Source organism: Cnephaeus nilssonii, assembly GCF_951640355.1.
Source record: "Cnephaeus nilssonii genome assembly, chromosome: 14".
Classification (NCBI taxonomy): domain Eukaryota; kingdom Metazoa; phylum Chordata; class Mammalia; order Chiroptera; family Vespertilionidae; genus Cnephaeus; species Cnephaeus nilssonii.
Window position 1 is genome coordinate 71,471,987 of NC_137085.1, and position 131,549 is coordinate 71,603,535.

Here is a 131,549-nt window from a genome sequence, read left to right on the forward strand (position 1 = left end):
AGTCCCAGCCAAAGCAAAAAGGCAAGAGAACAAAATAAAAGGTATCCAAATAGGGAAGGAAGAAAAACTGTCACTTTTTGTGAACAACATCATTCTGTATATATAAAACCCTAAAGACTCCACCAAGAACTATTAGAAACTATAAACAAATACAGTCAAGTTACAGGATACAAATCAATGTGCAAAATCCATTGCCTCGCTGTATACTAACAACAAAACTTCAGAAAAGAAATGAAACAATTTCTTTTGCAAATACAACCAAAATAATAAAGTACCTAAGAATAAACTTAACAAAATATGTGAAAGGCCTATATACTGAAAATTACAGAGCATTATTAAAAGAGATTGAAAAAGACACAACAAAATGGAAAAATATCGCATGTTTTGTTTTCCAACAAAATGGAAAAATAATCGCATGGATTAGAAGAATCAACATAGTTAAAATGGCCATATTACCCAAAGCAATATACAGTAGTGATGCAATCCCCTTCAAAGTCCCAATGTCATTTTTTAAAGAAATAGAACAAAAAAGCATCAGATTTGTAGGGAGCTAAAAAGGACCCCAAATAGTCAAGGCAATCCTGAGAAAAAAGAACAAAGCTGGAGGTATTACACTACCTGACTTCAAATTATACTACAGATCATCAAAACAGCTTGGTATTGGAAGAGAAATGGACACACAGATCAATGGAACAGAATAGAGAGCCCAGCTATAAAATCACATGTATATGGACAGATAGTTTTTCTACAAAGGAACCAGAAACACACAATGGAGTAAAGATAGTCTCTTCAATAAATGGTGCTGGGAAAACTGGAAAGCCACATGCAAGCAAATGAAACTGGACTACAGTTTGTACCCATGTACAAAAATTAATTAAAAATGGATCAAAGACCTAAACATAAACCTGAAACAGTAAGTTACCTAGAAGAAAATTTAGGCACCAAACTTATGGACCTTGGTTGTAAAGAACATTTATTAACTTCATCCCAAAGTCAGGGGAAGTAAAGGCAAAAATAAATGAATGAGACTATATCAAACTAAAAAGCTTCTGCACAGCTGAAACCGGTTTGGCTTGGTGGATAGAGTGTTGGCCTGCAGACTGAAGGGTCCCAGGTTCAATTCCGGTCGAGGGCATGTACCTTGGTTGCCGGCACATCCCCAGTAGGGAGTGTGCAAGAGGCAGCTGATCGATTATTTTCTCTCATTGATGTTTCTAACTCTCTATCCCTCCCTCTTCCTCTCTGTAAAAAAATCAAAATATAAATTTTAAAAAGCTTCTGTACAGCAAAAGAAATGGACAACAAAATAAAGAGGCAGCCAATCAGATCGGACATGATCTTTGGAAACAGTAGCACCAACAAAGGTTTAATTTCCAAAATATATAAAAGAACTCATAAAACTCAACACCAAACAAACAACTCAATCAAAAGTGAGCAGAGGACCTGAAAATACACCTCTCCCAAGAAGACTTACAAATAGCCAATAGATATATGAAAAGATATGCAACCTCACTGGCAATTAGAGAAATGCAAATCAAAATTACAATGAGATTCCACCTTACACCTGTTAGAGTGGCCATTATCAATAAGACAAGCAATAAGTGTTGGAGAGGTTGTGGAGAAAAAGGGAACCCTCATTCACTGCTGGTGGGAATGTAGACTGGTATAACCACTATGCAGTCTGGCAATTCCTCAAAAAATTAAGAATATAGCTACCATATGACCCAGCAATCCCACTCCTGGGTATATACCCAAAAACTCAAAATCATGTATTTGCAAAGATATATACACCCCTATGTTCATTGCAGGATTATTCACAGTAGATAAGACATGGAAACAAAGTGTCCTGCAATAGAAGACTGGGAAAAGAAGATGTGGTACATATACACAGTGGAACATTCTCAGCCATAAGAAAGGATGAAATAGAGCACTTTGCAGCAACATAGATGGGCCTTGAGAATATTATGCTAAGTGAAATAAGTCAGTCAGAAAATGCTAAGAACTATGATTTCACTCATATGTGGGAGATAAAACTGAAACTCGTGAACACAAACAGCAGTGTGGAGGTTGCCAGAGGGAAGGGGCTTGGGGGAGAAGGGGGTCCTAACATAAAGTAACAGGAGAAGATTTGACTGGGTGGTGGCACACAGTGCAATATACAGATCTTGTAACATAGAAATCCACATCTGAAGCCTATATGATCATGTGGTCTAATGTCACCCCTGTAAATACAATTTAAAAAATAAGTAAAAAAACAGCTTTTAAATCAATATGTTTTTATTTCTATCATAAAATACTCACTGTACCATGAATTTTTGAATACTTTTGGAGAAGAAACAATAAAGCTAAGAATCCACATAATATTTTAGTATTAAAGAAACTCTGATAATACAAAATATAATAAGTTAAAAAGGAAGAAACAGAGATAATGTAGAAAGTCATATTGTTCACCAGCCCTGAGCATCCACCACTTGCCTAGAGAGGAGAGTAAGAATGGAGTCCCAGCCCCTCCTTTTTCTTGTCTCTCAGCATTCAGTGGAGCCAAGGAGGAGAAGTTGCAGGAAGAAAAGTGGAGCTTTGAAAGGTGAGCTTCTGCCCTCACTCAGCCCTGCCTGAGGCTTTGCCTCCATCTGCACTGTCCCTGAGGCCAGGCGGTCCCCAGGGTGCCAGCGGCAGAGCTGTCTCTCAGGAAGCAGAGCCTCGGGAGGCTCCTGGAAGGAGGCAGAAGGCAGATGCTTCCCAGATCCCGTGCTGAAAACGCAGCCTCGGGGCCTGGAAGTGGGTGCTTCCCTAGCAGGGGGTCCCAGGAGGGGCATTGGGACTGTTCTGGACCAGTAGTGCCGCACTGGGAGCTGGGACCCCCAGGTGCAGCTGTGGGCGTGCTGTTTACCTTTGCTCTGATCCCTCCCAGGTGCCCCTGTCCTTTCTCCCCCACAGGAACTAGGAAGGGCCGCAGCGGGTAATGGATAGGAAACACTTTGTAAATGTCAAAGCACTACCTGTCCTGAGCCTTGCCATCGCTGTCAGGGGTCATGTGGCCTTGACACTCATGCTTGGGCTCCTGAGTCAGCTCTCCAGGGTGTCACTCTTAAAGGGCCATGGCACTCAGCCTCCTGTAAGACCCCCTGGCCCTGGTCCACCATGTGACCCAGTCTCCTGATTTCCAGCCTGCAGAGAGTGCCTGCAAGACCTGGAAAAGGCTCGGGGCCTAATTCATCTTCTTGGAAGGTAAAGAATCTTCCCCTTCTCAAGCAGGGTCCTCTTCCCTCCTGACCTATGATGTCACCTTAGGCCTCCTGGCACTGACCTGGGAGGGGCCATGGGACAGGGTGTGGCGATGGCCCTGGGGTGAGGGACAGCAGGAGCACTGGGAAGTCAGTGTCAGGACCATGAAGGACCATGGAGGTGCCCACCCCACCTGGCCTGCCCGCCTGCTCCTGGCTGCAGCCTGTGCCTCCATCTCCTGCAGCCACCTGGGGAGGCCCCCTGAACAGGGCAGCTTTCGTCAGCGCTCCTGTCAAGACCCCTCTGGTGAGGTCTGCAAAGCAGCGCCTGCTGGAGCCAACAGGCCCTGTGGGGAGCCTGTGGAAGATGCTGCTCCCACCATGTCCCCCTCGGCTTCTCTGGCTCCTGTGACTGAGTGCCCGTTACCTCTGGCCTCCACCTTGTCACCAGGACCGACCACCTCCTCGGTCTCCCTTCATCCCCACTCATCTCGGAGTGCCTCTCAGCAACCAGAGCCTTTCCTTCCCCTGGACAACCTTTCACCCCAGCCACTTGCACTCTCCTGTTCCCCCTCACTTCCCCCTGATTCGGGGGCGCACCCTCCACCTCCCACAGCCTCCTCTGCCTCACCACCACCAGCCTCCACTCTGACTCTTCCCCAGTGTGACTCAGTGGCACTGACACTGGGCCCCATCCCACAGAGCTCATGTCCACACACACCTCGGTCGGCTTCTCCCACCCCAGCCATCTCAGGCCTTGGCCACTCAAGAAGTCCCATTTCAGCCCTGTCCTGGTGGCAGGCGGCTACCAAAACCTTGTGCCTCTCAGCCTCATCACAGTACAAGTCCCAGCAAGAGCACCTGTCCCACCACCCACCAGAGGCCTCGTTCCAGGAAGACCCCACAGACAGACAGGCAGAGGCTGATGAGCAGAATCTCCTGGAGATACATATCACAAAGATAATCAATGTAAAGATTTTGAAAAAAAATGAAAAAGATGCATTATATCCAAAACAAATGAACCCAAACTACCACCTGCACTCTTTGGGGAATACGTGGAAATCACTGGGTGCTGAGCAGGACACCACAACCCCTCAACCCCTCTGGAGCATGAATGACGAACAAGAACAACTGCATAGTCCTCTGCAGCTCTATACCCAGCTTTTTTGGGGTCTCCCCTCGCTGCACAGTGAATCCCTGGAGGCTACTGCCTGGACATCTAAGGGCTCTTCTACACTACAGCCTCCACCTTTCTTATTCAATGGCATCTCGAATGCCTGCCCAGTTCAACTGCAGGCTACAGTCCCTCCACTGCTTTCCCATTCCCAGCCCATGTCTCACTTGGAGTTCCCATCTCCACCCTTGCTTCCAACCATGCTTCAATTACAGCCCCCACCTCTGGCTCAGGTCCAGACCCGATCCTCTCTACCAACCCTACCACCTTCTTCTCCACCTCAGATTAGAAGCTGTGGAGTCTCATGCCCGACAGCCCAGAATAAGCCACAATTTTTAATCCCAATTCAGATTCAACATCCAGAAAGGCCCTTGTTGCAGAAGCAAGTAGAAAGTGGGTGGGATTTATCCTCTGTAGTCAAAAGATCTCAGGAAGTCTTCAGTGTCTTCACTTCCAACCTTCCCAAGGACAGCATTCTTCCTGAGAATTTTCCAATCACTCCTGAGCCCCAGAAGCAACTGGAGCCACATCTCCAAAACTGGCATATGCAACAGCGCTGGGAGCTGTCCCCCAAGATCCAAGAACCTCCCAAACTAGGGCAACATCAGAGCGAATTACCAGGGACATGTCAGGCAAAGGACAAGCATGAGCCCTCACAGCCCTCTTCACTCACAGGTGAAAGCAGCAATGACGCACAGAACGTGGGGCTCCGGCTAAGCCACGATACAGGGAAGGTCCCAAAAGATCCCTCCAGGGGCTCAGAAAGCTCCCTAGTGACGTTTCAGAGGGTAGACTCTGAAGAGTCAGAAAGTGACGTGATGCTTTTGAGAAGGGACTCCGGGAGTGATTTACTGAGGAACTTAGACAGAAATCTAGAAAACACGCTAAAAGGCCACTTGGGCAGCAAGTTGGGACAGATGAGCAAGAGCCTGATGAGTGTGCATGGACTCTGGCTTGCTGTCAACCACTCTTCTGCCAAGGCTGACACTCACATGGAAACCAAAAATCTGGAAATTTTAAAGGATTGGGAACCCTGCATGAACGCCTCTCATGGGGTCTTCTTTCTCGATACTGACATTCAAAAGGTGCTAGAAGCACATATTACAAAGTTTTGGGTGAAGCACCGGTGGGGCCTGCCCCTCAAGGTCCTCAAGCCCATGAGTCTCATTAAGTTGAAAAGGGCTCAAGCCTCACCCATTCTGCAGTTCCCCTTTCCCCCCTCATCCACCTGTGTATCTGGGGCCTACTCGATAGTCAAGTTTGTTGAGTCCCCGGGAAAACCACCTCAGGCCTGTCCAGGAGAGAAAGTGAAAACAGAAGACTCAGTTCCCACCCTGGCAAGGTCTCTCCTTGCCCCCTCACGTGTGTGTGAGGAAATGCAGAGTGCTCTGGGAGGGGCCCCACCTGGTGTTGACCATGGTCCTTCAAAGGCCTCTCTGACTAGACAGGAGGGTAGGCCACCTTCTCAGTCTCTCACACTCACCTGGAAGAGTAAGACTGCGGAGTGGGCTGAGAGGGATAGTCTAGATCTCAGTCCAAGTTCAGCAATGTCCAGGAATGATCCAAGAGGGAAGGATAGAGATGGAGCCTCACAAGAGCCCTTCAATGGGGTAGCAATGATGGTGGCGAACTTAATATCCCAATCTTTGAGGGCCAAAGAGAGCAAGGAGACAATGGAGGCCAATGTGTCCCCTGCTCTTCAACCAGAGTTGGGAACCAATGTACAGACAACATCCCAAAACATCAATGCACATTTGAAGAGTGTAGGATCTCCAGGGACCAATAACGACTCTCTAGTCCCTAGAACATCTTTTCTCCAAGAACCAGGAGAGCCATGCCTTAACAAAGAGGTCATTAATGAACTTAAGTCCGAAGTGCAGGTACTGTCAAAGAACCAACCTCAAGACTGTGCCACACACATGCCCCTTGCTGCAGACAACTTGGCTTCTCAGGTGCACCATCACCACTCCCAGAGAGTGCCCACTGGAGTCAGGCTAGCGTCCCATATGTTAAGTGGCCTTAAGACACCCCAAAGGAGCAGCCAAGGGAAGCAGGAACCCAGAATATCATATATGCAGGACTCGTGGAAGAATCAAAGACAAATGTTCGTCCCTACCTACAAGAGAGAGGACATTCCAGGAAAGCATGCAGAAGGGCCAGAAAAATTGGGGACCTCTCAAGCCATTCAAATGAGCCCCTCTGCCAAGGCTAGTGAAACAGTAGACTCTGTTGAGAGGCAATACCCCCATCTGGGGCCAGAGAAGAAACAGGGTCCTCCAGAAAGTTTCTTCAGACAAAGAATGAGGCTCTTTTTTCAGGGGATTTTCCCCAATAAAAAACTCAAAGGTCAGGATGCTCTGCTAGACTACAAGCTCAATTCAGCTACTGCCCAGAACCAAGGACCAGTCAAAGGCATATCAATTATGGGCAGCAAGATCCCTGAGGCTCAGACACTCATAACAACTGTAGGACAGATTCTAGAGGAGAAAATTCACCAGGGACTTCGTACCACAGCGTTAAATGAGCACAAACAGGAACCCCAAACCCCAGTGTGTGGGTATTTTTGCTACCACAGGCTTCCTGTCTATCCCGAGAAAGGAAGAGTGATGAGTCATACAGCCTGCAGTCACCAGGCCAACTCCAATCAGAGTTGTTCCACTAGGGAAGGGCAAGTCAGACAGATAGAGTCCTTGAAAAGCATCAAATTCAATGATGAGCCCTTGAGTCTGAGTCGCCTCACCTTCCTGGCCTCCAAGACGTCTTTGTCTTCAGTCAGATCCTGCCAGCATGGGCCAAAGGGGCCAGGTGCCCTAGGCCACCATCAACACTGCCCGAGGCACTGTCTTTTTCGGGTGGGTGTCTTGTCTGGTCGACCATAAACATGTCTCCATGAAAAAAATCAGTCCCTTTTCTCAGAACATTCAAAATATTTAATTTTCCTCAATATATGTTTGTTTCCTCCTAAGAGTTGGTGCAGTGGCTTCTGTCTGTGGTGTGCTCAGTGTGCACTTTGGCTTCTAGAAGGGAGGGGCATAGAGGGAGACTGACTGGCATTGTAAGCTTATCTCAAGTTCTTTCATTGCACCGTGTGTTTTCACAATATGTCATTACAAAGCAAAAACACTTAACACAAGAAGAGAAAAACCCATGAAGACCCCCACCCCAGGATCTGGTTCAACCCATCTTTCTCCTGCTTCCGCTCTGCTTTGAACTTTATGCAGCTGTAGGGGACAGGTTTACAGGGACATCACAGGGCTGGACATCCCCACTCAGGCTCCAGAAAGTATCAGAGCAAAGTGGATGGCAGTTTGGGGGGTGGGTGTAGTGGTGTGGAGGTTGCTGGGCCCTGAGTTCAGAAGCAAGCTCTTGGTGGGAAATTGATAGCATCTGCCCTTAAGACCCCTTCTCTCCCTGATGAAGGCTGGGGTGGAGATGGCCCTGTGAACCCCTCTTAGCTTAGCCTGGATAAAATACAGCTCACCCTCCCCCACCCCTGCCTGCCCCACACTTAGAGCCCAGTGAGGAAGGCACTCTTCACTCGGTGTGGATAGGTGGCAGTGGCAGGGCGTCTGCTGAGGGCTGAGTTCACCTCTGCCCCAGATGAGTGAATGGCCATGGCCACAGGTCACCTGCTTCCCTCTATGTAAATCCTAGGGAAGGAGTTCTGCTGGATGGAATGGAGTGTGACTGTGTGAGGTCCCTATCTGACAGTCGGATACGATGAACCTCAGGCAGAATGTGGGTAAAGAATGGAAAAGGTTGGATCCAAGGAAGAAGGCAAAGTGGCAGAGTGTTCATAAATGTGCAGTGACCGAGGAGCCCTGAGGTCCCACCGCCATCTACCAGCCTGGTGCGGGGAAGGGCTGCACCCCAGGTCTTCACCTGCTCCAGCTCCCAGACCGCAGACCTAAAGAAGCCACCTCTAGGGCCAAACTCGTAAAAGTGAAACGGAGGGTTAATGTCCTCACAATTGTTAATAAGCTCACACACCCTCACCTCCTGAATTCTAGAAAGGATGATTAACGACACGTGGAAAGCCAGGACGAGGGAATTCGGGATGTCACTCCCAGGATGGTAACCACAGAAACACATGAACCAAGCCTGCTCCGGGTGAGAGATGGGGACTCAGAAGGCTGAGACCAGCTGCCATAAGTCTTACCTGGCTCCAGTCTCGCTCACCCCAGAGCCAGGCAGAGAGGCCATCAGACAGGACTTGGCACACGGGAAGGTGAAAGTGACCTGCCCAGAATGGGGGCTGCAGCCCAGGAGGGGTGGGGTCCCTTTATGCTCTGCTCCTAGTGCAGCTGCCCCTCCCCGCCCCCAACCACACCTGAAGCAGGAAGACAGCAATTTCTCTGGAGTGACTGTGAGGATGGGCGCAGCAGTGACAGCTCAGCCAGGCCCTGTGGGAAGGGTGAGACCCAGGGCAAAGAGTGCCTTGCACCCTCAGGAGCTCAGGACCTTGAGCCTGGCTGCTGCTGGGTGCTCCCGGGAGCACAGAGCGGTGAGTTCTTGGGGTGGGGGAAGCTGGACGTGGACCCCACGTTCCTATCAGAAGTGCCACAGACTGGGACGCTGGTGAAATGAGAAACAGGAAGGAGCAAGTCCCTCTGCCCATCTGCTGCTGCTCAGTCTTCCATGAGGTGCAGGAGGCCAACTATGGAGAGGCCCACACAAGGACCTCTCACACAGAGACACCTCCCAGCAGAGACAGAGACCTCACAGAGAGACCTCTCCACAGAGACCTCTCTCACGGAGATGACATGCAGAGACACCTCCCAACAGAAAGACACACAGAGACCTCAGAGACACTGTCCAACAGAGAGACACAGAGTCATCACAGAGATTCTCTCCACAGGGACCTCTCTCACAAGATATTACAGAAATTCTCTCCAGAGATACTGCCCAACAGAGACAACAAAGACCTCAGAAACACCTCTCCAAAGGCAACTCACAGAGACCTCAGAGATACCACCCAACAGAGACCTCCCCACAAGATGACTGGCAGACATTCTCCACAGAGACCTAACAGAGATATCTCCCGACACACACCTCTCTCAGACACTTTCCACAGAGACCTCATACTAAAACCACACACAAATGTCACAGAGACTTCCTAAAGATCCCTCCAACACAGACCTCACCCAGAGACAATACACAGAGACCACATGTGGCCTCAGAGATACCTCACAGAAAGACCTCACAGAGAGACTTCCTGTAGAGACAGGACACAGACTCCCACTGCCCCACAGACTTGGCACAGACCTCACATCCATGTGCCGGGATCCTGAGCATCACCGTGTCCTTCCTAGGGCATATGAACCCCTTAGCGAACTGGCAGCACCAAAGAGGTATCAGCTGTGCCCCCTTGAGGTCCTCGAGACACTGTTAGTATTACACTAAGTGGGGGTGTCTGCTTGGGGGAATGCTTGGGAATTTTTGTTCTTTTGTAGTATCATTGCCTCTGAACACGAAATTACAAATTCCCTGTGTAGATTTGTAAAATTAATTGTTCCACGGGTTGTCATTAGGTGGAGAATCGCAAATTTTAAAAACAACTAAAACATTGTCAGTCTCCAATGAGAGAAAATACCTTTCGTCCAGTTTCAGTTACTGTCCAGCCAGATGCTGTCACATTTTTACTTTGTTAGGGACAAGATCTGAACTTGACGTGACTTGTTTACTTTGGGACATCACAACAGTGCACAATGGATAGACTCTAGGAATGAAAGAAACCAGGAACGAGTCCTCTGGGCTTCACACTCGCCTCCCAGGAGGCTAGCTTGCTAGCACAGCATCTTGCACATTAACAGCTCGCACCAGATTGGTGGTGGTGGTTTTATTTTTTAACAAACTAACAGTCATGAGCATTTTTCATGAATAAGTCATATTCCTGGTAATATTCTTATATCATCTGGCAAAATTATAGTTGTTAAGCATGTTATTCCTTAAAATGTAGTAATGCCCTCAGAAAATATTGCACATGTTCCAGGAAATTACAGTCCTGAAGTTCAGCTAACGTACTTAAAAGGATGACCTATTAGGATTTTATTTTCAAATAATTCTATGAAATGCGTATTTTCTAAGACAGCATGTATTGTGTAACAATTACAGAGCTGAAAAGGACGCATGCTTAAAACGATGTTGAAATATTACAAAACATATCACTGAGGCCACGCTGAGACACCTACAGCCTCATGCAGGTGCTGAGGAAGGGCTGCTTACCCTCTGAACGGAAGGCAGTGTCATTCCATCAACCCTTGTGATGTAAGAAATAATAACAGGCCTCACATATGTATCCAGCACTTTCCAAAGGGTGCACTCTGAGGACACTCCATATTTCTCACTGCTAACAGGCAGCCAGGTGCCCTTGCCTTGGTAAAATCTCTTTTAACAACAGTTGTCAAGTGTGTGTCACTGGGTAAGTCTCCCCGGGGCTCCATCGGTAGGATAGCCTCAGGCCTTTCTCTAAGGGGAGCAGGGCTGACACCAGGGCTGTTTTGGCCTATTTATTTCAATGAAAAGTAATCCTGCCATCGGTTCTCCATAATTAACAAGTGTATAGCTATCAATTTTTCTACTCCCTTAAGTCACTGAATCATAAAATGATGGAATATGGTCATGGTATCATCTAACATTCCACCGAATCTTTTTTATAGTGCAACATATGCTGGTTAAGTTTATTAATCAGAACAAAATGGAATCAACTGGGGAAAAGTTCATAGAGGAAAATATCTTTTTTCAAGTTGACTATCTTAATGGGGTTCAAATAAGTGATTATTCTTTCATTGTTTGAATTAAAGTTAAGAATAAAAGATATATAGAGACAAATGAGAATGATAATACAACATATTAAAACCTCTGGGATTCAGTGAAAGCAGTAATAAAAGGGAAGTTTATATCATTACAGGCCTATCTCAAGAAACAAGAGAAATCCCACATAAACAACCTAACATGACATCTTAAAGAACTAGAAAAAGAAGATAAAAAAAACAACCCAAAAGAAAAAAGGAAATAATAAAAATTAGAGCAGAATTAAATAAAATAGAGAACAAAAAGGCTATACAAAAAAAATCAATAAGTTGATTTCAAAGAGTTGGTCCTTTGAAAAAATTAATAAAATTGATAAACCCCTGACTAGACTCACTAAAGAAAAAAGGGGGAAAAAAACCATATAAACAAAATCAGAAATGAGAGAGAAGTCACCACAGACATCACAGATACACAAAGGATCATACTAGAATATTATGAGAGTATATGTCACCAAATTTAATAACCTAGAAAATATGAATAAGTTCCTAGAAATATATAACCTTTCTAGACTAAATCATGAAGAATTGGAAAATCTAGATACTAGTATACTTGCTGCTCCATCAAGCCTAGAGCATTAGTGAGGTAAGTTAGACATTGCCCTGCCTTTAGGGAGAAAGAAAGTTCACAGACAATTTGAACATATGACAACTATGGGTGATATGGGAGCCTGTGAGAAGGGCATCCAACCTGGAGGGGAAGCAAGGGAGGAAGAATGTTGTCAGAAAAGACTTTTTAAAGAGATGATAACTGAACAGGGTCTTGAAAGCTGAACTGGAGGGGACCAAGCAAAGTGTAGGGAATGATAGTACAAAAGTAAGTAAATGGCATAGAGGGTGGCACGTGCACCTGCCGGGCGGGTCTAAAGAGAGAGGAGGTAGGAGAGGATTCAGTTACGCGGTGCCTTGTTATGACGGGTCATTTATGCCAAGCCAAAGAGTCTGCGTCCTTTGGCCACTGGTATCCATTCCTTCCTGGCTTTGGGAGGAGTTATTTTACCTTGTGTGCAGTCTTAGTGTCATTCTTAATTTAAACACCCTCTGTTACCCCAGCGGATGGATGGGCAGTTGACTCAAGCTAAGCCAATTGAAACATCACCAAGTGTGAGAGGGAAAGTAGGTAAAGAGAATATGGAAATGTCTTCATTAGAGAGAAAGTGATGGGGGTTTCTTTGGGTCATGAAAAGATTAGGAGATTGGATGGAAAGCCAAACGCAGGGAAGAGACGATGTGTGATGCTTTCCTATAGCCTGGATTCTTGGTACTTCATTTTCACATCTCATAACTGGATATAAATACTGTGTTTTATTGCCCAGCTGGTGTGACTCAGTGGTTGAGTGTTGACCTATGAACCAGGAGATCATGGTTCGATTCCTGGTCAGGGCACATGCCCAGGTTTTGGGTTCGGTCCCCAGTGTGGGGCATGCAGAAGGCAGGGGATTGATGATTCTCATCATTGATGTTTCTATTTCTCTTCCCCTCTACTTTATTCTCAATAAAAATATATATTTTTTAAATTAAGGAAATAAATACTGTATTTTTTTCCACTGGAAATATGTACTCTATAGTTATTGTAATTATATTTTTAAAAATATTTTTATTGATTTCAGAGAGAGAAATAGAAACATTAATGATGACAGAGAATCATTGATCAGCTGCCTCCAGCACTAGGGATTAAACCCAAACCAGGTCATGTGCCCTGACTGGGAATCAAACTGTGACCTCCTGGTTCATAAGTCAATGCCCAATCACTGAGCCACACCAGCTGGTCTGTAATCAGATTTTCTAATCAAAATTTAAATACTTAGTGTTTTAAATCAGCACTGTTATGGAAAATTCAGACTAGGTAAACATCATTTATCTATGACAGTTTGAATGGGCTGTTCTATTAACAAATTTTTTGAGTAATATGTGCAAAAACCCTATCCAATTTTACTCTTATCCCATGTTCACCTAACAACCTTTGTGAAGTTTCAACCCAAGAACAAAAAGGTTTCCAGTAGAAAAATAATTTCTGTGTTATTTATGTTATATGAGAATTCTACATACCTGATGGATATCTTGAGACCACACCAAAGCACCACCCAACTAGTGCCAGAAAGAAAAAACCAAAAGGATGAAATTGGCAGGCACCAGCCATGCTAAAACAAACCCCACTCAGAAGGTCAGGCTCCGCACAACAGCTGACTGCTGTAGTGATGACCAGTCTTTATAACCAGTAAACCTGAGGGTCAGTCTCACCAACTGATGTGCCTACAGCAATCAGGGTGCAACTAGAGCAGAGAGCACACAAAATTCACAATGGTACATTGTTGGGGCACCTGCTTGGAAAATCAGGGAGACTGTGCCACTGAACCTCACAGGACACCTACCACATAAGGCCACTCTGCCAAGACTGGGAAACATAGCAAATCTACCCAATACATAGAAACAAACACAGGGAGGCAACCAAAATGAGGAGACAAAGAAATATGTCCCAAATGAAAGAACAGGACAAATTTCCAAAAAAAAGAACTCAATAAAATGAAGGCAAGCAATTTATGGGATACAGAGTTAAAAACGCTATAAGGATGCTGAATGAACTTAGGGGAAGAACAGATGATCTCAGTGAGAACTTTAACAAAGAGATAGGAAATATACAAAAAGGAGATAGAAAATATAATAACCAGTCAGAAATGAAGGGTACATACACTGAAATGAAGAAACTGGATTCAATCAAGAGCAGCTTAGATGAAATGGAGGATCGAATCAACAATTTAGGAATCAAGGTAGTAAAAAACATCCAGTCAGAACAGCAAAAAGAAAAAGGAATCCAATATATATATATATATAAAAGGGTAGTTTCACGATGTCTGGGACAACATCAAGTGTTGTCCAAGGGTAAGAGAGGGAGAAGAGACTGAGCAAGTTATTGAAATGCACTTGCAGTAATAGTGTTGGAAAACTTCCCTAACCTGGTGAAGGAAATAAACATACAAGTCCAGGAAGCACAGAAAGTCCTAAACAAGATGAACCCGCCCTAGCTGGTTTTGCTCAGTGGATAGAGCATCGGCCTGAGGACTGAAGGGTCCTGGGTTTGATTCAGGTCAAGGGCACATGCCCAGGTTGCAGACTCGACCACCAACAGGGGGCATGCAGGACACAGCCAATCAATAATTCTCTCTCATCATTGATGTTTCTATCTCTTTCTTCCTCTCCCTTCCTCTCTGAAATCAATAAAAAAAATATATTTTTAAAAAGATGGCCCAAAGAGGCCCACACCAAGAAACCTCATAAATAAAATGGCAAAAGTTAAAGAGAGAACATGAAAAGCAGCAAGAGAAAAACAGTTTGTTATGTAAAAGGGAGCTCCCTCCCATAAGACTGTTAGCTGATTTCCCAACAGAAACTTTGCAGGTCTGCTGAAACCGGTTTGGCTCAGTGGATAGAGCGTCGGCCTGCGGACTCAAGGGTCCCAGGTTCGATTCCGGTCAAGGGCATGTACCTTGGTTGCGGGCACATCCCCAGTGGGGGGTGTGCAAGAGGCAGCTGATCGATGTTTCTCTCTCATCGATGTTTCAAACTCTCTATCCCTCTCTCTTCCTCTCTGTAAAAAATCAATAAAAATATATTTTTTTTTTAAAAAAAGAAACTTTGCAGGTCAGAAGGCATTGGCACCAAATGTTCAAAGTGATGAAAAGTAAGAATCTATAACCAAGGTTACTATACTCAGTAAGGCTACCATTTATAATCAAATGAAAGATAAAGAATATGCCAGCCAAGAAAATACTGAAGGAGTTACAAGAAATATTAAAGGGACTTTTTTAGGAAGAAGAAGGAAAATAAAAAATATGAATAAGAAAATAGCACAAAGAAAATATTCTCATTGACAAAGGAAAACACATAATAAAAACAGTGAATCAACCAACATTAAAGTTTGTACAAAGGTTAAAATGTAAGAGTAGGAAGATCATATGTAAATACAGCAGTAAATTAAGGGATACACACACACACCATATAAACATGGAGAGGGTGAATAAAAAATGATAGTGATTTTAGAATGTGTTCAAATTTAAGTGACCATAGGCTGCTATAAACACAGCTTGATATATTTGAAGCACGTGATAACCACAAACCGGAAATATACAATACTACTTAATAAAAGAGTAATATGCAAATTAACCATCACTCCGCTACACCCACCAGCCACGCCCACCAGCCAATCAGTGCAAGTATGCAAATTAACCCCAACCAAGATGGCTGCCACCACAGAGAGCACAAGGTTTCCCCAGCAATAGAGGAAGCCAAGCTTTCCACACACCCTGGCGGGCCCAGGCCTCCACTCAAGGCTACAAAGTTTCAATTATAGAAGATAAATCCCAAGAAAAATGGCGGCAGCCATGGAGCTGGAGAGAGCAGGCTAGGGTTGCCCCTGGCAACCAAGGAAGCCAAGCTTTCAACCTGCCCTAGCCGGACTAAGCCTCCGCTTAAGGCTACAAAGTTTCAATTATACAAGGTAAACAAATCCAAACAGAAATGGCGGCAGTCGAGGGCTTGGCTTTGCTCCAGGCTACAAAGTTTCAATTGTAGAAGGTAAATAAATTCCAGATACCAGGGCCTCTGCTTGGGTCGCCAGGGGGCGTGGCTGGCTTGCAAACCACCACAGGCCCCTCGCCCAGGCTACCCCACGCCCCAAGGGAACCCCCACCCTGACCCAGGACACCATTCAGGGCAAACCAGCTGGCCCCCACCCATGCACCAGGCCTCTATCCTATCTAATAAATGAGTAATATGCAGATTGACCATCACTCCAACACACAAGATCAAGATAGCTGCCCCATGTGGTCAAAGATCCTGCCCCCATGTGGACACAAGATGGCCACCACAAGATGGCCAGCAGGGGAGGGCATTTGGGAGGGACCAGGCCTGCAAGAGAGGGCAGTTGGGGGCAATCAAGTCTGCAGGGGAGGGCAGTTAGGAGTGACCAGGTCAGCAGAGGAGGGAAGTTGGGGGCAAACAGGCTGGCAGGGGAGCAGTTAGACATCAATCAGGCTGGCAGGGGAGTGGTTAGGGGGTGATCAGGCTGGCAGGCAGAAGCAGATAGGGGCAATCAGGAAGGCAGGCAGGTGAGCGGTTGGGAGCCAGCAGTCCTGGATTGTGAGAGGGATCCCAGATTGGAGAGGGTGCAGGCTGGGCTGAGGGACACACCCCCGTGCACGAATTTCATGCACCGGGCCTCTAGTATAAGAAATAAAAAGGAATTGAAGCACAACACTACAGAAAGTCAACAACATTCAACAGAAGAAAGAGGATAGCAAAGGAAAAGAGAACCACAAGAACAATCAGAAAACAACTAATAAAATGGCAATAACTATATACCTATCATTAATTACTTTAAATGTAAATGGCTTAAATGCTCCAATCAAAAGACAAATGGATAAGGAAGTGGTACATATATACAATAGAATATTGCTTGGCCATAAAACAGTGAAATCTTACTATTTGTGACAACATGGATGGACCTATAGAATATTATGCTAAGTGAAATAATTCAGACAGAGAAAGACAAATGCCATATGATTTAACTTATATGTGGAATCTAAGAAACAAAATAAACAAACAAACAAAACAAAAATAAATTCATGAATACAGAGAACAAACAAATAGTTGCCAGATCATAGGGGGATTTTGGAGGTAGGTGGAAAAGGTGAATGGATTAAGAAGTACAAATTGACATTTGAAAATCAGTCATGGTGATATGGAGTGCAGTTCAGGGAATATAGTCAATAATCCTATCTAATAAAAGAGTAATATGCAAATTGACCATCACTCCAACACACAAGATGGCTGCCCCTATGTGGTCAAAGATGGCTGCCCCCATGTGGACACAAGATGGCCGCCACAAGATGGCCAGCAGGGGAGGGCAGTTGGGAGGGACCAGGCCTGCAAGGGAGGGCAGTTGGGGGCAATCAAGCCTGCAGGGGAGGGGAGTTAGGGTGACCAGGCCGGCAGAGGAGGGAAGTTGGGGGCGACAAGGCCTGTAGAAAGGGCAGTTGGGGGATCCCAGGCCTGCAGGGGAGAGCAGTTGAGGGGGACCAGGCCTGCAGGGGAGGGCAGTTAGGGGTGACCAAGCCTGCAGGGGAGGGCAGTTAGGGGCAATCAGGCTGTCAGGGGAGCAGTTAGGCATCAATCAGGCTGTCAGGGGAGTGGTTAGGGGGTGATAAGGCTGGCAGGCAGGCGAGCAGTTGGGAGCTAACAGTCCTGGATTGTGAGAGGGATGTCTGACTGCCCGTTTAGGCCCCGTCCTACAGGGATCGGGCCTAAATGGACAATCAGACATCCCTCGAGGGGTCCCAGATTGGAGAGGGTGCAGGCTGGGCTGAGGGACACCCCCCCACCCCGTACATGAATTTTGTGCAACCGGCCTCTAGTCTATAATAATCTATAATAATAAAAGCATAATATGCTAATTAGACTGGATGTCCTTCCGGACGAAGCTGGGGCTGTGAGGGAAGCCTGGGTCCCAGGTGCCAGAGGTTAGCCGGTGCCAGCATCCAGGGGAAGGAAGGCCTGCTCTTGCATGAATTTCATGCATTGGGTCTCTAGCATTTTAATAACTAAATATGGTGTCAGGTGAATGCAAGACTTCCCAGGGGAATCACTTTGTAAGTTATATAAATGTCTAAACTCTATGCTATGAAAGTGATATAATATTGAATGTCAACTATAATTGCATATTTAAAAATTGAATTTTTAAAAAAGAACAAAATAAATAATGTCTAAACCACCTAGTCTATGGTATTTTGTATAGCAGCCTGAGCAGATAAAGACATAGAGAATACTTAAGATGTACATATCTTTGGGGTTATATGAGTAGAGACAAGACAACATTGAAAAGATAATACTATGTCCTTGAGTTGATGAAGAAAGTATATTATCAATTAATGAATCAAAAGTGATCACAAGGAGGATAGAGAATTTTTTAACCTGAACCTAGTTGCACCTCTTGAAATAGTAAAACTCAAAAGACAAAAGACAATCTTAAAATCAGTTAGCAAGGAAGATGATCACCTACAAAGAAAATGTTATTAAAATGGTGACATAAGACAGAAGATGGCTGCTGACGAGAAGGCAGACTGCATGATAGTGTATGAGTGACAGAAAGGAGAGTGTGTGGATGTACAGAGAGTGTATATTTGTTGGTGAGGGACAGCTATACTCCAAGGGACTGTTGGGGACTGCCGGACTGGGCTCCTCTGACCAGGCAGCCTACACTGTTGCTGAAATCTCTCTCAGAGCGACTGGCTCTGCTGCAGAGACCACACCATCTTGACGCAGAGAGTGGCTGTTATCAGAAGCCTATACATCCTGGGATTCCACAACCACAAAACCCAGGGACCAGGTGCGAAGCCAGGAACACTATATCTCAAGCAGAGCAAATACATGGACTCGAATGAGCTCTGCACCTTCTCATGGAAAGGTCAGATTTTGCCTAGGGAAAGGAGAGAGCGAGCTACATAACCAGACACCCAGAGAAAAGAGATCGTGGGGAGACAAAGAAACAGCCCGCATATGAAAGAAAAGGAGGCATCACCAGAAAAGGAAGTAAACGAAATGGAGGCAAGCAATATGTCAGAGTGAGAATTCAGAGAAATGGTCATAAGGTCACTGAAAAGAATGGAAGACAAATTCAACAATATGTGTAAAAACCAAGAGGTAATGAAGAAGAACCAAGAAGAAATGAAAAATGACATCACTGCTATAAAGAACTCAATAGACAGCATCAAGAGTAGACTAGAAGAAGCAGAGGACCACATCAGTGATATAGAAGACAAGGTAGGAAAAAATACCCAAGCAGAGCAGCATAAAAAAACAAAACAACTTAAAAAACAGGAGGAGAGCCTAAGGGAATTTTGGGACAACACAAAACAAAACAACACCCGCATAATAGGGGTACCAGAAGGAGAAGAAATTGAGCAAGGAATAGAAAACCTGTTTGAAGAAATAATGACAAAAAACTTCCCTGATATAGGGAAGAAAAAACTCACACAAACTCAAGAAGCTCACAGAGTCCCAAACAAAATGAACCCCAAAAGACCAATGCCAAGGCACATTATAATTAAATTGGCAAACACCAACAACAAAGTAAGAATCTTAAAAGCAGCCAGAGAGAGACAGAAAGTTACCTACAAAGGATCCCCCATCAGACTAACAATTGATTGCTCAATAGAAACACATCAGGCCAGAAAGGAATGGAATGAAATACACAAAGTCATGCAAAACAAGGGTCTGAATCCAAGAATACTGTACCCAGAAAGGCTATCAATCAAAATTGAAGGTGAAATTAGGAGCTTCACAGACAAAAAAAAAGGACTAAGGGAGTTTATTACCACCAAACCAAAGGCAAGAAATGCTAAAGGGTCTGCTGTAAAAAGAAGAAATAGGAAGCAAAGAAAGAACACAGGCATAAAGAATAAAAATGGCAACAAACAAGTATCTATCACTAATAACTTTAAATGTAAATGGATTAAATGCCCCAATCAAAAGACATAGGGTAGCTGAGTGGATAAGAAAACATGACCCAGCCCTAGCCAGTTTGGCTCAGTGGATAAAGCATCGGCCTATGGACTGAAGGGTCCCAGGTTCAATTCTGGCCAAGGTAAAAAAAAAAAAAAAGAAAAGAAAACATGACCCATATATCTGCTGTCTACAGGAAACCCACCTCAGAAAGAAAGGACTCACACAGACTGATGGTGAAGGGATGAGAAAAGGTTTTTCAGGTGAATGGAAATGAAAAAAAGCTGGGGTAGCAATACTTATATCTGACAAATTAGACCTCAAAGTGAAGAACATAAAAAAGAGATAAGGAAGGCCACTTCATAATACTAAAGGGAGCAATCCAACAAGAAGAAATAACTGGTAAACATATATGCACCCAATACAGGAGCACCCAAATACATAAAAAAAACTTCTAGAGGATATCAAGGGACAGATTGACAGCAATACAGTCATAGTAGGAGACTTTAATACCCCACTATCACCATTGGACAAATCCTCTAAACAAAAAATCAGCAAAGAAACATCAATCGTAAATGACTCACTAGATCAGATGGAATTGACATCCTCAGAACATTTCACCCCCAAAGCCACAGAATATACATTCTTTTCAAGTGCACATGGGTCATTTTCAAAGATAGACCATATATTGGGTCACAGGCAAAGTCTCTTCAAATTCAAGAAGATAGAAATCATATCAAGCATCTTATCAGATCACAATGACAAAAACTAGAAATCAACTACAGTAAAAAACAATTTAAAAAATCAAACACCTGGAGGCTAAATAGCATTCTATTAAACAATGACTGGGTTACCAGAGAGATCAAAGAATAAATAAAAAGCATCATGGCAACAAACGACAATGAAAACACAATGATCCAAAATCTATGGGACACAGTGAAAGCAGTCTTGAGAGGGAAGTTCTTAGCTCTACAAGCCTACTGCAAAAAAAAAAAGAAGAAAAGAAAGGAAGGAAGGAAGGGAGGGAGGGAGGGAGGGAGGGAGGGAGGAAGGAAGGAAGGAAGGAAGGAAGGAAGGAAGGAAGGAAGGAAGGAAGGAAGGAAGGAAGGAAGGAAAAAGAAAAGAAAAGAAAAGAAAAGAAAAGAAAAAAGAAACAATGGTAATAAATTGCCTAACCCTACAACTCAAAGAGTTGAAAGAGAGCAACGAGAAAAGCCCAGTGTAAGCAGAAGGAAGGAAATAATAAAGATCAGAGTGGAGATAAATGAAATAGAGACCCCCCAAAAAAAACAATACAAAAGATCAACAAAACAAAGAGCTAGTTCTTTGAAAGGATAAACAATATTGATGAACCTCTAGCCAGGCTCACCAAGAAGCAAAGAGAGAGGACCCAAAGGAACAAAATCAGAAATGAAAGAGGTGAAATAACAACCAATCCTACAGAACTACAAACGACTATGAAAAAATATTAAGAACAACTCTACTCCAACAAAAAGGACAACCTAAACGAAATGGACATATTCTTAGAAAAATACAAGCTCCCAAAAACAAGAAAAATCAAAAAACCTGAATAGGCCAATATCTACCAAAGAAATTGAAACCGATCAAAAAATCTTCCAGCAAACAAAAGCCCTGGTCCAGACGGCTTTACAGGGGAGTTCTACCAAGCATTCAAAGAAGAACGAAAACCTATCCTCCTCAGACTATTCAAAAAATTATAGAGTAAGGCAAACTTCTAAGCTCTTTCTATGAAGCCAGCATTACCCTAATCCCAAAACCAGATAAAGACACCACAAAGAAAAAGAACTACAGGCCGATATCCTTGATGAACATATATGCTAAAATCCTCAACAAAATTCTAGCAAATCAGATTCAGCAATACATCAGAAAGATCATACACCTTGACCAAGTGGGGTTTATTCCAGGGATGCAAGGATGCTATAATATCCGCAAATCAATAAATGTGATACATCACATAAACAAACTGAGAGACAAAAATCACATAATTATATCAATTGATGCAGAAAAAGCATTTAACAAAATCCAACACCCTTTCTTGATAAAAACTCTCAGCAAGGTGGGAATAGAGGGATCATACCTAAACATAATAAAAGCCCTATATGACAAACCCACAGCCAACATCATACTCAATGGGCAAAAACTAAACCCATTTCTCCTAAGAACAGGTACAAGACAAGGATGCCCACTTTCACAACTCCTGTTCGATATAGTACTGGAAGTGCTAGCTATAGTGATCAGACAAGAAGAAGAAATAAAAGGCATCCAAATTGGAAAAGAAGAAGTAAAACTGTCCTTATTCACAGATGACATGATACTGTACATAGAAAACCCCAAAGACTCCATCAAAAAACTACTAGAACTAATAAATGAATCTGGCAATGTAGCAGGATACAAAATTAACACCCAGAAATCTATGGCCTTTTTATACACCAGTAATGAACTTACAGAAAGAGAAATGAAAAAAAAATTCCATTTACCATTGCACCAAAAAAATTAAGATACCTAGAAATAAACTTACCAAGGACATAAAAAACCTATACTCAGAAAACTACAGGACATTGAAAAAAGAGATAGAGGAAGACATAAACAAATGGAAGAACATACCATGTTCATGGATTGGTAGAATTAACATCATTAAAATGTCCATACTATCCAAAGCAATCTATAGATTCAATGCAATACCTATTAAAATACCAATGGCATATTTCACAGAACTAGAACAAACTCTCCAAAAATTCATCTGGAATAAAACAAGACCCAGAATAGCCATATGCTGTCCTGAGAAAGAAGAACAAAGTTGGAGGGATCACAATACCAGACATCAAACTATATTACCAAGCCACGGTTCTCAAAACAGCCTGGTACTGGCACAAGAACAGACATATAGACCAATGGAACAGAATAGAGGACCCAGAAATTGACCCAAGCCATTATACTCAATTAATATTTGACAGAGTTAGGCAAGAGCATACAATGGAGTCAAAACAGCCTCTTTAATAAAGGGTGCTGGGAAATTTGGTCAGATACATGGAAAAAAAGTGAAACTAGGTCACCAACTTACATCATACACAAAAAACAAACTCAAAATGGCTAAAGGACTTGAATGTCTGACGGGAAACCATAAAAATCCTACAAGACTCCATAGGGCAGCAAAATAGAAGACATATGTCGTAGCAATATTTTTACAGACACAGATCCTAGGGCAAGAGAAACTAAGGAGAAAATAAACAAAAGGGACTACATCAAAATAAAAGGCTTTTTCACAGCAAAAGAAACCATCAACGAAACAACAAGAAAGCCCACTGCATGGGAGAACATATTTGCCAAAGTTATCTCCAATAAGGGTTTAATCTCCAACATTTACAGGGAACTCATACAATTTAACAAAAGGCAGATAAACAATCCAATCAAAAAAATGGGCAAATGACCTAAATAGACACTTTTTGAAAAAGGACATTCAGAAAGCCAAGAGATACATGAAAACATGCTCAAAGTCACTAATTATTCGAGAGATGCAAATCAAAACAACAAAGAGGTGCCACCTCACACCTGTCAGAATGGCTATCATCAACAAATCAACAAATAACAAGTGCTGGTGAGGATGTGAAAAAAAATGGAACCCTCCTTCACTGCTGGTGGGGTGCAGCCATTGTGGAAAACAGTATGGCGTTTCCTCAAATATTTAAAAATGGAACTCCCATTTGACCCAGTAATACCTGCGGGGGCCTGATGCGGCGGGGGCCAAACATGGCGGGGATCTCCCTTTTCCGTGTCCCGTGCGGAAAGAGAGATGAACGAACCGGTTCTAAGTGGAGGCGGCCAGGGATTGAGAAATATTAGAAATAAAGAGAGGAGAGATAGATTTTAAAGCTGAGAGCTGGGTGGATCTTTCTGTGCCTGGCTGAGGCCACAGAACAGACCCAGACTGCAAAGCTGAGGCTTTATTTATAATCGGGGACAAACAAGGCAATTAACAATGTTCTTGTAAGTTTCACTTGTTTTGGCAGCACTTGCTGCCCCTCCCACAGCCCACTAGCTACCCAGGAAGGATCTAGGGATCAGTTACAGGATTAGGCTTAATTATGCTGGGAGGGGTCTGCCCTCCAAACGAACTTGTTTGTGACCCTGCCACAGGTCAGTCAGAGGCTTAACCCTATAACCGCTTCCTACAAATACCACTTCTAGGAATATACCCAAAGAAAACAGAAACACCAATCAGAAAGGATATATGCACCCCTATGTTCATAGCAGCGCAATTTACAATAGCTAAGATTTGGAAACAGCCTAAGTGCCCATCAGCGGATGAGTAGATTAAAAAACTATGGTACATCTACACAATGGAATACTACGCTGCTATAAAAAAGAAGGAATTCTTACCATTTGCAACAGCATGGATGGAACTAGAGAGCATTATGCTAAGTGAAATAAGCCATGCAGTGAAAGAAAAATACCACATGATCTCATTCCTTTATGGATAATAAAGAACGTTATAACCTGATGAACAAAAAGATAAATACAGAGGCAGAGAAGCATTGAACAGACTGTCAAATAATAGCGGGAAAGCTGGGGAGTGTGTGTGTGGGGGGAGGTCAGAGATCAACTGAAGGACTTGTATGCATGGATATAAGCATACCAAATGGACATAAGACACTGGGGCGGTGGGGTGAGGGCATGTGCGGGGGGTAGGAAAGGCTAAAGGAAGGTCAATGGGGAAAATAAGGAGACATATGTACTACTATTTGTAATACTTTAAACAATAAAATAAAATTTTTTAAAAATGATGGCATAATTTTCAATAGCAACTACATAAGTATATTAGATGAAAGAACTTTCAAAGTCCTTGAATGGAAAAATTTTGCATCTACAATTGATTATCCCGTAACATTATAATTTTAAAAAGTCCAACAACAAATATTATGTTATTTTTAATATATGCACACAATGCAAAATATAAATATTCAAAAATTAAATGAGATCTAATATATAAATTTTTTACCCTGAACTCAGCATGTTGAAAGAAGACCAAGGCAAAATGATATATACAATATGATACTATATATAACACCCCAAATTATCATTATAAATAATTCGGTTACACATAGCTATAATAAAACCATAAACTCTTTTATAAGATGGATATACACCAAGTTGGAATTTTCTCAAAATTAAAAATATAATTAGCATGTGATTCCACAACCCTCTCTTCCAAACAATTCAAAGAAGGATCTCAAAGAAATATTTGCTCATTCACATTCACTGCTCCTTTTTTTTTTTTTCACAATAGCCAAGAGAAACCCAAGTCCATTAACAGATGAACAGATAAAGAAAATCTGGTCTGTACATACCATGAGCCTTGAAAACAAGGAAACCGCTTCACATGTTCCCAGGCGAATGAACCGTTGGGACATTATGTTAAGTGAAATAAGCAAGTCACAAAAGAACAAATACTGTGTGATTCCACTCACATCAAGTATCTAAAGTAGTCAAAGTCACAGTAACAGAGGTAGAAAAGTGGTTGTGCAGATCTAAGGGAGGAAGTAATATGACAATATTACTGACTATATTCCCTAAGTAGGGAGAATTAGGGTCCAATGTGTACAGCAATCCAATGTTGAAAGATGGCAATTTTCTAGAGATCTGTTGCACAGCAATCCTATATAATAAAAGGGTACTATGCAAATCGACCCATCTGCGGAATGACTGGTCACTATGACGTGCACTGACCACCAGGGGGCAGATGTTCAAGGCTGGGCTGAGGGACTGATGGGCTGATGGGCTGGTGAGCACAGTGCCGGCCTCCGTGGCAACGTGCTAAGGATGTCCAACTGAAGGTTTAGGCCCTCTCCCCGTGGGCCTACGCTGTCAGTTGGACGTCCCCTGAGGGCTCCTGGATTGTGAAAGGGCACAGGCCCGCCGAGCTGAAGGACCGCCCCTCTCCCCCCCCCCCCCCCCCCCCAGTGCATGAATGTCATGCACCAGGCCTCTACTGTGAACATAATTAACACAACTGAACTGTACACTTAAAAATGGTGAAGATGGATTTAAAAAGGAAGAATCATAGGCATACCTTTCCACAATACATGATTGTCAACAGATTTTTAGATATGACACCAAAAACAAAGGCAACAAAAGAACAAAATAAATAAATTCAGCTTCCTCAAAAGTAAAGACTTTTTTCATTCAAAAGACACTATCAAGAAAGTAAAGCCCTAACCGGTTTGGCTCAATGGATAGAGCGTCGGCCTGCGAACTGAAAGGTCCCAGGTTCGATTCTGGTCAAGGGCATGTATCTTGGTTGCAGGCACATCCCCAGTAGGGGGTGTGCAGGAGGCAGCTGATCGATGTTTCTCTCTCATCGATGTTTCTAACTCTCTATCCCTCTCCCTTCCTCTCTGTAAAAAATCAATAAAATATATTTTTTAAAAAAAAAGAAAGAAAGAAAGTAAAGGACAACCCACAAAATGAGAGAATTTTGTGGAAACCTTATCTCTGGAAAGACACTTTATTTACCTAGACCCGTGGTTGGCAAACTGCGGCTCGCGAGCCACATGCGGCTCTTTGGCCCCTTGAGTGTGACTCTTCCACAAAATACCGCAGCCGGGGCGAATCTATTTTGAAGAAGTGGCGTTAGAAGAAGTTTAAATTTAAAAAATTTGGCTCTCAAAAGAAATTTCAATCGTTGTATTGTTGATATTTGGCTCTGTTGACTAATGAGTTTGCCGACCACTGAACTCTTACAATTCAATAATAAAAGCCAAACTAACTAAACGTTGGCAAATGGTGAGGACACATTGCTCCAAAGAAGAGGCACACATGGCCAGAAGCATACGAAAAGATGCTCAACGTCAGGGAAACGCAATCTCCATCCGCAATGAGATGCCGCTCCAGGGTCACGAGGGTGGTGACTGGACTTGCTCCTATGTCACTGGCATTTCCCCAGGATGCCAGGGCTTCCTCCCGGGGATTTATTCCTCCTGGAGGAGCAGGAAGTCTCTGCAGCCAAACCTGCGTGGTGCCTCCCAGGCTGTCCCAGTTCCTGGTGTGTGACCTGCCCTCAGTCCCCTGACCTCCCCAACCCCATTTTCCCCACAGAAAAACGGGGGAAAGGAACGCACTCCCAGGCTCTCTGTGCACCACCGCCACCCCAGGAGCTACAAGGAAGTGGAGCAGCAGGGAGCGCTGAGCACACAGGGACACAGGGAGCCCCTTCTCCGGTTGAGCATCGTGATTTCCCTGGAGGAGTGAAGGGAGGGCATTGCCCTTCCCACAGATTCCACTTCAGTCACTAGGAGCCAGTCCTGCTTCCCGCCTGACGCACTGCCCTCCAGGGTGTCCTGTCAAGTTTATTTTCCGGTGATAAAGAGGGTTGGCTGCAGGGGAATAGGGAACACTTCTTCCCTCTTCTTCCCATTGCACCCAGCTTAGATTTTACAGACGCTAATGTGCCAATCTCTCCAGGAGTCCACGGAGCCGTGGACTTGGCCTCGCCCACGATTGAAGCAGCGATGGGCCTCCAGTCAGCCCCACTGTACAGGTTCCAGGGAGATTTCGGGGTTCCCAGGGCTCCGAGGTGGGGGCAGCCCAGGCTCTGCCTCCCCTGGGACCTGTTCATCCCAACAATGACTCAAAGGCAGAAACAGCAGGCGAGTGAGGACGGGCACAGAGACACCCGGGCCAGGTGTGAACCTGATGATGGTGAAGGCACACAGGGCGGAGCAAGTGTGTTCCCTTCAAACACACTCAGTGTTCCTGACAACCGGGGGCTGGGGGAGGGGGGGGTGTAACCTGTTTCATCACCGAGACCCTGAAAGCAGAGAAGTCGCAGGAATAATTCGCACCAGTGAACGAGGGTCCAGGCTCTGTCCCTCAGCCACACACTGGCATCCAGGGCCGGCCACCCCAGCACATCGGGAGCACATGGGGAGGATGCTGACCCGGGAGGGCTGGCAGCTTCTGGACCAGCCCACGACACACAGAGTCTGGCACAACCGCCGAGCCCGTTTCTCTGTGTTGAGGCCCAGCTGGGCAGGGAGGGGGCAGCGGCCGGGAAAGACGGGCCCAGGTGAGAAGTCTCCTTCACAAAGTGCCCAGGGGGCTGGGAGAGTGGGTGCTGCCCGCCGCACGGGACAAGGGAAGACAGCGGAGGAGGAGCTGAGGGCTGACCTGCGATTTTGTGGGAGGGGGAGGCCCTGACATGAGTCCATTCCCGCCCGAGCTCTGTGTGGGGGCAGCAGAGGGCCAGGCCTCCTTTGGAACTGCACGGCCTCAGCCCTCCCATCGCTGCTGCGGGGCCACCACCCGGGCCACAGCTCTGCATGCTGGGTGGGCTGGGGCCCTGCTCGGGAGCCTCAGCCTTCCCACCGAACCTGAGCCCGGGAAGGAATCAGAACTTGAACATGGGCAAGAGGCATTGGCCGGAGGCAGGGGGTGAGGGCCAGGGCATGGCCACGTGGGAGCAGAGCTGGGACAGGCAGTTCTGCAGACAGGGGTCTCCTCCTGGCTCTGCTCCTTCCCTCACTGCTGGCTCATCTCACTCTTACATCCGGGGTTCGGGCCCCGCTTTGTCTGTGGGGTCTGTAGCAGTGCCCACAGCAGGAGACTGGGGCCCCTTCCTCAGCCTGGATCTCAGCTCCCACCAGCCCTGCAGCCACACGCACCTGGGCCCCTGCCGCCCCTGCTGGTGGTGCAGGTGAAAGGGCCCCACAGGTGTGAGGGGGACCGGTTTCCACGCGGATGTAAATCTGTGTCAGCATCTGTCACACAAGAGACCAGCCATGGCAGGAGGGAAGGCACAGCAGGCGTGGGTGTCCTTGAAACCCCGTTGTCCCTGAGCCCAGTCCCCCAGCCACAGCAGCTGGGTCCTCCTCCCCCAGCTGGACAAGATTGTCCCACACAGAAATCCCACAAGGGATTTATCCTCCCCACCCACTGTCATTCCCCGTGTACCCACCTTTAACAGGCGTGTCGCCATTACTCCCTGTCACCCCCTTGTCCCAGCCTCTCCCCCATCCTCCTCCACTGTCAGTCACCCACTGAGACAGAGGATGCTCCTCCTGCAGGAGGCCCAGAGGGGACAGCCTGCCCCTGAGGCCCAGCCTTTCCCTCTCGGGTCAGGCCAGAGTCTGGCCTTGGGAGCAGAATGATGGGAGGGGTCCCTGGGGGTTAGAGAGCTGTGTGCTCCCAGGAGCAGTGGGAAGAGGTCCCTGTCAATCGGGAAGGAGGGACTGAGGGTCCCCTGTGGATGCAGAGGGCCCAGGACCTCCCGCTCCTCCCTTCCTCTGAGGTCCCCTCTCCAAGGAGCAGCGCAGACCGAGTATGGACACAGCAGCCCCAGAGCATTTTCAAACAAAATTATCTTTATTCATAACTGACCCACAATGCCCCAGAGGTGCTAGTCCTACCCCCACCCCAGGCCCACCCCCTCCCTAAGTGTCCTGCCCTCCCTCCTACCCCCACCCCAGGCCCACCCCCACCCTAAGGGTCCTGCCCTCCCTCCTACCCCCACCCCAGGCCCACCCCCACCTTAAGGGTCCTGCCCTCCCTCCTACCCCACCCCAGCCCACCCCGCCCTAAGGGTCCTGCCCTCCCTCCCTGCCTCCCATCCTCCCATGTCAGTGGAACAGCAGGATCAGCCCTGCGATGAGAAGGAGCCCTTGGCTCCTCTGGGGGACAGCCAGGTCCCATGGAGTCTGGGCCCCTCGGGGCGCTGGCAGTGGGGGGCACCCCCCTCTGCTGCATACTGGCTGCAATGCCGCTTCCTCCAGCTCCCGGGGTCAGACGGGTCACACTTTCTCTTGTGAGGCTGTGAGAAGGGAACCAGCCCCGGAGCCAGTGCTGGCCTCCCCCAGACCCCGAGCTCGGCCCCTGGGCGGGGGGTCTTCTCTGCATGGGCCGGGCCTCCCCCCAGAGCGCGATTCCCAGGCTGGCCAGCTGCAGGGGGAGCGCGGCTGAGGCCTCGTCTCTGCAGGGACCGGGACCGGGCAGCGCCCCGGGGCCCCCGACCTCCAGGGCGGGCCAGGCCCGAGGCAGGGACAGGACTCAGAGAGAGCGCGCAGGGCAGCAGGCGGCCGGGAGAGGCCCAGAGGAAGGCCAGGCTGGCGAGGTCCTCCTCGTCCCCACGGGGCCTGTCCGCTGGCCCGAGCGGCTCCCTGACCAGAGAGGCCTCTCTGGGGACGCAGGCGCCCCTGGGTCCCCGTGCACAGTCAGCAGGCCCGTGGCCCTGGGGAGCAGCGGGGGGGCACCGAGCCCGGAGCGGTGGGTGCTGCTCACGCCCCGAAGAGACAGCAGCAGCCGGGGGCCTGGAGCGGGGGGCGTGTGCGGGGCCGCGCCTCTGCCGGTCCTGGAAGCCAGTCTCTGGCGGGCAGGCTGTGTCACTGACCCCCAGCTGGGGGCCGGGCTCACGCCTCCGGGCATCTGGGCTGCTCGCAGACTCAGAAGGACTGGAGTCCCACCGGGAAGCACCGTGACTCGGGGGTGCCTGCACGCCCCCCTCCTCGGAGGCCAGGAGTCGCTCCTCTGCCAGCTGGAGGAAGAAGGGGACAGTGACTGGCGCTGCACACGTGTGAGAGGAGGAGGAGGGGGGTGATGGGACAGTGGCACTGGGGGGAGGAGGGGAGGAGGGGACACCGTGACTCGAATCCACGACAGTCATGTGGCTCTGCTCCGTCCCCTGTGCCATATTCCCAGCTTTGTGCCCTGCCCTTCTGGGCTCCCACCCCCTCCTCCTCTCTGTTGTCCTCTCCTTCTTGTCCCGGCTGCTCCCACCCAGGGCTGGCCCCTCGGCATGCGCTGCCTGCAGGCAGGGGTGGCATGGACACAGGCATGTGCACCCTGTTCCAGGTTGCTCCCTGCCCTGGTTTACCCGGGTGCTCCCTCCCCTGGCTCCCTGAGGCCCCTCCTCCCCAGCCCCCACCCCGATCTACCTGGATCCCTCCCTCCCTGACTCACTAGGGCCTGTCCCTCCTCTAACTCTCCTGGGGTCCCTGGTCCTATGGCTCACTTGGGGTCCCCCTCCCATCTCCCTAAGGTCCCACCCTCCTCTGGCTCACCTGGGCAGCAGTGAGCCCTTCTTCCTGCTCCAACTCCTCAGCCAGGGCCAAGGGGTCCTGCTGTGCGTCTGGGGAATTCATTTGCTTCAGGAACTGGGGGTCAATGACCTCCTCCACCTGGGACAGAGGGAAGCGGCCATGAGCCCCTTGGCAGGGAGTGAACTGGGAGTCAGCGGGGCCTGGAGGACAAGTGGGAAAGCCAAGACCCACCCCGTCCTCCTGCACAGGTGGGTGTTTCACTCCATCACGGTCATCAGGCACACACACACACACGGAAACACACACACACGGAAACACACACACACATAGAGAAACACATACATGCACATACACACAAAAGGGAATACCCACATGTACACAGCACACACATTGCACCCACACAAAGCACACACATGCGCACACAGACACACACACACACACACGCGCGCGCGCGCGCTCACAGACACACACTCTCACGCGCCCAGCTCAGCAGTAAAGAGCAGAGCCCAATCCCATCAGCCTGGGGGAACCCGGGTCTGGATGCAGCAGCGCCACCCTCTGGGACCTTGTGGGCCCCGAGCTGTGAGCCAGCCCACCTGGGTGACAAAGTCTTCCTGGGAGCACAGCTGGTCCAGGTAGCTCAGGAGACCCTCATCCTGCAGCCACTCCTTCACTTCATCTTCCCATCCTCCACCGGGCGCCCCCATGGGCAGCTCATCCGTGATGTCCATGTCCTCTTGCTCGGCCTCAGGGGGGATCCCATCCCGAGACTCGGTCTCCCAGGGCGGCTGGGGTGTGTGGGCGCACTGGGCGCTGGGTACCGCCTTCCTGGGGGTGGGCACTGGGCAGAGAGGGAAGAGGAGGGAGCGTGAGGGGATAAAGCTCCCACCTCCAGGGCATGCGATGCTGAGGGCAGTGTTGGGGCATTAATACGGGTGCGGCTGGGTCAGGGCCACTGAAGCCTTGTGACTGTGTGAGGGGAGGCCAGAGGGAAGCACCCAAGAGAGTCAGCTGTGAGGACGTGTGGAGCCACCGACTCTCCAAGGGGCCCCGCAGCCAGCCCGCTTCTCAGCAGACTTCATGTGGGGCCTTGACAGGGAGCGGGGCGAGGGGATGAGAGGGTGGACCCGGTCCAGACCCCATGGGGACACAGGGCCGCTGAGGCCCGGCTCTCAGGGCTGTTTCCCTTGAAAGACCAAAGCCCCCTGAGGAGAAGGCCGATGTGGGGGGGACAGTGGCCTGCGCTAGGCCCTGTTGCCTTTGGCCATGGGCTCCCCTGGGAACTTGCTGGCGTACCTGGCTGCCTGCCCACCACTGGGGCTGGGGGCCCCCGAGGATCAGGTCTCGGTGGGGCAGGAGGAGGCTGGGTCTGCGCCCCCTTCTTCAACTGCAACTTCTGAACCTGCATCTGCTCCTCCGCCTCAAACTCCATGAACCTGGGGGTGAGGGCACAGGCTGTGCTGAGAAGGAGGCCGCCCGGAGCCCCGCAAAGGCAGCAGCGGATGGAGGATGGAGAGCAAGGGCCTTGGGGCTGCCAGGGCCCGGACACCGGGGAGGCAGGAGGCTGGCTGAGCACATTGCTGCACAGCCCCTCTGGCTGGAGTCTGGCCCACTGGGCGGGCACCTCCTCCCCAGCCTGTCCTGAGCCTTCATGTCCCGCCCAGGACGGGTCAGCGTCAGAGGAGGGGGAGCACGCGGGGAGGTGGGACAGGAGCACCCACACTCTGAAGCTCAGGGAGAGGCTTCCCCAGGAGGAAGCGCCTCTGGGCTGTAGGGACCCCGTGCTAACACCCTCCCACCCCCCTCCTCTCTGATGAGCCCTCACAGCTGGACCCTGCCCCGCAGGCAGCCCCCCTTCCCCCCCCAGGTGTGGGGACCCAGGACCTGACTCACTTTTCTGCCATCTCGAAATAGACCCTCCGGTCACAGGTGCTCTTGCACTGCCATTCCTGCATGGCCAGCCCTATTCCCTCCTCCAGCGTCATGGTGGGCTTCAGGCGGGACAGGGGCCGGAGCGCTGGCCTGTAATGCCTCAGGGTCAGTCACGGCCCAGCCTGGCCTCCACCCGCCTGGCCACCCCAGCTCAGTGGGGCCAGTCCCACCCCCACCCGGCAGGACTGAGCGCCCACAGGTGAGGGAGGAGGCGTCTGTGTGCAAAGACACGCCTTCCAGCTGCTGCTGTCACAGCCTCACATCCACACCAGCCCGGGAACCAGGACTGGAGGTGACCCCGCACTCGCACCCATAGCTGGGACCCCACCCTCAGGCCTTCCCGCCAGCGCCCCAGGATCAGCCAGCCTGCAGGCCCTCCCACCTCCTCTGTGATGGGAGAGCTCCGGGCGCCCCCTGCCCTGCCCAGTGCACTCACATGAGGAAGCAGCAAAGAGCTGCCGCATCAGGACTCTGGGGAAGGTGCCCCCGGGCCAGGGCCTTGAAGCGCTGCCAACGACGGAAGTCCTCGGACACACTCTTGGGGTTAGAGGCGTCCTCCAGCGAGGCCCTGGATTGGGAGGCGGCCAGGCCACCCTCCCTGGAAGCCCCGTGTGGCCGTGTTCCAGGGTCCACTCGGGGGACGATGGGGGCCAGCTGGGCAGCTCGTGGTGGAGCTTGAGGAGGAAGGCCGGGACACCAGCCTCCATTGCCGGCCTGGGAGCCCCCAAAAGCCAAGGTGGGCATAATCGTCTCCACAGCAGTGGCTTCCAAGAAGAGGGGTGCAGGACACACAGCACCCCCACAGATGGCACCTGGAGCACTGCCGTAGAGGGGGGCCTGAGTCAGGACAATGGTCTGAGTCTGGGAGGGCTGTGGTCGTCTCCCTTCTGACCTGACCTGGTCCATGATGTTGTCAGCCCCAGTCCCAACGGGGCCTTGACCAGCATCTCCTGCCACCAGAGGTGTCCTGGGCCAAGCCGGCAGCACCAGGGGGCGGTCAGGAGGGAAGGACAGGGTCCTGGGGGGCGGCAGGTGCTGCTCCCCAGGGGGCCGGTGTGCGGGTCCAGTAGAGGGCGGGGGACAGGGCTGGGCCATGAAAGGAGTCATGGAGGCACCGGGCTTCAGGCTCACATCCGCTTCCAGCGCTGCAGATGCTGTTGAGACAAAGGAAAGGGGGGATGGAGGAGGGGAACCAGCACACAGCACTGAGGCGCTCTGCGCCCCTTCAGCCGCTGAGGAACCAGGGCAGTGAGTCTCACCAGGGAGGGCCATTTGGATGGGCAAACTGCGGAGGTGGCAAATGTCCTCAGGTCATTGTCACGCTCTGACCTCCAGTTGGGAATTATTCCACTGGAGAGCTTGCTCCCCGTTCATCAAGGCTCCCTGACCACTGTCTGCGAGAAGCAACAGCCCCAGCCAGCGCTGACCCTGAGAGCCTCCTAAGGATTCCCCGGCACCGACCCTGCCAGCCTCAGAGGCCTGGCCCTGGGACGGAGTCTGCTCTGGGGGCAACGACCCTAGGCAGACCCACTAGCGGTAGTGATCTTGGAACTTACATCTCCGAGGTAAGTTCTAGGCACCAAAGGGCCTCTGAGAACAGGCCGTGTCTAACATATTAGGGCCCATCTGCTCCTCAGTCTTCCTCTTCCTCAGTACCAATCACCCCCTTTCTGTCCCGGGCTTGCACAACAACACAGAAACACTGGAGTAAGGTCTCTCCACAAGAAGGCACAGGAGCCCTGATCTAACCCTTCAACACACTGCCCGGCATGCACATGTGTGTCGGAACCAACAGTGAACACTTAACACGGGCCAGGTCCTGCCACTCGGCCTCATCGCTCAGACTGATGGCCACCCTCAGGAGCTCTGTCATTTCACAGCCAGCAATGGCTGCAGAGTTAGAGGAGGGCCACGGAATGGGGCAAAGTGGGGCTGGCGGTAGGGGTTTCCAGAAACTTCCAGAGCTGCTGTCCTGTTAGATGGGTCGTGGGACTGCAGATGGGGTGAGGCCCTTTCCCCTCCAGCTCCCAACAGTGGGAAGTGAAGGCACAGTAGGAAGCAGGTGTGAGCGGTGACAGTGGGACACAGTTGTCTGAACACGTCCCCGCAGACCTCGTCCAGGAGAGCACGCTGCACACCGCGCCCTCATTACTCAGGACAGGCGGCCTTGGCCGTTTACTACTGACACCGACCATGGTCTTCCTGCCCCTGTGCTCCCCTCCCCCTTTAAAAAGGAATCCGCCTTCGCACACGTTCCACGGAACACCACCCACACTCCACATCTGTTTTCTGTCCCTGAAGCAGGGACGTGGACTCTCAGCAAAACCCTCATCTCAAAGGTAAAGGGCGGGGCAGAGGGTGCGCCATGAGATGCGGGACAAGAGGGAGTCGGTCTGCAGACCTGGGTGGCACGGGGGGACAATTCGGGACAGCTCAGGGAACCGGCCCGATCTCGGTGGGAGTTTCCGGGCCGCCCTGCCCGTGTGGATTCCCAGCCAACAAGCAGCTCCCTGGGCTGAGGAGCAGTGCGCTCTGGGCTGGCAGCAGGGAGAAGCTCTGGGCTGCAGCAGGCGGAGGACCTTCCAGCCCAGCCCTCGGGAGGACATTTCATTGTGGACGTGGCCACACACAGCCCCACTGGACAGCTTTCTGGCTAAGACCACCCTCCCACTGCCCCCATTCGCTCTAGTGCACTCAGCTCAATCCCTTAGAAAGATGCTGCGGGGCCAGCTCCAGGCGCCCGAAGAACAGCCCACAGGACTGGGCTTTCCCGTGACCACCCTGTGCCACCCCCACGACATCGCCCACTACTCCCCCCACACACGTGGAAGTGGCTCGTCTCCCCTCTGGGAAGAGCCCACGTGCCTGCTGCCGTCCTTTCTCCACACCCAGGCATGTCCCTGAGCCACCCTGACCCCCTCTGAGGAGCCCTCCTGGCCAGTGCCATCACAGGTTCCCACTGGCTCCCAGCCGCCCCGGGGGACAGGTCCTTGGAGGTCCAGTGCTCTCTCCCCGCTACTTCACTCAAACCGAGTTTCCCCAGTGTCACATTTCTATCCCAAGTTTTGAGGGACAGCTCAGTGTTTAAACCATCCCCCCTCCAATCTATAGTCCTACCTCCTACTGAAGCCATCCCCGCAGGCTCATTCACTGACCACCGCTGCCTAGGAGCCTCCACAACGAGAAAAGTCAAGTCGAGGATCCAGAGAGTGACCTGCTCCAACAGCTGCTCAGCATCCAGTGGAGGGAAGGTTTGGATTTGAACAGTAGAATGTAGGACTCCAGACATTCTGCAGCGGGGGAGGGGCAGAGGACCAGGGCTGGGGTTGGATGGGGGGCATTCCATGGAGGGCTCTGATAGGTAGGCAAGAACCAGCAGTTCCTTTCAAATTTAAAGTCACAAATTTAAAGACACACTAACAGTAATGACCTTCTCCAAGGTACGTTCTAGGCACCAACTCATTGATGTGCCCTGTATTTCAGTGCTTGATCCATCACCCTAGTTCTGCGTCCCTCAGCCTGTTTCCTATCTGGTCTTGGTTTACTTCAACGCAGGCTACACTTTCTGAAAATTCAGAACATGCAGCCTGAAGAAATAATGGGAACTTATGGCTCACGGATCCCAGTGTTTGAAATTAGGATTGACCCCGCCGAGGCGGCATGCTCGGTGGCTGTGTGCACATCATTCCTTAGGAAGCAGTCCTGTGGCCCCAAGTCCCGCCCAGTGCTGGGAGCCCTGCAGATGCAGCCGGCCCAGCCTTACAACCCATCCCCTTTGCCCCAGTCCATCAGGGCAAGGCCCTGCAGCCTACAGGGCAAGGCCAGAAATCACCACTTTTTGTTTCTCAGAGTATTGGGTTGTTCAATTTATAATTTTTTACCTTTTGTAATATTTTTAAAAAGTAATGCCTTTGCGTAGTTCAGAATCAAATTGTGCAAAATGGAAAATGCAGTGATGCGTCTTTCTCCTGCCTGTTTCCCCTCTTGCAAATGACTGGAAAGGGGATCAGATGATTTCAGTTTCTTTGGAAAGTATGACAAACTCAAGTACATTTATTCTGCTACTATAGATATGTTTTATTGACGACTGAAATTCTGCAATATAATACAAAAATGCAGGATGGGCAGGGTGACATTGTTCCCATGCTACCTGCCATGTCAACGGAAACTGGCCCGGATAGTTTTGATCAATGTTTGAACAACCACCTTGCAACGGAAACATCTGTGAAGCAACATTTATTGAAAAGCCTCCACGTAATAAATAAATAGAGGAGGAACGGGGTCAAGGGCAAGTGTCTCTTAGGGTGTGTCCGAGGTCTAAAATTCTTGGCCAGAATTGTGCAATGGAACGCCCAGACTCCGAGGGCATGAAGGCATTGCCCCTCCGAGGACAGTGCTTCAGGCCCGCCTCTCCCAACCTCTGTCCGAGGGGCAGCTAAGTGCATGGCCTGCACGTTTGCAGCTTTAAAACCCAAGTGCTCCCTGCACACGCGCTGGGAGGTTCTGAGGAGGAGGGCCTGCAGGAGGCTTCCCAGGGGCCCCCTCCCTCCACCTCCTTCCTCTGCTGCAGGGACAGCCTGGGCCTCTTCCCAGGGGACCTCGCGCCAGGACGCAGGAGCACGCCCACTGGGGGCGGGGCTCTGTCCTACAACTGCTCCCAGCGTCCGTTGCGGCGGTTGGCTCCCAGAGGCGCGCGCATGCGCTAACGGCAGGGAGAGTCCCCAACTGCCGCCCAGGCTGCGCGTGGGGCCTGGCATGGCGGCCTCCGGAGTCCGTTAGGTAAACAGGGAGGTAAGGGGCGCGCGGCCTCCTCACCCCTCAGGGGTCCCCCTCTTCTCCGCTGTTCACCACGTGGGCTATTTGCCCCAGGTCTGTGTTCACCCCCACACCGCTCACTTCCGGTGGTGTTTCCCCTGGGAATGGATTCTCACTGGCTGTGCTGGGGCGGGGCGGTCAGGGATGCGGGGCCTCCACTGGGTCCAGTGATGCCTGTGAGCTGTCCCCTCGGGCCCCTTCCGTGTCCCCCGCTTTCTGAACACGCAGCTCCCGGCAGTTCTTCCGAATTGGAAAGCGTCCTCCGGTTCAGCAGGAAGCCGCCGCCTCATTGAAATGAGTGGACAGGGCGAACCTCCCCCCTCCGCACAGTTCACAGGCCTGCCTTCCCCATGGAGCCGCTCAGCCCGCGGTTTCCTTCACCCGCACCCCGCACCCCGCCACTGAGGGGAGCGGCCTTGCTGACTGACAGGAATGCCTCTGCCCCGAAGCCTGGGATGGCGGGCAGGCCTGGGGTGTGTGAAGCCTGGGGTGGCGGGCAGGCCTGGGGTGTGTGAAGCCTGGGGTGGAGGGCAGGCCTGGGGTGTGTGAAGCCTGGGGTGGTGGGCAGGCCTGGGGTGTGTGAAGCCTGGGGTGGAGGGCAGGCCTGGGGTGTGTGAAGCCTGGGGTGGCGGCAGGCCTGGGGTGTGTGAAGCCTGGGGTGGTGGGCAGGCCTGGGGTGTGTGAAGCCTGGGGGGGCGGGCAGGCCTGGGGTGTGTGAAGCCTGGGGTGGAGGGCAGGCCTGGGGTCTGTGAAGCCTGGGGTGGCGGGCAGGCCTGGGGTGTGTGAAGCCTGGGGTGGAGGGCAGGCCTGGGGTCTGCGAGGCCTGGGGTGGCGGGCAGGCCTGGGGTGTGTGAGGCCTGGGGTGGCGGGCAGGCCTGGGGTGTGTGAGGCCTGGGGTGGTGGGCAGGCCTGGGGTGTGTGAGGCCTGGGGTGGCGGGCAGGCCTGGGGTGGTGGGCAGGCCTGGGGTGGCGGGCAGGCCTGGGGTGTGTGAAGCCTGGGGTGGCGGGCAGGCCTGGGGTCTGTGAAGCCTGGGGTGGCGGGCAGGCCTGGGGTGTGTGAAGCCTGGGATGGCGGGCAGGCCTGGGGTGTGTGAAGCCTGGGGTGGCGGGCAGGCCTGGGGTGTGTGAAGCCTGGGGTGGCGGGCAGGCCTGGGGTGTGTGAAGCCTGGGATGGCGGGCAGGCCTGGGGTGTGTGAAGCCTGGGGTGGAGGGCAGGCCTGGGGTGTGTGAAGCCTGGGATGGCGGGCAGGCCTGGGCTGTGTGAAGCCTGGGGTGGCGGGCAGGCCTGGGGTGTGTGAAGCCTGGGGTGGAGGGCAGGCCTGGGGTGGCGGGCAGGCCTGGGGTGTGTGAGGCCTGGGGTGGCGGGCAGGCCTGGGGTCTCTGCCTGTTCACTCGGTGGCGGGAATCTGAGGTGTGGATTCAAATGTGTGCGCTCCTTTGTCTGTGGATGTCTGTGATCACGGGGAGGTCATGCCTGTTTTTGTGGGTGTGTAGGGTTGAGTGCTGTATTTGGAGGGTGTTGAGATGTAGTGCATGATACTCAAGCAGTTGGTGGTTACAGGTTTGTAATTTGGTGTTTGCTGAAATGTTACCCATTTTGTTTTTCCCCCTTTGAATTCCAGGTTTTTTTCTAATGGCCGATTTGGAAGGATTATCTGCATAGGCATAGGGCAATGTTAGGACAAGTGCGGGTGTTCATTAGCTTGGGTGTATGATCTGTGTTTTGTATTTGGGGAATGTAGACGGATCATTGTGTATTCGGGGCATATTGTAATTTTTTTTTCCTTCATGTTGTAATTTTGTGTATTTTTTGTGTGTGTGATCTTCAGCAGCTGTCTACGCCTGTTTCAGTGTGCAGAGGGCAGGTCTGACTATTGTTAGGACTGGTGGGTGTTGAATATGCTGGTGTGCAGTAGTGTTTGTACGATTCGGTGTGGTGTGTGTGTGGCTGTATTCTGTAAGATGGAAGAGTTAATTCTGTGTGGGAATTTGGGAGTGTGGGGTTATGTATATGCAGGTAGTATGGCATGAAGTGTATTTGGGACATAAGTATAGGGAGATGGGTTTGCATATTTGCAGTGTACTGGGTGTTCGTGGGTCTATTTGGGGCTTGTGGAGAGTGTGTGTGTATGGAGTTTACGTGTATATTCCAGGGCTATGGCCGTGGGGAAGGATATTTGCTGGAGCTACGTGTTTGTATTTTTCAGTAGGGGGCTCTAAGGCTTACATATCTTGGGTACTGAGTATGTGTGTATTTGACGGAGAGTGGAGTTTCTGTGCTTATACAAGGGATGGGAGGATTGTCTCTATATGTATCAGAAGTGTGTGATAATCATTAGTATTTGTGGATGTGAGAGCTGACTCGTTAGCTAGGGGTAATTTGGAAGTTGTTTCATATGTGGTTTGCTGGAGATATTTCTACATGTCTTGTCCATGTATACTGGTATGTGCTTATATCTATCACCAGGTGCTTGATTTATCAGTTTGTTCATGGGTTCTCAGGTGTACTTAAAGTGTATTTCTTTGGAGAATACTAAAGTGTTTCTACATGTATTTGCTAGTAGTTAGCAAGCAGTGGTCTGTATATTCAGAGTGATGCTAGAGAAAAAATGTGTATAGTGTGCTTTTGTTACATACTGTAGAGGGGAGGTGATGAGGTTGTATTCTGGAGAGGTAGCATAATGTATAGTGTTTAAGGGGTGTATATATTCAGGGATTGGGAATATTTGTGTGTGTGTGTGTGTGTGTGTGTGTGTGTGTGTGTGTGTTTCCATAGGTGTGTGAGAATTGTGTATGCACATTAGTGAGAGTTAAGGGATTGTCAGTGCTTTTGTGTTTTGCATGTATCTATCTGAGCGTGTGGGGTGGATATTCATGAGTGGTTTGAGGTCTGTGTATTTGGGATTTGTGAGTGTTTCCAGAGGCTTAGGGTCCTCTTTGCATCTGTTCCAGAATGTAATGCTTGCAGAATTTGGTGGTGTTGCTTGTTTGTGTCCTCTCAGTGTGTGTGAGGTGGACTTACATGTATTTGATAAGTAGTAGTTTGTGACTGTATATGTATTTGAGTTCCTGGAGTTTGTGGATGGGCTGTGTATTCTAGGGAATGTGAGAGTTCACTTTACGTGTTTGAAAACAAAGAGACTGTCTAGGTTGTGTGTGTGTGTGTGTGTGTGTGTGTGTGTGTTCAGGAATCGTGGAGTATGTGCATATTAGGGCTGTGGGGTTGCATAGGGATCTTTTTTGGGGTGACACACGAGACAGTTGTGTACGTGATATTTTTAGAGACTGAAGTATTCAGTATTCACTGTGTATATCTGGGTGGTATGTTAGTTGCCCATGTTTGTATACAGGCCCATGTTTTGTGAGTGTGTATATTATTGTAGGTGTAGAATGTGAATATTCAGGATGATTAGGGTTTGTTGGTAACAATTTAGGTACTAAGAGGTGGCCTATCTGTATATTCAGGGAGAGTGAGGGTAGAAATGTACATGTGTGTTCATATATGTAAATTTTTGTTTATATATCTGGGTGGGAGTGGAGCTTCCTACTCAGGGTGTAAGTGCATTGTACACACAAAATCGTATGACGGGATGGTGTGCGCTGGAACTGGCTCATACTAGCTTGGGATAGTTGATGTTGCATATCTCTCTGGGGCTCTGTTCATCGGGTGGGTAGCTTGAAATTAGTCATGCTGGGAATATTTACCAGGTACTCACCACAAATGAAGTCTTTCCTGCATCCTCCTGAGAGTGCTCAGCATTCACCAGCACCCCACTTGTGTGTGTCTGGATGCATGTGTGTGTGGAGCAAGAATATTCAGGTACCAGTGGGCATATGCATTGGAGGCTCTCCCGTGAATTGCAAGTGAGGCATCTGGGGCTGTGGGCCCTCCTATGTGTGCATGGACCCTGGTCATTCTGAATCATCGCATTGCTCTTAATCAGGTTGGTCCATTCTTTAGGGCCAAAGAACCCCATAGGTGTTGGTGATTTCTGGCCCCTCTTCCTACAGATGCATTGGGGGTGTCTGTCCTTTAGGCAGGTGGACATTTCTTTATTCTTTAGCTTCGTATGGTCCTGGCATCGGGGACCCTAGATGGGTGGACCTGGTAGACAGATAGCCGTGCAGAACAGAACTGTCACAGGCGTACTGCTGGCCTGACAGGCCGCAGTCAGAAAGTTGCGGGGATGGGGGCTTCCTGGACAGGAGGTCAGATGGTGAAGTGTTACCGTTGGCAAACTCCCTAAGAGTCAGCTGGGCAGGTACTGGTGTTACTGACTCTTCTGGGCTAAGGTGGGTGGGCAAGGACAACTTTCACATGGGGTCCAGGTGGTGAGTTGTGTTGCGTATCAGGCTGGTCAGTGATGTCACTAGTTCTTAACCCACTTATCTCCATGGAAAGCTCGACCCTTTTGGATAAGAAGGACTTTAGGGGTCAGTGATGTGACAGGGATGGAGGTGAAGAGGCTTTGTCCCTGAGGATGGCTAGGGGCTGACACCTGGAGAGACAGGGGAGTCCCACTCTGAGGACATATATGACTCTGACATTTCCAAACGCTTTAGACATGCTCTCCTTTGTTTTCTGAAGGCCCAGGATGATTCTGGCACTGAGATGAATCTCATGTCAGCCTCATGTTTCACAGATAGGATGACATGACCCTCTTTTCTCTATTCCATATTGATCTGCAAACAACCAGAGGGAACCACATGATGAGTGTAGCCACCAGCTGACCCCACAGCTGCCTCCTGCCTCTCTTAATCCCTCTCAAGAATTTATTGGGTCTTCCTTCCTTATGGTGAGTCTCCTTCTGGTCTTTTCTCTTCCATGGTGAATCCTCCCGCCAACACAATGTACCCCTCACTTGCTTAAATGCCCCAATAACTGCTTGTCTGAGTATAAGCAGATTCCTAGTAGCTCTCACTGTCCTCTTCATAACCAAGCCCCAATAAAATGACAGTGTGTTGTATTGATCATATTGTGGGTTGTTGCCAGAATGGAGCCAGGCCTAGTTTTATATTTTAAAATGTTACATCTATATATATAAAAGCCTAAGTGACTGTTCAGCTGTTCGACTTGTAGCTATGATGTGCACTGACCACCAGGGGGCAGACACTCAACGTACAGGCATGGAAATATGGAACCGACTGATGAATCTCAGAGGGAAGGTGGGGAGGGGATTCGTGCACCAGTGGGGTCCCTTGGCCTGGCCTGCGGGGATTAGGCTCAATCTGTGCACCCGGCCTCCAACATCCTCCGAGGGGTCTCAGATGGTGAGAGGGCACAGGCCAGGCGAAGGGACCCCACCAGTGCACAAATCAGTGCATTGGGCCTCTAGTATTTAAATAAACATGCAGTATAATGTATACTAGTTACAAGGTAGATGTTCTTGGGGTTGTTTGTTGAAAAAATTTTTTGCTTTGGTTCTGAAATGGGAAGGCACGGCTCTGAGTTTTATGGGTGAGGAACAGGAGTACCTTTGTATCTTGTATCAGCACTGAAAATCCTCCACCAGGTGCAATTAATGCAAAATGCTAGACTGGCTGGGCTTGGACAGAGCTGGTCTAGGGTTCAGGATTTAAAGAAGGGGCTGCACACAAATGAAAACACTAGGCATGAAATATGAACTTAGAAGGCATGGGGGCCAGGTGGAAACCTCTCTCTAGTGGAGAAGGTCACTGAAACCCTGGACCTGTCAGCTTATATTCACTTGAATACACATTTGCTCTTTAGGAATGCATGCAGGCATATCAAAGGTAAGGTTTGGTAAACAGTGAAAGCATTATCAGGTTAGGGAATTGCCTTCAGCCATTGAGCCCACAGCAGGGCAACATTATGCTGATTTTCAGCCCTGCTGAATATCAAAGTCCATTGGCCTTCCAGTGAGTCTTTTTGCATTTATATGCTAACTACTGTTGGTTTTAGCCTCTGGCATTTCCTTCTTTTTCTTTTCTTAATAAATCTAGAAATTGTATGCCATATGCAGGGCTTGAGTCCTTTTAATACTTTTCATTTGCATCTGCAGACTAGAAATAAACATAAAAGAACAAGAATGAAAAAGCAAATGTATGGAGAACCAATGAAAAGGATTGAGTTCTTTATGTCCTTTTAAATTTCTGTCAGGCATTTAAGGAATTAGTTTGTAGTAGGCTCCTTTCTGGGCCATCAGTACTTTGAGTCCCCTTCCCAATCACTGTCCCCTGTGACATGACAACATTGATATTCAAGTTCTGGATGGTGGACAAACGATGGGCAATGACAATGCAGGTCCGACCTTCTTTGGCTTTGTCCAGGGAAACCTGCACCATTGCACAACTGATGACTGCTAGCATGGCAAGGCTTCTTCATCATCCCCCAGGTCATCTCTGGACTGTTTCTCCTCTGTCTTGTTCTCCTCCCAGTCCTTATCTTCAGCGTGTTGCTTGGGGCTACTGCTATCTGTGGCTGGAGTAGTTGATTGTCTGCAGCCACAGGTACAGGTTGAGGCCTTGCAGGAATCCACATGGGCTTGGAGGAGTTTTCTGGAAATACACAAGCATATCCTCGACTAAAAGTTAACAAGGGTCCGGGGCCCTTCCATAAGCCAGACTCGGGATCTTTCCATTTAACCAGACCATTTTCCTTTGGCTTATTCTGACACCATTGTAATTCCATGGGCGTCTTGCCATCAGGGTTACAAGTGAAAAAATTTTAAGTAATTAAGGCTTGGTGTAGTTTACTTACAGGAGGTTTATCCACTATTCCCCCTTTTTGTTTTTCAAGTTGGGATTTTAGCCGCTGATGTTGGTGTTCTATAATTGGCTGTCCTTGGGAATTGTATGGTATTCTTGTAATGTGCTGAATTTTCCACTTTTTACAAAATTGCTGGAAATGATACCTGCTTAAATAGTATAAATAGACTTTGGTCACTGAGCCATTTTAATCAAGCAGTCTCAATTCTATTTACCAGGCCAGCAGCATAGGCAGAATCAGAAATAATATTAAGAGGCTTTTGGAAATTCTGTAGTGCAGCCTTGATAGCTTCCAGTTTAATTATTTGCACAGAAGTATGATTGGTCTGGATGACTCGGTCTGAATTCATTGCATGATAAGCAGTTTTACCATTAGATGAACCATCAGTAAAAACGCTTACTGCTCCAGGAATAGGTTCCTGCCTAGTATTTTTTTTTTTTTTGGTATAATAGTAGGTGTGTAATATAAAAATTGTAATAATTTGTTTTTTGGGGTTTTTTGTAGGTGAAAACTAAGTTTTCCTGAATATCCACTTAGTCCCATTTGCCAATTCAAATCAGTCTGAAATAACATTTCTAATTGCTTCCCAGTGAGGGGAAGATAGATGTATTGGGGTTCTTCTCCTCTACGTTGCCTGCACAGCTTTGTGAGTTGAGATATTAACTGAGCCATGAGTTCTATATATGTAACCACAATTTTAGAGGATTGATGCCCTAGGTGGACCCATTCAATAATAGTAGGAGAGTTTTTATTTTGGAAGATGACTCCAGTGGGACTATTTGCAGTAGGATTAATCTGTCCTAATAAAGGCAATTCAGGCTGTACCCATGCTACCTGGGCTGAGGATATTGCCTGCTCAATTCTTAGTAACTATTTCCTACCTTCATCTGTTAATGTTCAGGGTGAGGAAAGATTAGAGTCACCCCTAAGTGTATTGAATAAATTTGTCATTTTTCCCCTAGAGATTTTTAGATAAGGTCTTAACCAATTAATGTCCTCTAATAATTTTTGAAAATCATTTAAGGTTTTAAGGCAATCTTTTCATATTTCTACCTTTTGAGGCCTAATACATTGGTTTTTTATTACAGTTCCTAGATATTTGAAGAGCATCTTCCTCTGTATTTTTTCCCAGAGCAATCTCTAAGCCACATATAAGGAGTTTCTTTTAAAAACTTTTACTTTCTTTTAAACAAAGCAACAAACTTGGTTGCTTTTCACAAAAACCAGTAGGAGAGAGGTATGCTGGCCAATACTGCAATGCATACATTTCAAATAAAAGTAATTCTTTTTACTTATGGTGTCTCATTAATGGTGAGATTTAATGCTTGAATAATAACTTTTAGTTTACTTTGTAAATAGCAGAAGAGATTCTAAAATTTCTCCTTTTATTAAGCTAAAATTTTACTTTTAAACAGCATTCTTTTTGGCTAGTGCTCATTTGCATATGTATGCAAATTTTACTTTGGACTTTACTAGAACCAATTGCTCATAAAATATTGGCTTCTCATATACTGAGTTTATATAAGACCTTGATTATATTGTGAAAAGCTAACGAGTATTCAGCAACCGTGTCCTGCTAAGCTTAGAGGTTGAAACCTTTATAACATTTAAAATATATGTATATAAATAGAATACAGTTATTAATTTTTATTTAATAATGCTTCCCACGTGATTTCAACTATTTTAGATCGGCTTAATTTAGTTCAAAAATACTTCTAAGAAGAGAGAATAAATCCTTGAATCATTCCAGGGCCCTCAAAATGTCCCAATGCTATCTCTCAGTGAAAGTCTTGAAATTTAACTTGGAAAGACTATCAAATATACATAACCCAAAGATTATATTATATATTTTTTGTAATTATTCTAAAAGGTATCAATTACATTTAAACCGGTTTTAATATTAAAAATTTGGTTCAGACCATAGAATTAATTCTCTTTTTAATCAGGCCAACAAAATATTATATCCTGGGTTGAAATTTTATCACACGTAATACACATAAGGACTCCAGTATATTTTGAATTACTAATTTCTCCAGAGAAAATATAAGAATTATTTTTCTCAAAAATGAATTTCTATACTTTATGCATTTTGTTATTACAAACGTATAATTTCTCCCAACTTAATTTGAACTTTTAACTCTTAGAAGCCTCAAATTTTAGGTGGCAAGTTAAATACTTGGCATTTCTCAGATTAGTAATATATATTTACTAGTAAAGATATATTTCAGATAAAATACAAGACATATTTACTTAAGAAATTCAAATCTATCTTCTAGATTTTTCATATCAGGCAAACTCAGAATAATATTTCAGTATTTTGTCACTTTAAAATACCTAGATATTTAATAATTTTTATTATTTAACTAGAGGCCAAGAGCATGATTAAATCATGCATGTGTAGAATCCCTTAAGCCTAGTCTGCCATCAGGGCCATGTCCACTGCCCCACAACACCTTGCACACTCCGTGGACAGTGCCAGTGCCACACGATGCTCTGCTGACACTGCCAGCACCCCGGGTTGGGGGGCGACGAGAGGTGCTCCATGCACCTCCTGGTGACTGGTCATTTGGTCCTTATGGCATCATGGTGTTACGGCCACTGGCCTTTTATAATATAGATTCAGCAATGTTCTAAAGTTTTAAATCACCAAAGACTTTGGAAAACTATGTTTAGGCATATGAGGCTGGGAAAATGGGAGGGGGAGGAGGGAGCAGGCCTCTAGCCATTTGAATTTAAAACTGCCACATTTTTCCTTAGAGACAACATCTAAGGTTACTGCTGTGGCTTCTATGCTTTTACAGGGAGAAGGGCTACTGACCCTTTTCTCTAACAGAGAGTGCAATCAGTCTCCTCTTGAGTGACTGGACTTTCATTATTAATATATTTATAATTGTTACTGAAAAGCTTTATTATAAATCCTTCATTTTAGTTACATCTATTCATTTATGTTTTAACAACTTTGAGATTTTAAAGCCAATTATTATCCAAGGCATTTTCTTTGGCAAATTCTGTACCACAGATAACTTACTTTCAGTGGCTTTAATGTTAACCTATCCTATCCAATAAAAGAGTAATATTCAAATTAATCATCACTCTGCTACACCCACAAGCCACACCCACCAGCCAATCAGGAGCAAGTATGCAAATTAACCCAACAAAAATGGCTGCAGCCACGGAGTGAGCAGGAGGCTTGGGTTTCCCCGGCAATGGAGGAAACCAAGCTTTCCACACACCCTGGCGGCCCCAGGCCTCCACTCAAGGCTACAAAGTTTCAATTATAGAAGATAAATAAATCCCAACAAAAATGGCTGCGGCCACAGAGCAAGCAGGAGGCTTGACTCCGCTCAAGGCTACAAAGTTTCAATTATAGAAGATAAATCCCAGATACCAGGGCCTCTGCTTGGGTCCCCGGGGGGTGTGGCTGGCCTGCAAACCACCACAGGCCCCTTGCCCAGGCTGCCCCACGCCCCAAGGGAACCCCCACCCTGATCCGGGATACCCTTCAGGGAAAACCAGCTGGCCCCCACCTGTGCAGCAGGCCTCTATCCTCCTATCTAATAAAAGAGTTATATGCAAATTGACCGTCACTCCAACACACAAGATGGCTGACCCAATGTGGTCAAAGATGGCTGCCCCCATGTGGATACAAGATGGCCGCCACAAGATGGCCAGCAGGGGAGGGCAGTTGGGCGGGACCAGGCCTGCAGGGGAGGGAAGTTGGGGGGATCCCAGGCCTGCAGGGGAGAGCAGTTAGCGGGAACCAGGCCTGCAGGGGAGAGCAGTTGAGGGGAACCAGGCCTGCAGGGGAGGGCAGTTAGGGGTGACCAGGCTGGCAGAGGGAAGTTGGGGGTGACCAGACTGGCAGAGGAGGGAAGTTGGGGGTGACCAGGCCTACAGGGGAGGGCAGTTAGGGGCAAACAGGATGGCAGAGGAGCAGTTAGGCATCAATCAGGCTGGCAGGGGAGTGGTTAAGGGGTGATCAGGCTGGCAGGCAGAAGCAGTTAGGGGCAATCAGGAAGGCAGGCAGGCGAACAGTTGGGAGCCAGCAGTCCTGGATTGTGAGAGGGATGTCCGACTGCCCGTTTAGGCCCAATCCAACTGGGATTGGGCCTAAATGGGCAGTCAGACATCACTCGAGGGGTCCCAGATTGGAGAGGGTGCAGGCTTGGCTGAGGGACACCCCCCCCCCATGTGCACAAATTTTGTGACCGGGCCTCTAGTCCTATATAATAAAGAGGTAATATGCAAATTGACCATCACCAACACACACGATGGCCTCCCCCATTTAGATACAAGGTGGCCGCCACAAGATGGCCAGCAGGAGAGGGCAGTTGTGGGAGATCAGGCCAGCAGGGGAGGGCAGTTGGAGGTGATCAGGCCTGCAGGGGAGGGCAGTTGGGGGTGATCAGCCCTTCAGGGGAGGGCAGATGGGAGGGACACAGCCTGCAGGGGAGGGCAGTTGGGAGGGACCAGGCCTGCAGGGGAGGACAGTTAGGGGTGACCAGGCCTGCAGGGGAAGGCAGTTAGGGGCAATCAGGCCGGCCAGGCAGGGCATTTCGGAGCGACCATGCTGCCGAGGTGGGGCAGTTAGTGGTGACCAGGTCAGCAGGGGAGGACAGTTGGGGTGACCAGGCCTGCAAGGGAGGGCAGTTAGGGGCAATCAGGCTGGCAGGGGAGCAGATAGGCATCAATCAGGCTGGCAGGGGAGTGGTTAGGGGGTGATCAGGCTGGCAAGCAGAAGCAGTTAGGGTCAATCAGGCAGGCAGGCAGGCAGGTGAGCGGTTGGGAGCCAGCAGTCCTGGATTGTGAGAGGAATGTCTGACTGCCATTTAGGCCTGATCACACCAGGATCAGTCCTAAATGGGTGGTCAGACATCCCTCAAGGGGTCCCAGATTGGAGAGGGTGTGGACTGGGCTGTGGGACATCCCCACCCCGTGCACGAATTTTGTGCACCAGGCCTCTAGTTTTATTTTATAAAAACAGGAGTGCCCCCTGGACCTGTGAGCCAACCTTGGAATGCGGTCCATTATTATTCAAGAATGACCCTTTATTATGGAAACACTAGTCTTGTTTCCCAAACCCAGCCTGTATATTTTCCTTGTGTCATTTTTGCCATCTTTTAAAGAAAAACAGTCTTGGGTTCATTCTATAGCATCCTTGAAGAGATGGGGCTCAGGCCAAGAGACCACCCAAAATCGGGCAGGGCGCGCCTTCTCTTAAGTGAGTCTTTTTTTTTTTTTATGGGTATAGAAATCCCAGACATATCCCTAAATTATGAGAAATGTCTCATCTATCCAAATTTCAAATGACGGACTGGGAAATAACAACATGGTGAAAATGAGACTTTTAATAGCACTTCCAAGAGTGGGCATCCATTTTACAGGATCACCAAGAGACCTAGGAATTAATGGGCTGGGGCCTTTTTTAGTTATTTCCTTTGTCTAGGGAATTTTCCTAAAACCTGTGTTATTGAACACGTGTACTGCTCATATTCTTTCTCCCTATCCCCACATTGTTTGCTCTGGGGAAATTTAGTAATGGCCTGGCCATCTACTGTTTCTTTTCTATTAAATTAAATTAAAGGCATGCTTAATAGACTAACAATAAACAAATTAAACTGAATAACAAAGACAGATAAAATAACAGTCAACAGACAAGCGCCCATAACATATAGACAAGAGTTAATAAATCAGAGTTCTTTTCATGGATCTTTCAGATGTTTTACATTGCCTGGGACTTACAGCCTGAATGCAGCCAAATCTCATCCTGTTCACAGATCTTATCATATTCTGCTCTCCACAGCATTGATGGCCTCTAAAGTTATTTTAGCTAAAATCTGCCTGTCCCAAGGCATCATATGGTAATTTTCAGACAAAGCATTAAGGAGTCCTTTTGTAAAAGGACTGTTAGCTCCATTTTCTCTAGCTGTTGAGCCTTCCCACATTAGAGGTGGAGGATCCGGGGCCTTAGTGTTACAGACTTTTGATCCCCAATACGAAGTGGACATAATGCAATTTGAAAAGAGCCCACCTAGTTAATGATTACAAGGGCACTCGTTTTCCTTGAGCCTGATTTAAGAGAATACCTTTTGACACCTTAATTCCTTTATCCTTGAGCATGCAAGCTAAAAATTTACAATGATGTTTTTGCCTTTTACTCGAATTCTTTCCCATTATAACCTGGCTTAAATAAAAGACGTTCCTCATCCACTTATGATTCGTGACTCCAAAGCTGGTATGGGCTTTGTGCATGGTGAACTTCGCCACCTTTTTGGTGAATTTCCCCACTGTTCCAGTGAATTTCCTTTTTTCTTCGTTTTTTGCTCAGGTGAGTCTTCTTCTCCAGATCCTTATTCATGCATAAGAAGCCACATCCATTTACGGCTAGACTTCAGGAACTGAAGGAGGGGCCACACACAAATGAAAACTCTGGACATAAAATATAAATTTAGAAAGCATGGGGGGGTGGGCAGGCGAAAACCTCTCTCTAGTGGAGAAGCTCACTGAAACCCGGGACCTGTCAGCTTTTATTCACTTGAATACACATTTGCCCTTTAGGAATGCATACAGGCTAAAGTTTGGTAAACAGTGAAAGGATTATTAGGTTAGGGAATTGCCTTCAGCCATTGAGCCCACAGCAGGGCAATATTATGCTGATTTTCAGCCCTGCTGAATATCAAAGTCCATTGGCCTTCCAATGGGTCTTTTTGCATTTATATGCTAACTACTGTTGGTTTTAGCCTCCGGCATGATCATATTGTGGGTTGTTGTGATAATGGAGCCAGGCCTAGTTTTATATTTTAAAGCATTACATCCTCATATATATAAACCCTAGATCCATAATGGCCACTAACGACTGCAGACTTGACCAGACACCAAGCTAGGGAGCTGAGGAAGCTGGAGCTGTGGGCCGCTGGCTGCCCGAGGTGGCGGCTGGGAGGAGGGAGCTGTGGGCCCAAATGACCAAAGGACCGGTTCGGCCATTCAAAGCATAATATGCTAATGATATGCTAAGGCCACTCAACCCACTCCCTATGATGTCCACTGACCACCAGGAGCAGACAGTCGACCAGTAGCTGTGATGTGCACTGACCACCAGGGGCAGACACTCCGATCGGTAGGTAAGCTTGCTGCAGGGGTCCGGCTGATTGGGACTGAGCAAGATGGGCCAGACATGCCCTGGAGCCCTCCCGCGGTTCCTCCCCATCTGGCCAACCACTCGTGTCCCTCCCTGGCCCTGATCATGCACCAGTGGGGTATCTCTGCCTGGCCTGTGCCCTCTCGCAATCTGGAACCCCATGGGGGATGTTGGAAAGCTGGTTTTGGCCCAATTCCACAGGCCAGGCCAAGGGACCCCACTGGTGCACAAATTCGTGCTCCAGGCCTCTAGTTGTAAATAATGCTGCAATGGACATAGAGATGCATATATGTTTTAGAATTAGTGTTTTGTGTTTCTTTGAATAAATACTGAGAAGTGGAATTGCTGGGTACTCCTTGTTTCTTGTTATGGCTGTTGATTTAAAGTGTATTTTGTGTGATATAAGTATTGTGATCCCAGTTTCTTAAAATTTTCATTTGCATGAAATATCATTTTTCATTTCTTTACTTTAGATCTGAAGGAGGTCTCTTATAAGCAGCATATGTATGTGTCTTGCCATCTTACCATTTAGCCATCGAGTGTCTTTTGATTGGAGCATTTAACCCATTTACATTTAAAGTAATTATTGATAGGTATGTAGTTATTGCCATTTTATTGTTAATATGTTCACCTCCACCTCCCACTCTAACTCCTGCTTTTTCTTTTCTGAAAAGCTAATATCTCTCCTTCTATTCTAAGTGATAGCCCTGCTGAGTAGAATAATCTTAATTATAGGCCCTTGCTTTTCATCACTTTGAATATTTGGTGCCAGTTCCTTCTATCTTGCAAAGTTTCTGCTAAGAAATCAGATGATTATGGGAGCTCTGTTGCAGGTTAGTAGTTGTTTTTACTTGTTTGCCTCTGTTTTGTTGAGTTTTTTCTCTGGATTTTTTTTCCTGCTTTTTGTTTTCATTTGGGACATGTTTCTTTGTTTCCTCATTTCGGCTGCTTCTCTCTGTGTGTTTCTATGTATTTGGTAGCTCTCTTCTATCTCCTGATCTTGATAAAGTGGCCTTATGTTGTAGGTGTCCTGTTGGGCCCAGTGGTGCAGACTTCCAGGTCACCTGTGCCAGGTACTCCAGGGGTGTCTCTTTGTGGATTGTGTGTGCCATCTCGTTGCAGGTGAGCCTTGATTGCTATTGGCACGTCAAGGGAAGGTATTGGCTCTCAGGCTGATTAGCTGTGAGGAATGGCTGTGAGTACAGCAGACACACTGTTGTACAGGGGTTGATGCCATGGAGCAGGATTTGGATAAAGAAGAGGGGGTACAAATATATTATGGAATATTACTCAGCCATGAGAAAGAATGAAATCTTACTATTTGTGACAACATGGATGGACCTAGATGGTATTATGCAAAATGAAATAAGTTAGAGAAAGTCAAATACAATATGATTTTACTTAAAAGTGGAATCCAGAAAACAAAATAAACAAAAAAACAAACTTATAGATACAGAGAACAAACTGATGTTTGCCAGGTGGGTGTGGGGCTAGGGAGCTGGATAAAAAAGGTGAAGGGATTAAGAAATACAAATTGGCCTGGCCGGTGTGGCTCAGTGGTTGAGCATTGACCTAGGAACCAAGAGGTCACAGTTCAATTCCTGGTCAGGGCACATGCCTGGGCTGTGGACTTGATCTCCAGCGTGGGGTGTGCTGGAGGCAGCCAATCAATGATTCTCTCTCATCATTGATGTTTCGATCTCTTTCTCTCCTTTCTCCTCTGAAACCAATAAACATATATTTGAAAAAAAGTACAAAATGCTCACAGGGATATAAAGTACAGCATAAGGAATATAGTCAGTAATATTGTAAAAACTATGTACAATGTCAGGGGTTACTAGACTTATGGGAGGTTCACTTCATATTCTTATTTTATATTTTATATAAATAAAAATGTAAATGTTCGTTTGTTCAAAATCTTAAATATCCAAAAGTTCTTCACCAATTGCTTTGAAATTTTGACACAACGTTGCATTCGAATACGCGCGTGTTTTTATATACCTTATACCTACTACTAGAGGCCCGGTGCACGAAATTCGTGCACGGGGGTGTGTGTCCCTCAGCCCAGCCTGCACCCTCTCCAATCTGGGACCCCTTGAGGGAAGTCCGACTGCCCGTTTAGGTGGGATCGGGCCTAAACGGGCAGTCGGACATCCCTCTCACATTCCAGGATTGCTGGCTCCCAACTGCACGCCTGCCTGCCTTCCTAATTGCCCCTAACCGCTTCCGCCTGCCAGCCTGATCACCCCCTAACCACTCCCCTGCCAGCCTGATTGATGTCTAACTGCTCCCCTGCCAGCCTGTTTGCCCCTAACTACCCTCCTCTGCAGACCTGGTCACCCCTAACTGCCCTCCCCTGCAGGCCTGGTCCCCCCCCCAACTGCTCTCCCCTGCAGGCCTGGGTCCCCACCAACTGCCCTTTCCTGCAGGCCTGGTTGCCCCCAACTTCCCTCCTCTGCCAGCCTGGTCACCCCTAACTGCCCTCCCTTGCAGGCCTGGTCCTTCCCAACTGCCCTCCCCTGCTGGTCAGATCACCCACAACTGCCCTCGAAGGCCTGGTCTCTCCCAACTGCCCTCCCCTGCTGGCCATCTTGTGGCAGCCATCTTGTGTCTACATGGGGGCAGCCATCTTGTGTGTTGGAGTGATGGTCAATTTGCATATTACTCTTTTATTAGATAGGATTATATAGATGTCACACCTATAACAGGTAAAAACATGCTTTTTTGAAAAACAGCGCCATCTGTTGGACGTAAAAGCAACACACGCTATATTAAATATCAAGATTCCATTTCAATGTTTCTGATTGCATTGTTAAATTGAATTTTCAAAGATTTCGATTTATTTTCATTTTGATTTAATTATTTCGTGTGACATTGCATTGGAATTGAGCTGTGTCATTTACCATAGCATTCATTTCGTCAGTATAGTTCAATCTGCTTTAGTTCATTCAAATAATGCCTCACAGAAGATCAACCCTAGCGGAAGCAGTGCGACGAGTAATTGCAAATCAAACTGAGGAAGAACAGGCATCAGCGAACGAGCAAAACAGACAAAGAATGGCTCAAATACGTGCCGAGGAAGCAGCAGAGCGACATGCAGCCAGACTTGAGGATGCACGGTTGCGAGCACGGCGATCGTATTCTGCACCTTCAGATCTGCTTCGTTTTCAACGGAATGAACGAGACAAGCTGAGAGTGGCTGAAAGTCGTCAACGAGAAACAGCAGATCAGCGTCAAACACAACTGCATGCTCGATCTGCCAGGTATGCCACCACACGTACTGCAATTGAAAATTGGCATGTCAATTATCATGTGAAATATCAACCAGCCAAAGCTTTGTATCGGCATGCGACTTGCAGTAAAAAAATTAATGAGCAACGTCGTAGAAGCAACAATCTTGACAGGACCTTTCAAAGGTGAAGATGTCCTCATTCCTCCCATTCCTATGATTCCAACGGATATGCCATTTCAATTTAAGAGATTGCAATTCCCCATTCGATTGGCATTGCAATCACCATCAACAAAGCTCAGGGCCAATCTTTAGAATTGTGCGGTTTAGATCTAGACACGGATTGCTTCTCACACGGACAATTATATGTTGCATGTTCTAGAGTCGGCAAACCAGACAATCTCTATATCTGCACAGACAATGGAACAACAAAAAATATTGTATACCTACAAGCACTGTGAAATTAAACATATTAGAAACGTGCGCTTTCTCTTTTCTTTCTTTACCATTTAACCAGACTGAGCTACAGCAATGCGTGGCCAGGTACAGCTAGTGCTATATAAATGTCTAACCACTATGCTCTACCCTTGAAACTAACATAATATTGAATGTCAACTATAATTGAAAAATAAAAAGATTACCTCCAAAGAGATATCTGAGTTTATATTCTCTTGATAGGGTTATTGCTTGGAAAACACAGGTCATCATGATTTATAAACCAATGTTTGATAGAACATTCCCATAAATCCTTTAGACTGGGAATAAAAAGAGATAAGAATAAAAGAAAAACACTCCCACCCCATAGCTATTGTCATGCAGTAGAGGAACCACAAAATTAGTGGTTGTTCCAAAATAATACACAACACAGAACTGTTTCAAATCACTGAAAATATCCTACTGTAAGGTCATGTGGCTCCAACTTGTTTGTTCTGGTTCAAGCTACTGCTAAACTTGCTTCATCTTCTCACACCAATTGCACAGAAACTAATGGATTAAGTATTTTAACCCAAAACATTTGGGACTTACTTATAGGACATAGCTGTGCCCTGGGTACTATTAGGCTCAAGGACTCCATACACTTACCTAAATGACTAATGAAACTTAATGGACATTATTGGTTTTCTTATTAATATCTGAGGTAGGTACTATTGGGATAATCAATCATACCCTGAACTTTTATTTCTTTTTTTTAAATTTCTTTATTGATTAAGGTGTCACATATTTGTCCTCATCCCCCCATTCCCATCCCCCACCACTCCCCACGGATGCCCCCACCCCCCTGTTGTCCTTAACCATTGGTCAGACTCGTATGCATGCACACAAGTCCCTTGGTTGATCTCTCCCCCTACCCCCACCTTCCCCTACCCTCCCTCTGAGGCCCGACAGTCCGATGGATGCCTCCTTGTTTCTGGGTCTGTTCTTGTTCATCAGTCTATGTTGTTCGTCATTTCTCCTAGATGAGTGAGATCATGTGTTACTAGAAATATACTTATAAGAACCGAATGTGAGACGAGCAATAATAGTTATGCTGACAGGCAAATGAATCAGTCTGTAGTGAGTTTCTTTCTGGACCAACAGTTCTTTTGAGACCCAATTTCAATGTCCACCAGTTCCTTATGTGTACATGTCGGCACTGACTTTTCAGCTCTGGATGGTGGACAAATGGTAATGCAGGTCCGACTCACTCTGGTTTGGTCTCGCCCGGACGCAGGGGCGCGGCCTCACCCGGACCTGGGACCCAGCATCACCCAGGCCCTGGGACGCGTGGCGTCACCCAGACCCAGGTGTGCGCGGCCTCACCCGGTCCCGGGATCCAGCCTCACCCGGACCCAGGGGTGCGTGGCCTCACCCGGGCCCGGGACCCAGCCTCACCCGGATCCAGGGGCGCACGGCCTCACCCGGACCCGGGATCCAGCTTCACCCGGACCCAGGGACGCGCGGCCTCGCCCGGACCCGGGGGCGCGCGGCCTCACCCGGACCCAGGGGCGCACGGCCTCATCTGGACCCGGGACCCAGCCTCACCTGGATCCAGGGGCGCACGGCCTCACCCGGACCCGGGATTCAGCTACACCCAGACCCAGGGGCACGTGGCCTCACCCGGACCCAGGGGCGCATGGCCTCTCCCGGACCCAGGGGCGCGGCCTCACCCGGACCCGGGACCCAGCCTCACCCACATCCAGGGGCGCACGGCCTCACCCAGACCCGGGATCCAGCTACACCCAGACCCAGGGGCGCAGCCTCACCCGGACCCGGGACCCAGCCTCACCCGGATCCAGGGGCGCACAGCCTCACCTGGACCCGGGATCCAGCTTCACCCAGACCCAGGGGCGCGCGGCCTCACCCGGACCCAGGGGCACGTGGCATCTCCTGGACCCAGGGGCGCGGCCTCACCCAGAACCGGGACCCAGCGGGGCTTCGTCCCCTTGATCCCAATTCCTGCTGGTCAGTTCCCTCCCAGCAATTCCCTCGGCCATCCTCTCAAAGCTCTGGGGCGGCTGCCGCGGAACTCGCTGGGCGGCGGGCTCGACGAAGCTCTGGTGCGCCCGGTGCGCGGCGGCGGGCTGGTCCGAGGTCGCTGCGGCAGCACTCGGGTCTGCAGCGGTGACCAGTCGCCGGGAGAGCGCACTGGGATCCGGGACCCAGCGGGGCCTCGTCTTCCAGATCCCAGCTACCATTGGTCAACTCCTTCAGCAATTCCTCCGGTCATTGTTCTGGATGGTGTCCGCTCTGCCCTCCAGCTGCAGTCTCAAAATTGTTGTGGTAGGCAACAATCAGGCGCCTGCCCCACGTCGCCATCTTGCTCCTCCAGAAGATTCCCGAACAACCTTATAAATGTGGTTCTGAACACTGTGTCATCCATTAGTTTACTTTCCTTCATCCCTTCTGTTCGTGACCTGCTTCGGTGTCTTCACCTTTTGGCTGCCTCCCTATAGCTCAGCTTCCCCAATCTCCCTAGGTGGTCGCTCTTGATACCCCCCTTTGTGGGATGAGTGCAAAGTCTTGGTGTTGTTAAGCCTTGATTGCTGTTGGTACACTGGGAGGATTTGACTTCCAGTCCAATTGGCTGTGAGGATCAGCTGTGTCTATGCCGGGAGACAGCCTTATTCAATTAGACTTGCAAAATTGTAAAAGCCTCTGTGCTCAGCTTGGATGAGGCGGAGTTTCAGGGTGGAGCCTACAGCCTTGGCTTCCCGTCAGCCCCGCCCTATGAGGTTCCTGCGTCTCAGTGTCCCTCTGTACTCCCTGCAAACACCTGTTAGAGAAATGTGCCCTGGAGTTTCGCCCGCTGCCAAACAGTCTAGTCTCTCCCCCAATGAATCTGGATTCCCAGATTCTCGCCCGGAACTGGGTTTCAGTGTAGTTGGAACTGGGGCTCAGTGCAGTCTGGCGCTTTTGTCTCCTTCCCACCAGGGCAATCCAGTGGCACAGTCAACAGACCATCCTTTGCACGCATTCCCATGCGCGCCTCCGGTGCTCTGCCTTTCGCCGCTTCTCTGCATTTCCGCCTTACAGCCCAGATTCCCCCAGTATGAGCCTGGCTTCCCAGGGTCTTGCCCGGAACTGGGGTTCAGTGCAGTTGGAACTGGGGTTCAGCACGGTCCGGAGCTTTTGTCTCCTTCCCGCTAGGGCAATTCAGTGGCACAGTCAACAGTCCGTCCTCTGCACGCATTCATGTGCGCGCCTCCAGAGCTCTGCCTTTCACCGCTCCTCTGTGTTTCTGCCCCACAGCCCAGATTCCCCCAGCATGAGCCTGGCTTCCCAGGGTTTCGCCCGGAACTGGGGTTCAGTGCAGTCAGAGCTGGGGTTCAGCGCAATCTAGAGCTTTTATCTCCTTCCTGCTAGAGAACGCCGGCCAGGCCATCAGCCGCCCCTTCCTCTCTGGCTCCGTCTTCCCCGCACGCGCGCGTGCTCGTGTCTCCGCCCATGTCTCCATACCTCAGGCTTTTATGGCTCCTCTGATTTTCCTTGTGGTTTTCTCTTCTAGTTGTGGGCATTTCAGTCAGCCAGCTTTCCTGTGGTTCTGGATGATGTCCGTTTTGACTTTTAGTTGTATTTTTGAAATTGTTGTGCGAAGCTGTAGGTTAGGTGTTTAACCTATGCTGCCATCTTGGTTTTTTGTGTTGTTTTTTTTTTTTTGAACTTTTATTTCAATACTGGATTAAAGACTTAGATTTAAGACTAGAAATCAGAAAACTCCTAGAAGAAACATAGGCAGTAAACTCTTTTACATTTGTCTTAGAAATATCATTTTGGATATGTCTCCTCAAGCAAGGGCAACAAAAGCAAAAATAAACAAATTGGATTACACCAAATTAAAAAGAATTTGCACAGTGAAGGAAACCATCAACAAAACTAAAGATGACCTGCTGAGTGGGAGAAAATATTTGAAAATGACATATCCAATAAGGGGTTAATACCCAAAATACATAAGGAACTCATACAACTCAATATAAAAAATATAAATAAACAATCTAATTTAAAAATGAGTAGAGCATCTGAGTAGACAAAGAAAACATGCAGATAGCCAAGAGACACATAAAAAGATGCTCAACACCACTAATTATCTGGGAAATGCAAACCAAAACCACCTCACACCTGTCAGATTGACTAGTATCAAAAGGGCAATAAACAAATGTTGGCAAGGATTTGTAGAAAAGGGAAACTCATGCACTGTTGGTGGGATTACAAACTGGTGCAGACATTATGGAAGCCAGTATAGAGGTTCCTTAGAAAATTTAAAAATAGAATTACCATATGACCCAGTAATTCCTCTTCTGGGTATCTATCAGAAGAAAACTAAAACACTAATTTGGAAACATATTTGCACACTTATGTTTATTACAACATCATTTACAATAGCCAAGATATGGAAGCAACCTAAATGTTCATCAATAGATGGATATGCAATGGAATATTACCCTGCCATAAAAAAGAATGAAGTGAAATCTTGCCATTGTGACAACATGGATGGACCTAGAAGAGTATTATGCTAAGTAAAATAAGTCATACAGAGAAGGACAAGTACCAGATAATTTCACTTACATGTGGAATCTATAAGATAAACAACAACAAACAGACTCATAGACATGGAGAACAAACTGATGGTTGGCAGAGGGGACGAGGGGAGGGGGAGGGGGAAATTAACGGGAATAAGAGGAATACATTTCCAGTTATTAAGTTATGGTAATATAATGTACAGTATAGGAAATATAGTCAGTAATATCACAGTAACCTTGTATGGTGCCATATGGTTACTAGATTTATTGTGATGATCTCTTACCTAGGTATACAAATGTTGAATAACTATGTTATATATCCAAAACTAAAGTAATATTGTATATAAACTATATTTAGATAAAAATTGAATATATTTATCTTCAAGTATATGATACATGTTCATTGAAAAATAAATTTTAAGAAAGTCAAACAAGTATGAGGAACACACATACTGGTTTATATTGTTCAAGACATTTTTTATGAATATCCTATCGAATAAAGAGGGAATATGCTAATTGACCATCACTCTGTCACAAAGATGGCTACACCCACAGCTGAGGCCAAGTTCCCATAAGGAGCCTTAACGAGCAATCAGAAGGGACCTGAGGCTACGCCCTCCCCCACCCAGCAGGGCTTGACAGGGGACCTCAAGGTGTGCTTCCCAATCTGGTGCTAAGCTAGGGGACCTGAGGCTGCACCCTCCCCGCCCCAGCACTGGGCCAGGGGACCTGAGGCTGCACCCCACTGCCTGGCTGGACTTGACAGGAGACCTCAGGCCATGCCCCTCACCCAGCGGGGCTTGCCAGGGTACCTGAGGCTGCGCCCCTCGCCTGGCAGAGCTTGACAAGGGACCTCAAGCCATGCCCCCCACCCAGTGGGGCTTGACAGGGGATCTCAGGCTGTGTCCTCCACCTGGCAGGGCTTGACAGAGGACCTAAAGGCATGCCCCCAGCCCGAGTCTGGGCTGGGGGACCTCAGGCCATGCCCCCCATCCTGGCGCCAGGCCAGGGGACCTGAGGCTACGCCCCCTGCCTGTAAGGGTTTGACAAGGGTGGGACTGGCCGGGTCTAGATCTAGCCCATTGGGGGGGGGCGTGGCTGGGTCTGGGTCTCATGTGATTTTGAGGTGCATGTGGGTGGGCAGGGACTTGACTCTGGGTCCCGTGGTGAGCCCCAGACTCTGACAGGAAGAAGGTTTTCATATACATTTTACTAATTTTCTTTCATCTCTGACACTTCTGTTATAGAGAAAGGGCAAATAGCAATATTAAATTATTTCCTCTAATTAATCCCCTTTTAATGTGCACAAATTTTGTGCACCGGGTCACTAGTTTAAACATAAGTATAATTTTAGATATCAAAATTACAACTTAGCCACAGAATAACCATCATTCAGAACCACCTGAAATATGGCTGAATGGAAGCCCTATAACTGGAGAATTAAAGAAACCACATTGAGACTGGTAGGAGGGCCAGAGGTGGGGGCCAGTTTTCTCCCAAACAAAAGTGCTGGCAGAGGTCATTGTTTCTCATCAGAGACCTCCCCCACCACAGAACCAACAGACAGGAGCCATATCTGAGCTTCCACCAACCTGGCCCACACTATTTAACCCACCTCCCTGGTGATACCCTGAGACCCTGCCCCACCAATTTGCAGCCCCAACCAAGCTGTTTGCAGTGGGTTTTCCATATGACTGTCCTGGCTTGGGATTCAGACTTTCCTAAAATCTCCCCACCAAGCAGCAGCTGGCCTCAACTTCCTTACCTCTCAATAAGTGGCTCCAGGCCCTGCAGTAGCAGCAGCCTGCCAAGGTTCATAACTTGGCCTCCCATGGACACCTCCAAGCCCAACATAAGTAGCAGCCATCTGCAGGTCACTCTAGCTCATGCCAGGTGGCCTCAGGCAGAGCACTCCATGGGAGGCCCCAGAGCCAGTGCACCTCGTGGTCAGCTTCAGACCACGCCAGATTACAACCTTACTACATCCACCAGTGACACACTCAAAGGGTGGACTTGGTGAGCACCAAAGCCCCACTGAAGCAAGTCTTGCTCCATAGGGGCATCTTCTGCATAGCAGTTCTCCCACTGTAGTTGTAGCTGGCCCTCACAGCTGATTCGCCTGGGAGTCCATTCCTCCCAGTAACGCCAACAGCAATCAGAGTTCAACTACAACCAGACAGTGCACACAGCCCACATAGTGGCACACCCAGAATGCCCAGCTCAGGTGACTGGGTAGGCTCAGCTACTGGGCCCTACGGGGCACCTACTACACAAGGCTACTCTACCAATTCCAGGAGACATAGTAGTGACAAAGAAACATGATGCAAATGAAAATACAGAAGAAATCTCAAGAAAATGAACTAAATGAAATAGAAGGAAGCAAACTACCAGATACAGAGTTTAAAACAATGGTTATAAGGATACTCAAGGAACTTAATGAGAACTTCAAGGAACTTAGTAAAAACATCAATGACATAAAAAAGGACCAGTCAAAAATTAAGAAACACTAACTGAAATGAATAATAATTTACAGAGAATTAACAGTACAGTGGAGGATGCCAAGAATCAAATCAGTGATTTGGAATATGAGGAAGCAAAAACACCCAGTTAGAACAGCTGAAAGAAAAAAAATCTAAAAATATGAAGATAGTCCAGCTGGTGTGTCTCAGTGGTTGAGTGTCGACCTATGAACCAAGAAGTCCCCAGTTCAATTCCGAGTGATGGCACATGCCTGGGTTGCAGGTTCAATGTCCAGTAGGGGGGCGTGCAGGAGGCTGACGATTGATGTCTCTTTCATTGATGTTTTTATCTCTCTATCCCTCTCCTTTCCTCTCTAAATCAATAAACTATATATTTAAAAAACAAAACAAAGAAATATGAAGGTGGTGTAAGGAGCCTCTGGGACAACTTCAAGCCAACATTTGCAACATGGGGATGACAGAAGGAGAAGAGAGTGAGCAAGAAATTAAAAAACCATTTTTAAAAATAATGACAGAAAACTTCCCCTAATTGGTGAAAGAAATAGATTTATAAGTCCAGGAAGTGCAGAGAGTCCCAAACAAGAAGAGCCCAAAGTTGCCCACACCAAGACACATTATAATTAAAGTGGCAAAGTTTAAAGACAGAGAATCTTAAAAGCAGTTAGTTACCTACAAGGGAGCACCCATACAACTGTCAGCTGATTTCTCAACAGAAACTTTGCAGGCCAGAAGGGAGTTGCAAGAAATATTCAAAGTGATGAAAAGCAAGGACCTACAACCAAGACTCGCCTATACAGGAAAGCTATTATTTAGAATTGAATGTTAGATAAAGAGCTTCACAGACAAGAAAAAGCTAAAGGACTTCATTACCATCAAACCAGTGTTACATGAAATGTTGAAGGGTCTTTAAGAAGATGAAAAAACATTAAAAATATGAACAATAAAATGGCAATAAATACATATCTATCCACAATTGAATCTAAAAAAAAAAAAAAAATAGAACCAGAGACATGGAAACATAGAACAGACTGACAAATCTCAGAGTGAAGGGGATTGGAGGATGGGAAGAAATTAGCCGAAAAACTTATATGTATACTAGAGGCCCAATGCACGAAATTTGTGCAAGAATAAGCCTTCCTTCCCTCCAGCCGCCGGCAGGCACCCAGGACCTGGGCTTCCCTCGCAGCCCTGGCTTCGTCCAAAAGGACGGAAGGACGTCCGGTCTAATAAGCATATTACACTTTTATTATTATAGACTAGCGGCCCGGTGCACAAAATTCATGCAGAGGGGGTTGTCCCTCAGCCCAGCCTGCACCCTGTCCAATCTGGAACCCCTCAAGGGATGTCTGACTGCCCTCTCCCAATGCAGGACTGCTGGCTCCCAACTGTTCGCCTGCCTGCCTGCCTAATTGCCCCTAACCGCTTCTGCCTGCCAACCTGATCACCCCATAACCACTCCCCTGCCAACCTGATTGATGCCTAACTTCTTCCCTGCCAGCCCGATTGCCCCGAATTGCCCTCCCCTGCCAGCCTGGTCACCCCAACTGCCCTCTCCTGCTGGCCTGGTGGCTCCTAACTATCCTCCCCTGCAGGCCTGGGTCCCCCCCAACTGTCCTCCCCTGCAGGCCTGGTCATCCCCAACTGCCCTTCCCTGCCAGCCTGGTCACCCCTAACTGCCCTCCCCTGCTGGCCTGATTGCCCACAACTTCCCTCCCCTGCCGACCATCTTGTGCTGCCCATCTTGTGTCCACATGGGGGCGGCCATCTTGTGTGTTGGAGTGATGATCAATTTGCATATTACCTCTTTATTATATAGGATATGCATTACCCATTGACACAGATAATAGGGTGTTGAAGGCCTGGGGTGGGGTGCAGGATCCGGGTAGGTGGGGGCAATGAAGGGCGGGTGGTTAAGAGGGGGCATCAGTAATACTCTTAACAATATCTTTAAAAAAGAAATAAAATTTTAAACAAGATCATAATCATTTTCATAAACTACTTTTTATTTAACATACAGAATTCTGCAATATAAATTACCACAAACTTAGCTTAAAACAACACATATTTATTACCTAAGCATTTTTGTTGCCAAACTGAAATCCAGTGTTGGCCAGGTTGCAGTCTCATCAGAGTGTTGACTGGGGAAACATATGCTTTCAAGCTCCCTCAGGTTATTAGCAGGATTCATTTTCTTTCAGCCATAAACTGAGGTTCCTGTGTTCTAGCTGTCAGCAGTGGATTGCTCTCAGCTCTTAGAGGCCACTTTCATTTCTTGCCATAAATGGGGTCCTCTCGATAGCCCCTCTCACACCATGGCATCTTCTTCAAAGCTGTCAGTTGGACATCCCCCGAGGGCTCCCGGACTGCGAGAGGGTGAAGGCTGGGCTGAGGGAACAACCTCCCCCCCGCCCCCGCCAAGGGCGTGAATTTTCATGCACCGTCCTCTAGTATAAACCCGCAGCCAATATCATACTCAATGGCAAAAAACTGAAAGCTTTTCCTGTAAGATCTAGAACAAGACAAGGATGTCTACTCACACCACTCTTATTCCACATAGTGCTAGAAGTCCTAGCCAGAGCAATAAGGCAAGAAAAAGAAATAAAAGGCATCCAAATAATGAAGGAAGAAGTCAATCACTTTTTGTGGATGACATGATTCTGTATAATAGAAAACCCTAAATACTCCACCAAAAAACTATTAGAAACAATAAACAAATACAGTCAAGTTGCAGGATACAAAATCAATGTGCAAAAATTGATTGCCTTGAGCCAGTCAGGCCAAGGCAGATGTCCTCAGGGTATAGAGACCGGTTCCCAAAAGCGGTCCGGAGCCCCAGGACCCCCTGGACTGCTGGGACTGTGCTATGCTGGTCATTGCCCAGAATCTGCTGGTGGCTGCCTTCAATCTCGTCTTGCTGGTGCTGGTGCTGGGGACCATCCTGCTACCTGTGGTCACCATGCTAGGCTATGGCTTCCTCTGCCACTCCCAGTTTCTGTGCTCCCAGGCACCCCCTTGCACCATGCACCTGTGGGACTCAGTCTTCATGGCCCTGCTGGTCAGTGGATTCCTGCTACTCGTGCTGCTGCTCATCCTTGCCCTGGCCAGCTACCACAGCCTCTGCCTGTGCCTCCATCTAGCCGACTGCCTCATGCCTTACAGCCGAGCCCTTTATTGGTGCCAGCACTCTCCACAACTGTGGCAAATCCAGGCCTCACCAGGGTCCCAAGCTGTTTCCACATCAGGAAAGGTATGGGTTTGAGAACCCTTGAGTCAAGAACAACTCAAGGAATGTCCTCCTTTTCAATACGCCCAAGGACTGGAAGCCTGGGGGTCTTCCGACCTATCCTGCCCCATCCCTACCTAAGCCAGTCCTAGCATCCCCTTGGCGAACTGCAGCATCTGTGGACCCAATGTTGGTGAAAATTCGCTGTTCCAGAAAACACTTTCTCTTTATAACCAATATATGAATCCTAAATATCTGGGCTGGACCCTGCACATACACTCCCCACCCCACCCCCCATCTTTTGAATAGGACAACTGAACCTCGCTGGTGCCCTCATTTTCCAGTGCAGCTCCTCTAGTATTTATAGGCTGATGGGTGAGGTTGGGGAGGAAGGAGTGATCACATGTTAATAAAGAACTAATGAACTGAAAAAAAATAGATTGCCTTCCTGTATACTAACAAATAACTTCAGAAAAAGAAGGGAAAAAATTCTTTTTGCAATTTCAACCAAAATAATAAAGTACCTAGGAATAAACTTAACAAAGAACATGAAAGACCTATATACTAAAAACTACAAAGCATTATTTAAAAAGATTGAAAAAGATATAACAAAATGGAAAAATATCCTGTGTTCATGGATTGGAAGAATCAACATAGTTAAAATGGCCATATTATCTAAAGCATTATACAGATTTAATGCAATCCCCATCAAAATCCCAATGTCATTTTTTAAAGAAATAGAACAAGAAGTCACCAGATTTATATAGAACCACAAAATGTGAGAAGCCACGTCCCGCATGGCTTAGGGTTCAGGATATGGATCTGGAGAATGCCCGTGGGCAAATGACAAGATGAGACAAGAAATAATAATTTGGAAATTGGGGGCCAGGTGGAGAGTCCAACACTAGGGGAAGGACTTTGCTGGTGCCCAGGCCCTGCCAACCTTTTATTCAATTCTGAATACACATATTGCCCTTAGGCAGGCAATTCCGGTAGCAGACGATCTTAAAGGTCAGTAAATATTAGTAAAGATTTACTTTGAGACTATTGGGTCAGGAAATTGCTTGAGCCACCATTGTCTTGACTAAACAATTGGTGCATACCTTTGGCCCTTGCCAGAGCTCAAGGTTCACCAGCATTCCAGGCTCCTTGTTTACACTTTTCTGATAGTGAAGACAGTGGGTAGCTTCCAACACCTCCCCCTTTTCATTTCCTTAATAAATCTTGAAAAGTGAATGCTGCCTGTAGTGTTCGAGTCCTTTTAAGACTCTCCATTCTGCATTTGCACACTAGAAATAAGCATGTAAGAATAAGAATGAGACAGGCATGGTTCAAATTGATTATTTGTTGTTGGTAGCGATCAGTATTAATGGTTTCACCTGGTTTTAGAAGCTCATAATACACCACACCTTCCTGATCCCACCAAACGCAGAGCATTGTCTTCTTTCCAAAGCGATTTGGCTTTGCAGTCGATGTTGATGGTTGACCTGGATCAACCCATGATTTTGTGCATTTGGGATTCTCAAAATAAATCCACTTTTCATCGCCAGTCACAATTCGATGCAAAAAAGACTTTCTTTCATGCTATTGAAGCAACATTTTACTGATGACTTTTTTGGTTTTCCATTTGTCTTTCGTTCAGTTATTGTGGCACCCATTTTCCTTCCTTTAAAATCTTTCCAATTGCTTGTAAATGATCAGAAATTGTTTGCTGAGCAACGTTTAATCTTTCTGCAAGTTGTTTTTGAGTTTGCCATGCATCTTCATCCAATAATGCTTGTAATTGTTGGTCTTCAAACTTTTTTGGTTTACCTGGATGTTCTTTGTCTTTCACATCGAAATCACCACTTTAAAGCGTTTAAACCAGCGTTCACAAGTATCTTGAGATGGAGCATGTTCACCATAAGCTTCCCGAAGTATTCAGCAGCACTTTTCTTCAAAGTAAAGTAATGAATTAAAACTTCCTGCAAATGCTCTTTTTTGAAAAATTTCATGAAATTCGATATTTTTAAGCATAAAAATATTTATAATGTTAACATCTTCAGCAAATTTGACATATGAAGTTTTGAAGCTTGTTGTCAATACAACAAAATAGCATACATATCAAATCGCATATATATCAACATAGGTGTAACTCCATCAATTGAAAAAAATCCGCATTATTAACTGCTACACCTAGTACATTTAGGGAGTTTCTTTTTAAAACTTTTTTCTTTCTTTTAAACCGAACAACACACTTGGTTGCTTCTTGGATGCTGGCCAATGCTGCCATGCATACGTTCCAAGTAAAAGTAACTCTCTTTATGTATGGTGTCTCATTGGTGAGATTTAATGCTTGAACAATACTTTTTAGTTTACTTTGTAAATAGTAGCAGAAGAGATTTTAAAATTTCTCCTTTTTATTAAGCTTAAAATTTACTTTTAAATATATTTTACTGATTTTTTACAGAGAGGAAGGGAGAGAGATAGAGTTAGGAACATCGATGAGAGAGAAACATCGATCAGCTGCCTCCTACACACCTCCCACTGGGGATGTGCCCGAAACCAAGGTACATGCCCTTGACCGGAATCGAACCTGGGACCCATCAGTCCGCAGGCCGACGCTCCATCCACCAAGCCAAACCGGCTAGGGCAAGCTTAAAATTTACTTTTAAACAATATTCTTTTTCACTAGTGTTCATTTGCATACGTAACTTGATAAGGGTAATGGTCTAGCCTTTGTTTAAAGTTTCCTGAGATTTTATGACCCTTTTACAACTTTTGCAAATAGTTTAGAATTTACTTCTCTCTTTCAAGATTCCTTTTTTCCTTCTCATTTTATACATAACTTTCATAAATTTTATACTTTCAAATTAGTCTCTTTTTTTAATATATTTTATTGATTTTTCACAGAGAGAAAGGGAGAGGGATAGAGAACTAGAAACATCGATGAGAAAGATACATCGACCAGCTGCCTCCTGCACACCCCCCACCGGGATGTGCCCGCAACCAATGTACATGCCCTTGACCGGAATCGAACCTGGGACCTTTCAGTCCGCAGACCGATGCTCTATCCACTGAGCCAAACCGGTTTCGGCTCAAATTAGTCTTTAAACCTTCTTTTTATGTCCTTCAAAAATGCATTTTTACTCTAATAGTTTTTCTTTCTGTTATTAACTTGTATATACCTTTAGCTATTTGTATAGAATTTTTTCTTCCTTTTCCTTTAAAATGTATGTCCTGCCTTCTATTATTAAAATAATACAATATTTAAACCTTAATTTTCCAATGATAATTAAAAGTAAACAGCCAGCATTTCTTAGATTGACATTTATCAATACACCTTTTGTAATTATTCTAAAAGATATTAATTAAATTTCAACTGGTTTTTATATTAAAAAGTTGGTTCAGACTATAGAATTAATCCTCTTTTTTAATTAGACCATATTAAATATTATATCTTAGGTTGAAATTTTACCACACAGACTATAATATATTTTGAACTACTAATTTCTCTAGAGAAAATATAAGAAGTATTTTTCTCAAAAATTAATTTCTAAACTTTATGCATTCTATATAATTTCTTCTAACTTAATTTGAACTTTAAACTTTTAAAAGCCTCAAATTTTAGGTGTCAAGTTAAATACTTAGCATTTCTCAAATTATTAATATTTTTACATTTTAAGGATAATATTTCAAATAAAATACAAGACATATTTTATTAATAGATTCAGTTCTATTCACTAGACTTTTTATATGAGGTAAACTCAGGTTAATATTTCAGTATTTTTGTCATTTTAAAATACATAGATATTTAGCCTAGCCTAACTGTTTGAATTTTAAAACCACCACATTCTAAGAGAATCATCTAAGGTTTTTCTGCCACTGGCTTCTCCACTTTTACAGGGAGAAGAGCAACTGGCCCTTTATCATTAATATATTTATGATTATTATTGAAAAGCTTCATCATAAATTCTTCATTTTAGTTACATTTATTATTTATGTTTTAACAACTTTGAGATTTTAAAGCCCATTACTACCCAAGGCATTTTCTTTTGGCAATTTTGTAGCAGAGATAACTTATTGACTTTTAGTGGCTTTAATGTTAAAGTATTATTTTATTTTATAAAAACAGGAGTGCCTCCAAGATTTGGGAGGCAACTTTGGAATGTGGTACATTATTATTCAAAAATTACCATTATTATGGAAACATTAATCCTACTGCCTAAATAGAGTCTGTGTATTTTTCTTGTATCATTTTGCCATCTTTTAAAGAAAAAACAGTCTTGGGTTTATTTTGTAGCATCCATGAAAAGATTGGGGCTCCCAAGAGCCAACCAAAATTAGGCGGGGTGCCTTTCTCTTAAGCTAGCCTTTCCCTTCACGGGTACAGAAATTCCAGATGTATCCCCAAATTCTGACAAATGTCTTATTTGTCTAAATTTCAAATAATGGGCTGGGAAATAAAAGCATGGCAAAAATGAGAATCAGAGTGGGCATCCATTTTACAGGATTATCGAAAGACCTAGTAATTTTCTAATTACTTCCCTTTGTCTAGGGAATTTTCTTAAAACCTGTATTATTGGCCACGTGTACCAGTCATATTCTCTCTCTCTCCATCCCCACATTTTGTTTTCTCTGGGGAAATCCAGTAATGGCCTGGTCATCTACTGTTTCTTTTCTATTCAAAATTAAAGGCATGCTTAATAGACTAACAATAAACAACAAAGATAGATAAAACAATAATTAATAGATAAGTGCCCAATAATTTCCTTTTTAATATCTAGGACATAAAAGAGGTTGAATCTGCGTTGATTGAATTGGGAGGTGGAATGCTCGTGCCTTTCCCTTGAGCGCCACCTTGTGTCCTTTTTGGTTGCCTACATTTTTTAAAATGTTTTGTTTTTCCACAAAATCTAATTTGTTTATAAGCTTTTTGCACATAATTTAGCTGATTCTGCACATCACTGCTTATTATTTGATTTGGGAAATGTGGGTTAGCTACCTGTATAATAGGAAAAGCAAGTCTCTCCTCCACCATCATGTCCTTTAATCCTTCTCAGATAGCTCTTTGCACAGGTGATTCCATTAACAGCGAATTAAATGTTCCAGGATTAGGACATGGAGGTGGAGGGGCCATGAAGGCCATTCCTCCAATAATTCTTTTTGCTCCTCTTTAGGAGTGGAGGGTGCAAAGGGAGGAGGTTTATCCTCTTTTGTCTCTCTAAAAGGCTCTAGCAACTACAATACAGTGTTCCACAAGGAGAAACAATTTGGAGGCAAAAGTTTCCCTTGCTGCTTTTTTCAAGTTCTGACCCACTCCTTCCCAACATTCAACATCTAATGTACCCTCTTCAGGAAACCAAGGATTATATTCCATAATAATATGCAAAAACTGTAAGAGAATACCTTCTGACACTTTAATTCCTTTATCCTTGAGCATGCAAGCCAAAAGTCTATAATAAAGATTCTCTTCTTTTGACGAATTCTGCCCCATTAGCCTGGCTAAAAAAGACGTTCCCACCCTACTTACAGGTTGCGATTTCTGTAGCTGGCTGTGGGCTTTGCACACAGTGAATTTCCCACTTATCCGGTGAATTCTTTTTCCCCACCTTCCCTGTGAAACTTTGTTTTTCTGCTCTAGGCAAATCTTCTTCTCTAGACATCCCTCATTGAGGCACCAGATGTGAGAAGCCACATCATGCATGGCTTAGGGTTCAGGATCTGGAGAAGGGCTGCAGGCAAATGATGAGATGAGACAAGAAATAATTTTGAAATTGGGGGCCAGGCGGAGAGCCCAACGCTTGGAAAAGGACTTGGCTGGTGCCCAAGCCCTGCCAACCTTTTATTCAATTTTGGATACACATATTGCCCTTAGTCAGGCAATTCTGGTAGCAGACAGACTATTTTAAAGGTCAGTAAATATTAGTAAAGATTTACTTTGAGACTATTTGGTCAGAAAATTGCTTGGGCCACCATTGTCCCAACTAAACAATCAGTGCATAGCTTTGGCCCTTGCCAGAGCTCAAGGTTCACCAGCATTCTGGGCTGCTTGTTTACACTTTTCTGATAGTGAAGACAATGGGTAGCTTCCAACAACAAAAGACCCTAAATAGCCAAAGAAATCCTGAGAAAAAAGAACAAAGCTGAAGGTATTACACTGCCTGACTTCAAATTATACTACAGAGCTATGATAATCAAAACAGCATGGTACTGACAGAGATAAAGACACACAGATCAATGGAACAGAACAGAGAGCCCAACTGTGAAACCACATGTACATGGACAAAGAAGCCAGAAATGCACAATGGTGCTGGGAAAACTGGAAAGCTTCATGCAAACTAATGAAACTGGATTACAGTTTGTCTCCACGTACAAACAATTCAAAATAGATCAAAGACCTACTAGTAAATATAAGACCCAAAACAGTAAGTTACATAAAAGAAAATACAGGTACCAAACTTATGGGCCTGGGTTATAGAGAACATTTTATGAAGTTGATCCCAAAGGCAAGGAAAGTTAAAGGCAAAAATAAATGAATGGGACTATATCAAACTAAAATGCTTCCACACAGCAAAAGAAACTGACAATAAAACAAATAGGCAACCAACCAGATGGGAGATGATATTTGCACACAGTAGCTTTGACAAATGTTTAATTTCCAAAATATATAAAGAACTCGTAAAACTCAACACCAAACAAACAACCCAATCAAAAAGTGGGCAGAGGACAGAAAATACACCTCTCCCAAGAAGACTTACGAACAGCCAATAGACATATGAAAAGATGTTCAACCTCACTGGCAATTAGGGAAATGCAAATCAAAATTACAATGAGATACCACCTTACATCTGTTAGAGTGGCCATTAGCAATAACACAAGCAATAACAAGTGTTGGAGAGGTTGTGGGGAAAAAAGGGAACCCTCATTCACTGCTGGTGGGAATGCAGACTGGTACAACCACTATGGAAAGCAGTCTGGTGAGTCTTCAAAAAATTAAGAATAGAGCTACCATATGATCCAGAAATCTCATTTCTGGATACATACCTGAAAAACTTGAAAGCATGTATTCGCAAAGATATATGCAACCTTATGTTCATTGCAGCATTATTCACAATGGCTAAGATCAAAACAACCAAAGTGTCCCTCGATAAGAGGGCTGGATAAAGAAGATGTGGTACATATACAGAATGGAATACTACTCAGCTATACGAAGGTATAAAATATCGCCATTTGCAACAACATGGATGGACCTTGAGGACATTATGCTAAGTGAACTAAGTCAGTAAGAAAAAGCTAAGAAAACATGATTTCACTCATATGTGGGATATAAAACTGAAACTCATGAACATAAACAACAGTGCGGTAGTTGCTAGAAGGAAGAGGGTGGGGATAAAAGGAGGTCCTAACATAAGATGACAGGAGAAGATTTGACTCTGGGCGGTGGGCACACAGTGTAATATACAGATCTTGTAACAGAGAAACCCACCTGAAATCTCTATGTTCATGTTGACCAATATCACCCCAATCAATTTAAAATATATATATTATTTCCCAACTCTATGGTCATCTGTATTATATTTTTAATAGGATTCACTTAATGCAAATTATATTAACTTTTTTTTACCATTTATATATGACCAGACAAAATGGGTATCAAAATTTAAAGAAAATCAGATCCCCTTTATTTAAAATAATTATATAAACATTTTTCTGAAAATAAAGTAATTTTTAATTTATAGATAAAAGATTCCCTACACGATATTTAGGATATATTACAAATTTGAATCTAAAATAAATTTTTATTTAAAATAGGTCTTGGCTCAAGAAACCAAGATGGCGGCATTGGTAAACACCTAAACTGCTGCCTCGCACAACAATTTCAAAACTACAACTAAAAGACAAAACAAACATCATCCAGAACCACAGGAATGCTGGCTGAGTGGAAATTATACAACTAGAAGGAAAGAGGAAAGCACATGGAGAATCAGAGGAGCTGCAAAAGGGTGAGGTACAGAGACACGCGCGCGGGTGGCTGAGTACCTGGCTGGGTTTCTCTAGCAGAAAGGAGACAAAAGCTCCCGACTGCGCTGAACCCCAGTTCTGAATGCACTGAACCCCAGTTCTGGGTGAGACCCTGGGGACCCAGGCTTATACGGGGGGAATCTGGACTGTCAGGCAGAAACTCGGGGGAGCCGCGAAAGGCAGATGTCTGGAGGCGCGCGCGCAAGTGACTGCTGAGCGCGCTGCTGGCTTTCTCTAGCGGGTGGGAAACAGAAGCTCCCCACTGCGCTGAACTCCAGTTCCGGGCGATAATCTGGGAATCCAGGTTCATTGGGGGAGAAATGCGACTGTCTGACAGCGGGCTAAACTCGAGGGCAGTTTACTCTTAGAGGTGCTTGCAGCGATTACCGAGGGACACTGAGACCCAGGGGCCTCATAGGGCAGGGCTGACGGGAAGCCAAGACTGTCTGCTCAGCCCTGAGACTCCGCCCCATCCAAGCTGAGCACAGAGGCTTTTGCAATTTTGCAAGTCTTGTCTCATAAGGCTGTCTCCATCACAGAAGTTCTCCCGGTGTAGACACACCTGATCCTCACAGCCAATTGGCCTGAAGGTCAATTCCTCCCAATGATACCAACAACAATCAAGACTTAACTACAACAAGGCTGTACACACAGTCCACAAAGGGGTGCACCAGGAGTGTCCACCTCAGGTAATTGGGGAGGCCGAGCCACTGGGCCATATAGGACACCTAGCACACAAAGCTACCCTACCAACTCAGGGAAGCAGCAAAAATGCGGAGACAAAGAAACAGATCACAAACGAAAGAAATGGAGGGAAAAAATGACCTGATAAAGAGTTCAAAACCACGGTTATAAGGTTTTTCAAGAATTTCCTAGAAAAGCCTGATAAATTTAGCGAAACCCTCGAGGATATGAAAAAGGACCAACTAGAAATTAAATTAAAAATATTATACAGAGACCCAACAGCAGACTAGAGGAACGCAAGAATCAAGTCAAAGATTTGAAATACAAAGAAGCAAAAAACACTCAACCAGGAAAGAAAAAAGAAAAAAGAATCTAAAAATATGAAGATAGTATAAGGAGCCTCTAGGACAGTGATGGCGAACCTATGACATGCGTGTCATCACTGAAACGCGTAGCCATTTCTGATGACACAGTGCCGCTGAGGCGGCCGCATGCCAAGGATGAAACATTTGCTGCTCCTGAGGATGAAACATTTGCGAAATAATGTTTTTTCCTCAAAGTGACACACTACCCAAGTTATGCTCAGTTTTTTGGCGAAGTTTGACACACCAAGCTCAAAAGGTTGCCCATCACTGCTCTAGGACAACTTCAAGTGTACCAACATCAGAATAATGGGGGTGCCAGAAGAAGAGAACTTATTTGAAGAAATAATGACTGAAAACTTCCCCCACTTGGTGAAAGAAATAGACTTACAAGTCCAGGAAGCACACAGAACCCCCCAAAAAAGGAATCCCAAGAGGACCACACCAAGACACATCATAATTAAAATGCCAAGAGCAAAAGACAAAGAGAGAATATTAAAAGCAGCAAGAGAAAAACAGTTAATTACCTACAAGGGAGCATCCATACGACTGTCAGCTGATTTCTCAACAGAAACTATGCAGGCCAGACGGGAGTGGCAAGAAATATTCAAAGTGATGAATAGCAAGAACCTACAACCAAGATTACTCTACCCAGCAAAGTTATCATTCAGAACTGAAGGTCAGATAAAGAGCTTCACAGAGAAGAAAAAGCTAAAGGAGTTCATCACCACTAAACCAGTATTATATGAAATGCTGAAAGGTATCCTTTAAGAAGAGGAAGAAGAAGAAAAAGGTAAAGATAAAAATTATGAACAACAAATACATATCTATCAACAAGTGAATCTAAAAATCTAGTGAATAAAAAATCTGATGAACAGAATAAACTGGTGAATATAATAGAATCAAGGGCATAGAAAGGGAGTGGACTGACAATACTCAGCGGGAAAGGGGTGTGGGGTGTGCGGGAAGAGACTGGACAAAAATCGTACACCTATGGATAAGGACAGTGCGGCGGGGAGAGGTAAGGGCAGAGGGTGGGAACCGGGTGGAGGGGGAGCTATGTGGGGGGAAGAGGAACAATTGTAATGATCTGAACAATAAAGATTTATTAAATTAAAAAAATAAAATAGGTCTCACACGGATTTCAATAAATCAGGCACTGTAGAATACGATGTGGAGGGAGGCGATTATATGGTAACTTCTTTTTTTGTTTTTTTAATCCTCACCCCAGGATATATTTATTGGAGAGAAAGGGGGGGTGGAGAGAGAGAGAGAGAGAGAGAGAGAGAGAGAGAGAGAGAGAGAAACATTGCTATGAGAGATGTGAGTGAGAAACATCAATCAGTCGCCTCCCTATGCACCCTGACCAGGGATGGAACCCCCAATCTCCGTATGTGCCCTGACCAGGAATTGAACCCACAACCTTTTGTGTAATGGAGGATGCTCCAACACATTAAGTCACCTGGCCAGGGCTGTGGTAGATAAAATCTTAATATTCCAAAGGGTACAGATAATTTCCAAAGCTACTGTCTGTAATGTTAACCCTAGGAATGAGTCCCCTTGATAGGTTACCATATTATTTTCAGTATCATACACTTCATAAAGATCTCCCACAAAAGGACATTTCAGGAAGTGTCCCGGATATATAGCTACACTTTCTGTGGTGCTCACACCAAGGGCAGACCCAGATCTGGATGCCCAGGGGCTTCATAGCTGTGGCCACATCTCTGAGTTCAGGCAGATTGTCTTTAGGATTGTGCCCCTGGCCCCGTGGATTGTTGCATTTCCCAAATCAGTGGAAATGTATTCCTTTCTCAGGTCTGCCTGAGCCCCCTCAGGCATTGCCTGGCTGTGTCCACAAGCTGCAGTGACCACAGGAGCCACTGGACCAGGGCTACCCAGCCACGTCACCCCCCAGACATGCAAGTGGTGCTGATGGATCTTCCAGAAAGCTGTAAAATAAGAGGACGTTTTAGAATCTGTTAACATCTTTTGTAGAAAATGTAGATAACACAGCTCTCTGGTCCTAAGTGTTCTTTGCCTGTGACCTGGCCCCTGGATCTGGGGAAATGCAGCTTATCGGAGAACTTCTCCCCCTCACTCACTGGAGCTATGACATCTGCGCTCCTCCTTCCTTCTGTGAGTCCAGAAGCTGGAATTGACACCATCTGCTCCCTGGGATTTCACAGGCTCTACCGTCTGTTCTCAATGACCACTCCACTCAGCCCTCTCTCGGTTCAGGTTCCACTCAAATGGCCAGAGGAGGGTCACTGCCCCTTTCAGTGCCACCTCAGCTTTATCCTAGTGACTCCACATTCCTCCTGACAGTGCCAATGACTTTCTCGTGCTGAACGTGGCCTCTGGACTCCACCTACTAGCTCTGTTACTTAGACAAGTCATTTGTTGCCTAGATTTACCAATTTTATGAAATTGTATTTTATAAAATGTTATTGTGTTATAAAATTGGTAAATCTATGAATTTTGGCTGTTATTTGTTAAATACTGGAATTTATCTAAAATATTTGCCAATTTTTCTCTCTTTTATACATATACTAGGGGCCCAGTGCACAAATTCGTGCACCTTGAAAAGAATTGTGAGCCGCTGGGCTGTGGTAGGCACAGAAGCAGGTCTCGGCCCATCCTCCACACCCACACCCGGCCCCTGCCGCCATCGTCCCCGTCCCCCTGTCTGCCAGCAGCCCCGCTCCTGCTGCCACTGCTCCCACACACTGATGGCACCAGCCCTACTTACACCCACTGATGGTGTGAAGCAATTGGGGCTGGCACCAGCAGCAGGTGCGAGTAGCGGCTGCTGTCCCCATCACCCCTCAGGAGCAGAGGGAGGAGAAGAAGCCCTTGGGCAATCAGGGCCAGCAGCCACCGCTCACACCTGCTGATGGCGCCAAGTGATCAGGACCAGCGCCGGGCACTGGCAGCGGGTGCAAGCGGTGGCTCCAGTGCCAGCTGCGTATGCGAGCGGGGCCGGCGCTGGCAGTGGGTGTGAGCAGCAGCTCCAGCGCTGGCGGCGTGTGTGAGCGGGGCTGGCACTGGCAGCAGGTGCGAGCACTGGGTGGGACTGCAGCACGCGGGAGCAAAGAATTTTCAGTAACCACCAGAGGCTTGCCCCAATGACAGCAACTGTTGCCCCACCTTGGTCTGGCACCCCCACTCACCTGCTCCACCATCCCACCACAGACAAAGCCTATCATGTTCCACACACACACCCTGGAGGTCAGCACATGTCATAGCAACCGGTTGTTTGGTTGTTCCGGTTGTTCTGGTATTTGGTCTATTTGTATATTAGCCTTTTATTATATAGGACAAAAGAAAATACATTAAGAATTCAACTGTGGGGTTTTCTGCTTCCCTTTGCCTCTTCTGAGCATGTTTTAGCCTGCTGCTGTTGGTTTTTTATGTCCGTCATCTCACCATGCAGCATGACCCTCCAAAGAAGAAGCCGGAGAAGAAGACAGAAAAGCGGTTCTTTGACATCGTGTCCTTCGGGAAGGATCTGCTGGCTTGCGGGGTGGTGGCAGCTGTGTCCAACACTGCAGTGGCGCCCATGGAGCGGGTGAAGCTTCTGCTGCAGGTGCAGGCGTCGTCCAAGCAGATCTCCGCTCAGTACAAAGGCATGGTGGACTGTCTGGTGTGGATTCCCTGCGAGCAGGGTTTCTTCACTTATTGGCGTGGCAGTTTTGCAAATATTATTTGGTATTTTCCAACACAAGCTCTAAATTTTGCTTTTAAGGACAAATACAACTTTTCATGTCTAGAGTTAATAAAGAAAAATAGTTCTGGAGATGGTTTTTGGCAAACCTGGCTTCTGGCGGAGGAGCTGGGGCAACATCTTTATGTGTAGTATATCCACTAGATTTTGCTTGAACCCAAATAGGTGTTGATATTGGAAAAGAGCAGTGAGACTGAACGGCAGTATAAAGGAACTATAGACTGCTTTGTGAAGATATACCAACACGAGGGAGTCATTGCATTTTTTCGTGGTGCCTTCTCCAATATCCTTCGTGGTACAAGGGGCGCTTTAGTATTGGTATTATATGATAAAATTCAAGAATTCCTTAATATTGGTATTGGAGGTAGTTCATCAGGAGATTAAATTGAGGAATGCATACATTTACCTTGTTAAACATACAAATTATATAGCTGCCATTTCTATATATTTTGATAGTTGGTTATTACTATCAGTATTTCTTAAAGTGGTAATTCTATAATAAAGCATAAGCTTTTTCAAGCATTTAAATACTAAAAATCAGATAAATGAGGGTTTCCTTCCCACTAAGACTCAAACTCACTTTACTGAGACATTTTACTTATAATTAGTATACTTTTTAAAATATATTTTATTGATTTTTTACAGAGAGGAAGGGAGAGGGAGAGGGAGTTAGAAACATCGATGAGAGAGAAACATCGATCAGCTGCCTCCTGCACACCCCCTACTGGGGATGTGCCCGCAACCAAATTACATGCCCTTGACCATAATCGAACCTGGGACTCTTGAGTCTGCAGGCAGATGCTCTATCCACTGAGCCAAACTGGTCAGGGCTAGTATACGTTATTTTTATTCGTTAAAATCCTTTTCTTTTGTGATGAATAATGTTAAAATATAAGAAATTAAAGTTCTTTTAAATGCTGTTATTTTAATGTAATTATCTTCCTTTCTTTTAGAATCATATGACATATATTTCTTAAAAGCTTATTTATCAGAAGATGTCATTGTTATATCTTTGGGCATAAGTAAGCTTTCTTCTACAACATCTCTACTAAAATAGCTCAGTTTATTACTAAGTATAGTGTTTATGGTATTATATAGCTTTTAATAAACCCAGATTCTAGGTCTCATAAAAAAAAACCTAATAATGACATTAATGACGCTGTAAACCAGTAGTTGGGGGGAAAAAAAGATACAAAATTGCATATATCTGCTAACATTTTTCTTTAAATAAAATCTTGCTAATGTGAATATATCTTGGAACAGAACAAGTCCCCTCAAAAATTAGTTTGTGTATTTTGTATTAATAAAGGAAGTTTAAATGTTTAAAAAAAAGAATTCAACTGTGAAGATACCACAGTTGGAAATACTTTTTTAGTATTTTCACTGTTTATACTTATTTTTATATTGAATCTCTGTTACTTCACAGCAAACAAGAAAGCTTGTTTTTTTGGGGAAAACATCAGTCTTAAGGACTTACTAGATTAAAACTTGGCATATTATATCTGAGGGTCATCTTACTTTTTTGAAGATGTTTTTCATTAAAAAGCCACACAAGCTTAGGAACAGAAACAAAATGAGAATTAAAACCCAAATCATTACAATGAAGTTTGTCCAAACAGTTTGTGTGGAGATGACAGTTTCTAGGAACTTGAGAGAAACCAGCAGGGCAGTGTTCCCAGAACTGAGAATAGCCAGCCCCGTGCAGGCTTCTCCGGAGACACTTTCATGCTGAGAGGTGACCACGTTTCCCTGGGAGACCAGGGCGAAGACACAGAGTATTCACTCGCATTCAAGCACTTAGTTACCTGGGTGGTGAGCTGCCTGATATTTTGTGGGCCAACATTTCAGGGGACACTGGTGAAGGAGAAGTGTGGGAAGGATGCATTCTTTTCTGAGTGACTTTGCAACCATGAAAATTTATCCAACGAGATGCTAGAAAACATCTTTCCTACTAACTTCCTAGTAGGGAAAGCAGCCAATAGTATATTTTGGGACAAAGATATGTACTTGGGAGAATTTTTCACAAAGAGCAGTGATGGGAGAAAAATGATGCATCTGGACCTGGCTAGTAATATTCTTTCACCACTTTGTGTGGTCTCCCCAGGCTTGTGTGGCTGTTGCCATCCTGGTGTCCAAGCTGTGGCCCTCACTGCCTGGCCCAGGGCAACCCAGCAAGCGGCTTGTCTGGAGGCAGGCACTCCCTTCCACTCCTGCTCCTGGCAGTCCAGATGGACACACGTGTGCAGCCGAGAGGTGCCTATCAACTAGCTTCACTTCACAGGACACAACTCCCACACTCCACAGTAATGCCCATCACTGCCTTTTATACTATCAAGGTAGAAGTCATCAATGTTAAAATCATCCTCCTGGAATAACAAAGCACATGACCCGCCGCCCTCCACCCAGAGTGGTCATATTGGTTTACTAGGGCTGCCATAACAAAATACCACAGACTGAGGGGCTTAAACAACTGAGATCTATTTTCCCATCGTTCTGGAGGCTTGGTCCAGATCAAGGTGCCAGCAAGTTTGGTTTCTTTGAAGCCTCTGTCCTTTGCTTGCAGGTGGCCACCTTCTCACCGTGCCCTCACATGGATGCCCCTCAGTCTGTGCACGTCTGTCTCCTAATCTCCTCCTCCTATAGGAACACCAGTCATATTGGATTAGAGCCTACCCATATGACCTCATTTTACCCTAATTACCTCTTTCACGGCCCTGCTTCCAAATACAGTCACATTCTGAGATCCTGGGAGTTAGGACTTCAACATATGGAATCTGGGAGGGGACACAACTCAGCCATGGCAGTGGTCTAGCTTAGTTTTATAGTGAAGTGAGTCTGTTAAAGAGACCTGACTAGAGGACACAGTGACCTAAGAGCTAAGCAATGGCAGCGGGTAATATGCATCACATTCAGAAGCAAAGCCCTTGAGATTTGGTAAGGCGCAGAGGTTGCTACTTAGAGATGCAACCCATAGACGCATGGATTTTAAAATCCCCTCCTCCAATCGGAGCCCCTGATCTTCCAGATCACAGTTCCACGCTCAACCATTGAGCCACGCTGGCTGATCAATGATTCTTGAACTTGTAGAGACTTGTTTTGTGTCCTAACATGTGACCCATGTGCACTTGAGAAGAATGTATATTCTGCACCTTTGGGGTGAAATGTTCTATAAATGTCAATTAAATCCACCTGATCCAGTGTGTTATTTAGAGTCATTGTTGCCTTGTTAGTTTTTTGTCTGGAAGATCTATCCAGTGAAGTCAGCAGAGTATTAAAGTGCCCTATTATGACTGTATTGCTATTGATCTCTCCCTTAAAATCCTCCAGAAGTTTTGTATATATTTAGGTGCTCCTATATTGGGTGCATATATGCCTATCAGGGTTATATCCTCTTGTTGGATCAATCCCCTTAGTATTATGTAGTGACTTTTATTATCTCTTGTGATGGCCTTCATTTTGAAGTCCATTTTGTCAGATATGAGTACTGCTACCCAGTTGTTGTTGTTTTTGGTTTGTTTGTTTTTGTTTCCATTTCCATCCCTTCACTCTCATCCTGTCTGAGTCTTTTGTTCTGAGGTGGGTCTCTTGAAGACAGCATATATTTGGGTCATGTTTTTGTATCCATTCAGCTACTCTATGTCTTTTGATTGGAGCATTTAATCCATTTACATTTAAGGTTATTATTGATAGGTACTTCTTTATTGCCATTTTAATTTTAAATTTATGCCTATGTTTCTCTATATATATTTCTTCTTCTCATTACAGCAGTCCCTTTAGCATTTCTTGCAGTGCCGTCTTAGTAGTGATAAACTCCGTTAGCCTTTTTTTTTTCTGGGAAACTCTTTATTTCACCATTTATTTTGAATGATAGCCTTGCTGTATAGTCATCTTGGTTTCAGATCCTTGCTTTTCATTACCTTGAATACTTCGTGCCATTCACCTCTGGTCTGTAGAGTTTCTGATGAGACATCAGGTGTCAACTTTATGGGAGCTCCTTTGTAGGTAACAAATTTCTTTTACTGCCTTTAAGATTTTCTCTTTGTCTTTAATTTTTGGTATTTTACTTATTATGTGTCTTGGCGTGGGCCTGTTTGGGTTCTTCTTGTTTGGGACTCTCTGTGCCTCCTGGACTTGTGTGACTTTTTTCTTTACCAGGTTAGAGAAGTTTTCTGCCATTATTTCTTCAAACACATTCTCAATCCCTTTCTCACTTTCTTCCCCTACTGGAACTCCTATGATGCAAATATTGTTATGTTTCATGTTGTCTCACAGCTCCCTTAAGCTTCCCTCCTGTTTTTTAATATTTTTTTTCTTTTTGGTTCTCGGATTGAATAATTTTTTCTACTCTATCTTCTAATTCACTGGTCTAATCCTCAGCTTCCCCTAATCTGCTGTGTATTTCTTCCAATCTGTTATTGGTGCTATATCATTCTTCATAGTTACTATATCTTTTCTCATGCTATTGAGCATCCTTGCCATCATTACTCTATGTCTGATAAATTTCTTATCTCCACATCTATGTATTAGGTAGATCTGCTATGACTCCCAATCTCTAGTGCAGGAAAGTATCAGGTTCTATTTCATTACTAGCCCAGAGAACCCCATTTGGTGCTATCAGCAATCCATAGCTTGTGGTTCCCTCTGCTGGGGCTGGATGCCTGGATGGTAAAGGTCTGCCTGAGAAAGATGTCTTTTGTATTATGAGGGAATGATTCAGCACAGGAAACTGGCTGTCTGCCTTCTGAGCTTTAACCCCAGAATCCCCAACCCTGGCTTCTGCTCACACAGCTCTAGTCCATTCTGCTCTACCTCTGTCAGGGCCCAAGGTGAGTGACTGCACACAAGATTTTATGTATTGGCCCTTTAAGAAAGTGCCTGCATTTCCAGCCATCTCTTTCTGGCAGAGAGCAACCCTGCTGCTTTTCACAGCCAGATGTTATGTGGGCTCCTTTCTCAGTTTTGGTGCTCTGGGCTGGGGACCCCAGCTTGGGGTTTAGATCCCAGAGTTCTCAGTGGCAACCCCCCACAGCTGAGATATTCCTTCAGACCGTCAGCTGCTGTATGTTGGAGCCCCGCCAGCCCTTTCATGCCTCCACCCTTCCTAGCCCCAGGCCCTGAATTAGATAAGAAAAAGATTCTATGCAGTCTCCACTTTCCATCCTTGGTCATTAGGGTCCACTGCAGCTGGTCTTCAGTTGATTATTACCAGTCTCTATGTGGTCTCCACTTTCAGTCCTTGGGTATCAGGGTTCTCTCCTGTGAGTTTTCCATTGATTATTCAGGAAGTTTTTCTATATTTTAGTTGCAATTCCAGTTTGTTCCTGGGACCATGTCCCTGCAGCATCCACTTACTACGCTGCCATTTTTAATCTATCTTCAATTGATTATTCAGGATGGTTTTTCTGTTTTAGTTGTAATTCCAGTTTGGTCCTGGGAGCACCTCAGTGTGACTTCCACTTGATCTGCTGCCATTTTGGAAACTCTGAAGCATTTATTTTTTATTAATAAATTTGTGTGCGTTGGAAATATCACAAACATTATTGAGCTGGGGAATATAATAAACATTTTGCCTTTATAGGTAATATACAAGAGTACAACATCTTTTAAAAAGTCTCATGGTCAGGAGCTCTGGAGGGAGGCTCTTGTGGGAGGGGAGAGCCACGGGAGGGTTGTGCGGCCCAGCAGGAAGAAGCGGAGGGAAGGGCGGGCTTGGCTGGGTACCTGGGCTCGGAGATGGCGAGGGGGCTCGCTTTCCACGGGCCTAGTCCAAGGGCATCAGGCTGTTGCTCCCCAGCCAGAGTGCTCCTCGGCCTGCCCCAAAGCGTCCTCCACACCGCGCTGCTGCCAAAAGGCGGGGCTTCCCTCGCAGGGCACCCCACTCCGCTCACGAGCCCCCATTCCTGGGCCACCATGGATCTGAGCGGAGGGCGGGAAGGGCCTCCTGAGAGCGGTCAGCGCCAAAGCGGTTCTGCCTCCGGTTTCCACAGGGTTTCCACAGTGGCAACAAGGATCCCCCGAGGTGTTGCTGCCAACTTGTCACATTGAGCATGCGGCTTAGAGACCACATCTGGGAAATACTTCCATGGGGCGTCCCCCTAAGACTCCTGATTAAGTGCTAAAGCCACGTGTTGCTGAGCGTGGAGGGACCCTTCCGGCGCCGGAAGCGGGACGGCTAGGGGAAGTTGGTGTCTCTGCGCACGGGGCTCCACCTTGTCCAAGGCCAAGGTTTCCTTTACGATCACGCTGACATCCCACCCGTAGCCTTGTACTCAGTGTTCCTGAAATCACACCGTTCACAGCAGTCTTTGAGTCTGTAGCAGGAGAATTTAAAATTCCTGCAGCCACAGTGCAATTACTACCAATGATGGAAAAGGAATAAATCCTGCACAGACTGCTGGAAATGTTTTTCTAAAGCATGGTTCAGAACTGCAAATTATTCCTAGAGATCGTGTTGGAAATTGTTAATATCCTCTTCTTGAAGATAGAATTACCTTTCAAAATAAATATTGGTATTGCTATTGTTAAACTGAAACCAGGCATTTAAAATACTATGAAAACATCAACTAGCTGATGAAATAATGAAAGACGACTCTCCGTCCCTTCTTGTTATTTCTAGTCTTCATGTGAAGAGAGAATGCTCCGGCTGGAGGGTATCATTTTTACAGATCTTGGTCTTTCATTGCTATGCCACCGCACGCACAGCTATTCACTTGGGGTAACTGGATAATCCAACTGTGTGTTATTACTGAAGGATGCTGCTGATAATTCTTTCTGAGGACATTTGGAAGGTTAAATATATTGAATCTCTCTATTTGTCTTTAAAACTTTAAGAGGATTATGTGTCATACATTGCAGGTTACTTGACAGGATCTGACTTGCAGATTCAAAAATAGTTGAATTCTTAATGATATACTATTTATGATAAAGGATACAGACATTAATTAATACTTAACAGTCTTAACTTTTTACATTTAGGTTTTTTTTTTTAAGTTTAAAGCTTCATGTGATCACATACTATTTAATTTAATATCAGCCAAACATTTAATTTTTAAAATCTATTCCCTATGTGCAAAATTGATATCCCTCACCAAAGAGTTTTATCTATGTTCTTGCAGAATCCGATGCTTGTGATGGTTAAAAAATAAAGTAGAAGCACCCTTACTTGGGGGGTGGGGGGAGCTGAAAAATGTCTCACATATTTCTCCAGCCTAAAGGAACAGTTTTCCATCCTTTCGTTGCCCAGGACAGTTCACAGGTAGTGTGACGGCAAATTCTCACCATATATTTCCTCTTATTCACCTAAGAGGATCTGAGATTGATCAAATGGCCATTCTCAAATCTAAAGATGTACGACACCCCAAGGTATTTATTGTTTTTAGTCTTCTTTATTCTCTTTTTAAAGTAAAATTATTTGCATTTTTCTTTTTATAAACTTTTGCAACGTTTTGGAGATAAATGTTATTAGCACTAGATAGTGATCATTTTTCACATCTTCATCAAATAAAATAGAGTGACACTTATTTTATTCAAGTGTTGGTGTGTTGACAAGACAAGGCACAAAGTTTTCTAGATAATCGTTGTTGTGGGGTGCTGGTGGTGACTAATTTAGAGAGAGGTAAAGTGAATATTTACTTAAATACTTTATCTCCAATCTTTTAAAAGAATATTGATTCCTATTACTGAACAATTTGCATAGTGCTATATACATAAAACTAGTTCTTGTAGATAAAATTACTATTGCATTTTCAATTAATTACTTTGGAATTGTTACAAGAGAACAATCTTCTCTTAATTGGCTGTAGATTTTAATATTGTACATGATTTATATTCCATGTATGGATGTTTCCAATTTTGTACAAAATCAATTATATTCATTAAACACCCAACCACTTAGACTCAAAGACAGTGGTTTACCCTTGTTCAGGCTGTCCAGTTCTTCTCCATAAGCCATCCCTGCATCAAAAACTATAGGAGCCCTTGAAATCCACAACTTTCCCTAGATACACAATCAAAACCTTTGTCCTTGCCCCACCGGCGTGGCTCAGTGGTTGAGCATCAACCTATGAACCAGAAGGTCACAGGTTGATCTCAGTCAGGGAACATGCCCAGGTTGCAGGCTCGATCCCCAGTGTGGGACTTGCAGGAAGCAGCCAATCAATGATTCTCTCTCATCATTGATGTTTCTATCCCCCTCTCCCTTCCTTTCTGAAATCAATAAAAATATATTATAAAAAAAAAGAAAAGAAAAAACTTCATCTTTATCTATATATATGAAGAGGTAATATGCAAATTTGTCTGGGATGCCTTTACAGTCACGACTGGCTCCAAGCCTTAACAGTCACCACCGGTGCGGCTTGGAGAAAGCCCCCACCCCAGCGGACACACACAGGGGTGGGGGCCTACTCCCAGCAGACACACACAGGGGGGCGTCTGCGCGTGAGCTGCAGAGGAAACACCTTTTCTGACCGCTCATTGGCTAAGCTCCCTGTACGCTGCCACTCGCAGTGTTCTTGGTAACTTGGGTAATAAGAATCCAAGAAGGTGATCTAGGGTTTTCCCACCTCACTCCTGGAGGAAAAAAATGAAGGTTTGCTGCTGGAGGGGCTAAGAAATGTCATATCCTGCCCTAGCCAGTTTGGCTCAGTGGATAGAGCCTCGGCCTGCCGACTGCAGGGTCCGGGTTTGTTTCTGATCTAGGGCATGTACCTAGGTTGCAGGCTCCTCCCTGGCCGGGGCCCAGGTCAGGGCTCATGCAGGAGGCAACCAATCGAAGTGTCCTGCTCACATTGATGTTTCTCTCTGTCTTTCCCTCTCTCTTCCACACTCTCTAAAAATCAATGGAAACATATCCTCAGGTGAGGATAAAAAAAAAAAAAAGAAATGTCATATCCTATGAAAGACACATCTTGAAAATGCCTAAAGAAAGTGGTGAAGGGACTGGAGTCCATGTTGATAAAAACATCTTGGCTGCTGCAGTGGCTGGCAGTGGCAGCAGCAGCGGGGTGATGGGGGCGGCACCTTCCCCTGATCATCAGGTCACCTCCCACAGAGGGAGGACAGACTGCAGCCTCAGCTGTCAGTAGGACATCCCCTGAGGGCTCCCGGATTGTAACAAGGGGCAGGCTGGGCTGAGGGACCCCCCCCACCCCAGTGCACGAATTTCGTGCACCAGTCCTCTAGTCCTTTTATAAGAGCCAGGTCTCTCAGAGAGAGGATGGACTGTGCCCTCCTCCCTGACTTTTTGGGGTTATAAGCCCCAGCATATGGGGTAATAACATGACTCTGTTCCCAAGAGCATTAAGCATGGTTTCATTATTCTAAAGCTTTCTGATAAACAAGTAATTAGTTCTATACTGTCTCAAAACTTAATGTCATGGTGGATATAGATACAAGTAAAGATGACATTCAAAATATTTAACCCACAGTATGAAATAAGCAATAACCAATAAAAGACAATGATATGGGGCTAGAGAGGGCTTCTAACAAAATTTAGCTACCTAGAGAGTGGGAAGGTTATAGATAGTTCCAGGTGAGTGGACAGACTGAACAGAACAGCAGGGAGCATTCAAGGCTCAGGAAAGAAACCCTTTAGCAACCAGTACAAAAGTGTTGTAATTTTCTACAACTTCACAATTAGTACAGCCTCACTTCTGTGTGCCAATTAAATATCAGACCTAATAATATAGACATTTCTCACTATTTAATTATTTGCTAAAGGTTTTTTAAAATATATTTTTATTGTGCCCTTGAGCATAATTGAACCCTGGACTCTTCAGTCCCCAGGCTGACGCTCTCTCCACTGAAACAAGCCAGTTAGAGCTATTTGCTAAAGGTTCTTATTGGGAATAGATACGGGTAATCTAATCATAAGTCTAATCACATTGATTTTTGAAAATCAAACCAACCTGGCATTCCTAGGATAAACACTACTTGTGTATGTACTAAGCCTTTTTAAATTGTGTTAATAATTTCTCCAGTTATACAGGGGTGGGAAAAAGTAGGTTTCCAATTGTTTGGGGGGGGGGAAGTAAGTGATACAATAATTAATAAATAGTAACACAAAAATAAACTGTATACTTATTTTTGTCCGCCCTGTATTCATGAGGCATACTGGTCTGCAGCATTCTTTTCTTTCATGTCTTTGGTTTTGGAATTTGGGTGATGCTGGCCTCATAAATTGGTAAGTAATATCCTCTCTTCCAAATTTCTTTTTAGTTAAATACTAGAGACCCAGTGCATGGATTCGTGCACCAGTGGTCCCTCAGCCTGGCCTGCGCTCTCTCCCAATCCAGGACCCCTCGGGGGATGTCAGATCGCTGGTTTCTGCTCGATCCCTGCAGGCTTGATCCAGACAGGAGTGAGCCCGATCCCCACAGGCCCGATCCAGACAGAAGGGAGCCCAACCCCTGCAGGCTTGATCCCCGCAAGCTCAATTCAGGTAGGAGGGAGCCTGATCCCTGCAGTCCTGATCCAGACAGGAGGGAGCCCGATCCTGTGCGTTCAGCATCTGTCCCCTGGTGGTCAGTGCATGTCATAGCGACTGGTCAACTGGTCGTTCAGTCACTTAGGCTTTTAAATATATAGATAACTAGAGGCCCGGTGCATGAAATTTGTGCACATAAGGGGGATGTCCCTCAGCCCGGCCTGTGCCCTCTCGCAATTCAAGACCCCTCGAGTAGGGTCCCTAGGCCTGGCTGGTGATCAGGGCCTATTGGGGCTTTCCTTCCCCCGGCTGCTGGCAGCTGGCCCCACCTCCACTGCTGCCACTGCTTGCCATCTGTGCAGCGCTGCCCCTGCCCCCACCACCAGACACCTCCCTCTGCGGGCAACAGGCATGGGGTGCCATCGCTTGGCTGGCCTAGACCTCCCTCTGTAGGGCGATCACTGGCTGGCTCCGCCCACCTGCCACAGAGCTGCCGGTTTGGTAGCCTGGGCTTCTCTCTTTTAGGCAATCGATGGCAGGGCTCTGCGATCGCCACGCAGAGGGTAGCCTGGGCCTCCCTCTTTGGGGTGATCGATCGCGGAGCCCCCCATCAATCACCCTGTAGAGGGTGGCCTGGGCATCCCTCTGGGGCGATGGTGGGCCCTCCAACCAATCACATCACACCCACCTTGGCTGGCCTGGCGCCAGTGCATGTCATAGTGTGATCATCTGAAAGATCGTTTTGTTCGGTTGTTTGGTCAATTTGCATATTATGCTTTTATTATTATAGATTAGCATTATTTCTTGTACAGTTCACCCATGAAGCCATCTACACCTAGAGTTTTCTTTGTGGATAGTGTTAAATTACATATTCAATTTCTTTAATACCGTATTTTCCGGCGTATAAGATGACTTTTTAACCCAGGAAAATCTTATATGCCCAGTCGTCTTATACGCCGGAAAATACGGTATTAAAGAAATTGAATATGTAATTTAACATTTGATAACTAAAATGGACAAATTCCTCAAAAGACAAAACTACATAATTTCACTCCATAAGACATAGCCAGAATAGCCCCATATTTCTACCGTACTTTCCTGCGTATAAGACGACTGGGCGTATAAGATTTTCCTAGGTTAAAAATTTGTCTCATACGCCGGAAAATACAGTACCTGACACTCAATTCATGAGAGAGACTTGGGCGAAAAGCCTATTTACTATTACCGTATTTTCCGGCGTATAAGACAACTTTTTAACCCAGGAAAATCTTATATGCCCAGTCGTCTTATACGCCGGTAGATATATGGGGCTATTCTGGCTATGTCTTATGGAGTGAAATTATGTAGTTTTGTCTTTTGAGGAATTTGTCCATTTTATCTTAGTTATCAAATCTGTTGGCATAATGTGTTTATAATTCTCATCTTTTAAATACCTATAAAATCTGTTACTTCTTATTCCTGATATGCTAGTTTTCATGTCCTCTTTTCTGATCAGCCTGAATAGATGTTTATAAATAATATGGAATTTCTCAAAGATTGTTTAATTAAATAGTTTTAACATATATTTTTATTGAATTCAGAGAGGAAGGGAGAGGGAGAGATAGAAACATCAATGATGAGAATCATTGATTTGCTACCTCCTGCACACCCCCTACTGGGGATCAAGCCCACAACCTGAGCATGTGCCCTTGACGGGAATGTAACCTGGGACCCTTCATTCCTCAGGCCAATGCTCTATCCACTAAGCCAAACTGGCTAGGGCTTTAATTAAATTTTTTTAAAAATATTTTTGCTTTTCTATTTTTTCATTTCCACACTGGTATTTTCTTTGTTGATATGATCCTACCTTAGTTTTATTTTTTTCCATTAAATGTATTGGGATGACATTGGTTCATAAAATTGTATAGGTTTCAAGTATACAATTCTATGATACATCATCTATATATTGCATTGTGTGCCCACTATCCAAAGTCAAATCTTCTTCCATCACCAAATATTTGACCCCCTTTATCCTTTACTACCTCCCACCCACTTTCCTCTGGTAGCCACCATACTGTTATCTGTGTCTATGAATTTTTGTTTTTCTTACCTGTTCATTTGCTTTCAGCTATTTGCAACATGGATGGATCTTGAGATTGTCATGTTAAGTGAAATAAGTCAGAAAAAGTCAAGAATCATATCATGTCACTCATATATGGGACACACTGAAATTTTTTTCCTTTATTCTGCATCTTTTTGGTTGTATTGCTCTTCTTTTTCTGGTTTTTAAGGTGGAAGCTGAGATCAGTTATTCAAAATCTTCTCTAATGTAATCATTTAGTGCAATAAATTTCTCTTTAAGTACTCAATGAGGGAGATTTCACTAATCTTGAAATAGTTCATTTTCATTCAGCTCAAAATGCTTTTGAATTGTTTGGCTCTATGAGTGATTTATAAGTGTTTTGCTTGGTTTTCAAGTTTGTGAAGAACTTCTAGAGATCTTTCTGTTACTGGCTTCTAATTTAACTCCATTGTTGTTGTATTGAAATATAACACATCCTATTAAGTTTGAGAGAAGTATCTCTTTCATTGTGACAACCAGCACATATATTTCTACTGTTTTTCTAGGTAGGTTATAAGCTCCATGTGGGCAGGTCATAATCCCAATACCTTGTATAATGTCTGTTATGTATGTATTTAATAATTGCTCATTATTATGAATATTCAAAGGTCCCACACTTCAAATACCATCACATTGGGGAGTAGGGCTTCAAAATATGGAGATTGGGGGGACACAAATATTCATTCTATAGGGTAGGGGATGAAAAAAGAATTCACATATAGGTCATCCCTACTTCACAATTTTCTTTTTCAATACCAGATCTGGAAGTCCCTATAATGAGGCTAAAATTAAGGTCTAACAGTTTAGAAACATCACCAAATGAGAAACTATGTCTATTACTTTGACTAATGGCAAGAATTCCAAAGGGATTGATGGGATGGATAATCTCCCTGTATCACCAAGTTGGGCTGACTGTACAAATGTTTTGTTGCCTTGTGGATAGGACAGCCATATTTCTCTGCACTTAACCAACTCAACCCTATATGGCTAGGAATGGCCCAAAGAGGAAGCCCTGGTCATTTTGCCTTGCTACCATCACTATTAGTGACTTCAAGGGGAAAGGTCAATTTTAAAATTAATGGTACATGGGAGCAATCCTGAGATTGTTGCTTAGTGGAGGGGAGCCAATAAATGGGTGTTACAAAAGCAAACATCTATACTAATAAAAGGATAATATGCTAATTAGACCAGACATCTTCCAGACGTCCTTCCAGACAAAGCCACGGTGGCGGGGGCTGAGGCAGAGGTGGTTAGGGGTAACCAGGCCAGCAGGAGAGGGCAGTTAGGGGCAACCAGGCAGGCAGGCCGAGTGGTTAGGGGCGATCAGGCAGGCAGGCGAGCGGTTAGGAGCTAGTGGTCCCAGATTGCGAGAGGGATGTCCGACTGCCAGTTTAGGCCCGATCCTAAACCGGCAGTTTGACATCCCCCGGGGGGTCCCAGATTGGAGGGTGCAGGCTGGGCTGAGGGACCGCTCCACCCCATGCACGAATTTTGTGCACCGGGCCTCTAGTTCTAAGATAATAGTGGTGCCTGAAGAGAGGCTTAGAACAAGTGAAAAATATGCTTAGCTTAGACTCAGATGCATCTTGGGACAAAAGACTGCCAAAATTTCCTCCACTTTTAACTAAATGAAGGAGCTATACAATGGCCAATCTAAGCACTTTCAGGATTGATCTATGTCCTCCTTTTTATTCTATAAACAGATCAGAACTAAGATGACTATATGGAACAATACCAATGTAGCTGTCTCTTATGGTTCTCATTCCATAGAACATTGTCCATGAAATAGAATAGGCTTAAAGAAGACTTACATTTGAATGACAGATTGATTAGAATTCTTATTATTCAACAGATGTATACCATAAAGTGCAGATAGCTATAGATCTGGGAGGCCCCCCAAAAAGAAAAGTGTAAAAATATAAGAATATGAGATAATTTGTATCATCATTATAGGGTGGTCTAAATTATACAACCCCACACTTGTTACTACAACTCTGAAATCTGTGTGTATTTTGATTGTCTATTTGATTACATGTTGTTGAAAGGCAAATGACTGTTGTCAAACTAAGAGTGATGGTTTTTTTGTAAAAGGCTTTGACAAAAAATCAGGGGGATTAAGTCCAGCACACTTGGAATAGGCCTGACCTAAAGTATCTATACATCACTATTCATTAGTCAAGGAATGAAATACTTTAGTGTTGCTTTGTAACCATGGATCCAAGAAGTTTGGGGACATGTTTGAACATCTTATCAATAGTGTTTATTGAAAACAGGGTAACTGATCATTTATACCCATTCTCATTAAGACCTTCAGAGTCTGCTTACCTAAAAATACGCCTACATATCTAGTACAATAGAAGAAACCTCAGCAGTAAATCAATTTTTGGCTTATAGGGTATTCTATGCATATGTTGGTTCTTACTAGATAATAAAATTATGTCTCTACAGTGGATAAAATTGGGAGCTTGTGCCTAACTTTTATCTAAACCCCTTGCTGTGAAGCAACCTTTGGCTATGATGCAATGCATTCTTTTTCCTTAATACATTAAAATTTGTAAGTATTGCAATTTTGTGCCTGAGTCTTCTTTGCAATTTAATTGTCACTGTTAGTGCACCTTGGAATGTGGCAGTTCTGTAGTTTTAGGCCTAGTGGCCACTTCTCAATGCATAACCTTTTTGTCTCTCATGAGTTATCTACCCAGAAGGCATGTATAATCTAGTTCTTTTTTCATGTTGTTTATTCAGTAGTCTCTTTTGTTCCTTCCCTCATTTTCTATGCTTTCAAAGTGTGCTTGTTGGTTTCTCCTTCTCTTGGATTCACAGTGCACTCTGGCCACCAATAATCTTCTCTGGTTTCCTGAGAAGTCACACAGTGAAGTCTTATTCCTGTTTATCACAATAGGCACGACTACATTCTACTTGTGCTGTTGGGTTATTATCTTTTATCAGAGGTACATGCCTATTTTGAAAGCATGTTATCAATAGAACTTTTTCACATGTACTTCAATCAATTTCTCTCCCAGAGGTGTTGTTTTTATAAGAGTTCCTATTAGATTTTCATCCACACTTGTATAATATGCACTGTTTGTGTGCAATAACATATGCCCATGTGTTCTTGCTTCACTAGTAATTCTTGGTCTCTATAGTCTTTCCCTGGTTTAACTATTAAGATATTATCTGCTCCTAATCTTTTATATAGCTACTAGAGGCCCAGTGCACGAAATTCATGCACTGATAGGGTCCCTAGCAGCTGCTGGCTGCCAGCCAGGTACTCCCTCCTCCCTTCCCCCAGCCAGCTCTGCCCCCTGGTCGAACTCCCAAATGAACTCCCAGTCGAGGGGACAATTTGCATACTACACTTTTATTATATAGGATCTCATTATGTCATCTGCCTATTGTTGATAGGCCCAAACTTAACTTTCTGTCTAATGATAACACACCCACCCCTGTTTTGTTTTTATTTAATCCTCATCCTACAATATTTTTTCCACTGATTTTTAGAGAGTGGGATGGAAGGAGAAGGGGGTAAGAGAGAGAAAAACAGAGAAACATTGATGTGAAAGAGACACATTGATTAGTTGCCTCCTGCATGCCTGGGCTGGGGATGGAGCCTACAGCCAAAGTATGTGCCACTGACCGGGAATCAAACCAGCAACCCTACGGTACACAGGCCAGCACTCTAACCACTGAGCAAACAGGCTAGAGCGACACCACTCTTTCTTTAAGTTGTGTTCGTACCATACAATTTATCAACGCTTTAAAAAGAAAAAACCCTATGCAGGCATTTGGCTGTGATACCCCAATCTTACTCTTAAGCCTGACTTATTTCTCCTATCATTTTGGATTTCTTAGTTATCATGGATTGTCATTCTTTGTATCTACTGTTATCTGGGTTAATATAATAACCTGTGGGTTGATTGGCTCAGATAACGCAGACAAACTTTCTTTCAGTCCTTTCATTACTCCAAGTCCAAACTCCAAAGATAAAGGTGATGTATAGAAGAGCTCAGCCGATGTGGTTCAGTAGTTGAGCCAGGAGGTCGCGATTTTGATTTCCAGTCAGGGCACATGCCCAGGTGTGGGCTCAATCCCCAGTGTGGTGTGTGCAGGAGGCAGCTGATCAATGGTTCTCTCTCTTCATTGATATTTTTATCTCTCCCTCTCCATTCCTCTCTGAAATCAATAAAATTTATTTTAAAAGATGTATAGAAGAGTTGAGCCCTAACCGGTTTGGCTCAGTGGATAGAGCGTCGGCCTGTGGACTGAAAGGTCCCAGGTTCGATTCCGGTCAAGGGCATCTACCTTGGTTGTGGGCACATCCCCAGTAGGAGGTGTACAGGAGGTAGCTGATTGATGTTTCTCTCTCATCAATGTTTCTAAATCTCTATACCTCTCCCTTCCTCTCTGTAAAAAATCAATAAAATATATTTAAAAAAAAAAAGAAGAATTGAGCATCACTTCCATGATGAGATGTGAAGATAAATAAAATCCTGAAGTTAAATCCTGGGGAACAAGAAAAGGGCAATGATTCATTCATATTCCAATAAACACTAAAACCAAAAAGTTGGATTGTGAACTAGATCAGCTTAAGACTATTTTTAAACTCCAGGTGTTCTAGTTTTTAACCTATATTTATTGTCTCCAATATTAAAATATGAAATATATAAAAAGGATTTTGATCTTATTTTATGTACAACTTGATAAACTATTTATTAAAGAAATTTTTATCAAGTAGCAAGCATGGTGCTATGCTTTTAAGTTGAGGGATACTACCTCAACCAGGTGATCAAGCTTAGCATTGTTAATGATCATTCACATTGACAGCATATGCTATTAATGAGAATGGCATTTTTTTTAACCTCTGCGATCTTCCTTCAAAGTATAAAATGGTAACACCAGTGCAAACATAAAAATATACTAGAAACCCAAATTGAGAGTCTACAAAATACTTAAGTACTCCCCAAAACTGTCAAGTTAATAAAAAACATGGAAGGTATGAGAAATTGTCAAAAACCAGTGGAAGCTAAGGAGACATGAAAATTAAGTGTATGTGGTAGTCTGAATGAAATTTCGGAATACAGCACTAGAGGAAAAAAACTAGTGAAATCTAAAAAATAGTATGGTTAGTTAATAATGTATCAGTATTTCCTAGCTAAAGCAAATGTACTAGAGCTGTGGTCGGCAAACTGCGGCTCGCAAGCCACATGCAGCTCTTTGGCCCCTTGAGTGTGGCTCTTCCACAAAACACCACAGCCTGGGTGAGTCTATTTTGAAGAAGTGGCGTTAGAAGAAGTTTAAGTTTAAAAAATTTGGCTCTCAAAATAAATTTCAATTGTTGTACTGTTGATATTTGGCTCTGTTGACTAATGAGTTTGCCGACCACTGTACTAGAGTAATAAAAGATGTTAATAAGGGGACTGTGTGAGGAGTATATAGGAATTATTGTTTTAACTTTTCTTTAAGTCTACTATTCCAGAATGAAGTTAATTTTTTAAATATTTAAAGTACTTTAGTTTTCTAGGAATCAACAGTTTTCTGAAAAATCAAGCATGTACAGATACCTTTTGATTCATTTCCCTTTTGGCCCCCGTGCAACAAACTCACATTGTATCGAAGTGGCAGAGACTGAGGAGGGCCAAACATATTCTCTTAGTTGCTGGAACTCTCCTGCCACCAGGAGTGCTAACCCAGTCTCTGGTGTGCTAGCCCAGGTGGTACCATCAGCCTTCATCTCCTGGCTCTTTTCTATGGCAGTGATGCCACTAAGTAAAGCTATGATAAGCCAGTCAAAGAAATACCTGTTTTCCAATTAATGGTAAAGAACAAACAAACAAAAACACATAATTTTCTCTCACATAATATTAATAGAAGATAGGGAATAGAAAATTTACTCAGGGAATCAACTGACATTGTCCACATAATCTATCAGATCACACTTGCAGAAAGCAACATGCCCAGTGTTGAGATAAATTTTTAGTGGTTCAGGTTTTAAAAATGAGAAATTAATTTACTTTCTTCTCTGTGCTGACCAAACCATGTAGCCTGAAATTAGGACAGATTGAACAAATATTTGCTTGGCTAAGACTATACTATATTATTTCTCCCCCTCCCCCCCCCGCCCCCCCCCCCCCCTGCCAAAAAGCGAGTTCTTTTTCAATACTAATGCAGGCTTCTGACATGAAAGTAGCCCTGATTTCATTCTAATTCTAAAACCTCCTATCCAAGCAGGGCAGAAATCAACTAGTTTGCAATGCTGTGGTATCAGTAAGCATCATGGGACTGGGAAAAGATCCTATACAGGATACTCAGGCTACATTCATACAAGAGAGCTGAGACTTGCTTTGTAATTACTCTGCAAAATGAACCACTAAAATGGCATAAAATGAAGGCCAAAAGAACACGTAAGAATCAACATCCACCACACACACAAAGAATCCTTGAGAAATCTTATGGTCCTAAAAAACAGGGCCAGACCAATATTCAGATATCCCAGGCAGGCCAAAATCTAACAGCATCAAGCTGAGGGAAGCCAAAGCAGCAGCACATAGACTGTCACTCAGAAAAGTTAACAGGCCCAGACCAGGTTTGGCTACTGCCCTCTATTGTTACAGAGACTCACAGATGTACCACATAACTCAGAGACTAGTCACAAACATTTATTAGCGTTGTCTGGAGAGTTCAAAATATTCTTCCATCTTTAAAATTTCCACAGTGAGTTTGTGCACAAATGTTTTCTATAAAACTTAATATAACATATAAAACAAGTTTTAGTACATCAGTTCTAGGTGAAAATTTTACTCATTTCTGAAACTGATACATTTTCTTAGAAAAAAAATTGTTGCAAACTCAATGTGTTAGAAATGTACTTATCAAAATACAAGATTTTAGTCTAATCTTAATCATTTGATGTTTAATAAAGTTCACTTGGAAGTAAAGGCCTTTGTGTTTTTCCCTGAGATTTCTCTCATTTTTAATGAGGTCTGATAATTCAGGACATTGACAGAAGTTGCCTTCCTCATGTGAGTTCTATAATATACAATGACTAGTGGCCTGGTGCATAAAATTCATGCATGGGGGGGTCCCTCAGCCCAGCCTGCACCCTCTCCAATCAGGGACCCCTTGGGGGATGTCTAACTGCCTGTGTGATCAGGCCCAAACTGGCAGTTGGACATCCCTCTCACAATCTGGGACCACTGGCTTCTAACCGCTCACCTGCCTGCCTGCCTGATGGCTCCTAACTGCCTCTGCCTGCCTGCCTGATTGCCCCTAACCTCTCTGCCTGCCTGATTGCCCATAACTGCCTCTGCCTGCCTGATAGCCCCTAACTGCCCTCCCCTGCCAACCTAATTTCGCCCCTAACTGCCCGCCCCTGCCAGCCTGATCCCGCCCCCAACTGCCCTCCCCTGCCAGCCTGGTTGTCCCCAACTGCCCTGCCCTGCCGGCCTGATCTCGCCCAGTCTCTGTCTCTTTGTTTTTCTCAGCAGTCCTCCATGCCTCCCTGTGTCCCTCTTCCTCTTTCCCAGCTGGGAGGGGGTGGGGACAGTGGGGGCCGCTCCACCCTCTTCCTTCCTTCCACCCAGGCCTCTTCAGGCCCAGTCTGTTTTGTTTCCTCATTCTGAGAGAGGCTCCGAGAGTGAGCTGGGAGGGAGGGAAAGAAAGGGAGAAAAGGCTGTGAGCTGGTGGACGCTGTGTGTGTCTGTGCATGTGTGCGGTTGTGAGTATGAGTGCTGGCCCCACTTTCCCAATCCCCATCTTCCACGGCCACAGGTCCCCACCCACCAGAGCCTGCTGCTGGTACAGCCTGGGGCATTAGGTTGAGTCTCCGGTCGTTGCGGTTGTGACGGACCCAGGGTTTTTATATATTAGGATAGGTTGAATTATGATAGATCTTCTGACATTTATTATTTTTACAGGGTTTGTGAACCCTCAAAGGAAAAAAAGACACCTATTAAGAAGGGTTCTGGTGGCTACCTTGGCTCAAACAATCAAAAAAAGTGGAGCCAGCAGCCATTTCTGCACAGGGGACTCTCAAGCAAACTGTTCAGCACTAAACTGCTGCTGGCTGAGCCAGCCCTTTTAAGGGTTTCCTGGAATCCTATTCCTACCAATAGGATTGAGACTTTCTCCATCCAATCAGAGCAGCTCTATTCTGACCAATCAAGACCAGTGCCTTTGGACCAAACTTTGAGGATTTGGATTCCTCATTTGTATGAGGACAGACCAATCAGGGACCAGAGGCAGGAACTTCTGTCCATTTAAGCCAGCTTCCCTCTGGCTCAGGGAGCAAACTTTCCACAGGGAGCAGACCAGAGCTGCCTAGCCAAAGAGAGTTCTAGCCCCTGCTGTTTTCACAGCTGCATTGCATCACAACTGAGCTATTCTTCAGCTGTGCTGTTTTCACAGCCATGCTATAGCACTGAGTCAAGTTTCCTTTTTCACTGCACCCCAAATTAGGGATTCCTGTTGGTGCTGAATTGGCACCAATGACCCAGAGTTAACAGGTTTAACTTCATTCTAACAGAGTTGGCTAGACTATATGCATTTAACCAATAAACCAAATCTTTAAGAACTCAACACAGTACAAATATAATTCCTGCTTTAAAAAAAGGGTGGGGGGAGATTTGTTAGTAGAAAATCGTCTCACCACTACCTTGTGCTCTACGTTCAATATACAGCACACAAGTCTTTCTTGCAAATTTCTCCATTTCAGTATGAATGACACAGAACAGGAAGAATGCAATTTTTAAAGGCTAACCTTAGCTGATATGTAATATCATAATAATCTATGACCAGCCCCACCTGGATGAAGGACAGACTGGGAAATTTAGACAAGCTTGTGCCTATTAGAAGAGGAAATAGTTAAAGGAAACAATTTGCCAGTCTTTGTGACATGACCTTCTCCACTGTGGGTTTTCTAATAAAGTATCAGTTTCTTCAAAACTTCCCAAATTCATTACGTAGGTTTTTCTCTCTGGTGTGCCTTCTGTTATAATGTACTCGAAGAACTGCCTTACGAGCAAAAGTTTTCCCACATTCATTACATTCATGTGGTTTCTCCCCTGTGTGAATTCTCTGGTGCTCTCTGAGAGTTGAATTGTGGGCAAAAGCTGTCCCACATTCATTACACTCATAGGGTTTCTCCCCTGTGTGAATTCTCTGATGTGATCTCAGACCAGATATACGGGCAAAAGACTTCCCACATTCACTACATTCATACGGTTTCTCACCTGTGTGAATTCTCTGATGGGTACTGAGATTTGTCTTACGGGAAAAAGTTTTCCCACATGCATTACATTCATAGGGTTTCTCCCCTGTGTGAATTCTCTGATGTGTACTGAGGTGTATCTTCCTGGAAAAAGTTTTCCCACATTCATTACATTCATAGGGTTTCTCCCCTGTGTGAATTCTCTGATGTGTACTGAGATGTGATGTCTTGGAGAAAGTTTTCCCACATGCATTACATTCATAGGGTTTCTCCCCAGTGTGAATTCTTTGATGTACTTGGAGGGCTGAATTATGAGTGAAAGTTTTCTCACAGCCATTACATTCATAGAGTTTCTCACCAGTGTGAATTCTCTGATGTACTCTAAGGGTTGAATTATGGGCAAAAGATCTCCCACAATCACGACATTCATACAGTTTCTCACCTGTGTGAATTCTCTGATGGGTACTGAGGTGTGTCTTCTGGGGAAAAGTTTTCCCACATGCATTACATTCATAGGGTTTCCCCCCTGTATGAATTCTCTGATGTGCACTGAGGTGTGTCTTGTTAGAGAAAGTTTTCCCACATGCAATACATTCATGGGGTTTTTTGCCTGTGTGAATTCTCTTATGTGCTCTGAGATGTGATGTCTTGGAGAATGTTTTCCCACATTCAATACATTCATTTGGTTTCTCCCCTGTGTGAATTCTCTGATGTTCTTTGATCTGTGCCATCCTGGAGAATGATTTCCCATATTCATTATTTTGATAGAGTTTAATCTCTTTGTGTGTTCTCTGATGTACTAAGAGGGCACACTTCTTGTAAGATTTCCCACATTCATTGTTATCATAAGGTTTCTCTTTTGTGTGAACTGTCAGATGTTCACTGAGGTTTGACATCTGACAGAAAGTTTTCTCAGATTCATTATATTCATAGAGACGGGCCCCCATATGAGTTCCAGGATAATGAATAGTGTGTGAATTTGAACAGAAGAATTTCCCACACTCCTCACATTCACAAGTCTTCTCCTCTGAGTGGGTCCTCTGATGCTGAATGAGGTGTGCTTTCTGGTAAAAGAACTTACAGCATTCATTACTTTCAAATGACTTCTCTCCTATACCATTTTCCTGATTTACACTGAAAAGTGAGTTTTGATGCAAGGATTCCCGATGTTTACCACATTGATAGAATTTCTCTTCTGTCTGAGTTCTCTGATGTATTGTAAGGTCTAAATCCTGGTAGGAGGCACTTGTACATCCATTAAAAACACAGACCTTATCTCCAGTTTGTGTCTTCTGATGTACCAGATGGGCTGATCTTTGGGTCAAGTTTTCCTCACATTTACTGCTTTCAAAAGCAGTTCTTTTAACAGTTCTTGTAACAGTTCTCTGAGGTTGAATGAGGAGTAAATTCCTGTTGAAATTATTTCCACTTTCATTACATTCATAGTGTGTCATAGTCATCTGAACTTCATCATATTCCACAATAGTGGCTTTGTCACAGGATCTCCCACATTCATTAAGATCAAAGCATTTCTCCCTTGTACCAGTTCTCCTGTGGTTAAATAGAGTTGAGTTATCACAGCTTTTCCCAAATACATCATCCTTACATTATTCCTTTCTTGTTAGAGAATTCTTAACTATAACACAGACAAAAGTGTTATCATGTAAAACTTTTCCAAATTCATTACATTCAAAAGGTTGCTCCAGAGTTGGAAATTTCAGATGATCTTTCTTATGACTGAGAGCATTCACATTTTTATACTCGTAAGACCTCTCTTCAGGATGAGCTTTCTCATGTTTGATATCAAGCTGCAACTTTTCGCATACATTCGTGTAATCAACCTTTCTTGGAAAGTTTCTATCATTAATAATTAAGTCAGAAACAAGTGGCAACTTCATTCTACGTGAGTCACATTCACAGGGCATTTTTCCTGAAAAATCTGCAGTTATATCCAGATTAATTGGTTTTCCTAAAACTATCTGCCTTTCTTTACTCAATGGTTTATTATCAATGAATATTACTTGCCAAAGAGGTTTCTCTTGTTTTTCCTGGTTCTCCTCAATGTGGACATCAACTCTGTAATATCCTAAAATTAGAAACATTGAAAACATCTTATGAATCTTAAATTTCTTATTATGAGGAGGTTATAATCATGTTTGGTTATGCTTTGTATTGTTTCTGGTCATGTTTTCAAAGATTAATAATTCATGCACACAGACAGAAACACAAGACACACACACTTTCTCTCTGCTCATCCACGTTGTTTAGAAAATCAGAATTACTCCCAGTGCTAGCCAAAATGGAGCAGCCTCCTTCTTCTAGGTCCTCCCTCTTGCAATTAAAAAATCCCTGGGGAAAAAAACTCTCAGCAAAGTGGGAATAGAGGGATCATGCCTCAACATAATAAAAGCCATATGTGACAACCCTACAGCCAACATCATACTCAATGGGCTAAATTAAAACCATTTCCCCTAAGAACAGGAATAAGACAAGGGATGTCTGCTTTCACCACTCTTGTTCAACATAGTCCTAATAGTCCTAACCATAGCAATCAGACAAGAAGAAAAAAACAAAAGGCATCCAAATTGGAAAGGAGAAAGTAAAACTGTTATTGTTCACAGATGACATGATATTGTACATAGAAAACCCTAAAGGCTCCATCAAAAAAACTAATAGATTTAATAAATGAATTTGAAAATGTAGCAGGAAACAAAATTAACACCCAAAAATTGATGGCATTTTTATACACCAACAATAAAATCTCAGAAAGAGAAACAAACAAACAAAAAAAACAATCCCACTTACCATTGCAAAAACAAACAAAAAATTAAGATACTTAGGAATAAACTTAACCAAGGAGGTAAAAGACCTGTACTTGGTAAACTACAGGACGTTGAGAAAGAGCTAGAGGGAGATATACACAAGCAGAAGAATATACTGTGTTCATGTATTGGTAGAAATCAACATTCTTAAAAATGTCCATAATGCCCAAAGCACTCTATAAATTCAATGCAATCTCTATTAAAATACCAACAGCATAGTTCACAGATCTAAAACAAACACTCCAAAAATTTATAGGGAACCAAAAAAGACCCCAAATAGCCACAGCAATCCTGAGAAAGAACAAAGTTGAAGGCATCACAATACCAGATATCAAGTTATACTACAAAGCCACTCTACTCAAAATAGTCTAGGACTGGCACAAGAACAGGCATATAGGTCACTGGAATGGAACAGAGAACCCAGAAGGTGACCCAAGCCATTATACTCAATTACTATTTGACAAAGGAGGCAAGAGCATACAGTGGAGTCAAGAGAGTCTCTTCAATAAATGGTGTTGGGAAAACTGGACAGGGACATGCAAAAAAATGAAACTAGACCACAAACTTACACCATACACAAGAATAAACTCAAAGTGGATAAAAGACTTAAGAGTAAGACATGAAACCATAAAAATCTTGGAAGAAACCATAGGCAGCAAAATCTCAGACATCTCTAGTAGCAATATGGTTACCAATATATCTTAAAAGGCAAAGGAAACTAAATGAAACTACATCAAAATAAAAAGCTTCTGCACAGCAATAGAAACCATCAACAAAATGACAAGAGAGCTCACTGCATGGGAGAACATTTTTGCCAATGATACATCCAATAAGGAGTTAATTTCCAAAATATACAACCCTCATGCACTGCTGGTGGGAATGCAGACTGGTGCAGCCACTGTGAAAACCAGTATGGAGTTTCCTCAAAACATTAAAAAATGGAACTCCCATTTGACCCAGAGATCCCACTTCCAAGAATATATCCTAAGAAGCCTGAAACACCAATCAGAAAGAATATATGCACTCCTATGTTCACAGCAATGCAATTTACAATAGCTAACTAAGATCTGGAAACAGTCCAAATGCCCATCAATAGACGAATGGATAAAAAAGCTGTGGTACATCTACACAATGGAATACTACAAAGCTGTAAAAAAGAATTTTTACCATTTGCAACAGCATGGATGGATCTGGATAGTATTATGAAAAGTTAAATAAGCCAGTCAGAGAAAGATATGTCTCACATGATTTCACTCATATGTGGAATCTAATGGACAAAATGAATGGATGAATAAAATAAACCCAGAGACATATAAGCATGAAACAGACTGATGAATTTCAGAGGGAAGGTGGGAGTGGGGCGGATGGGAGGGGAGTGATTAACCTGGGAACTTATATGCACATATGCACAGCCGATGGACAGACAATAGAGTAGTGAAGGCCTGCGAGGGGTGGGTATGGATGAGGGGGGGGGGCGGGGGCGGGGGAGAGATCAATGTGAAAAAACACAAAGTGGACATCCGTAATACTTTCAACAATAAAAATAAATTTAAAAACAATAAATAAATAATAAAAAATAAAAATCCCTGGGGAGAAAAAATTAACAAACAAATGAAGATGCTACGAAATAAGAAGAAGGTAGACTTTGAGACTTAAAGAATGAATGGCCATATTTTCTTTCTGCTTCCCATATATTTTATGTGGGGTGCAGGGTTTATGGAGAAGCCTGTAATCTATAGTAAATAATAGGCAGAGACAAAAGAGTTCCAACAAAAACCTGTAGCTTCTAGCCAAAGATCTGAGAAAAAGGTGGTCTAACAGAACAGAAAAACTTTTTGACAATATCCACCATACTCAAGCCTCCCCGTCCTCACCACCCCCACAAAAAGAGAAAAAAAAAGAAACACTTCCCTATGGTTCTACCACAGATATACCAGTAAAGCATTTTCACACTCTTGCAAAATTTTCCTCCATGAGCCAAACCAAAGTTCATAGGGAAGATTATGAAGAATTCTGAGAAATCTCTATTCTGGGAGATGGTAGAAGCAGATATTGCCAAAATTCCACCTGAAACCACATTTCTATCTACTCTTTAAAATTTGGGTGGGCAATAGGAACAAAGCTGTTGGTTCAGGGCACTGGTGGCCAACTCATAACAGGCAGGAGAAAAAAAAAAAGGAAAACAAAAAAGAAGTAAAGCAAAAAAGGGGGATCAGGAATACATGGTAGGCCCAATATTACAACTAGGAGAAATGAAGCAACACGTGTACAAAGTATACCCTCCATACCCAAAGACACAAATACACTAAAAAGCAGCTGAATTTCACATTATTATCAAATGTACATATGACTATTCATTAAGACAGACCACATTATGGGCTGTAAGACAAATCTTTACAAATATTTTAAAATTATATAAAATATCTCGACCCACTGAAAAATTATACTAGAAATTAGTAACATAAGGTTATCTTGAAAAATCAAAAAAATATATTTGTAAATTAATATGCTTCTAATTAAATCATGGGTCACAAAGTATAGCTCACAGAAAATTAAGGTATTTTAAAGTGAATGAAAACAAAAACAGTTCAAAACATAGAAATTTGTGGAATGCAGCTAAAGTAGCACTGTGATAAGTTAATAGCTTGAAATGTTTTATATTAGCAAAAACAATCTCCAACCAGTTACCTAAGCTTCCACTTTAAGAAACTACACAAAGAGCCCCGGATGGATGGCTTAATGGGTTGGAGCGTCATTCCCTGTGCCAAAAGGTTGCAGTTTCAATTCCCAGTCTGGGCACATATCTAGGTTGCAGGTTTAGTCCCTCATCAGGGCATGTAAGGGAGGCAACCAATCAATGTTTCTCTCTCTCAGTCTCTCATATCACTCTCTCTCTAAAATCAATGAACATATCTTTGGATAAGAATAAAAAAAACTACACAAAGAAAAGTTAAATCTAAAGGAAGAAGAAGAAAATAATAAAGGTTAGCAAATACAGTAAAACTGAAAACAACAGAGAAAAATAAAACCAAAGCTTACTTCTTTGAAAAGAAATTTTTTACGTGATAAAAATGAACCAAGAAAAAACAATAAGACACGTTATCAATATCAGAAATAAATACAAGGGGGGATATAACTACAGATACAACAAACATTAAAGAGATAATAAAAGAATATTAAGAGAAACTCTATGCCCACAAGTTTAACAATTTATATGAAAGGACAAATTTCTTAAAAACAAAAAACTACCAAACTCACTCATGAAGAAAGAAAAGTCCCAAATAGATCTAGTTAAGAAACTGAATATGGGCCGAAACCGGTTTGGCTCAGTGGATAGAGCGTCGGCCTGTGGACTGAAAGGTCTCAGGTTCGATTCCGGTCAAGGGCATCTACCTTGGTTGCGGGCACATCCCCAGTAGGGGGTGTGCAGGAGGCAGCTGATCGATGTTTCTCTCTCATCGATGTTTCTAACTCTCTATCCCTCTCTCTTCCTCTCTGTAAAAAATCAATAAAATATATTTTTTTTAAAAAAGAAATTGAATATGGGTTAAAAAAAATGTAGTTCAAAAACAACAAAACACAGCTCCAGGACCAGATGGTGTTAACTACTGAATTCTACCAAACATTTAAAGAAGAAATAGTATCTATAGTTTTCCTGAATCATTTTAAGGCCTGTGTCCTCACAGCAAAACCAAAGATAATTCAAGAAAAGAAACCTACAGACCAATATCCCTCATGACAATAAATATAAAAATTCTAAAATCTAGTACCGAGCCCTGGCTAGTTAGGCTCACGGTTAGAGTGTAGGCCTGCAGACCGAAGGTTCACAGGTTCGATTTCCGTCAAGGGCAAGTACCTCCACTGCAGACTTTGTTCCTGGCCCCAGTCAGGGAGTGTGCAGGAGGCAACCAATCGATGTCTCTCTCTCACAAAGATGTTTCTCTATCTCTGTCTCTCCCTTCCATTCTCTCTAAAAAAAAAAAAAAATCAATGAAAAGTATCCTCAGATGAGGATTAGCAAAAAAATAAAGTAGCTAAAGGAACACAACTATATATAAAAATAAATAATTAATCAGGATCAAGTGGGATTCATCTCAAGAATGCAAAGTTGCCAATAGTAAAAAAAAAAAATCAATGTAATCCATCATATTAACTGTCTAAAATATTAATACACACAACCACATCAATTAAGATAAAATATTTCATTAAATTGAAAATTCAACCATTAACCTAATAAAAGGAATCTACAAAAAGCCTATAGCTAACATCATACTTAACAGAGACTGAAAACTTTAACACTAAGATTGGAAAAAATAAAAAGGTGTTTACTCTCAAAAGCAGAAAAAGGTGTTGAGTAGAAAGTGTTCACTTCTACTAGAGATTGTAATGGAAGTTCCAACCAATGCAATAAAGCAAGAATAAAAATGGAAGATACAAAGTCTACCAAGAAAAATCACCAAAATATTCTTTTAGAAAACTCCATAAACTAAGTGTTTTCAGCAAAGTCAAAATACAGAGCTAATATGCAAAAGCCAATAATATACAAATAACTGGTCAACTGGAATTTGAAATTAGATATACAAGATAATTTACCATAGTACACACACACACACACACACACACACACACACACACACACACCAGAAAAAAAAAAACAAAAACCAACCCCCAAAACTGGTATCTATATGCTGAAAACTACTGATGAAAGAAATCCTAAATAAATGGAGAGGTAAATGTTATTTATGAATTAGAATACAATATATTATTAACATGTCGATTGTCTTTAATTTGATCTATAGATTTAATGTAATCCAAGCTGAAATGCCAGCATGCTTTTTTATAAATATCAAAAAGCTCATTTTAAAATTCATATAGAAAGTTGATGAACTTACACTACTCGATTTCAAAAATTAGCTACTGTAGTAATGTTAGCAGGTGAATAAAAAATAATAGACACCACAGAAATATACAATCTTAAACATACAAAGCATACATACAAATATATATGCAAATTGCACTCATCTGTTTTTCTGAGATCATGCAAGTACTACTCAATGGAGAAATGATAATCTTTTCAACATACGGTGCTAAAATAACTGAACACCTTTTTCCAAAATTATACCTCACACTTTCTATAAAAATTAACACTAAATGGATCACAAAATGCAAAATGTGGAATTTAAAATTTTCTAGAAAAAAAAAAATCACAGGAATAAATCTGAGTTCCGATGTTTCTAGACAGGACAACAAAAGCATGATCCTTACAGAAAATTAAAGAATGGACTTTATCAAAATTATTGTTTAGTCTTAGCCAGCCTCCTCTGAAATCATGCCAACAGAAGAATGGGGTGCAGATCCAATACAGCCAAGTGGGAAAAGAAGTTCAGGTAAGCCACTAAACCTTTGCAGATACCCCTGGGAGTTGAAGGACAAAGTTGCCACATTAACACTGAGCAGGGGTGAGAGACCTGGCTCCCACAACCCTTCAGTAATAGTAACCACCCAGTTATTTTATCAGGTGCCAATGTCCCTTATTTAAGTACTAGAGGCCCGGTGCAGGACATTTGTGCATTCGGGGGGTGGAGGGGAACCCTCAGCCCAGCCTGTGCCCTCTTGCAGTCCGGGTCCCTTGGAGACCGATAGGCTTCCCGGGAGCGGGCCTAAGCCGGCAGTCAGGCATCCTCCGAGGGGTCCTTAGCGCTGCTGCAGAAGAAGGAGAGGATCCCTCCATCGCTGCTGCACTCACCAGCCATGAGCCCAGCTTCTGGCTGAGCAGCACTCCCCGTGGGAGCGCACTGACCACCAGGGGGCAGCTCCTGCATTGAGCATCTGTCTACCCTCTGGTGGTCAGTGCACGTCATAGCGACCGGTCATTCGCTGTTTGGTCAATTTGCATATTAGGATTTTATTATTTAAGGATATCTTTTTTAGCCAATCAGTATGATCCAATCATTTATATTTAGTGACTGGGAAACATGTTTGAAATTTTGTCAACCTTTATGTTACACTACCTATTTAAATGGCTTCACAACAAAAACTTTCAGTGAAAATATTTACTTAAAGATGATTTTACTTTTTTGCTTGAGGAACTATACTGAAACTATGACTTCTGAAATTCCTGGAATTTTTTATTAGTTTACACAAAGGGCAATAAGCACATGAAAAGATGGTTGGCATCATTAGTGATCAGAGAAACTACTATGGACTAACTAGAGGCCCAGTGCACGATATTCATGCACTCGTGGGGGAGGGTGGGGAAGGGAAGGTGGTCCCCTCAGCCCAGCCTGCGCCCTTTAGCTGTCCGGGAGCCGTCAGTCAGACGTCCTTAGCACTGCCACGGAGGTGGGAGAATCCCGCCACTGCCGCTGCACTCACCAGCCATTAGCCCGGCTTGTGGCTGAGTGGCGCTCCCCCTGTGGGAGTGCACTGACCACCAGGGGGCAGCTCCTGCATTGAGCATCTTCCCCCTGGTGGTCAGTACGTGTCATAGCAACTGGTCATTCTGCCGTTCAGTCGATTTGCATATTACCCTTTTATTATATAGGATTGCATCCCCCCATCCCAGTTCACAGTTGGAAGCCTTAACTCCCAATTCTATATAATAAAAGGGCTCCCGGACTGCGAGAGGGCACAAGCTGGGCTGAGGGACCACCACCCGCCCTGCCCCCAAGTGCACAAATTTTGTGCACCGGGCCTCTAGTGTAACTATATCTACACTAATAAAAGAGTAAGATGCAAATTGACTATACCTTCGCCATGCTTACCAGCCAATCAGGAGTGAGTATGCAAATTAACCCAACAAAGATGGTGGGTTAATTTGCATACACAGGCGCCGAGCGGCTGGGGGCAGGGCGGGATGCCATGGCGATGACCCAGCCGCTCTGGGCCTGTGGGCAGCGTGGGAAGGTGGAAAGGTGGCTCCGGCCGGAGCGAAGGCGGTGCCGGCAGCCAGGGGAAGGAAGGCCCATTCTTGCATGAATCTTCGTGCATTGGGTCTCTAGTTTAGACATAAAACCTTTAGAGAGCTAATTAAGATGAAATGAAGTCATAAAGGTGGGGCCCTAGTTCTATAGAACCTGTGTCCTTACAAAAGCAGGAAGAGCCGTCAGAGCTCTCTCTCTCCATGGGTGCAGAGGAAAGGCCATATGAGGATACACCAAGAAGGTGCTCACCTGCAGGCCTCACCAGAAATCTACCCTGCTGGCACCATGATGTTAAGACTTTCAGCCTCCAGAACTGGGAGAAATATACTTCTCTTATTTAACACGTTAAGCACCATGTCAGTCATTGTTGACTGAAACTATACTTTCCATCTAGACCAGTCAGTCACTGGTGCCACCAACATATCAGTGAAATCGGTTATCGTGGGCTAAATGGAAAGGAAGACAAAACAGGCTTGGCGCTTAACGTGTTAAACCACCCAAACTATGGTATTTTGTTATGCCAGCCCAGTTGGCTAATATAAAAATGCAAATCAAAACCTCAGTGGTGTAGCATTTCACATTCACTAGGGTGGCTACAATCAAACGTCAGGTACTAAGTGCTGGTGAAGATGTGGAGGACCCAGAACCCTCAGGTGCTGTCATTAGGAATGTGAGACGGTACAGCCACTTTGGAAAACAGTCTGGTAGTTCCACAGAGTCACCATATAACCCAGAAATTCCACTCCTATCTAGAAACTCAAGATAAATAAAAGCTGATGTCCAACCAAAACCTTGTAAATGAATGATTATATTAGCATTACTCAATAATAGCCAAAATATAGCATCCTAAATGTCCACTGACTAATGAATGAGCAAACAAATGTGGTATATCCAATGAAATATTATTCTTTCCATAAAAAGGATGAAATATTGCCCTGACCTGCTTGGCTCAGTGGATGGAGGGTCAGCCTGCGGACTGAGGGGTTCCAGGTTCGATTCCGGCCAAGGGCACATGCCTGGGTTGCGGGCTTGATCCCCAGTGGGGGGGGAGGGGGTGCAGGAGGCAGCCAATCAATGATTCTCCCTCATCATTGATGTTTCTATCTCTATCTCCTTCTCCCTTCCTCTCTGAAATCAGTAAAGAAATATATTTTTTTAAAAAAGATGAAATATTAATATATGCTATAATATGAACCTTGTAATGCAAAGTGAAAAAAACCCATCACAAAAGAACACATAATGTGTAATTTCATTTATATGAAATGTCCAGAATAGCCAAGTCCATAGAGACAGAAGTAGATTAGTGGTTGCTAGGACTGGATAGGCCAGAGGATAGGGAGGTAATAGCTAAATGGCATGAGGTTTCTCTCAGAGGTGAAGAAAACTGACTGTGGTGTTTGCATATGTTTATGAATATAATAAAAGCCACTGAATTAATTGTATACTTTAAATGGGTGAATTATATGATATGCAAATTATATCTCAATAAAGCTATTTAAAAGCAAAAACAACTTTCTAAAGTGTTTCCCTTAAAGGTCTAACCACCCCAAGAGTTTCCTTTTGCCTGTGCTCACCTGGGTACGTCTGGCTCAGGAATTGTTCCTCTGAGGACCAGGGCTCTTCACCGTGCTCCAACTTTAAGATCAGCTGGGGTTTGGTAATGCAATACCCTGTGAACATAACAGTTGAGGGTATATTTAGGGCAGATCCATGGGCTTTTTAGTTTCTGAAGGTGGAGAAAGATACAGCAGCTAGAGCAAAATAAAGGTACCTATTTGCAGTTTTTAATGGGAAAATAATGACACAAACATTGTTTCTATTTCTCTAAAGGTTTCAGTTACTTAGGCCTCTTAATCAAAAGCCTAAACATTAACCTCTACAAAGGATCCATGTGCTTTGATCATTTAAAAGAAGAGGAAATGTATCCCAAAGGGAGTTGCCGGGGAAGGGCTGCTCACCCATGGAGACGAGGTGGCTGTAGTTCTCCAGCATCACCTCTCTGTACAGGGTCCTCTGCCCAGGACCCAGGCACTGCCACTCATCCCTGCTGAGCTCCACAGCCACGTCTTCGAATGACACCGATCCCTGCAATACATTTTGTTAAACAGTTCTGAATTATGTGACAAAGAACATAGGTCTATTTTCCTATTTACTCTAAAGGCTCAAAAACAGATATCAAGGATGTCTAATTTTAACTTAATTTGTCTTTAATGTGGAGTTACTCAATTAGCTTCTAATGTACCATAATTCAATTATATTTATGAATTATAGTTTTGTTTTGTTTTTGTTAACCTTCACCTGAGGATATTTTTCCATTGATGTTTTTAGAGTGGGAGGGAGGGAGGGAGAGGGAGAGGAGGAGAGGGAGAGAGAGAAATATCGATGTGAGAGAAACACATCGATTGGCTGCCTCTGGCATGCACCTTGACTAGGGCCGGGGATGAAACCTACAACTCAGGTATGTGCCCTTGACCAGGAATCGACCCATGACCCTTCGGTACTCAGGCCAACACTCTAACCACTAAGCCAAACAAGCCAGGCCAAATTACAGATTTTTAAGACAAAACAATAAAAAAATCCAGTGTAGAGAGACTTCTTACAACTCTTCTACATCCCAAGTGATTATCCTGGGTATTCTAGAGAATTCTAGGATGTTCAATCCCTCCTTGGACATCATTACCATAAATAATGGGAGTCAAGAAAGAGATACATGTAAGCTGTGGAGGTATCATACATGATTGAGCTTATGAATACATAAATGTATAAAGATACATAAATCTAGAGCTCATGAAGAGCAAAGAACAACCTACCACGGAGGTGGAATCAGAGAGACAGTGTGAGAGAACACAATCTACCCTGAAGTAACAGCACCTGCTGTAAGGACAGGGCAGCGGTCACAGCGCAGAAGCAGCCGCCAATGTGATAACCGCTTTCTCACGTAGCTGCCCAGTCCAGCACCGAGCTGCTCCTGGAACGCTGGTGCCAAACACCGATGTGGGACACAAAAGCAAAACTATGTGCTACAAGTTCTAACGTGACAGATCTGTTCGTGTGGCTGCGGGAGGGTCTAGGGAATGCAAAGCTGGAACTGTCCCTTAAACTAGTATACACATGGTTTTAGAACACAGAAAGGAGTCGAGGATAGAGACAAACACTAAGGAGTTACTAGCAATTTAGGTAGTAACTGAAGTTATCAGAAGGAGTCAGACAGCAACTTGAGCATGAAGGAAATGAGCAAAGAAAAGTATCAAAAACAACATTTGAGGAATATTAAAGAGGCTGGCAGAGCCCTGCCGGTGCTGGTTAGAGCATTTGGCCTGTGCACTGAAGGGTCTTGAATTTAATTCCTGGTCAAGAGCACCTACCTTGGTTGCAGGTTCGATCGCCAGGTCCGGTCAGGGGTCTGGCTGGGGCTCGTGTGGGAGGCAACCAACCAATAAATGTGTCTCACATTGATGATTTTCTCTATCTCTATCTCTCTCTGTCTCTCCTTCCCTACCTCTTCATTTCCCTCCCACTCCCTTCAACTCTCTCTCTAAAAATTAATGGAAAAAATATCCTTGGTGAGGATTAACAAATAATAATAATCAATATAATAAAAGCCTAAGCGAACATTACGGCGGAACAAGCAGAACTGGTCACTATGATGTGCACTGACCACTAGGGGGCAGACACTCAATGCAGGAGCTGCCCCTACTGGTCAGTGCGCTCCCACAGGGGAAGCACCACTCAGACAGAAACCAGGCTCAGGGCTGGTGAGTGCAGCAGCGGTGGCGGGAGCCTCTCCAGCTTCCATAGCAGCTCTAAAGAACAGCAAGCCCAGTGGTAAGGAGTAGCGAGCAGGCAGGCAGTAAGGAGCAAGGAGTCCCGGACTGCGAGAGGGTATGTCTGACTGTCGACTTAGGCCCAATACCCATGGGGAGCAGGCCTAAGCCAGCAGGCAGACATGCCCCAAGGGGTCCCAGACTGTGAGAAGGCATAGGCCAGCCCTGCCCCAGTGCACAAATTTCATGCACCAGGCCTCTAGTAATAAACAAAAACGCTGGCAGAAAAAATATAGGCCACAAAGCCAGAGAACTTTTTTAAAAAGTAATAATAGATGCTTGAGAGAGCAGAGTCTTGAAAAGTGAAAAAATGGAAAGTTTCCACAAGTCTTCAAAGGGGCTGGTGGTGAGAAGCAGAGAGTTGCTGTTCAACGAGCATAGGTTTCACTTGTGAAAAACATAACGTTCTAGAGAACTGTTGTACAACACTGTGCCTCTAGTTAACACTGAACTGTACACATAGAAATGTGTTGAGAGTGGATCTTATCACAATTAAAAAATAGAAAGAAGGGAAAGGAGATTAAGAGATAAGAGGACAGACCCAATCCAATTACATGTTCATTCATGTCTTCATTACTGAGTGAATACCTCCTCTGTGTGAAGCTCAGAACTAGTAGCTGGGAACTAAAACAAATGAATACAAGAACAGGAACACTTCTCATTAAATTTATTTTCATCTAAAAAATTAAAGAAAACTTAACTATATTTTCCAAAACTAAAAAATTAGTGAGAAAAATTGAATTTTTTTCATTTTTGCTAAACTTTAATATCTGGCTTAATAAAATTCAGCTGGATTTTATTTTTTAAATTAAGCTAACAAGTAATTTAGGTTAAAATGTTGAAGAGGGATCACAGAAAATTATCTTCTCCACTAAAGCAATGAAAAAACTGGCAAAAATTATAGAAGTTAACAAAGGCAATCTGTGGAAATATACAAAGAAAATGGCTGACTCACAGTAGGAACAATATTGTGTCCTTTTAATTTACCCCTCGCTCTACCACTCTGCAGTAGTGTGAGAACTAACAGTCTGCAACCAGCAGCCTGGCAACTACAGAGGGTTGGATTTCCATCAAATCAAAACCTCATTCCCAGTTTTATAGTCCTCCTCAGACTAGTCCAAAAAATTCAAGAGGATGGAACACATCCAAGTTCATTCTATGAAGCCAGCATTACCCTAATCCCAAAACCAGAAAAAGACAACACAATGAAAGAGAATTACAGGCCAATATCCCTCATGAATATAGATTACAAAATCCTCAACAAAATTCTAGCAAATCGAATCCAGCATTACATCAGAAAGATCATACACCACGACCAAGTGGGATTTATTCCAGGGATGCAAGGATGGTACAATATCTGCAAATCAATAAATGTGATACATCATATAAACAAACTGAGAGACAAAAATCACATCATCATTTCAATTCATGCAGAAAAAGTATTTGACAAAATCCAACACCCTTTCTTGATAAAAACTCTCAGCAAAGTGGGAATAGAGGGATCATACCTCAACATAATAAAAGCCTTATATGACAAACCTACAGCCAACATCATACTCAATGGGCAAAAACTAAACTGATTCCCCCTAAGAATGGGAATAAGACAGGGATGCCCACTTTTACCACCCCTGTTCAACACAGTACTGGAAATGCTAGCCATAGGGATCAGACAAGAAGAAATAAAAGGCATCAAATTGGAAAAGAAGAAGTAAAATTGTCCTTATTTATAGATGACATAATACTGTACATAGAAAACCCCAAAGACTCCATCAAAAAACTACTAGACCTAATAAATAAATTTGGCAATGTAGCAGGATACAAAATTAACACCCAGAAATCTATGGCCTTTTTATACACCAATAATGAACTCCCATTTACCATTGAAAACAATCCCATTTACCATTTCAGCAAAATAATTAAGATACCTAGGAATAAACTTAAATAAGGAGGTAAAAGATCTGTACTCGGAAAACTACAGGACACTGAAAAAAAGAGATAGAGGAAGACATAAACAGATGGAAGAACATACCATGTTCATGGATTGGTAGAATCAACATCATTAAAATGTCCATACTACCCAAAGCAATCTATAGATTCACTCCCCATTAAAATACCAACGGCATATTTCACAGACCTAAAACGAACTCTCCAAAAATTCATCTGGAATAAAAAAAGACCCCGAATAGCTGCAGTAATCGTGAGAAAGAAGAACAAAGTAGTTGGGATCTCAATACCAGATATCAAGCTATATTACAAAGCCACTGTTCTTAAAACCGCCTGGTATTGGCACAAGAACAGACATATAGATCAATGGAACAGAATAGAGAATCCAGAAATCGACCCAAACCACTATGCTTAATTAATATTTGACAAAGGAGGCAAGAACATACAATGGAGTCAAAACAGTCTCTTCAATAAATGGTGTTAGGAAAATTGGACAGATACATGCAAAAAAAAATGAAACTAGACCACCAACTTACACCATACACAAAAATAAACTCAAAATGGATAAAGGACTTAAACATAAGATGGGAAACCATAAAAATACTAGAGGAATACACAGGCAGAGAAATCTCAGACATATGCCGAAGCAATTTCTTCACGGATACAGCTCCAAGGGCAATGGAAACTAAAGAGAAAATAAACAAATAGGACTACATCAAAATAAAAAGCTTCTGCACAGCAAAAGAAACCATCAACAATACAAGAAAGCCCACTGCATGGAAGAACGTATTTGCCAATGTCATCACCTATAAGGGTTTAATCTCCAACATTTACAGGAAACTCATACAACTTAACAAAAGGAAGATAAACAACCCAATCAAAAAATGGGCAACAGACCTAAATAGATACTTTTCAAAGAAGACAGAAGGAAGGCCAAGGGACATATGAAAACATGTTCAAAGTCACTAATCATCCAAGAGATGCAAATCAAAACGACAATATGGTACCATCTCACACCTGTCAGAATGGCTATCATCAACAAATCAACAATCGACAGTGCTGGCGAGGATGCGGAGAAAAAGGAACCCTGGTGCACTGCTGGTGGGAATGCAGACTGGTGCAGCCACTGTGGAGAACAGTATGGAGTTTCCTCAAAAAACTAAAAATGGAACTCCCATTTGACCCATTAATCTCACTTCTAGGAATATATCCCAAGAAACTAGAAACACCAATCAGAAAGGATATATGTACCCATATATATGTTCATAGCAGCACAATTTACCATAGCTAAGATTTGGAAATAGCCTAAGTGCCCATCAGCAGATGAGTGGATTAGAAAACTGTGGTACATCTACACAATGGAATACTACGCTGTGGTAAAAAAGAAGGAATTCTTACCATTTGCAAGAGCATCATTGGAACTGGAGAGCATTATGCTAAGCGAAATAAGCCAGTCAGAGAAAGATAATATCACATGATCTCACTCATTTATGGAATATAATGAACAACATAAACTGATGAACAAAAACAGATCCAGAGACAGAGAAGCATCGATCAGACCATCAAACCTCAGAAGGAAGGTAGGGGAGGGTGGGGGTAAGGGGAAGAGATCAACCAAAGGACTTGTATGCATGCATATAAGCCTAACCAATGGACATGGACACCAGGGGGGTGAGTGAATGAGCAGGGGAGGGGCAGGGGGGCAATGGGGCGATAAGGACACATATGTAATACCTTAATCATTAAAGAAAAAAATTAAAAACAAAAAACACCTCATTCCCAGAAAACTGTCACCATTTGGTCTATTTGGTGGTTGCCTGAAAGACCCCGCTTACACCCCTTACAAGGAAGTCTTTATTTGAGCTAACTTGGAGCTTACATAGTGGGAATAGACTATCTTCAGAACATCTGTCAAAACACTGAAAGGCAAAAAACAAACAAGCATTGAAAGGCATTTGTTTAACTTAGTGGCTACCAGAGGTGGTGAATAATAGCAGGAGCAAACAATGACCAATGGAGAAGCTTAAAAGGAAATGCTGGGGAATGAAATGTCAATAAAGATTCCGTAGCCCTAACCGGTTTGGCTCAGTGGATAGAGCATTGGCCTGCAGACTCAAGGGTCCCAGGTTCGATTTCAGTCAAGGGCATGTACATTGGTTGCGGGCACATCCCCAGTTAGGGGGTGTGCAGGAGGCAGCTGATCGATGTTTCTCTCTCATCGATGTTTCTAACTCTCTATCCCTCTCCCTTTCTCTCTGTAAAAAATAAATAAACTGCCGAAACCGGTTTAGCTCAGTAGACAGAGCGTCGGCCTGCAGACTGAAGGGTCCCAGGTTCCATTCTGGTCAAGGGCATGTGCCTTGGTTGCGGGCACGTCCCCAGTGGGGTGTGTGCAGGAGGCAGCTGATCGATGTTTCTAGCTCTCTATCCCTCTCCCTTCCTCTCTATAGAAATCAATAAAATATATTTTAAAAAATAATTAAATAAATAAATAAATAAACTATATTAAAAAAAAAAAGATTCTGTAAAGCTCCTGTATACCGTATTCCTGAGAATCTGGAAGGCCACTTACATGCAGTTCGTATTTATGCAAAGTAATTCGTAATGCAGAGTAATTTTGAGGATATTCAATTGATTCATCAGAAAAATGTCTTAATTTAACCCCTGTGTCTGAGTTTCTGAAAACTAGTATTGACTGAGTTTACATATAGCATTAAGTCTTCTACTTTTATTGAAGAACAATTAGAGACAATATTCTATATTATTTCAGGGTTATATTACTGGAAAGTTGTTAACTAAATTGCCTACTTGAAAACAACAAAGATATTTTTTATCTTCAATTTTCTTTACAATATGGGGAATCAGTTTGCTTTATCTCCTCACCAATGTCAGCCTTTAAGAAAGTATTGTCTGACATTCTGACATAGATATCAAAACCCTCAGAAATAAATTTCTGCATATATCCACATGCTAACTTTGTTCTGCTATTCCTCTGTATTTCTATATCTTCTCTGAATGCACCTGATCCATTTCTATTTCTATTTTTCCATGTTAACATAGAGACACTTAAGCCATTATAAAATCCACTGTAAAATAAATAGGTTATTAAAAATTGAACTCACCTGAGCTTCGTTCATTTTCTGCTGCTCCTGCAAGAAGGTAAAAAAACTGTGAAGGTTTAGCTGGGGAGAAGGGAAGAGAAATGGGGTCATGAGAAACCTGGTCTGCCTTACAATTCCTATATTCCTCTGCCTAAAAAATCTCCTAACACCAGGTGGGAAAAAGGCTTCCCTGTGGGAGAATGTCCCTTTGGCATTCTTTTTTTATTATTATTATTGATTTCAAAGAGGAAGGAAGAGGGAGAGATGGAAACATCAATGATGAGAGAGAATCATTGATTGGCTGCCTCCTGCATTCCCCCACTGGAGATCAAGCCCACAGCCCGGGCATATGCCCCGACCAGGAATCGAACTGTGACTTCCTAGTTCATAGGTCTATGCTCAACCACTGAGCTACACCAGCTGGGTCCCTTTGACAGTCTTGAGAAGGAACAGCAAAAACCACACAGAGGTAGCACCACCTGAATATCTGCATCTCTGGGATGATCACGTGGGCTTAATCTTGCATTTTCATTAACTAAACTGCTTTCTGTTAATGAATTAGCAATTTATGCTCCCTTCTAATTAAAACAAAAAAAATATTTAAAAAGTAAATAAAGCAGAGGATTTGTTAAATAAATTCAGGTACACCAGAGGTAAAGCCCTCTACTTTCATTAAAACTAATGTCAAAAAACTACTCTGGCTGGATTATTAATCAAGTTCTTGTTGTCTTTACAGCTTGAGTTAGTTTCCCCAGAAAACTCTAAAATATGGTGGGACATTTTATGTAAGAAATCTATTCTTAAACTTTTTGCTCTAAATTGGTTACAGTTTCTAAAAAGATCTTTTGAGAAGATGTTTATAGCACTTAGCTGTGTAAGTAAACAGTACTGTATTGCTGCTATTTGGTTCTGTCCTGGGTGACTCTACAAAAATCATTCATTTGGGGACCAATATTTTTGTGTTTTCAAAAGTAGCCCATATAGAAAATCCTTTTACGCTCACTCTGCTATCTCTATGTTCAGGGAAGAGGGAGCATCTGCATAACTCTAGATGCCACGTGTGGTGATGGACAGGGTCTGAGAGCCGCTCAGAATCTGGAGGGCAGAATAAAGGAAACCTAGCGCTCAGCATTTCCTCAGCTCTGGCAGGTCACACCTTCCCTGCACATCCGTCCTCACCAGCCATCCACTGAAGGGCCTTTTCCTGTGCAGCCTGACGTCACCCATCCCTCTCAACACAAGGCTCCCACCTCCTGCAAAGCGGTCCACAGTTCCCGCTGTCACGCCGTCTGTGATGGCTTTTGGCTGTGGCAACCTCACCAAGTTTGACTCATGCTGTACAGGCATCAAGACCTGCTTGGAGTGGAGCAAACCAGCATCTGCTCCTTTCTAGAAACGTCTGCCTCTGCTCTGAAGTTCTGGTGAAGGGTCTGTCAGAATGGCTGTTCTTCCAAGTGGCAGCTGTTTCTGGGGCTCCCTCTTTCCTGACCTCAAAGAGTTACTTTGCTCTAGAGGAACGGGGACCTGAGCCCGGGAAACAAATGCACTTTATTTGAAACCTTCCTCCAACATTCTAAACCTGACCCTTTTGGAATTCACTAAAAATGTACTATCCAGTACTGTAGCCATTAGCTGCATGCAACTACTACATCCGAAATGTGGCTGCTGCCACAGGACAAAATCATATTTTGACTGTACTGAATTAAATAAGTAACATTAACTTCACCTCCTTTTCTTTTCACTGACTACTGAAACTTTTTAATGACGTTTTTATATTATATTTGCATTCTCTTTCTATTGGCCACCACTGCATGTGATGGCCAGACGGGGCCTTTGAGGATGGAGGCAGCCTGGATAGTGCAGGAAGCTGCAAGAGCCTCAGTGGGACCCAGGGTTCTGGAGAAAACCCACAAATCCCAGGTATCTTTACCAATGGTGAGGTCCTGTCCCCATTCACTTTACAATCATGTCTCTGGGAATATGGGGATCTTCTAAATGCTCCAAACTTTGGGTTTGGGACGGAGAGGATTTTTACAGGAGCAAGAGATAGGGGGTAAAATCTATATTTGCATCCTACCTCTCTCCACGGCCAGCTTGTGCCCTGGGGTATATCATCCCGCCCCGGGAAAGTCCTTTTACTTCTTAAAACGGCATGTCCACACCGACCAGTGGGCTTGTTGTCAGCGCTAATTGAAACAAAATAAGGGAACAAAGTGTCTTGGGAGCCATTTACACAGTGATTACACAACATTTGGCAAACTATTTTGCAGATGACACCTTACTCAATTCGCAGAATAACTGCATCAACTATGAGTCGCCCCTCGTTCACTGGGAACGTCAGGAGGGTGCGCTCCCCCTCGCGCCGCCCGCAGTCCCCACGCCCGCCGCACAGGGCGGCTTCTCCCAAGGAGGACTCGGTCCCGCCGGCGCTGCGGGAGCCGGAGAGGGGGACCCCGCACGCACACGGCTTGGGGGAGGGAGGGCCCACCTGCAGAACCCCGGGACTGCCGCCTCCCGCGCCCCAGGCTGGAGCCTACCTGACCGCAGGGGCTCGGTGTTCTCACCCAGGTGCACAGGCTCTGCTTCCGCACGGACCCGGCGCGCCCCTCTCAGGCCCCAAAGGCGGCAGGGAGGAGCGGGACTGTGAGCACATGCGCAGAGTGACTGCTAAGACCCTTTCCGGGAGGCCTGCTCGGTAGGCCCACACATTCAAGACTACATTTCCCATGAAACCTTGAGCCCGAAGGAAGTAATTTTTGAAGCATTTCCGCTTCAGGAGCCCATTGGACCTGACCCTGGAGACTTCCGGAATCCACTGAGATTTGGGGTTAGATTTTAGGACCTAACACGTTGCAAAGCGTGGTACTTGATGGGATCCGGGTTGGAGAGACAAAGAGCCACAAGAGACAACAATTGAGCCAGAACGAATATGAACCAGATACTAGAAATATTAAGGAAAATTACCATTACCTTGGTTAGTGTGATAATACAAGGGTGGACAAAAGTAAGTTATTAATAATAAATAATACAATAATTAATAATACAAGAATAAAGTTTGGTGTACTCACCACTGTAAACTTATTTTTGCCCACCCTTGTATTTGGACTATGCAGGAAAATGTCTTACTTTAAAGATACATACTGATATAGTTACAATTTAAAAATCATATATTTATAATTTACTTTTTAAAAATTAAGCAAAACAGAGAAAGCAAATACGTTAAAAGATTAAGAATCATTAAATCTGTGCAGTATGTGTGGATGATACTCATTTTACTATTTCTGCTATTCAGAGTGTTTGAATTTCTTTTTAATAAACAGTAAAAGACATGGGGTGGGGTGAGATGGAAGGAGATTAGGGAGTTTACTAATCTAGAAGTGTACCTTTTAAAATCAAGCTGCCAAGAGAAGTAAAAGTACACACAAGAATCCCTTTCACAGCGTGAAATAGAACAAACCTAGAAAATAGAACCAGCATTAACCTATTAAAAAGTAACCTCTGTGACCAGCAGGATTCAGGTGGGGGAGGAGGCAATAATCTAGCTGTTCAAATTACATCACCGATACATGAAAATCATACAATCCCCAAAAAGAAAATGATTATTGCATCAATTTTGCATTTCTGTGAAGTAAACCTTCCTTGAAACTTAATGTGTGCACACATCAAATCAGAGACATGGATACAATAACATAAATTTCTTCTAGCAGACTTTTTTTAGAGCAGTTTTAGGTTTATAGAGTCATTCATTAGGATGCAAAAAGAGTTTTCATATACCCCATCTCATCACCCCCAGAGCAGTTTCTCCTATTACTAACATCTTACATTTGTGTGGTATATTTTGTACAATTAAAAGGATTATTACTAGCTAAATCCCACAGTTTACATTGCCAGTCACTCTTTGTGTAGTACCGTTTTATGGGTTTTACCAAATGCATAATGTCATCTGGTATAATATCCAGCATTACATTATCATCTATATATATAACAGCCTAAGCAACCAACGCAACCGAACAGACGACCGAACAGGCTGTGTGGGGCGACTAGGCTGGCAGGGGCGTTAGTGAGGGGTGACCAAATGACCTAGCAGCAGGCTGCGTGGGGTGACCAGGCCCGCGGGGGGCGGGGCAGTGAGGGGTGACCAGGCTGGCAGAAGGGGGGGGGCAGTTGGGGGTGACCAGGGCAGCAGGGGGGGCAGTTGGGGGCAACAAGGCAAGCAGGGGGGGCAGTAAGGCATGACCAGGCTGGCAGGGGGGGCAGTTAGGGGCAACCAGACCGGCAGGGGGGCAGTTGGGGGCAACCAGACCGGCAGGGGGGCAGTTGGGGGAGACTAGGCTGGCTGGGGGGGGGGGGCAGTTGGGAGTGACCAGGCCAGCAGTGGGGGCAGTTAGGAGCGATCATGCAGGCAGGCAGGGGAGCAGTTAGGAGCCAGTGGTTCCGGATTATGAGAGGGATGTCCCGGATTGGAGAAGGGTGCAGGCTGGGCTGAGGGGACCCACCCCCATGCACGAATTTCATGCACTGGGCCTCTAGTACAGAATAATTTCACTGCCCTAAAAACTTCTGTGTTATGTCTATTCAACCTCTCCACTCTTGTTTTTCCATCCTGAACTCTTGGTAGGCACTCATCTTTTCAGTGACTCAGTAATTTTACCTTTTCCAGAATGTCATAGAGTTAGAATCATATATGAAGTGGCCTTGTTAGTCTGGCTTCTTTCACCTTAATATGCATTTAGGTTTTCTCCATGTCTTTTCTTGGTTTGGTAGTTCAATTTTTATCAATGAATAATATTCCATTGTATGGGTGTACATAGTTTGTTTATTCACTCATCTATAGAAGGAAATCTTGTTTGCTTCCAGGTGCTTACAATTGTGAATAAAACTGCTATAAGCATATCTTGCGCAGGCTTTTGTGTAAACATATGTTTTCAAATCAATTGAGTAAATACCAAAAAGTACAATTGCCAGATTGCATAGCAGAGATTAGGTTTTGCTTTATCAAAAACTGCCATATGGCCGAAACCGGTTTGGCTCAGTGGATAGAGCATTAGTCTGCAGACTGAAAGGTCCCAGGTGCGATTCCGGTCAAGGGCATGTACCTTGGTTACGGGCACATCCCCAGTGGGGGGATGTGCAAGAGGCAGCTGATCGATGTTTCTTTTTTTTTAATTAATTTCTTTATTGATTAAGGTATCACTTATTTGTCCTTTCATCGATGTTTCTAACTCTCTATCCCTCTCTCTTCCTCTCTGTAAAAAATCAATGAAATATATTTTTTTAAAAAAACTGCCATATGATCTTCCAAAAGCAGATATATCATTTTACATTCTCACCAGCAATGGAAGAGGGGTCTCCTGCTCCATAGCCTCGCCAGCATTAAGTGTTGCCAGTGCTTTGGATCTTGGCCATTCTAAAAGGTATGTACTTGTATCCTGTAATTTGCGATTCTATAATAACACCTGATGCTGGGCTTCTTTTCATATGCCTATACATCTGATGCTGAGCTTCTTTTCATCTTCTTTTGTGAGGTGTATTTCTGTTCAACTCTTTCACCTCGTTTTTATTGGGTTCAATATCTTATTTCTGAGTTTTAAGAGTTTTTGTATATTTTGGATAAAATTTCTTTACCAGATATGTCTTCTGCAAGTATTTTCTCTGAGTGTGATTTGTCTTTTCATTCTCTTCATTCTTCCACAGAGCAAAAGTTTTTAATTTTAATGAACAAACTGATCAATTTGTTTATTCATCCTATATAATAAAAGCCTAATATGCAAATTATCCCCTTGGGCGGTTGTTCAACCAGGAGTTCGACCAGGAGACTGGGAGTTCGACCGCTCACTATGACAAGCACTGACCACCAGGGGGCAGCGTGGAACACAGCAGGTGTCAGCTACACAGCACCTGGGTGGGGGTGGGGCCTGTGACCTCTCGCTAGCTACCTGGGGGCAGGGAGTGATGGGGACGGAGGTGTGGTGAGAATGCAGGGTGTCCTCCGAGCTTTCTCTCCCCCTGCTTAGCCTCCCCTGGGACGCCAGGGCTTGCGTGCCGGGGAAGCCCTCATGCTCAGGTACCAGGCGCCTGCGGCCTCTTCTGGGTGAGCCCAGGCCACAGCCACAGGGACCTCAGGGGCCGGTCAGGCTCCGCGTGGGTTCACACAGGAGCCAGTCTGCAAGGCTGGCTGGGAGAGAGCATGCTGCCCGCCTGGCTTCTGTGCAGTGCCGCTGGGCGGCCCAGAGGCCCACGCTGTGTCCCTGCGGAGGTGTCTGGCCACGCTCACTGACTCTCTGTGTGGGGACTCAGGCACCATGACTCAGGTGGAGGGGGGCGCGCGGGGGCCTGGGAGCCCAGGTGCTGCCCAGGACCCAGAGGTCAGCTGGGACCTGCCCTTCCACACCAGTTGCTCGCGCTTGATCACCGGACAGGCCTAGGGACCGCACCCGTGCACAAATTTCTGTGCACTGGCCTCTTAGTCTTAAAATAATCTCTTAGCAATATAGTACCTACATTTTGTTTCCAAATATATGTGTGCCTACAGAATTATTTTTAATATCAAGTATCTATTTTCCAGGAAAAATAAAAGGATTTGACTTACCAAAAATTCACAACTGCCCTGGCCAGCGTGGCTCAGTTGATTGAGTGTTACCCCATGCATAAAAAGTCAACAGTTCCATTCCTAGTCAGGGCTCATGCCCAGTTTTGAGCTCCCTTCCCAGTAGGGGGCATGCAGGAGGCAACTGATGAATGTTTCTCTTTCACATTGGTGTTTCTCTCTCTCTCTCTCTCTCTCTCTCTCTCTCTCTCTCTCTCTTTCTCTCTCTCTCCATGCTTTCCCTTCCTTTTCTCTCTCTCTCTAAAATCAATAAAAACATATTTTTTAAAATAACAACTGTACAAGACCATATTTATAACACAATTAAGGCTACATATTCGTTAGACATATTTTTATTTCCCATGTAGATGCATATAATTAAAGATTTCCAAAGGTGCATGTTTCCATACATTTAAAAATTAAATATTAATTAAAGACTGTCACATCTCTGGGGGGTGAGGGCATATATGGGAGTGGGGTGGGGGGGGCAATGGCAAGATATGTACACATATAATACCTTAATAAAAAAAAATTGGAAAGAAAAAAAAAAAAAGACTGTCACATTACTCTGATCAGAAGAAATTAAGCTTCTATTAGCAGCTCCACAATTACAGTATAACAGTAAATAATGGCTTAATTTTGAATTATCACAGTTTTAAAATCACAATGCACGTCTTATCAAAGCTGCCAATTATGTAAATTTCTCTTGCTTTCTTTTAATCATGTGTATAACAACAGATATAGATGCAAAATGTTATTAACATACCTATCACTCTGCAATATACAGAAAATGGTCTCATGGTCACTTCCATCTGCCTGGATTGAGTGAAGCCCCAAAGAATTCCTTCGGTGCATGTGGGCTCCTCAAGACTTCTCATAGGGAGCCACAGAGAACATTGTCCATCACAAAGGAGGAAATAGAATGAATTCCTCAATATTTTCAATTGGGGGGAAATATTCTAAATCATGAATTAGCACATATAATACATGTTAGCTGTCAAGAGAATAGCTGAACATAACTTAATATATAAAACTCAATTTTTATTAATGTGCATGAAATTAGATTTCATTGGCTAGAAGAAAAAATAATGTATTTTTATGAAATTTTATTGTTATAAAAGGAAAATGAAATTACCTAGAAAAATAAAATGTGGCTCATTTTAATATGAGAAAGAAAGCACTGCAGTCAATGTGAAGGCTCTCTTACAAAAATAACGTGATTTCTTTATGTAGTGACATTAATTTTTTTTGTATTATAGTTTCTTTAGGTAAATATATATATATATATATATATATATATATATATATCAGAGACAAGGGCATTCTGAAGAATAGAGTAAAAGATCTCAAGGAGTAAAACAGAAAATGAGATCTGAATCCTACTTGCTACAGAGATATATAATTCTTTTTAAAACCAGAACAACTGAGCTTCTGAATTAAAACAAATTCAAATTAGAAACTCTTTATTCAAGACACTTGAAAATCACTAGACACTTGAAATATACTGATTTAACTTCCCTAAATGATGTATTATCTAATAATTATGCTGTAAAATATTTGTAAATTATACAGAAATTGGGAAACCAAGATGGCGGCATAGGTAAGCACCTAAACTGCTGCCTCACACAACAATTTCAAAACTACAACTAAAAGACAGAACGGACATCATCCAGAACCACAAGAAAGCTGGCTGAGTGGAAATTCTACAACTAGAAGGAAAAAGAAAAGCTCACGGAGAATCAGAGGAGCTGCAAAGGGCTGAGGTACGGAGACACACGCACAGAGAGGAAGGGTGGCTGAGTGCCTGGCTAGCTTTTTCTGGCAGGAGGGAGAAGGAAGCCCCCGACTGCACTGAACCCCAGTTCCGACTGCACTGAACCCCAGTTCCGGGCGAAACCCCATGGACCCAGGCTCATATGGGGGGAGTCTGGACTGTCAGGTAGAGAAAAAGGCATACAGAGACTCAGAGACCCGGGGGAGCCGCGGCGGGCGGAGGTCTGGGCGGGGAGCTGCGGCGGGCGGGGGTCTGCGGAGATTGCCGCTGGCTCGTGAGTGCACGCAGAGAAGACTGCGGAGATTGCCGCTGGCTCTCCCTAGCGGAAGGGAGTTGGAAGCTCCTAACTTCACTGAACCCCAGTTCCGGACAAGCCCCTGGGGACCCATGCTCTTACGGGGGGAATATGCACTGTCAGGCAGAAAAAGCTAAAGGAGTTCATCACCACTAAACAGGTATTATATGAAATGCTGAAAGGTATTCTTTAAGAAGAGGAAGAAGAAAAAAGTAAAGATAAAAATTATGAACAACAAATACATATCTATCAACAAGTGAACCTAAAAACCAAGTGAATTAAAAATCTGATGAACAGAATAAACTGATGAATATAATAGAATCAGGGGCATAGAAAGGGAATGGACTGATAATTCTCAGGGGGAAAGGGGTATGGAGGGTGCAGGAAGAGACTGGACAAAAATTGTACACCTATGGATGAGGACAGTGCGGGGAAGTAAGGGCAGAGGGTGGGGTGGGAACCGGGTGGAGGGGAGCTATGGGGGGAAAAAGGAGAAACAATTGTAATAATCTGAACAATAAAGATATATTAAATTTAAAAAATTATACAGAAATTAACCCTTTGCTAACTTAAAATAATTAATATAAAAGCACTTATTCAAAAGAATAAGTGATTTTACAAACCAACCACTATTCTTTATTAAGAAAATTTAAAATTTGAATTAAAATTCCTTAAATACTCTGCAAACCAGGATAAAAATAATTTAGATTCAAAGCAAGAAAAGAAATATTTATATAAATTATATTCTTATATCATTTTAATTCATTCTGATTCATAATGTGAAAGAGAAAATAAAAAAGGACACCTATTAAGAAGGGCTCCTGTTGGCTAACTGGTCTTAAATTTAAACAAACAAAAAAAACAACCATAAAAAAAAATAGAGCCTAGCAGCCATTTCTGCACATGGGCCTCTCACACAAACTGCACTCCACTGAAAAACTGCACTGGACTCCCTGCCTCTGCATTAAACTGCCTGCTTTTGCACTGAACTGCCTGCCTCACTATGTTTCTGCCCTCTGAGCCAGTCCTTATACCAGTAAAAGTTTCCTGGAATTTTATTTCAACCAATAGGATTGAAGCTTTCCCCATCCAATTAGAGATGCTCTATTCTAAACAATCAGGACAGTGCTTTTTGGACTAATCAAAATGAGAGGAGAGAAACCAAGATGGCGGCATAAGGTAAACACCTAATTGTTGCCTACCACAACAATTTTGAAACTACAACTGGAAAACAGAGCGCACACCATCCAGAACCACCGGAAAGCTGGCAGAGTGGAAAACCTACAACTAGAGAAAAAATGAGAGAGGGACGCTGAGCCTCAGGAGCTGTGGAGGCGCGGAGATCTGTGAGCGTGGAAAGGGCGGGTGGCTGAATACGCGGCAGGCTTGCTCGCAGTGCGCGCGCGCGGAGAGGGAGGGCAGCAGACGCTGCGTGGCTAGCTTTCTCGTTTGGGAGAAAAACAAAACCTCCCGACTGCACTGAAATCCAGCTGCAGTCGGGGAGAAACTGGTCTGTTTGGCAGCGGGCGAGGCTCGAAAGCTGCCTTCTCTCAGAGGCGCGCAGCCATTGATTAGGGCACGGAGAAACCTGCCCTCTTAGGGCGGCGCGGACAGAAACCAAGTTTGTCTGCACCATTCTGAGACTCCGCCCCATCCAAGCTGAGCACAGAAGCTCTCCCAGCGGAGACACTGCTGATCCTCACAGCCATCTGGCTTGGAGATTAACTCCCGCCAGTGATACCAACAATCCCAAACACTCTGAACTCCAGTTTCTGGGGACACGCGGGGGACCCAGACGCCTACGGGACTCTCGGCCATCGGTCGGAGAGTGAGAGTGACTTTTCTGTCGGTGTGGACGACACCAGATTTCAACCACTCTCATAAGGGACACATTCAAGAGGCAGACTCAGTGAGCACCAAAGCCCTACTGTGTGTCCAGCACAGCAATTCTTTCGTTATAGACACAGCAGGTCCTCACAACCAATTGGACCGGAGGTCAATTCCTCCCAGTGTACCAACAGCAAGCAGGGCTTTTAACTACACCAAGACTTTCCACTCAGCCCACAAAGGGGAGTACCAAGAGCGACCACCTAGGGTGATTGGGGAAGCTGAGCTACCGGCCCCTATAGGTCACTGACCACACAAAGCCACTCCATCAGCACAGGGAGGCAGCCCAAATGTGGAGACATCGAAGTATGTCACAAGTAGGAGAGATAGATGAAAGCAAACTAATGGACGACACAATGTTCAGAACCATATTTATAAGGTTACTCAAGAATCTTCTAAAAACCGCTGAGAAACTTGAAGAGACCTTCAAGGACCTAAATGAGAATACCAAAAAAATGGAAAAGGACCAGTCAGAAATTATGCATACACTGTCTGAAATAAAGAATATACACTTTATTCCAAAGAGTCAAACCAAAGATCTGGAATATGAGGAAGAAAAAAACACCCAACCAGAGAGGTGGGAAGAAAGAAGAATCCAAAAGTGTGAGGATAGCGTAAGGAGTCTCCGGGATGACTTTAAGCGTACCAATATCCGAATTTTTGGGGTGCCAGAAGAGAGAGAGCAAGATACTGAAAACCTATTTGAAGAAATAATGACTGAAAACTTCCCCCACCTGGTGAAAGAAATAGACTTACAAGTTCAGGAAGCACATAGAACCCCAAACAAGAGGAATCCAAAGAGGACCACACCAAGACACATCATAATTAAAATGCCAAGGGCAAAAGACAAAGAGAGAATCTTACAAGCAGCAAGAGAAAAGCAGTTAGTTACCTACAATGGAGCACCCATATGACTGTCAGCTGATTTCTCAACAGAAACTATGCAGGGAATGGCAAGAAATATTCAAAGTGATGAATAGCAAGAACCTACAACCAAGATTACTCTACCCAGCAAAGTTATCATTCAGAATGGAAGGTCAGATAAAGAGCTTCACAGATAAGAAAAAGCTAAGGGAGTTCATCACCACCAAACCAGTATTATATGAAATGCTGAAAGGTATTCTTTAAAAAGAGGAAAAAGAAGAAAAAAGTAAAGATAAAAATTATGAACAACAAATATATATCTATCAACAAGTGATCCTGAAAATCAAGTGAATTAAAAATCTGAGGAACAGAATAAACTGGTGAACATAATAGAATCAGAGGCATAGAATGGGAGTGGATTGATAATTCTCAGGGGGAAAGGGGTGTCTTTGTGGGGGGTATGGGAAGAGACTGGACAAAAATCATACACCTATGGATAAGGACAACGGGGGGGAGGGAACCGGGTGATGGGGAGATATGGGACAAAAAAGGAGAAACAATTGTAATAATCTGAACAATAAAGATTTATTTTTAAAAAAAATGAGAGGATTTGAAGCCCTTATCTCCATGAGGCCAAACTAACCTGAGACCAAGAGGAAAGGGACTTCTGTCCATATAACCCAGCTCTCCTTTGACTCTGAGATCCCACTTTCCTTTTCAATCAAAGAATGAAGACTGGTCTTCGCTGGAAGATGTGAGAGCAGAGTGGAGCAGAGCAGAGCAGAACTGTCTAGTGGGAGAGGGGCCTGGTCCCAGGGCCTCCTGGCCGCAGATCTGTTCTACGGCTGTGCTGTTTTCGCAGCTCTGCTGTATAAAAATTGAGCTTCCTTCTTCAGCACACCCTAAATTGGGAATTCTTGTTGGCATCAAATTGGTCCCAATGACCGTCTATTGACAATAACCTCACCACTGTTTTCATTTATACCATGAAATGGTTTGCCATATACAAAGTATGTGATTGACATCTACAGATGATGGACTTCCTCAAGTTTCAAAATAATTTTAAATGGAAAAGAGACAAGGAGACATCCATAGTTTGGTTCACAAGTTTAGTTGACAGAAAAGAACTCCTATGAAGAAGCAAAAGAGCACTGCCATTAACCTTTTATAACACAGTATATCACACACACACACACATACACACACACACACACACACACACACACACACACACACACACAGTGTAACAGAAAGGGAAACAGAGCGAGAGCACAAGAGCAAGCAAATGCATGAGTCTAGCAGGAATGGCTGCTCATGCCCAGGTAACTGTCCACACAGTCACAGGAGTAGATGTCCTAGGGCTGGGAGCATTCACTCCCATTTTACCCATCATTTGAGATGACATTCTGGTGACTGCCAGTCTCATGAGCTTGTCAATGTGAATTCACTCCTGAAAGTTGGAATTTGTCATATAAGTTTTCTGAAGATGTAAGAATTACCCAAACTTCCAGGCATGCAAAAATGAATGTTTTGCATAGATTAAGGCAAACTGCGGCTCGCGAGCCACATGCGGCTCTTTGGCCCCTTGAGTGTGGCTCTTCCACAAAATACCATGGCCTGGGCGAGCCTATTTTGAAGAAGTGGCGTTAGAAGAAGTTTAAGTTTAAAAAATTTGGCTCTCAAAAGAAATTTCAATTGTTGTACTGTTGATATTTGGCTCTGTTGACT

General features: G+C 44.6%; 4 protein-coding genes and 2 pseudogenes across 7 annotated transcripts; 4 read left to right on the plus strand and 2 right to left on the minus strand.

Moving 5' to 3' along the window:
- Nucleotides 1-3,389: 3,389 nt before the first annotated feature.
- LOC307110516 (spermatogenesis-associated protein 31A1-like) lies at nt 3,390-7,277 on the plus strand (the record flags this gene model as incomplete). Its single annotated transcript, XM_079789624.1, has 1 exon — nt 3,390-7,277. The coding sequence occupies one exon, from the start codon at nt 3,390-3,392 to the stop codon at nt 7,275-7,277; it is 3,888 nt and encodes a 1,295-aa protein (XP_079645750.1).
- A 20,972-nt stretch (nt 7,278-28,249) lies between these two features.
- On the minus strand, nt 28,250-43,804 carry LOC307110517 (NUT family member 2G-like; the record flags this gene model as incomplete). Its single annotated transcript, XM_079789625.1, has 7 exons — nt 28,250-28,477; nt 30,773-30,889; nt 31,348-31,592; nt 32,048-32,187; nt 32,645-32,773; nt 33,120-33,837; nt 43,669-43,804. 7 exons carry the CDS (start codon nt 43,802-43,804, stop codon nt 28,250-28,252), a joined length of 1,713 nt encoding a protein of 570 aa, XP_079645751.1.
- Nucleotides 43,805-54,090: 10,286 nt separating this feature from the next.
- LOC307111021 (zinc finger protein 658-like) lies at nt 54,091-121,100 on the minus strand. 2 transcript variants are annotated; one of them, XM_079790702.1, is made up of 6 exons: nt 120,980-121,100; nt 120,493-120,601; nt 118,437-118,463; nt 111,505-111,631; nt 111,121-111,216; nt 54,091-54,646 (listed from the first exon to the last, which is right to left on the minus strand). In XM_079790702.1, the coding sequence occupies exons 1-6, from the start codon at nt 121,066-121,068 to the stop codon at nt 54,600-54,602; spliced, it is 495 nt and encodes a 164-aa protein (XP_079646828.1). In that variant the 5' UTR covers nt 121,069-121,100; the 3' UTR covers nt 54,091-54,599. The 2 variants fall into 2 exon arrangements, with proteins under 2 accessions (XP_079646828.1, XP_079646827.1); XM_079790701.1 differs by lacking the exon at nt 54,091-54,646 and adding an exon at nt 101,351-101,887.
- On the plus strand, nt 61,002-65,363 carry LOC307111096 (transmembrane protein 88-like; the record flags this gene model as incomplete). Its single annotated transcript, XM_079790782.1, has 2 exons — nt 61,002-61,055; nt 64,876-65,363. The coding sequence occupies 2 exons, from the start codon at nt 61,002-61,004 to the stop codon at nt 65,329-65,331; spliced, it is 510 nt and encodes a 169-aa protein (XP_079646908.1). The 3' UTR covers nt 65,332-65,363.
- On the plus strand, nt 77,133-78,602 carry LOC307111062 (ADP/ATP translocase 4-like; annotated as a pseudogene). The gene has a single exon. The product of its transcript is annotated as an ADP/ATP translocase 4-like (transcript).
- LOC307111097 (ubiquitin-fold modifier 1-like) lies at nt 80,379-84,537 on the plus strand (annotated as a pseudogene). The gene is made up of 2 exons: nt 80,379-80,408; nt 84,292-84,537. The product of its transcript is annotated as a ubiquitin-fold modifier 1-like (transcript).
- Nucleotides 121,101-131,549: the final 10,449 nt, after the last annotated feature.

Excerpts from the sequence above, each read along its gene's own strand:
- LOC307111021 (XM_079790701.1), bottom strand. The coding sequence starts at position 121,068 with ATGTGCTCACAGTCCCGCTCCTCCCTGCCGCCTTTGGGGCCTGAGAGG. Across the intron at positions 118,464-120,492 it reads CAAGCTGGCCGTGGAGAGAG|GAGCAGCAGAAAATGAACGA; the intron begins GTAGGATGCAAA and ends ACCTTCTTGCAG. Across the intron at positions 111,217-111,504 it reads CAGCCACCTCGTCTCCATGG|GGTATTGCATTACCAAACCC; the intron begins GTGAGCAGCCCT and ends TTATGTTCACAG.